Below are 126,298 nucleotides of genomic sequence, written 5' to 3' on the forward strand. Positions count from 1 at the left end.
GGGAAGGGCTCAAAAGAAGACAATAAGGCTCGCTCTTCTGAGTTTACTGCTTAGTCCCTAGCCTCAGTTTCCTCACTTTTATCTGGATCCTAGCGCTAAGGTGAAGAACCAAACTATTAGACAAAGTCATTCATTCAACAATAAATATTCATTGAGCATTTACTATATGCCAGTGTGCTAAGCACCGTGTGAGCCTCAACTTTCTCATCGGCAAAACGAAGAACTGTGCTTCTTAACAGAAATGATGGACACCTTGGGCGGGATAATTCTTTGTGTGAGTCTGTACCCTGTCCTCTAAACGACAATGGAGACAACTCAATGACGCCCTCGCACATTCAGAAACTGCTCCTAAAAGGCATTTTCGCCCTCGATGGAGAACCCCCCGCCCACCCTCTACGATTCCAAGTGCCAGGGAAAGGGTAAGGCCCTGTAACTGGCAGGTCACAGGATGATGCCGAGGCCCGAGATGAGGAGGATCTACACCACATTTTGGGGGAACAGAGCCTTACACTGGCGCCGGGATGAGCTCGTCAACAAAATTGAGGCTCTCGGTTCTGACTCCTGAGTCTGAACTCTAACTCCTTATGCAGCCAAAACACAACCCAGGAACTTCGGGTTTCTATTTCCAGTTGAGCCTGAGATCCTGGGGAGGAAGAAATGGCGATGTTCTAGTCGCTCAAGACCCCGGGATGCTAAGGGTTAACGCAGGTGGCCGCTCAGAAGCCCCATCACCGCTAGAGGGACCTTCGCAGCGGCACCGCTGGGAGACTTCGCGATCACGTGGGAGCGAGGGCGGGACCAAGTGAGGGTCCGACCAATAGGCTGTGCTGTCGGTGGGCATGATAGCCAATAGGAGCAGGGAGAGGGGTCCCGGGACTGGAAACGGCTGCCGGAGGGGGCTACGGGGATCATGGGCCTTCTGACTATCCTGAAGAAGATGAAGCAGAAAGAGCGGGAGCTGCGACTGCTCATGCTGTATCCTCCCGGACACCGGAGCCGCCAGGGTAGCGGGGACCCCGCCGGGCGGGCGGCACTAGGCGCCCCCTACCGGGCGCGGGGTGCGCGGCGGGCTGGTCCATCCCAGTTCCCTATTGTGCGTCACGCACGTGGGCGCTACCAATCACCTCTGGCGGGGGGCTGGGAGGAGGCCGTACCACGGGCTCTGGGCGGGGGCACTCCGTTCCCAAGGCCAAAGGTGTGGGCCTAATGGCGCAGCGGCCAGACCGGATGACCTCATGTAGAGGGGAAGTGGGACTCGAAGGTGGCCCGGACGCCACCACACGTTGGTCTGGCCTGAAGCGTGGAGCCACAGTCCTCCCTGGCTCCGGCCTCCCCGCCTTCTCCTAGGGGGCCAGGCCCCGCCCTGTAGGTCGGAATCCCAGCGGCGCGCGTGCCCGGGTCTCAGCTCCGAGGAGAGGACGGCGTGGACTCTGCGGGTACTTTTGCCCATGGGTCCGATTGTCCCATCTTTTTCTTTGCTGCCGCATGGCGCGTCATTATCCCCGCGTCTGACGGCCTGTAGGCCCGAGGGCCCCGCTAACCTGCCGAGTTCCATTTGCAGGCGTTTGCGCTCGTTCGCCCTAGTCTGTGCCAGGACGTCCTCTGCCCGTCCCCACCTCCCTGCCCCCAGCTCCCCAGCAGGGATAGGAGACATCCATCCGTGTGTGCAGATAGCTCAAACATACTATTCACATCATATGTTTTTTAAAAGTGTATGGAAAAAATAAAGAGTTTGAGAAAGGCATAGAGAATCACTCATCCAATAAATATTTTTTGAGCGCCTAGTAATGTGCTAGGCACTGTCCTAGGGGCTGGGGTAAAACAACAAAATAAAAACAACCCATGCCTTCATGGGCATTTTGTAATTCTAGAGGGAGAAAGATGTTAAAAGCAAATAAGTAAAATACATAGTATGTGTGGAGAAAAATGTAGTTTAAATAAGGTGATCAAAGAAGGTGGCATTGAGAAGGTAACAGTTGAAGGATGACAGGGACGTGGGGGATGACCCGTGTAGATAGCTGCGGGAAATCGTTTCAGCAAAGAGAACAGCAAGTGCAAACGCCTGGAAAAATGAACTCGCGGCGTCTCCAAAGGAATTTCAAGGGGGATAGTGTGGAGGAGAGTACTAGGTTAGGACCAAGAGGTGGTAGCTTCACTGTAGGGCCTTTTGGTTCTCGGCTTCTCCTTTAAATGAGAAAGAAGCGCAGAGCGGGGATGGGGTGGGAGGCCAGGCCACTGCAGTAACGCAAGCGAGATAAGGTGGTGGCTCAGACAGGGACGCAGGCAGTCGGGGGATGGAAGTTGAGGGACATTTTGACAATGGGGCCAGCAGGAATTGCTGCTAGATTAGACATGCGAGAGCGTGAAGTCAAGCATGACTGCTAAGTTGCTGGTCCAGGTAATTCGAATGAGGAGCCACTTGCTGAGATGGAGAAGCAGGCAGGGAGCAAGGTCAGAGGAAAGATGGAAGCTCAGTTTGGGGCATGTGACATCCCTCTGCGACATCTCAGAAATGTCAGGCAGCTGGATATAGGGACTGATGTCCATGGGAGCAGCTGGATGGGACATCTAAATTTGGGAGTCATCAGCATAAAGGGGGTGTTCGAAGCCATGATCCTGGATGAGACCATCGAGGGGGCGAGTGTGGGCAGAGAACTGCTGAGGCGTGCTTATATCAGGAGGTCACGGAGATGAGTGGCCAGAGAGGGAGGAGGAGAATCAGGCAACGGTATGTCCTAGAGCCGAGGAAGGCACAGGCCGCTGTGTCAGGTGCTGCTGGTGGAGCAGGAAGGTGAGGACTGAGGACTGCCTGGCTATCGGAGTTTTAGGGGCAGACTCAGCAAGAGCAGTCGTGGGGAAGCAGGGGAAGTAAAAGCCTCGTGGTTTTAAGAAAGAGCAGGAGGACAGAAATTGGAGAGGATGAGCATGGACACGGTTTTGAGGAAATTGGCTAGAAAAGGAGGGAAATAGAGGAGTAAGTAAAGGGGAGAGATCAGGAGAGGATGTTTGCTTCTTGTAAGGTGGGTGAAAGATCAGTTTGCCAGCTGAGGGGAGTGATCCAGTGGAGAAGGAAGCGTGGATGATGGAGCTGGGAGAGGGGGTAATCAACCGATTATCAGGGGCTGAGGCTGGGGCTCAGGAGAGGTTCTGTTGCCCCCATGTCCCTGGTTTGAGTCACTCGTCCAGGTCAGGTGAGCAGAAAGCCTGCTGAGTCCAGGGCCTGGGCCCCCCTCCCAACTGCAGGCTCCTTAAGCATTGGAAAAAGGAGGACGATTCTCTCTGGCTAGTGAACTTACCCATTCATTTGCACACTCACCTGTAAAGTGTTTGGAATATTCCATAAACAGAAAGGCAGGGTAGCTGCCTCCAGATACTTGCTCTTGTTATTCTTCTGCCTAGAATGCTCTTCCCCGGGTGTTTCAAAAAATTGGCTCCTTGTAGTTTGGGCCTCAGCTTGAGACCCTCAGAGGGGCCTTCCCCAGTGCCCAAGCTGAAGGAAGCTCCTCCGATGACCCTCCGTGAAAGCCTCCTCATTATATTTCTAACACTCACCAGGATCTGACAGTACTGTGTTTCTCATCCGTTTGTACTCTTATCAGCTGTCTCTGCACTAGAGGGTAAACTGCACAAGGGTGAGACTTTGACTCTGGGTCCCCTAGCAGCAGGAGATGACCTGGCATTTGGTAGATATTCAGTAAATATCATGGAGTGAATTAAGGAGTCTGGTCAGGAGGAGATGTTTGTTTCTTAATACTTCCTCATTTATCCTGAGCCAATGACAGGTCAGGCATGTGCTCAACTGATTTTGCTAGGTGGCAGGAAATAATTTGTCCCCTAAGAAAGGGGCACTGTGACAGTGTCACTGCCCTGCAGAGCATGGGGGTTTCTCCTTAACCTGGTGTGCCCCAGTGGCCTGGACAATGCTGGCAAAACAACCATCCTCAAGAAGTTCAATGGAGAGGACATCGACACCATCTCTCCAACGCTGGGCTTCAACATCAAGACCCTGGAACACCGAGGGTGAGCGGGGTCCCTGCGGGTGGGCAGGCAGCCCAGAGCAGGGCTGGGAGGCTGGGCGAGGGGTCAGTCAGGCTGACCTGCCGGCCATCCCGTCCCTGCGCAGATTCAAGCTGAACATATGGGATGTGGGCGGCCAGAAGTCCCTGCGCTCCTACTGGCGAAACTACTTTGAGAGCACGGATGGCCTCATCTGGGTGGTGGACAGCGCTGACCGCCAGCGCATGCAGGATTGCCAGCGCGAGCTCCAGAGCCTGTTGGTGGAGGAGGTGGGCAGGGGGCCTGGCTGGGGAGGGGAGAGGGGGGCTGGGCCCCCGGTGTTCAGGCCCTAGTGCTTTGTCCGCACGCATGACGTGTGGACACCTTCCTCACAGATTCCCAGAGGGACACTTAGATCAGGGTCTCTACCTTCCCTGAGCCCTCACCATGTGCCCAGTACTCTTGGGGAGGCAGAGACGACCCCTGGTTCAGGGAGGCCCAGGGCGCCGCAGGCAGGACACACTGGACTGGCACCCGGGCTCACATCTCTGTGATGTCACTGTGTCACCATGCTGAGCTCGTTTCCACACCTCAGATCGGGCTTTAGAGAGGATGACTGCAGGCCAGTGTGCTTTGCGGGGCAGTGGAGCCTGGCTCGGGAGTTAGACTCTGCACTGTGTGACCTCAGGTAAGGCACTCGACCTCTCTGAACCTCCACTTCCTCATCTCTACGATGGGCATTATAATTAGGGTGATCTTATCATTTATTGAATGGGCCAAAACACTTTTCTTTAAATGAAATTTTACAGATTTACAGAAAAGTTACAAAGATCGCGAGGAGAGACCCCATATACCTTCACCCTGTTTCCCCACTGTTAGCATCTCACATAGTCACCATAGATTTGTCAAAATGAAGAAATTTGTTGACATTGGGAAGTTACTTTTAAAAGCTACAGGTCGTATTTGGATTTCACCAGTTTTTTCACGAAAATATTCTTCTTCTGTTTTAGGATGTGATCCAGGTTACCCCAGTGCATTGAGATTAAAATGAGGACACTTTTGAGAGAAAGAGGGGGTTGTTAATGGTCATGCGGGGACAGCAGTTGTAAACAGGGCTGTCCTGGGCACACAGGGACATATGTCACCCGGTATAACAGTAGCTGCCTTCCGGGGTGTCAAGCAGCTCCAGTGCGAGGGCTGTCAAATGCCCGGGCCTGGCCCTTTCTAAGGGCTCGACCCACCCGCCCATTTGGAGCGACTCCCAGAACTAAACACACAGCATGGATATAACTGGGATTAGAGGCAGAGAGGCCTGTCGGGCAGTGGGACAGTGGAGCGCTACATGCACTTAGAGAAGGGAAAGGCTACTTTCGGCGGACCCCGTGGCCTCTGGGACAGCTCCATTCTTGGTGCACATCAGATCATACAATGGAGCAGTCGAGAACCACAGTGGGCTGCGAGGTGCCCACTGGGGGGTGACTGGACTAGAACCAGGGCCCCCTCTGCCTGATGTGTGCCGGCCTCAGAGGCATCGTCCACACTGCCTACCCCGCTCGGGCCGCTCCCACCGCACGGGGCCTTGCCCTCATCCTCCAGGTTGCTGACTCCAAATGCTCTGGGGGATTAGGTGAGGGGCCAGGCTGCCCTCCGAGCCCACATACCCCTCCATTTCTCTTCTCCAGCGCCTGGCCGGAGCCACCCTCCTCGTCTTTGCCAACAAGCAGGACCTTCCCGGAGCACTGTCCTCTAATGCCATCCGTGAGGTGAGTTCGGGCCTCGGCACAGGCTCAGGGAGGAAAAGAGGCACACATTTCTCTGTTAACTTATTTTTAAAGCATTTATTAGCCCCTGCTGTGTGGCAGGCCCTATTCGGGGCACTGGAGATTCAGCAATCAGTGGTGCCCGTTAGCCTGGAGGACGGCGGGCCTGCAGATGGATCATGCCACAGGGTGACAGCCGTGCAGGCAGGGCTTTCTGTGTGCCAGGCTCTGCATGGATTCACTCATCCAAGTCTCACAACGACCTCATGAGAGAGGAACTGTTATTATTATTATTCTACAGATGGTGAAGCAGGCTTAAAGAGGTTAGGTAACTTGCCCAAGGTCACACAGCCAGTAAGGAGACAAGCCGTGATTTAAACACAGGCCTGTCTGACCCCACAGTCTGCAGTCTGCATCTCTCTCTCTCTTTCTCTCTCTCTTTTTTTTTTTTTATGCCTATAGCACCCGGTCTTCTTAGGTGGTCTCCCATCCAGGTACAAACCAGGCCTGACCCTGCTTATCTTCCAAGATCAGACGGGATTGGTCATGTTTAGGGTGGCATGGCCATAGACAGAGTCAGCATCTTAACTGTTTTTATAGTACTTCAGCACCAGAATGAGAAAGGGGGGTTAGAATCTTGGTTCTGCCACTTACTAGCTGTGTGACGTTAGGCAGTTTGCTTAACCTGTCTTGAGCTTTCCTTGGTAAAATGGCCAGCACAGTCTCTGGCTCATATGGCCTTGGGAGGAATGGATGAGAGGACATTTGGAGGGCACATAGCGCAACGCCTGGATCCTAGCGATGCTCGGAAGCCTGTGTTGTTGCTTTTGTATCCTCACGGGACAGTGCCGGCATGGCAGTGCGCAGCGAGCCTGGGCGCCTTGCGGGGCTGACACATCTTCTCCAGAGGCCAGGGGAGGCTTCCCAGAGCAGGGCCTTGAGGAGGTGCGGATTCCCTCTGGGCCAGGAGAGGGAAGGAGCGTCGAGCCGGCAGGGTCACTGGGCCCCAGCAGCACTTTCCACCCTTTCAGGCCCTGGAGCTGGACTCCATCCACAGCCACCACTGGTGCATCCAGGGCTGTAGCGCCGTCACTGGGGAGAACCTGCTGCCTGGCATTGACTGGCTCCTGGATGACATTTCCAGCCGCATCTTCACGGCCGACTGAGTCGCTCCAGATGCCCCTACATCACAGCCTGGGTTGTCCCTTCCATCCCCCGGCCCTCACCAAGCACCATCCGTGGGAGGATGGGAATCAGCCAGCCTGACTAACACTCCCCAACCCCTCCGTAACCTGCTGCTGCTGCCCGCTGCTGCTCCGTGGCCAGCTGGCTCCCATGGCAGGAGGGCTGCCGTCCTGGCTGTCACCCTGGCTCCTGACCTGGCCCTGCAGCTGCCATACCAAGAGGTGAGGGTTGGGGCTGGGTGGGCGCTGCCTCTGCTGCTATGGAGGCTGTGGGCCTCGTCCTTTGCTCAGCTGTAAGAATAAACAGTTCCTTGCCCCTACTCCTAGCTGAACTATTTATTGATTCAACAACTTTAGAGACCATCTACAGCCCACAGTCCGGAGGGAGAGAGAGAATTTCAGTGTTAACTCTGCTTTGTCAAAGGGATGTGCAAGGAATATAGAAGCACAGGACCAGGCTGCAACTAATTCCATTTGGAAGAGTCTAGGCAGGCTTCCCAGAGGAGGTGACATTAAAACTAGGAATTAAGAATGAGTTTTCCAGATAGAGGAAGAGGAAGGGGGAAGACAGTTTACCAAAGTGACTATTACCCTCAGAGGTATGAATTAGAAAAAAGGATGCACCCCCACATCGGGGCTCACAGATTCTTGAACACGGGCTGAATTTCAGCTCCCAATTTCCTGTCACAGCCGAGAACCCACACACAATGGACAACATGCACAGCTGTACAAGGCAGCATTGGTTCAAGCAGAGGAATGAAGAGCAAGGACTCTTGGGAAATGGGGAGGGGTGAGGACTCAGGTGTAGGAGGACTAGCTAAGCAAGGGCACAGCCAGGAAGGGGCCTTCCCTGGAGGCTGGAACAGGGACCAGGCTAGGAAAGGACGGGAACCAGGGTGGCAGGACGGAGATATTTTCACAGGGCCCCCTTCTGTGGTCTCAGCCTAATCTGCAGGGTTCTGTTCACGGCACTCACTACTCTCCGTCACATTCAGGGCTAACCCTAAATAGTACAGACTCTTAGTATCCCCATTTACATGGGAACCGAGCCTCCAGGTGTATACACGACTTACTCAAAGTCGCGGAGCTTGGGTTTAGACGCAGCACACTTAGCACTAGGCCCTACCAACCATTTTTAGTTTTCATCTCAGCTTGAAATTCAAACGCCAGTGAGAGGGGGCCTAATGTGTCTAATGAGGGAGGGGTAGTTTAACCAAGGGAAAGGTGAGGAAGAGACGCCATATTTGCTCCTAAACTGGCACTGGAATCCCTTGTAGAGACCTGTGCAAAATCTGGGCTTTGTTAGGGTGGAAGAAGGGACATGGGTGTCGGGTGGACAACCTTAGAACATCAACTGTCCTTCAGTGTGGAAAATGAACTCCCTTCCCTGTCCTCTGTGCAAGACACCATGGTCCCCATGCTCCCAAACCCTGTGCTGAGTGAAAAACCCAGGCTCCAGAGCCAAACCCTGGCTCTGCCACTCACTGGGTGATACTGAGCAACTTGTCTGTGCCTTGGTTTCCTCATCTCCAGAAAGATAATGGCACTTACCTCCTAGGGTTGGGATGAGGAACAACTGGGTGGGTGTCTTTTGTGTCTTAAGCACTGCATAATGTTAGCTATAATTATCATTACATGAAACCAGTAGGAGCTCCAGCAGATACGACCAATGGGAACTCAGCCATCTGCTGATCCAGTGAGTCACCCCAGTGTTCAAGTCCTGAGGGTCTTTCAGTAAGCAGCGCCCTTGATTTCAAATGTGAATTATGCATGGTTAGAGACAAGAAAATAATAAGGTCATTATACTCATCACAAAGGCCTATGGATGGGGAGTTTGAGCTGGGGCAGAAAGTCTGCATCACGTGGCCAAGCAGACACTGGGCGAATGTGGGGAGCAGGCTTGCTGCAGCTGTGTGCTTGCAGCCTTTCCCCTCTCCCCTGCCTTCTAGAAGGCTCTTCTGTTTGTTTCTCCTAGTAATGGAACGGATGGAGGTGGCATCTGGAGAAGACCAAAGGCTAAACTGATCTACACAGGAAAGGGCTTGGAGGAGACAGGAAAAAAGAAGGTGGAACAGGGAGAATTAGGAGCTGCCAGGCCTGGGAGGGGAGTTGATGATTAACAAGGTGCCACAGCCCCGCCCAGAGAGCTTTGGAAAACTGGAGCCATGTCCCAAACAGTCTATAGAGGATCCCTGGTGTGTTTCATAGGCCTCCTCCGGAACACCTCATAGATGAGCTACCTCATTTCTGAGCTTCCAAGAGTCTGATTTGGGCTTTAGCTTTGTGCTTCTTTCGGGAGACTGGCCATCCAGAGACCAGACATCTTGAGTTCCAGTAACAAGAGCAGCCATGAATGCTTAAGCACTCCACCCACACTGCCGCATTTAAGCTTCGCAGCCTGGTGGTGGTGGTACAGTCAGGGTCCTTGATGGCCTGTCCCAGACGCAGATTATAACTGCCTTCAGCAGAAAGGACGTTTCTGGGAAGGATGGTAGGGACTCACAGCATCCGGATGGAGGTGGGACGTCCAGGCTTGGAAAACAGTGCTTCAGAGACTGGGCAGCCAAACCCACAGCCCACACTGCACTCCAGGAACAAGTAGGTCCCCTTGCCAGGCACTGCGCCCTTGTCCCTCACTCAAGATTCAGGGACTCAGGAGCGAGTCCCCCACCCAGACCTGGGACCTGGAGCAAGGCAAGGAGCTGGCACCTTTGGATTCTGGGGTGGGAGGCTGGAGGCTACACATACTAGAGAACTACCTCCAATCAAAGATCTGGAGCAACCGTCCTAACAGGAAGAAGTGACAACAAAGGAAAAAAGAAACCTACACTGCAGTAGATTCTATTACAAACATCCCCATTAGAGATGAGAAACCGAGGCTCCAGCAGCTATGAGAAAGGCGTACAGCTGGTAAGAAGTACTACTTCGGAACCCATGACACCGTCGTGCTTCTCCCAGTTCTTTTGGCTCCCGTACCCAGCCTTTCCAGAAAACAGCATTAGCGAATCCTACGGAGGGAGATGGAGAAATAAGGAGTCTGGCACATATTGGCCACAATAAAAATTGGGTGAATGGATGAAGGGAATTAGGAAGCAGAGAAGTCGTTTGGAGATCTGTGATGAGGGTTTACCTCGGAAGGGGTGGGCTTGAGCTCCTGGCAGAGAGTGGTCCAACCTCCCCAATCCTTAATCTCAAATCCCCTAGTTTACCCTTTACTAACGACGGAGAACTTTTTAGACGCTCCCTTGGCCGCGCACCAGGGCCGAGAACTGCACTGTCACTTGTGACCAGCTCCCTAGGCCCGAGGATGAAGGGCGCAGGCCCAGGCTAGGCGGCGGCTGGCGGCGGCTGACCCGGAGGGGCGGGGGCGACGTGGAGGAGGCTAAGGCCAGCGGTCAGCTCTGCTCCAGCTGAGTTGCCATGTCCCGCCAGGCGAAGGACGACTTCTTGCGGCACTACACAGTCTCCGACCCCCGGACCCACCCCAAGGGCTACACCGAGTACAAAGTGACCGCGCAGGTGAGGTGGGGCCCAGCGGGGACCTTACCCTTTTAACAAGAGGGATGCCGAGTTTTACCTTAAGGCAAGGCACTGGTAGAACTTCCCTTTTTGGACGACAGAAATGGATTTCCCCTTTAAGGGGAAGCCGTTGCGTGGACCGTCGTTTTCCTTTCTAGCCATCAGGGGGCGGGGTCATGGGAGGGCGCTGGCCTCTTAAAAGGGTTTGGACTGCGGTTCCCAGTCCGGCTCGTAGTGTTGCCCACACCCTACGTGTGGTACGTGGGCATGAAGCTGTAAATTTCTTTAAATTAACACAAAAACTCTAGCTCATCCCAAACATTAGTTCTCCGATCTCTTGGAGTAAGCCTTGTTTTTTGGTTTGTTAGAGATTTACATAAAAGCCCTTTAAATAATTTATTTTTAATTTTTCCAAAAATACTTGTCCAATTTTTTAAAAATCTCACAGTTCGAAAGAACTTAAGGAGTAAGTCTCCATCTTCATAGCCATAGCGGGAAGTCAATAGATAAAAGACGAAAGTTGGTAAATGAAGCAGTAACAACGTTTTAAGCACATTGTGTAGAGACCTGGAAAGAATTGAAAATAGAAACTACAATAATATCTGTAGAGTGAAGTACAAGAACTGGTTCGGGGAAAGATTTTATCACTTAATTTTTTGTACCTTTAGAATTTTGAACTAGGCAACCACTAAATTGGTGCAATAGTAACCATTAAAGAGGGCCAAGAATATAAAGACACTACTGCCAAAGTGAGTTAAGTGCAGATCCAAGATGTTTAAAATGAGCTTTCCCAAAATCTTTTTTCAATTTATTTTTCAATTACAGTTGACATACACTATAATAGTAGTTTCAGGTGTACAACATAGTGATTAGACATTTATATGCTTTACAAAGTGACCCCCCCCATAAGCCTAGTACCCATCCGACACCATACATAGTTATTACATTATTGTTGACTACATTTTCTATCCTGTATACTTTACATCCCTATGACTGTTTTATAACCTTCAATTTATACTTCTTAATCCTGTTACCTTGTTCACCCAGCCCCACAACCGTCTCCTATCTGGCAACAGTCAATTTTGTTCTCTGTATCTACAAATTTGTTTCTGTTTTATTTGTTTGTTTGTTTTGTTTTTTAGATTCCACATGTAAGTGAAATCATATGGTATTTGTCTTTCTCTGATTTGTTTCACTTATCATAATACCCTCTAGGTCCATCTATTTTGTTGCATTTGGCAAGCTTTTGTTCTTTTTTATGACTGAGTAATATTCCATTGTATATATATACATTCTCTTTATCCATTTGTCTAGACTCCTCAAATATTTTATAATGTATTCCCATGCCTAAAAAAATTACAAATTAAAAAGATAATTCTTTGGAATATGGACTTGAGGATGGGGTGGTTGCAGCAAAGGACTGTAACTTTTTCCTGTAAATCTTTCCGTTGGCTTTAGAAACAAGTAACGTGCATTACTTCAATGCATTTTTATAACTTTTAAAGATAAATAATTTTCCCTCCCTTACCATTCCCATTCATCAGCATCAGAACCATTGCCGGTGGTTTCTTATCTAGCCTTGCAGATAAGCTCTAAATTTAAAAGCAAATATAAGTTTCCATGTTGTTATTACACACGGTGGCATCGTGCATCTTGCTTTTTTCGCTTGCTGGTATTCCTCAATTTTTTTCATTGTTTCACCTTTAAAACTTTTTAAACAGACCTAATTTTCATAAAGTAACATGCTCAAATATTAAGTGTACAGCTCAATAATTTTTACACATGTAAACATCTGTGCAAACACCACTCAGATCAAGACATAGACATTTCCATCACCCCAGAAAGTTTCTTTGCACCTTTCCAACCGATAATCCTCCCAGAGAGGTAACCACTGTCCTGGCTTCTGTCACCATAGATGAGTTTTGTTTTCGAATCTCATACAAATGAAATCACACAGCAAGTACTCCTTTCTGTCAATATAATGTTTTTGGAATTCCTCTTTGTTGCATGTATAAGTTGTTTGTTATTTTTCTTTCTATGTAGTTATAGTCCATTGTAAGACTATACCTCCATTCCTTTATTCATTTTCCTGTTGTTGGATGTTTGGATTGTTTCTAAAACATTTTAGTTGTTAGGAGTGAAGTCATGTGAACATTTGTGTACCAGCGTTTTTTATGGGTGTGTGTACTCATTTCTCCTTTGTATATACCTAGGAGTAGAATTGCTGGGTCATTGGATAAGCATATGTGTAGCTTTCCTAGAAATTGCCAGTTTTCTAACATGGTTATTCTGTTTTATTCTTCCATTTTTTCCAGTACTTGATATCAACAGCATCTTTGATTTTAGCCATTCTTGGTGGCTATGTAGTATCCACTATGGAGTATTAATTCGCATATCTCCAAGGAATAATAATATTGAGTATATTTTCATAATCTTATTGGCCACTCAAATGTCTTCTTTTAGGGGAGGTGCCTGTTCAAGTATTTTACCTACTTTTTCAAGTTGGGTAGGGTTGTTTGTTTTGTCTTTTTAGTATTGAGTTGTAGGAGTTTTTTGCATTATTCTGGATATCAGTCCTTAGTCAGGTAAATATTTCTCAATGGTTTTTAAATCTAGTTACTTTTACCCAAAAATAGTTTAAGCAAGTCTGTTGTGAAAAGCAAAGGCCGGGATTTCAGTCCTAGCAGTCTCCTTACTTGGCGTGTGTGACCTTGTACAGTTCATGTCCCCAGTCCGAGCGTCCATTTCCTCATTTTTTTAAAAGGGCTTGTTGAGGATGTCTGCCCCCGTGGGACTGAGGATAAGGAGCAGGAGATGTTTTGAAAACTGTCAAGTACTCCAAACCATAGGGTGTTATTTTTTAATTATTATGAACAACATAGTGAAAAGGGAGTCTTCTTTCTACTTCAGACCCCAGTCTGCTCTTCCAGGGGTCACAACCCCAGTGTCGGTTTCTTCTGTGTCCAGGAGTGTCCATCCACCGTCCTAGGACACACCTTAATTTTTAGAGGACTTGGGGTTCTTTGGTTTCAAAAGGAATTGCAGGGACTTGGCTCGTGGAAGGAACCAAGATAAAAGTTGGGCTGAGGACGGGCCTTTAGGGATCCCCCCATTTGACAGATGAAGAAACAGAGGTGCATGGTAGAAAAATTGCTCCGAATTACACTCAAAGCCTTAAAGCCAGGACACCTTGGTCCCAGTGGCCGGTGGTCACTTCCCCTTTGAGAGGAACCTGGGGCATCCTGGGATTTTATAGGGCAATGAGGTGTCAGATATTAGTTGCTGGTCTCACCTGGTTTTTACCTTTCTTCCTCAGTTCATCTCAAAGAGGGACCCAGAGGATGTCAAGGAGGTGAGGCTGCTGGGATGAAAGGGGCCATTCCCCAGTTCCAGATCTGGGAAACATAAAGAAACAGCTGGTAACTGCAAGGCCAGCCCCTTTTTCCTCCCTGGCCCTGGGAGGAGGGGTTGCTGCGGCCCTCATCCTCACAGATCCCAGGGTGGGCAGGGGTGGGGAAGGTGCCTCGCACCGGTGCTGGTCCAGTCAAGGCCTCTGTCCTTCTCAGGTGGTGGTCTGGAAGCGGTACAGCGACTTCCGCAAGCTTCATGGAGACCTGGCCTACACCCACCGCAACCTCTTCCGCCGCCTGGAGGAGTTCCCCGCATTCCCCAGGGCCCAGGTGTTCGGTGAGTGGCAATCTAGGAATTTAGGCCAAAGACGGTGGAAGAATCAGGCAAAGGGGACCTCTGCTGGTGGCGGCTGGATAGACAGGGCCTGAAACTCCCTGCAGAGACGTTTCAGAGAGCTGGAAGGGCCCCGAGAGATGGCCTCACTTAACAGATGAGGGCGCTGGGACTCAGAGCAGCCTCGCCCTGATTGTGTGTCAGGTACTTTCACATTCCTGTCCTCAGTAGCCCCATTTTCAAGATGAGGCAACTGAGGCTGTAGACCTACGCTGTCTAAAAACAGCAGCCATGAGCCAGCATGGCCGGGAGCCCTAGAGACATGGTGAGTCTGAGCTATGACGCGCTGTACGGGTCATATACACGTGGGAAAAAGAATGCCGACTCTCTCAGCAGTGTATATGTATTGATTACATGTTCAAATGGGAATACGTTGGCTGTATTGGGTTAAAAAGACCATTATTAAAGTAACCTGTTTATTTTTACTTTTTTTAAATGTGGCTACTAGAAAATTGTAAGTTACACATGTGGCTCAGGTTATATTTGTGTTGGAAAGGGCTGATCTGTCCTTGGGTCTCTAGATTTCATCTTTTGCAGCAAGGTGAAGGGTTGCTGCCGGCAGGTTATGCCAGGCGGTGGAGAATGCAGCAGGCTACTCTATGTTAGGTAACTCTGCATGATACATAGAACAGAGCAGTGAAACTATGAAAAACAGCGATACTTGCCATGTGACCTTGAGCAAGTCACTTTCCCATTACATCGAAGCTATCCGGAATTATTTTCTAATTGGTTACCTGCCTCCCCCTGTCTAGAATGTGACATCTATGAGGGCAGAGAGCTTGCTTCTCTCTCACTGACCTTCCGAACCTACCACATAGTAGGTGCTCAATAAACATCCGGTAAATGGGTCAACAGAGGGATTGGTCCCTCCTCGCAAGCACCCCCACCTCGGGAGGAGTTAAGGAAGGTTGCCGAGGGAATGGTCTAGGGGGCAGCTGGCTGCTCAGATCCCCTCCAGGCAGAACCAGGAATGGTGGCCTGGGGGCCAGAGGCCCCTGCGGGTCATTGCTTCTCTCCCCACCTCTTGTGCTGGCGGCTGCAGGCCGGTTCGAAGCCTCCGTGATCGAGGAACGGCGGAAGGGGGCAGAAGACTTGCTTCGCTTCACCGTGCACATCCCCGCGCTCAACAACAGCCCCCAGCTCAAGGAGTTCTTCCGAGTATGTGTCCCTGTCGTCCTCCTCCCCAGTGCACGGGAAACCTTCCGCCCACCGAGCTGCAACCTATGACCCCCTCCCCCGGCTGATCTTTCTTTACTGCAGGGTGGGGAGGTGACACGGCCATCTGAGGTGTCCAGGGACCTGCACATCCTGCCACCCCCTCTGATCCCCACCCCACCCCCAGAGGAGCCCCGGCCACCACCTGATGAATCCTGGTTGCCTCAGCCGCTCCCCGTAGAGAAGAGGGGCCTTGAGGAGTCGGAGGTGCCAGGTACATGGGGGCCGCAGAGGGAGCCAGGCCTGGAGGGTCCTGCGCAGGGCAGGGGCACACTCCCTCTTCGGTGATCTTAGTGGAAAGCCTGGAACGTGCCCCAGCTCCTCTACCACCAACCTTCTGGGAGCTCTGCTCGGGTCATCTAGGCTGTAGTTTCTTAATCAGTAAAATGGGCACAAACCCTAAGAATGGGCTTGTCTAGCCCGTGATTGCTGCAAGGATTCAGTGAGAGGTGACTCCGTTGTGAAAACTGGGAAGTGGTAAGGGCAGGAATGAATGTCCCCAATGATCTATTCCTCAGCGGACCCCCCGCCCTCCAGTCCTGCCCAGGAGGCCCTGGATCTCCTCTTCAACGGTGGGAGCACTGAGGAGGCGTCCGGTTCCCCTGCCCGAGGCCCTCTTACCGAGGCGGAGCTGGCCCTCTTCGACCCCTTCTCCAGGGAAGGTACAAGCAGGGGGCGGGCAGAGCCACCAACTCGCTTTGGGACCTGTATAAATCCGAGAAAGGCGCCTACTGCAGGCAAATGGCAGCCTCGATGAGAATTAGAAGCAGGTGCCATAGTCCAGAGCCAGGGTCCATGGTGTACAGCGTGGCAAGCTGGATGGCCCTGTACAGTGAACAGCCATGGAGGAAGGAAATCAGCGACTTCCCATGGTGGGGTCTTCTCCCTGAGAAAGCTTTGGAACCTGCAGAGGTCACACTGCTCTGTGAAGGGTTGAGTTCCTCTGTTGGAAGCCCAAGGTGGGGCTTTTCTGGCTGGCTCAGGGTCTGGCTGCAGATCCTGGAGGCAGGAGAGGCCTGTTGGTCAAAAGGGGTGAAGTCTAGGCTCAGAGCAGCTGCTGGCATGTGGGGACACGAGAGACAGAAAGTCCCCACAGAGGGCCAGGTCCTGAGCTCCTGGCTCAGAGATGAGTAGACCTGACAGTCCCAGGCTCTGAGATACTGGAACTTTCCCTTGTGAAATTCTCTGAGTTTATGCTGTTCCCGCAGCTGGGGCGTTGAAGTGGCTGATCCGCTTTGGGATCATCACGAATCAGTTTCATTTCGGATTCCTCAGTGGTCTTTTAAAGCCCATTATGTTGGCTTCCCTTCCTCACCCTTCAGTGACCTCCCGGCAGACCCTTAGCTCTCTGATCAGCTCCAGGCATTTGAGTTCTGTCATCCTTCGGTCTGATCTAGATCAGAACCTGTCCCCCATCTAGTTTTCAGCCTCATGTACCCATCTGGCTTAGGACTGACTGGTGACCCCTGGCCATGGTGACAGTACCGTGAGGAGGGTTCTTTTTCTCTTCTAGTTTTGCTCCTTAACCTCCCTCCTGCAGCCCCTTCAGCGTTGTGGATTGGGAAGAAGAGATGTGGGGGGGAAGGCAGGGCCACGTGGTTTCACTGGGACTGACGTACTCAGCCTCCAAGAGGCAAGCATCCAAATACTCTGCCTTGCCCTAGCCGAATCCCCTGGGGTGCCTGGTGGCCAGGTGCATGCCAGGAGCTTGTCAAGACTCCTGAAAGGCGGCTCCCAGAAGACATTGCTTTGGCCCATGGGAAAACGCTTAAATCCTTGCCCCACCAAAGCCTGGAAGTGCCCCATTTGCTCAGGGGCTGTCTCATCTCCTGTACTGCTGCGAGCATCTCCAACAAGCCTGTCACCATCAGAATTCTCCAGGCAAGGAGCCAGCAGTATCACTCTCTCCATCACATACACCAAATTCCTAAATTCTAGTATTGGAGCACCCAAAGAATTCTTCTGCCTACTCTATTAGCAACCCAGGAAGAGCCGCGGGCCAGCTAGGAAGGAGATGTTATCTTCTCTTCCCGCAGGAGGCCCATGGTCTCCTCCCGGGGACACTCGGATGGTGTCGGAGAGGTGCCCACCCCTTCCTCACTAGGCCAGTGGTGTGCCACAGTCCTTCTCACTCCTGCACCTTCCTGTCAAAGGTCTTTTCATCACTGATTCACCAGCTCTCTAGTCTTCTTTTACGTAAGCTGCAGAGGGCTTGTTTGACGACCTCTTCATTGGTCCCGGGGGACAGAATGAACCCTTTTTTCTGGATTGCGAGAGTGTCTGCCACCCACTGTTTTCACATGTGGGGCCTCAGTAGAAATGATAAGACCTCAAAAAAAGCCCTAAGATTCTCTGAATCCATTATAAGATTCCAAGGTTTGGAGTGTTTCAACGCTTGGCCTGGTGTAGTTGGTCAGTTAAATTTTGTGGAAGGAATTCTTGGATTGATAGATAACTGTAGTCAGGAAGGAAGTGGGACAAGGGACCCAGAGCTCACAAACTAAGGTTAATGTGTACCTAAAGAAAGAATTAGGAAGGGGGGCTGTTTTTACAAAAGCACGTAAACACCAATCAAATAGAATATGGCTGGTTTGCTGTGCACAGTGGCTTCTGGATTGCTTCTGCGCTGCTCCCATCCACCTGAGACAAGTTAATACCCTAATGGGCAAGAGAGTTTTGGAAATAGGCGGCAGGCCCTGGGAAACGGGAGGGCCAGTCTGGCCTGAGTCCTCCATATCTGATTGCAGAAGGTGCAGGCCCCAGTCCTACCCACATAGGTGAGCTGGCAGCAATGGAGGCAGAGTCCGAGAGGCCAGACCAGGAACCCTGGGAACCAGGAGGGCAGGAGGAGGAAGAGGACAAGGAAGAAGGGTCCACCCCTGCCTATCTGAGCCAAGCCACAGAGCTCATCACCCAGGCCCTACGAGACGAGAAGGCAGGCGCCTACCCTGCAGCTCTGCAGGGCTACCGGGATGGCGTTCACATCCTGCTTCAGGGAGTTCCCGGTGAGTAGGACTGGAAGGAGGAGGATGAGGCCTGGGGTCCTGGATAATGGAGGGAAGAGAGAGAAAAGCGAAGAACAAGCAAGTCAAGAATCAGAGTTGCTTCTCATTGACCAACTGTTTAACCTGGAGCAGTTTCTCTACCTCTTGTGGTCTCAGTTTCTTTGTTGGTAAAATGGGAGAATAGATCTGATTCCCAGGGAAGGAGAAAGACACACATTGATACTCGGTGAACTGTAAAGGACTAGACCAGGGGTTCTTAACCCAGGTACCTCAGCTGAGCCATTCTCTCTCTATAGGTGACCCATCACCTGCCCGCCAGGAGGGTGTGAAGAAGAAGGCGGCTGCGTACCTAAAGCGGGCAGAGGAAATCCTTCACCTACACCTGTCCCAACTCCCACCCTAAGAGGGAGTGGACCCCTCCCCAGGACTCAAGCTCCAGCACTGCCAGCCGCCCCTCTCTCCTCACCCTGGGGCCTGGCCCTATCTCCTGGTCTAACAACTCCAGGGGCCATTTCTGTATGTAACTGGACCAAGAATGAGAAAAATAATGATTTCTCATCACCCTAACTATAACTGCCAGCATGGAATCGGACTCACGCGTCTAATCCTGCCTGGCTCTATCTCAATGTGTGAGCAGAAGCTCCGGTCACTGAACTATCTGTTAACCCATCTAGAACTAGGGTCTGTAAATTACAGCCTGCAGCCAGATCTGACCAACTATCTTTTTTTTGTAAGGCCCATGAGCTAGAATGGTTTTTACATTTTTTAACAGTTGAAAAAAATCAAAAGATTATTCTGTAACGGGTGAAAATGACATGAAATTTAAGTATCTAAGAAATAAAAATTGTGTTGGAACACAACCAGGCTCATTCGTTTAGTATTGTCTGTGGCCGCTTTCCTGCTATACCAGCAGAATTGAGTATGTAGTTGTGACCATAAGTCCCAAAACATTTACTATCTGGCCCTTTACACAGTTTGCTGACCCCTGATCTAGAAAATGGGTAGAATAGCCTCCAGGAAAACAGAACGAAGAAAAAGACATGCCGATTAAACTCGTTTATTGTTTGAAAGGGATGATGGAGAGGAACCCAAAGCAGGGGTATCCATTTTTTTGCTGGGTGGATGCTAAAAGCCAAATAGTGACGACGTATCAATGGGCTGGACCCTGGGAGGCGTGGCTCCGCCCCTCCCCCGCCCCCTTACAAAGCGATTAGTTTCGGAGACTACAAACCGGTGCATCATGGGAGTAGCCTTGGCCGTGCGCGTCGCATTGCGTGGGGCGTGAAACAGGGAGCGACGCTGAACTACAACGCAGTGCATCACGGGAGTCCTGCTGGAGACTTTGTGAGCGGCAACAGGATTCGATGAGAGGACGGCGGTGGTTGGACCCGCGGCGGGGACGCCTAGACCCGGGCAAGGAGGCGGGCTCAGGCGGGGTCGGCCCCGCCCCGTCCTCTCCGAGTCTCGGGGGGCCTGGGCGTGCCCTCCTGCAGAATCCGGCGAGTGGTCGAAGTCCCTGGGATGTTGATCGCCCATCCTCTCCCGCCAGCGCGCTCATGCCTGGCTGCGAGCTGCCGGTGGGCAGGTGCCCGGACATGTGCCCAGCCGCCGAGCGCGCCCGGCGCGAAAAGGAGCGCCGCCTGCACCGTTTCGAGGTGGCGCCGGGGTGCCGCGGGGACGTGCCCCGCGCCGATCCGCAGCGCGCTGTGAAGGAGTACAGCCGGCCTGCCGCGGGCAAGGCCCGGCCCCCACCGAGCCAGCTGCGTCCGCCGTCCGTGTTGCTGGCCACCGTGCGCTACCTGGCGAGCGAGGTAGCCGAACGCGAGGACGCATCCCGCGCGGAGGTGGCCAGTTTTGTGGCGGACCGGTTGCGCGCCGTGCGTCTGGACCTGGCCCTGCAGCGCGCGGGCGACTCCGAGACTGCGGTGGTGCTGGAGGCGGCGCTGGCTGTGCTGCTGGCGGTGGTGGCGAGGCTCGGGCCGGACGCAGCGCACGAGCCAGCGGACCCGGTGCTGTTGCAGGCCCAGGTGCAGGAGGGCTTCGGTTCGCTGCGGCGCTGCTACGCGCGGGGCGCCGGGCCACACCCCCGCCAGGCCGCCTTCCAGGGCCTCTTTCTGCTCTATAACCTGGGTAAGTCGGAGTCCCAGCAGCAGGGCAGAACGCGGGGGTTGGGGGACCCTCGAAGTGGACAGTGGAGGCCGGGGAAGGAAAGAGAAGCTTTAAAATTTCACCAGTAGCCCTCTCCCCGTCCTGGCCTCCTAAATGTGTGTGGAGACGATGCACGGATCCATCGAGCCTGCTGGCCTGTCCTTATCTCCGGGTCTCAGTTTTCTCCTAATCGAAGTGGAGGGGACGAGGTTAGAATGGAAAAGTTGTTCCAGATAGTGATTTTCACACTTTTTAAAAATTTTCAGTTCAGTCAGGTTTGCAAAGCATCAAAGAAGACGTATGTCCAAAATATATCTGAGACAGAAGTTTCAAGACTTTAGGTCCTTTCTATGGATGGATGGTGCAGTCTAATAAGTTCTATTCTATTTAAATATAACAAAATGCTGTTGACTTCACAACCCCCTAATGGTTCAGAAGCTTCACTTTACAAAAGTGGCCGAAGGTTCCAGTGCCCGTGATTCTTTTGGAAGGGAAGCAGAGGCAGAATCGTCTCGAAGAAACTACCTATGGCCTTACCAGGCGGACAGGGAAAGGTGTGGCCGAGCCGGCGCCTTGATCTGTGGAGCAGCTAGGGCAGTGGAGAAAATACTGGGTTCCAAGTCAGGGAACTTGGATTTTGTTGGGTCGAGTTCTACATATGAACTGTAGCACAATCTCAGGCAAGCCGTTAAATTATCCGGCCTGTTTCCTTCATCCGTAAACATTGCCTCACTATTACAAAGTTCCAGGTTTGCAGGGGCCCTGAGAACCTTGGAGCGTCATTCAAATATGGTTCAGGAAATGGGGAGGGAAGGTGGGCGTGGCCAGGGAGGGAGGTAGGCGGGACAGACGTCCGGAGATGGGCCAGGTGCGGGGCTGGAGGGAGTGGGAGGGGAGATGAGTTGGGGGAGGCTTGAGGGATGGAATGGAAGGACCCATCCAGTTCTCATCCCGGCTTCCCGCCCTCACAGGTTCAGTGGAGGCCCTTCATGAGATTTTGCAGCTGCCCACTGCCTTGCGTTCCTGCCCGGCGCTGCGCACAGCCCTGGCTGTGGATGCGGCCTTCCGTGAAGGCAATGCCGCCCGCCTCTTCCGCCTGCTCCGGACCCTGCCATACCTGCAGAGTTGCGCAGTACAGTGCCATGTGGGCCATGCCCGCCGCAGGGCCCTGGCCCGCCTCTCTCGTGCCCTGAGCACCCCCAAGGGCCAGACCTTACCCCTGGACTTCATGGTGCATTTATTAGCCCTGGATGGGCCCGAGGAGGCACGGGACCTGTGCCAGGCCCACGGACTGCCCTTGGACGGACAGGAGAGAGTCGTGTTCCTGAGGGGTCTCTACACTGAGGAGGGGCTGCCACCCGCCGGGACCTGCGAAGTGTTGGTGGGAAGCAAACTTACAGGGCGCACCCTGGAGGAGGTGGTCATGGCAGAGGAGGAAGATGAAGGTGAGGACAGATGGAAGTCCCGGGCATGAGCAGGGGCGGGGCAGGCTCCCAGAGCCCAGGACTGGGATTGAGCGCTCCGCTTTCTTTTTTCATGATTCCCACACAATAAAAGGACCTTGTTTTGTAGGAACAATAGCTAGGCTTGATTTATTTGGAGGACGGCAGGGGCTAGTTGAGACACGCTAGAGGTATGGGGGGAAAGAACCCAGAGTATACAAGCCCCTATCCTCCCTGGGCCTCAGTTTGCCCAATGGTCCCTGAGGGGTGGCCTCGGTGGTCTCTTAGTTGGTATCTAAGGTTAGCATTAAGCATCCCATCCTCACCCACCCACTACCAAGAGCTGTTGGCTTTGCCATTCCCACCATCCCCGCCTCCTGTTCTCCACCCTCTGCCAGCCAAGAGACAGGATAAGGGAGCTTTTCATCTAGTGCTTGTCACTCCTTTCAGGCGTCCACAACTGGTGGGACCCCGAGCAGTTGTCTCGGAAGCCTGAGAGGATCCTGTGGTCGTGCCTTCTCCTGAAAGATTGAGACGCACCCAAGGAGAACAAGTGGGAGAAGGTTAGGTAAAGGGTGGTGGTGGAGGGCTGGAGTCAGAGGTCATCCACAGGCCTCAAGGTGGCTGCTGCACCCTCCAGTGCTGCCACCACAATACTGAGCTGCCTCTGCACCTCGGCCCAGGCTGCAGATCCGAGGCCTGTGTTCATGGCTCTGGAGCAGGCGTTGGCCAGGCCCGGGAACGTCACTACAGAGCTGGTGCGGGGTGCCCAGAGCACGTGGCTAACAGAGAAACGGGAGGATCAGGGTCATTTAGGGGCCAGGAACGAGGGAAGCTTCAGCCTGCTACGAGCTCAGCTCCTGTATGCAGCTAGGCACTGAGGCACCTCCACACTGCCTCTGACAGCCGGTGCCTCTGACAGCCGGTGCCCCTGCAGCAGTGGTGGTAGCAGAAGATGTAGGTTCTAGTCCCAGGGTGACCTGGGTTGATTTCCCCTCTCCTAAAGGCCACTGAAATGCTGATATTCTCCTCCCTTAGGTGGGTCCCCATTACCCAACCTCACCCCATAGCACCTCCCAAGAGCTTTGGGACAGGATCACCTGTAGTAGCGTTCCTCTGGGAAGGCTCGAGGGTTCAGGAAGGTTCGTTCCAAGAGCATCAGCTGGTCATTGAGCATCCGGACCTGCAGGGGGCTGGAGTGGCAGGATCTGCTGGTCACTCTGAAACCAGCAGCCCAGCTGCCACCCTGCATCTTGCCCTGAATGCCACCCTCCCAGGCACCTGCTCACTGCCCTTGCTCACTTGGGGGTGGCCTTCTGCAGTGCTGATATGTTTTGGTCCAAGGCTATGGCTGCCTCCTCAAACTTCTCCACTGCAGTCACCAGAGGCCCTACAGGGTACAGCCAGTATCTTAGGCCTGTGGGTGCAGGGCTTCCCATGCCTCAACATCAGGGTGGGTCCGTACCCAGGCTGATGCTGTGCTGCTCCAGCAGGGCCCCGAGGTCCTGCTGGGCAGACTTCAGGAAGCTACGGAGGGTCTCACTGTAGTCACTGACATTGAGAGGCAGGAAGAGACTGTCACTGAGCCGGAGAAGCACGCTCCCCGCTGTCTGGGCTACAGCCCGATGACTGCTGAAGCCTGCAGAGAGAGTGACAAGGCCAGGGCTCAGTCTTCAGCCCATCCTCCTCCAGCCTCAGGAAACCCCTTGCCCCTCTCCTCACCTGGGTCCACAAACTTGTCCACATAACCAAAGGTGTCGAAGGCTGTGTGGTAGGTGGGGTAGATCCGGGCTGAGGTCTTGCTCTGGGGGAACAAGGCCCAGAAGTGACAGGCTTGGGATGCGAAGTGGAAGGAAGTGTACCTATAGCGAGCTACAATGTAGGGACATTATCTCAAACCACTGCCACCGCCATGTGGTAGGTTCTAACTTTACAGAGAAGGAAACAGGCTCAAATGGGTAAGTGACCTGCCTGACATCACATAGCTAATAAGCCACAGAGCTGGGTCAGCGGCCACTTTTCCATGTCACATGAAGGAGAAGAGCCTGGGGCTTTGGAGTCAGACTAGAAGATTTAAATCCCAACTGTATCATCCAGGAGATTTGTGGCCATGAAGGGGGGAGAGGGCATTTTGGAGCACCGAAGGAAGACAGGCAGGGCGCGCCGCATCCCTTATTTCTCTCATGCCAAAGCTTTGAATCATCCTTGTTTTATATTGTTATTTAAACTATCTTGAGATCAATACTGTTTTTCACATTTAAAAATCTCTGAAATTGGGATGCTTCTTAAAGTCAATATCATCCTACAACTAATTGGCAGTGTTTTCCCTTCCGGAACAGTGCTCATCATAATGGTGCATCTGACAATCAGTGGTATATTAAACTTGATGAAATGACATAGATGCGCATAGACAGATTCTCAGAGAGGTTAAGAAATTTGGCGGAGGTAGCTCAGCCAGTGAGTGAAGGTGTCCAATTCAGGCTGCACTAGAGCATCCTTCAGTAGAGGAGTGGGCTGGCTGGTGGAGCAAGGTACCCACCTGGAGGACGGAGGGGTGTCCACTTACCTTGTCATAGGTGTAGGCGATGTCCATGGAGGAGATGCCCAGGAAGTGAATGAAGGGTGCATAGTCGCTGCCAGCACCCAGAGAGCCCAGCCTGTGGGAAGGAAGACGATGGGTCTAGAGGCTACTGGGCCCTCTGACTTGCCCACCCCAGTCCCAGCCCCGGCCCCTGGCTCACCTGGGGACCAGGCCGTACACGGGACTGCTATAGTTAGAATACCGGATCCAGTTGTCATAGATGCTGAGTCTGCTGGGGCCTGGCGCGGGGATCTGCAGGGAGGGGAACCTAGTCTCGGGGCTGGCCCCTCCTCAGACCCAACAGCAAGCGGGTGCACCACCCAACCCACTCCCCTCCACCTGTTTAGCTGCAGAGAAGACGACGCTCTGGACTGGGGGCGTCCCCTGCACCCTCAGGGAGGCGTTGGCTGTGGGAGGATCAGAGAAAGACTCTATCCGGGCCCCAGCCCTTTCATTTCTCTCATTCCCAGTCAGACCAGTTGCCCCCCCATACCAAACACTGAGATGTCCACGTTGATGTAGGCCACGGTGCGCTCCTGCAACTTGCTGAAGAACTCCTTTGGCGGGAGGGGCGATGTCAGCCTGGCGCTGCCCCGCCCTGGGGATCCCCTCTCTCCCCTGCATGCTCACTCACCTCTGTGAATTCTGTGGAGCCAATGAGCCCAAACTCCTCTGCCCCCCAGCTCGCAAACACTATCGATCTGCGGGGGCGCCAGGTGCCTGGGAAGGGGGGGTAAAAGGTTAGTAGGCAAGTTCCCTGGATCCTGGGGTGGCTTAGAGAAAAGGTCGGGGGAATAGAGAGGAGGGGAGGGTTGAAAGGGGCGGGGCGGTCCAGGACAGGAAGTAGGTCCTGGCACCTCTCCAGCCAAGCCTTCCGGGAGGGTCCGTTTTCCTTTCCCCAGCCTCCCTCCTCTGCCGTGACACCCCACCCCCACCCCAGCATTGCCCCCAACACCAACCTCCCTGGGTCAGGTGGTCCCTTTGCCAGAATGCCCTGCATCCCTCTGCTCTATAGGTATGCTTTAAGAAGACCTGACCCCCACCCCCAACTCTCTCCTTCATACATCCTAGGCAAAACTCACCCACAACCTTCTCTTAGTGAGGTGACAATACATTAATGCTTGCCTTAGGACTTTATCCATATTGAGCCGATCCTCACAACAATGCCTTGAGGGAGAGACTACTATTGTCACCATTCCACAGTTGAGAAAACTGAGCCACAGAGAAGTTAAAAGGATGACACAGTTGATATGCAGCAGAACTAGGGTTCGGACCTGGCTGCAGAGTCCGGGCGCGTTAGCAGCGCCCCACACTGCCTCTCACAGCCTCCTGCAGCCTCACTTCCATCTCCAGTCTCTGTGCCTCGGTCCCCAGCCACCTCCCGGAAGCGTGGCGGGCCAGCTCGCTCGCCCCCTGACCTCGTCCGGACTCCCGTGCGCCCTCCACAGTGCCACGTGCTCCTGGGTGTGCTCCCATCTCTGGCTGCAACTCAGTCCCCTGTGACCATTCCTCATCTTTTTGTGGTAAATGCAAACTTTTTAAAGTATAAAATGATTACATGTTTGTAATTACAAAATCCCATGCTTTTTCCTGCCGAAAATGAATAACCTGAACCAAATGGAGGGACGTGCAGCAGGATAACTTCGGGATCATGAAAGACGAAGAACAGCTAAGGAACTATTACAGAATGCACCTGCCACTGCTCCACGTGCGGCGGGTGAGCCGGTTGGCTCTCGGGCCGGAAAATCCTTTTGCTCTAAAGGTCGTCACAGGAACACTTGACAAAATTGTTAATTTCCTGATTCTGATAGAGTACTGTGGTTATGAAAGAAAATGTCCCAATTTTTAGGAATATTACGGCGATGTGTTTATGGAGAAAGGTGCAGCATTTCTGCAACTTTCAAACCGTCCTTTAAAAATGTAAATAGAGAGCCAACAAGGTAACATTAATATTAATGTTAATGTTAACAGTAACATTGTAAGAGGTTTCTTTGTACTGTTTGTGCACCTCTTTTGTAACTCAGAAATTATTTCAAAATAAAACACTTAACCACAATAATAGACATTCCTGCGCCACCGCAGGGGGTAACGTCAAAATCCCAGCCTCTCTCCTCAAGATTCTTCTCCCCACAACCCCTCCTTATCAGTTAATCACTGACCACACTTGCGGTTTCACATACCATTTAAGCCACCAACTCCCCAGCTTATCTTTTCTGACCCAGAGTTCAGCGACTGCCCGGCTTGCCCTCTCCCCCGGAATGTCACCTGGGCACTTCAATATCAATATGTGAATGGGCACGTGATGTATAAAGATGTAATTTGTGATACCGATAATATAAAGGGGAAGGATAGAGCTTTACAGTAGAGTTTTTATATGTGATTGAAGTTAAGTTGGTATCAACTCAGATTAGACAGTTATAACTTTAGGGTGTTGATGATGGAAGATGAAAAAGGTCTAGAGCTGGTTAGTGGTGATGGTTGCACGACATTGTGAAGGTACCGATGCCACTGCACAGTACACTTAAAAATGGATAGAAGGGAACGAACAAAATCAAACAAAAACAAATTCATAGATACAGAGAACAGATCAGTGGTTACCAGAGGGGAAGGGGGTCGGGGAGTGGGAAACAGGATGAAGGGGGTCAATTCTATGATGATGAACAGGAAGTAGGCTTTTGGGGGTGATAACTTTGTAGTATACAAGACGTCGAAATGAAATGTCGTACACCTGAAACTCACATGTAAATATTTTTAAAACCTTCCAACATTGAGAATCAAGGGTTTCCCAACCTGCCAGTGCTTGGGAGGTAGCTACTCACTCACATAAAAGTATTATCATTAGTGCTTAAATTTATAAAGCAAGATATTGGGGGGAAATGATTTGATGGGCAATTTTTATGGTACGTATATTTTACCAAAATAAAAAAAGAGCTAAAAAAATTATCTTTATGTAAAAAATTATATTCCCATGCTTCTCCCCAGATCTGCCCTCTAATCCTGTTCATCTTCTCCCTCACCTGTGTTACCAACAGACCCCATGTCTTGACACCGTCTCCTTCCCCCTACCCCTGCTCTGGTCCAAGCCTCCATCTCCCCTGCCCCCCCCCCCCCCCCCCCCCGAGGATGACAAGGCCTCTGATTGGCCCCTGCCCCTCTAACCCTTCGCCACTGCAGCAGAGGAAGCTGTTTAAAATTTAGACTCTGTCCTGTCACTCTCTTGATTAAAATCCCTCGCCAGCCTCCCACTACCCTTGGATCACACTCCATACTAGCCCTGTGGCTCTTACACCTGGTCCGGCCCCTCCTTGTCACATGCTGTACCCTCCACCTGGATCCTCCTCACCCCTGAACTGCCCTTCGATTTGCACCTGGAAAGCCCCTTAGATATGTTTCTTTACAGCACATATCGGGGCTGTCGGCGGTCGTCACATGCAGCTACTCCAGGGTGCTCACTGTGGGATCTCAGCGCTTAGTACTGTCCTGGCACATAGCCAGGCACCAAGATGTATTCGTTGTGTTGATAACTGTCTCTCATCCTCGCCTCAACTGAGCGAAGCTCCTGGAGGGCACAGCCTGGGCACTGCCTTCTCACAGCAGCATGGGGGCCGCATTCTGAGGGCCGGGGCGGGCTCTCGGAAGCTATTGTACGAATTAATTAGCGGTCCAGGGCCGGCGTCCACGCATGTCTGCCTGCGGAGCCCTGAGGCTTGGCACAAGTGGGACAGGACGCGCAGGAGGAAGGAGCGGGCTTGGAGGAGACCTCCGAGAGTCCAGAGAGTCCCTGGACCGCGGCTGGATTAGGGGAGGCCTCACCCTTCTTCAGCAGGGTCCCCAGGACGCGGGAGACCTCCAGGAGGACAGCAGTGCCACTGCTGGGGTCCACGGCGCCGTGCACCCAGCTGTCCCGGTGGTTTCCGTACAGCACATAGCGGTCTGGAGGGAGTAGAGCGGGAAGCTAGAGAAGAGGGCGGGGTCCGCCAGGCCTGGCGCGGGCGGGGCTCAGCGCGGCGGGTCCGCGGCGCAGGGAGAAGGGAGGGGGCGCGCACCAGGCTCCACCGCCCCGCGGATGATCCCCAGGACGTTGGAGGAGTTCCGTAGTTCCAGGGTGTTGTGGACGCTCAAGTTCACTTGGCTGAGGGAGGAAACGGAGCGGCAAGAGTGTTGACCTTGCCCACTCCCCCACCCCTCCACCCCCTAACCCCCGACCCAGTGCAAGAGAAACTGAGGCCCAAAGAGGAATCGACATGCCAAGGTCCTTGCCCAGAAGTTCCAAGAGAGGCAGCAAGGCTAGACCCCAGCTCTTCCAATTCCAGTTCTTTTCATTCACTCATTCACTCATTCACTCATTCACTCACTCACTCACTCACTCACTCACTCACTCACTCACTCAAGTACTTAGCAAATACTTAGAGCGCATGCCCCGCGCTAGGCTCCGGGCGATGACAGACACCGACCAAGCCCTCCTGGGGCCTCCCTCTCCTGAGCAAGACAGACCGCGAGGAAGTGAGCAACTTCAGGCGGTGAAGGGGCCTGGGACAACACTAACAGGTTGACATGTGAGGGGAGACCTGGTGGCAGGTAGGGAGGTTAGTACAGACCGGGAATGGCAGGTTCATGGGGGCGGGGGGGGGGGTGTTTTCTGCAGAGAGAACAGCACGTGCCGAGGCCTTGACTGGAAATTGAGCTTGGTGTATTCGAGAGAGAGAGGACAACTGGAAAGTGGGGGTGTGAGATTAGGTGGGGAGACAGATATTTTGGAGTCAGGGGAGGGGTTGGGAGGGAGAAGAAAGGGCAAGGTCAGGCCCTGAAGTGGGCAGAGCTGGGGAAGCATAACAAGGGAAGAGGAGAGGAGAGTTGGGGGAGGAGGGCGCCCCATCTCACCTGCTTGCGAAGGCACCACCTGGCTGGAAGCCGGGCCCCAACTTATAATCACAGCCCAATGATCCTTGCCAGGCAGCCGGGGCTGAGGGTCCTTGGAGGTTACTGGAGAGGAGGGGGAGACCCTTCAGAGCAAATATGGGAGGCCACTGGAGAGTGGGCAGGAGACCCCAGGGCATAAGCTCACCAGAGAAGGACTTTGGCATCCTCAAAGCCGATGGGCTGAGTGGGAATTGGGGGAAATCCGGAGGCAGTAGCAGGGTCCAGGCGGAAGGAGGAAGGGTTGGCTGGAAGGTAGGGAGTCAGGGGGTCCCCAAAATACTCATAGTAGGATCCTCTCTCTACCCCCGAGGGAGGCAGGCGCCAAGAGTGTGGGAAGGTCTCATTGGGCAAGCTGTGCCCATCATTGATGTCTGCGGGATCCGTGTACACCAGCACCCCAGCCACCTGGTACTTGGCAGCGTTCACGGCCTGCAGGAGAAGAAGGAGGAGGGGGAGGAGGCTATTTTTAGGGGAGGGGTGAGAAAGGGGCACACCCTATTTTGCTTATACTTTCCCTCGCTGTGGCAGAGAGTTGAATAAAGGTTACCAGGGGCTGGAGAGGGGGAAAGAATTAGCATTTAATAGGAACAGAGTTTCATTTGAAATGACAAAAGAGGCCTGGAAATGGATGATGGCGATGGTTGCCCACTTTGTGAATATTCTTAATACACTGCAGTGTACACTTAAAGATGGTTCGAATGATAAATTACTATTATTTATGCCTGCAGCACCTGGTGGGCTCCCATCCAGGTACTAACCAGGCCCGACCCTGCTTAGCTTCCGAGATCAGGCGGAATCAGGCACATTCAGGGTGGCATGGCCATCGACCAAAGTGGTACATTTTGTTCCAAATATTTACCACAATAAAAACAAAACCGTACTATAAAAAAAGAAAAGAAAAGAAAGAAAGCAGGACGGGACAGAGTTTAGATAGCAGTCGAGGGTGATCTCCAGGAAGTATTAAGGTGAAAAACACACATTTCAGAGCAGCGGGCCTGGTATGCTGCTTCTATGTAAAAGGAGAAAGAGGAGGAGAAAAGGATACACATATTTATGCTCTTCGTCCAAAAGAAACCCTGGATGGATATTCCATAAACAAACAAAACAGAAAAAACAGTGACCTCTCTGGAGGATGGCATTACAGGGGAACTTTTTCACTTTACATAGTTTTTTTTTTTTAACTGGAAATTCTATAATTTGTATAATTCCACCGTGCCTGTTCTCCTTTCTCTTTTTTTATCCTGTTTTCTTTCTTCCTTTTTCTTTTTCTTTTTTCTTTCAGCTCTTATCATAAACACTTTATGAACTGTGATAAAACGCACGTATCGTAAAATTTACGATCTCGACCGTTTTAAAGTGAATGTACGGTTCGGTGGCATTAAATGCAGTCACATTATTGTCTAGCATCCCCAACACCCATCTCCGTAACTCCTTTCATCTTGCAAATCTGAAGCTCTATACCCACTAAACACTAACTCTCTCTCACTCTGTAGCTTTTTTTATGAAAAAAAGCATTTTAAAACCACAGACATGTTATACTGCATCAAAATTTTTCATCGAAAACAAGCAGGTTACGGGGAGGGCAACAGGAGAAGTTGAATAATCAGAAAACCTATTTCACAGGAGGACTTAGACTCTCAGAATATCAAAGCTGAAAATTTTGCCCAACTCGTTTATTTCCTAAGGCGCAGAGGGGAGGGGAGGCATCCAAGGTCACACGGCACTTCAGTGGTACAGCGCAAATGCAGCTCGGCCCCCCCATCAACACTGCTCCTTCCCCGTCCCCTCCTGCCTCCTGCCCGCAGCTGGGCCCGTCTCCCCACCCAGCCCCCTGCTTTGGGGGCTGCTGCTTACCTTGGCCCCGCGTCCTACACCCCCATACCGAGTCAGGGCGATGGTGCCGTTGAGTTGGATGCCCTGAGTCTGTAGCTCCTTAAAGTCTTCCTCCGTACCCCAGTTGGCGTAGACGAGGAGGCCCTAGGCCCAAGAGCACGTGATCCTTACAGCCAGGCTCAGGAAAGGCAGAGTGGGGAAGGAGAGGAAAGGCCAGATAGAGGGTTTAGATTCTGTTCCCTCCACCCCCACCAAGAGCTCGTAAGCTCCCCAAGGACAGAGTCACACCTGGTTTCCCCCGTGTCCAGGTACTCTGTATCAGGCCTGGCCTTGAGCAGAGGCCATTAGCGTTTGTTGAGTGACTAGACGATGGGCAAAAGGAGTAGCAATAGAAGTGAGTAAATTCTGGGGGTGAGGGGCTGAACCCCAGTCAAGGCACTTTTTTTCGACTGCCCCGGGTCAGGATGGGAGCAGCTAGAGTGGGAGCCAGGGGGAACTGGGCCATGGCAGTGCAGAGGGGTGTTCCAGGCCCACCTGTGGGGTTCCGGAAGGGGCATAGGCAGCATAGGGTGGCACCACATCGGGCCCTGCCTGCTCCCCAGTCAGGTTCTCTTCACTCTGGCGACAGGAGAAGAGGATGTCCCCAGTGGGAGCCACTGTGGAGGGGGTGGGCAGAGTCAGGGCTGGGCCCCACAGTTCCCTCACCCCACGGGCCTCTCTAAGCCAGAGCAGGGCCTCACCAATGGCCACGCGGTTAGGCTGCTCCTGGCTGGGGAAGGACAGCAGCACTTCGTACGTGGAGGTCCCAGCAGAGTCCAGGCCTGACTCTGGGTCCCGCCAGCGCTGCAGCAGCAGCTGCACTAGCGCCTCATCTCGGGGGCTGGAGGCCAGGTGTGGCTCCCTGGAGAGTTCTCTGCAGTGCGGGCAGAGGCAGGGGCAGGCCCAGCGTCATGGAGGGCCTCTGGGAAACAGAGGGGGCGCAAAGACGGGCCTCTCACCTAAGATTCTCCCGGATCCTACTGGCATCCAGCTGTCCCACAACGGTCTCGAGGATCTCCAGGTCCAGGTCCTGGGAGGCTGAGACACTGGGGGCTAGCGGGTCAGCCCCTTTGGGGATGACAAAGTGTCCCAGGATGATCCCCAGCCCCAAGAGGGCCGCGACCCCCACAACCACCCCAAGCACCTTCAGGCACTTCATCCTGTGGAGTCTTGGTCGGCTGGGGTGTGTTTCCTTATAAATGGGTGTCAGATCTAGATAACCATTACCCTATGGGTGGCCCTGCCCTTTGGCCCCCTGGTATCAGGGGGAGTAAGGGAGTGTCCTTCAGGGAAGGCCAGGAGCTGTTTACATCACCTCAATTTCTATATCATTCACCCAGAGGAGACCTCCAGGGGTACTGAGTCCACACAGGGACACTGAGGTCCAGGGAGCGACCAAGTTACATCCAGGGTGTCCCAATAAAACAGAAGCCAAGCCAGGTCTGAAACTCGGAGGCCCTGTGTCCAGAGCAGGGCTGTGCCTACTGCCTGCCACCCCTGCCTCTGTCTCCTTACCACCATTGCACATGCAATAATGGCTGCTCGAGCAGGTTTTGAGTTCAAATCCCATCCTTCCTAGGCATAAGCTGTGTAACCTTAGATAATTCACTTAGCTTTTCTGAGCTTGTTTTCTTAGCGGTAAAATGGGGAAAATAGAACGCGTTTCACAAAACTGTGGTGCTGTTTTCATTAAACAAGACCACATCTACAGAAATATCTAGCCCAGTGTCTGGCACATAGTGGGAGCTCAGTACATCTTAGCCAGTTCTGAGGACCCAGAAGAATTCTCTGTATCTAGCCTGCTGGGGTCCCAGCTTACGGGAGGAAGCAGAACTCTAGAAAGGAAGGCCGTTGTAGAGATCAGAAGGAAAGCCCACACTTCCTTGGCAAGGTCACTTTCTCTTCCATCCCCTGACCCTGTCTGGAATCTAGTTACCTGTCCATCCATCCACCTACCTATTTGTCCAACACCCGCCCTAATATTCACCCATTCACTATTTATCCGTCCATGTATTCATTTTTCTACCCATTTGTGCACCAACCCATTTATCTACCCACTCTCCTATCTACCCATCCGCTCCCCGTCCCAATCCATCCATTTACTCACTCTGTCGCATACCTGCAAGCATCACTCATTCCTTAAGCTCTATGCTAGACCTATGCCAGGCCCTAGGGAAGCAAATCCAGACAGGAGCGGGTGAAGTGGGGCCATAAAACTGCCGTCTCATGGTGTCGTGTCTGTTCCTCAGCTTATCAGCTGACCTTGGCGTTCCACTGCCTGCCTGGTGGTGACCGTCCCGTGTCCTCATAAAGAAAGTGCCCAGGAACTCAAATCCAGCAGGGAGACAGACAGGCTTTGCACTCAACCATGTGGTAAGTGCCCCTACGGAGGGAGCATTGGCGTGTTCCCAGTGGGGAGGATGAGGGATTCTGTCTAGGAGAGACCATTGGAGGGGACCTTCCAAGGAGGAGAAGACCATCTGTGCAGATGCCCCAGCACGTGCAAATGCTGGGCGGGAGGGGGGAGGAGACGCCAAGTATTCAGCACCAGTACTGAGCCTCTTCCAGACCTCACAGGGAGCCAGGCAGAGCTGGGAAGGTCCCTGAGGCTCAAGCTGTGATTCCTCCCACCCTTATGTCTATCCTGCCTTGGCGCCCAGCCAGGCCGAAGCTTGCTGATTAATCCCAAGATCCCTGAAGAGCTGAGGGAGCCAGTCTTGGTGGACTTACTGAGTGTGCGTGATTTCACAGCCCCGTCTCAGAGCAGCAACCTTTCCGCTCACAGCCCCACCTGCCGCCTGCCTGCCCTACCACACCCATCTCCCCTGCTGCTGCTGGTCAGAAGGGTTAGCATGTTAACATGGGAGGACCAGAGGCGGGTGGGAGGGGGCGGGGCGGAGGGGGCGGGTTGTGATCAGTGACTTCAGGGACATGCACCAGGAAGTCGCTGTTCTTGGGGAGATGATTGTCAGCACCCAAGATATTGACCTTGGATCTTATCAGAAGCCTGTCAGTGTGGGGAGCATACACTTTCTTTATGAAGACACAGACCAGTCACCAGCAGGCAGGCAGTGGAACGCCAAGGTCAGCTGATAAGCTGAGGAACAGACACGACACCATGAGACGGCAGTTTTATGGCCCTACTTCTCCCGCTCCTGGAAGGATTTAGTCCCGTGAACACGTGAAGCTACAGACACGACATCTGGGCAAGAGTATGTGACATGTGAGTGGGGGACTCTGCCTGAGTGTCACACCTGTGTGTGTGACGCCCAAGAACTTCAGCTCAGGTTACTGGAGTCAGCTGGCGTCTACACTGCTGAGGGACCGGACATTAACTTGATCAGTTTTCCTTCCCCCATCTTGGCTGGGTGGGTGGTGTGGCCCCTCCCTGGACATTTTGGATTGTGGGTGTTGATGGAAATCACTTAAGGTAGCTGATGCCTGTGACTTTCCTTCATCTTCCTACCTCACTCCCGTGATCACGCTGACTCCGAGTTCTTCCGTCTCCTTTCCCCGCCCCCCCACCTCCCACGTGGCTCACCTGCCTCCTTGCCCAGGCTCAGTCTCTTGCAAACCCTCTCACCTCTCCTAATGCTCTCTGCCTTGGGGAAAACTCCGACCTGGTTACATCCAACCCAGCACCCACTCTGCACCTTCACCCTGAACGTGCCTGCAGAGTCACACGACCTCGCTGATCTTGCTTTGAATTTATAATCCCAAACCTCAAGCAGGGCCTCAGCGCTGCCCGGCAACCTTATTATCTTTCCCCAGTCCACTCGCCCTCCTTCACTCCTAGATGGCCACGTCACACCCTCTCCTCTCTTCTCAAGCCTCCAACACAGTCTCCTACATCCTCACTCATAGCCAATGACTACACTTCTAATTTCACTGCGAAAATCAGAGGGAACTTTATCGTTAGAGCTACTCACCCCATTGCATCTCCTCGGCCCTCTCTCCTGCCACCACAGATAAATGGCCCCGCGCCCCCTGTCTATGGCCAGCCTCTGCCCAGAGCACCAGAGCTCACCCCGCCCCCCACTGCTCAGCGATGTGGCCCCCGCAGGGGGATCATTGCCTTTAGTGGGTCATCGCCGTCCATCTGAAGCATCCATCTATGGCATTTAACACCGTCTTTTCCAAATCCCTCAATTCCGCTTGCTCCTCCAGTAACCATCTCAATTTTCTGTCCCCTTTTAGGTGAAACTCCTGAAGGGTCATTTATGTTTGTCGCCAATTCCTCTCCTTCATTCTCTCTTGAAGTCACTCCAGTTTGGGCTTTACTCACCACTCCACTAAAACTGCTCTTGAAAAGGTCAACTCCGCTCCAGGTTGCCGGACCTACTAGTCACTTCTGTCCTCTCCTCTTCCTTGGCCTGGTAGCCACCTCAGTCACAGCCGATCGCCCTGTCCTCTTCAAGCACTTTGGTCACTTGGCTTCCAGGACCCCACCCCACTGTTTCCCTCGCCACTTGAGGTTGCTTCTGTCCCGTCTCTTTGCTGGGTCCCCTTCAATGCCTGGCCTCTGAGTGTCCGAGTGGCCCAGGGCTCGGGCCTCGAATCGCATCTCTATCTCCATTCATTTCCTAAACGATCTCATCTACGTTCACGGCTTTAAATTCCGTGGTGGCTGGACTCCAAAATGGCCCCAAAGGATCCTTTAGAAATCACAGAGTGTGGCTCCTAAAGACATAAAAGACATTGTGGCTTCTACCTGGCTCTCTCTTGGGTCACTCGCTAGCCAGATGCCAGGTCGTGAGGCCACTCAAGCAACTCTATGGACAGGCCACCGGGGAGGAACTGAGGCCTCTTACCAGCCATGGGTGTGACCCGCTTTGGAGGTGGGTCCTTCAGCCCCGGCTAAGCCTTCAGAAGGCTGCAGCCCCAGCTGACATCTTGACTACAATCGCATGCAAGACCCTGAGCCAGACCACCCAACCGACCATTCGAATGTGTAACCCGCAGAAACTGGGGAAGATAATAAATGTTGACAGCTTTAAGATGCTAAGGTTTGGAGTCATTTGTTACACAGCAATACGAAACTAATACAAACGATCAGATGCAAATTAAAAACCTGCAAATTTATACCTTGTATCTGAACCTATCCCCTGAACTATAGTCCTGTATTTCCGGCTGCCGACTTGACAGCCACACTTGGTAATCCAGAGTCGGCTCAGACTGAATGTGCCCAAAACTTAGTTCCTGACCCGCCTCTTTAAATTTCTTCCTTCCGCAGGCTCCACTCGGGTTAGTGCTAACTCCATCTTCTAGGCACTCAGGCCAAAAATCTCAGAGTTACATTTTACTCCTCTCTCTCGCACTCTACTTTGAGTCTTTCCTAAGTCCTGTTGGCCGTGCCTTCAAGAGAAATCTGCAGTCTATCCCGGCCACAAGCTCCGTCATCTCTCCCTTGGAGGAGAGCCTCTCAACTGGCCTCTCTGATTCCGTTCTCGTCTCCTTCAGTCCATGCTCGGCACAGCAGCCGGTCTTTGTAACACACGAGTCGGGCCACCTCATGACTGTGCTCACAGCCGCCACGCCTCCCATTTCACTTGGAGGAACAAAGCCACCACAGCAGCCACAGACTCCCGCTGGCCTCCGGCCTCCCCTCGTCGGCCTCTCCTAGCTCGCCGCTCCTCTTCCTGGAAGCCGTTCCTCCCGCTCCCCACAGGGCTTCTTTCGGGCCCTCCGCATCTTTGCTCCGATGTCGCTTCTCCTGCCATTCTGTCTAAATTGCCTTCCTTCACCTCCCTTAGGCTTCCCCTTCCTTCATCTGCTTCATTTTTCTCCATTCCATCTATTACCATCCGACTTTTAATTACGTCTTGTCTCCCTTCCTCTAGTGTAAGTTCTACCAAGGCAGGTGTCTTTGATTTATTCACTGCTGAATCTTTAGAGCCCAGAACGGTGCCTGGAACACAGGAGGCACTCAGCAAATATTTACGAAACGGATGAAAAACTGACCTGAACCAGCACAGCTCCTCAATGCTGGGTGTTCGTCCTCCAGCTGTCTGGTGTTTAAGGAGTGTCCGGGGCAACCACAGGGATACAAAAGAACCCCTGGGAAACAGACCCCCATCTGAAGAAGCCCAAACGGGAACGCCGAGCCGGCCTGTGGGGGCCTGCGTAACACAGGTGCCATCATGAGACGGGGGTGTGGGATCTCATGGACCTCCCCGGCAGGAGGCTTCCCGGCGATGGTGCCATGGGATCGGGCCGCCCTCCCAGGCGGAAATCGCAGGACCTTTAGGCTGGGAGGAGTGGAGCCTGCTGGGAGCACAGATGCCCCAGCCTGTTCCCACTGGGCCTCTCAGAGGCACGGGTAGGGCCACTGGAGGGCAGCTAATGATCGCTGACCCTCACGGAATGCTAGCAACTCGCCAAGCCCACAGTAAAGCTAGCTAGTTCTCCCAAGAGCCTCTGATCAAGTGTGTCCAGTCACTCAGTCAAGATCACACAAACTGGCCTGGATGACAGAGAGACCCAAAAGATCTGGGCCCAGCTTGTGACTGACATGGTAACCTGCTTTGGCTAGCAGGTCTGGGGGGAGAGGGGTGTGTGTGCGTGTGTGTGTGTGTGTGTGTGTGAATTGAAAGACCTGGTAACACCCTGGAGCCAGGCAGTTTTGCTGGGGGGCCTCCCCTTGAAAGGGCCTTGCCGACTGGGCTGCAGTCGTGTTGGGACCAGGTGTCGGCAGGAGCAGCTGTTGGGGACTGAGCTCGGGGAAGTGCAATGCTGCAGCCCTGGGCTGCGGGCCGCAGCGAGGAGGCATTTCGGGCATCTGTCAGCAATTTCTGGGGAGGGGCTCTGCGGCAGACTCCACTCCCTGCAGCCAAGCCGAATGCCGGAGCCACATGTGCCCGCTGTCCTGGGCTGAGATGCTGGAGGCCTTTGGAGGAAGCAGGTTCAGATGGCACCGTGCCGATGACTATGTCACGTTGCTACAAGTCCTTAAATGCTTGAATGATTTAGCCATTTAGCTGTTGGTCCAGCTATGCCCTTCAATCTCAGTATTAGATGGTTCCCTTCGGGGAGATGAGGAGGCAGGCTGCGAAGTCAGAGCTCAGCTCAGCTCAGACCTTCATTAATCAAGTCTGTCACCAGTTACTGGCCGGGGCACCGTGATCCTAATGGAGTCCGGTGTAAGTCAGACCAGGTCCGAGGGGAGCCACAAACCTGAATTTCCTTCTTCTTCGCTGGTGGCCTCCTGCAGCGGCTATAAGGCAGAAATGGTCACAGTCCTTTCATGTTATTATAGGGGATTTCTGCCCAGTAAATAATATCACCCTTAGGGTTATGAGGCCTTGGGGGGGGAAAAAAAATCACCCTATAAGATACTGCCCGATTTTTTATCTAATTTAGCAATCTTATTTCAGATTCCTTCTTTTTCCCCCCTTGACTTTATACATGTATCATTTTCTTACACTGTCATTTAAACTGGCTTTGTCATCTTGCTAGCTCTTTCAACACCCGCATTAATGAGATTAGAAACAAAGCAAACTGAAGCATGTTCTTTGTCTAGTTATATGAGAATTATTTCTAAGTTTTTGAATATTCTATCTATTCCCTCTCTCCCTTTCTCTTTTTCTCTCTCTCTCCACCACACCCCCCTCCCCCACACACCTCTTCAATCTCTCTCTCCACCCTACCCCCTCTTGTTCCACCAGAAATCAAAAGACACACAGAAAGACTCCCTGGGGCTGGACAGATGCGGATGCCGAAGGGCAGCAAGGCTTGTGGATACAAGCCCTGAGGGCCTACGGTGGCCAGGGCACAGTGACCATGGCTGGGAGTTCAGGCAGCCAGTCTTGAGGAGGATAAGGGGGTGTTCAGGCCCATGAGTGATACGGGAGACTGGCTGCAGCCCACTACTGGGAGAGACACCTTGGTGCAGGGATAAGGTCTCAAGGCAGGCCCCAGGAGGCCCTGGCTAGAGGGTGGGGGATGGGGGTTCAAACTCCAGATGCATCCCCAGACTGAAGGCTGTTGGGCCCTTGGAGAGCTCTCACTGCCCCCAGCCATGACTTGATTTACAGGATAAGAGACTAATCCAAGGTCACAAGGTGGGAAGTGGCTCTTCCAGCCCCTCCCTAGTGTACCTGCCCTTTGGAGTTAAACCTGCTGCATCGTCCTCCCTCCTCTGGGAGGGGCTGTGGGCCCAGCACTTATCACAGGGATATTGACCTTGAGGCTCACACCAACCAGACCTAGAACCTCCTCCAGGGTGGAGCAAGCTCAAAACTAGAGAAAGGCAGAACGCAGGGAGGTAGGGGACATCAGTAGGTAGTCCAGGGACCAAGTGCAGTTTGGAGCTGGCGGCCGCCTGCTCCACCCCGGCTCCCGGGGCCCACAGACATGTGTGTGAGCCTCGGCTCTGCTGCAAAGTTTATTGCTGGGACCTGGACAGGATCTCTTGGAGTGGCTTCCCGAGGAGGTGTCTGGTTTGCGGCCAAGGCTGACATTGGTTCTCTGATCATGGGGATGTCAGGTGGCTGGATGAGCGGCGCTGCCTTCTGGAAGCTGGGTTGTCGCAGGCAACGGAGGCTTGAGTGAGTGTGCCCCCCCCCACCACTCGCCACAGGGCTGCCTGAGCACCTGGATCAGAGCCCTTTCCTGGATGTCCTGGGCTCCCTCCTGGACAGTGTTCCCTTCCTCCAGGACGGCCTTCACTTGCTTCTTCAGTTTCATATATAACAGGTTAGGCTGGAACAAAGGGTTGCAGGGGTGGGTAGCTGACCTGGGCAGGACTGCCTGAGGACCCCCAGGACAGAAACGGGAAAGGGGCTGGGAGGCAGGGAGGAGGCCTGGCAAAGGAAGGGAGTCCTGGGCTGAGGGTCTCACCAGGTTTTCCAGCTTCTGCCTGAGGGCCAGGTTATCTGCTTGAATAGTGCTCAGTGACTCCTGAAGCCTAGGGGTGAAAGAGATGCCCCTCAGCCCTTACATAGCACCCCCCAGACCACGCCTCCCACATGAGCCATGTGACCTGGCACAACCATCTGAGACCAGGTCTTCTCGTTGAGGCGGACCAAAGTTTTGCCACCCCAAAATGGGTTTTTCGGGATATTGATTTTAAGTTCCTTATTAAGAAACAAAAGACTCAGAAAGAAACTTTGACCCTCCCCTGACCTGCCTAAAGGAGTTCCTATAGAAAAACCTGACTAAAGGAAGGAACATCGCTTTAGCATCGGGAGATATATGAACCAAGCATGGCAGGCAGGGAGGAGTCTAGCACAGCCTTCCTGTTAGAACTCCTTCCGGCTGCCATTGTTTCTGGGTGGCCCAGGGAGAACTCATTATCACGTGTTTGCTCTCCCTCATCGCCCTATGAACTGCCTACATTTCCCTTGAAGTCCCAGACTCCTGCCCCCTTCTCTTTTGTCCAAAATGGCATAAAAACCTCAAGTGGCTAGTGTGGCTTTGGGTCTCCTACCTTATGGCATCCCCACATGTACAGCCGTAATACATTTTGGACATTTTCTCTCGTTAATCTGTCTCATGTTGATTTGATTATTAGCTCAGCTGGAAGCACTTAGAAGGTGGGAAGAAAGTTATTTTTTTGTTCCCCCACATTGTCCTTGCAAAGCCACAGGCGGGAGCGAACTGATCTCTCCATGTGACTCACAGCAGGAGGCCCAGACAAGACAAAGCCTGCTTTTTCTCTTGAGCCAGAGAAGGACATCGTCACACAGGCTGGGCTAGAAAGTCCCTGCGGTCCCCTTTGGAAGGGGGCAGCTCAACCCCATGGGCTTCGGTGGGACCATGACAAGATTCAAGGTGGTTTTGAAGAGGAATTTCTCTCTTAATTGGCCAGTATTTCTAATCAGTTCTTTTCTGCTTCTGTAAACATGCTTGTTGCAAGGCCAGAGATCTCAGGGTCAACTGAGAACTCATCCTCCTCTAAAAATGTATTACTTTAGTGGTTGTTAGATAGAAAATCCTATGATTTGTAACTGCCCGTAGCCCATAGCAATTTTAGGGGTCTGCAAATGAGCCCATGCCAACTGTAACAACGTGGGCATAAAAGTGAAATTGGCCCTAAGCTTGGGGCCCAGATTTTCAGAGCACTAGCTCTTCTGGGACCGCCGATGTAATGAAACTGAGTTCTCTTTCTCTCTGAGTAACTGCTGGATTTTTGCTGGTCTAATTTTTGGAGCTTGGGGGATTTTTCCATAACAGTTTCTGTGTGGAACTAGCCCTGTCTGAGCGCTCCATGTTGGCTGTTCGTGAACGAGAGCGCTGACCACTCACCGGATTCACCACCGTGGGAGCCCACGTGTGGCTCTGGGGGCACGGCATCGCACGCACCCCGTCTCCAGGGGGAGATCTGGCCTGGCACCACCACGGGCAAGCGAGCATCCATGGGGTTGTGCAGACCCGAGCTTCAGAGCCTGACACACAGAAAACAGACCCTCTCCCTCCACAGACCAAACTACCCCTCAAGTTCTTGAACAATGGAAGGTGGGGTGTCCCTAACAGACAGCCTTCTAGGCTGCCCAATAACCAGGCACGTGGGCACACAGGCAACTGACGGGACAGAGCTGCAGCCTGCACAGGGTAGTGCAGGTCCCACTCTCATACAAGGACACTGATGCTTTCGGGGAAGGGACCTGCTGGCTGGCCGGGAGGTCATCCAGAATAGAACAGGGGGAAGGCAAGGGAAGGAGGAAAGAAAGGGGGGCGAGTGAAGGTAAACCCACAGCAGTCAAGCCCCAGGACCTGCCCTCCACGGGGAAAGCCCTGTCACCCCACCTGCCCGCACCTGTCCTGGCCCCACTCACCTCATGCAAGCGTTCTGCAAACAGCTGATTTCCTTTGAGGTCTGCTGGGCACCCCAGTCTTGCTTATCCAGGAACCGGCTCTCCTGGATCTCCCAGTCCCTAGGATGGGTGCGCAGTGAGGGTTGGACCAGAGGGTCAAGAGACTGGGGGATGATGAGGTGGGCAGAGTCGGGGATGGGGGGCAGCTTGAGGCCCGGGCTCCTTCAGGTTCATCTAGGCCTCCCCTCTGCCCACCCCGGTGCTGTCCTGGCCCAGTCCTGCTGTTAATGGGAGGCAGGGGGAAGAAGCACCTTCGGCCTCCCTTCCCATTCCTACACGCGGCCTTACTCTTCAGGGTCTTTGGGCTCAGCGGGCTCCACTGCACTCAGGAGTGTAAACAGGAACTTGACCGTGGGTTCTGGTTGCAGGTCCAGCTTTGGCTCTGAAGAAGATGGCTTTGGCAGAGAAGGTGTCATGGTGACTGAGGAGGTAGAGGCTAGATGGCCCAAGGGCCTGGGTCCTCCCTGTCACCTCCCTGCCTGGCTCCCCAGAAACCTGAGGGTCTTTAGGCTTTGGCTCCTTAACAGGTGGCACCACTGGCTTCTCAATGGGCTCAGAGTGAACTCTTTGTCTGTCCTGAGAAGACTGAGGGAGACAGAAGCCCGGCTGGTGAGCCACGTCCACCATCCCGCCAGCCTTCCCTTTCCGGCCTCGGCAGTTTCCCTTGGGGCAGCCTCCAGCCTAGAAAGCCTCTGCCGCAGGCTCTGGCTGGCCAGCCAGATCCCTCAAAGGTAGGGTTGCCAGCTTTAGCAAAGAAAACACAGGACACCCAGTGAAATTTGAATGTGAGACAAAAGAACAAATATTTTTAAAAATGTAAGTATGTCCCGTGCAATGTTTGGGATATGCTTATACTAAGATAATGATTGTTTATCTGAAACTCAAATTTCACTGAGTCTTGTGTTTTATCTGGCAACACTCCCAAAGCTACATGTTAACAATATTTTGTAAAACTGGACCCCTCACTGAGAATGCAAGGGCCGGGGGAGGATGGGATGGTGTTATTTAAAGGAATCCTACAGAAGCTTGTAAAAAGTGGTGAATCCTTCCCATTTTTGGTGTAGAAAGCATTTATTAGTTGGACATTGAGAAACAAATAGTGTGGTATTCAAGACCCTTCACTGGACACCATTGGTCCTAACCCATGATACTCCGCTGTCCCGAACAAGCCTCTGCTCAGACCAGCCAGGAGCCTTGCTTCTCTGCACCACCCCGAACCTTCCCCAGCGCCACACTCTTGCCCATGCTGTTCACCCATTTCCCATTCCTTCCCTGTTCTGTAATCCGAACTCGGCTCAGCTCTCTGCTGAGCAAACTCGCCTCCCCTGGGACCCCCTTGGCTGGGTCTGCAGTGCAGGCGGAGCTGGGCTGACCCTGAGGATGCTTCCATCTCTAGCAGGTGGCGTGAGATGCCCCACCAAGCGGGCTTGAAATAGCTGCTCCTCCCCAAATCACAGACAGTCTTAATAGTGAAAATTGTCACCATTTTTCAGTCTCAGATTTTTCAGAATCTTATGCATCTGCTGGCCAGATGGGGGACCAACTGGATGCAGGACAATCCAATTAGAGGGCACATAGTGATGTGTCCTTCTTCCCACCGAGCTCCACCTGGACGCTGACAGGCCGTGGGTTGTGGTAAGGAGTCTATGAATGTGCTCTCTGCATTACACTGAACCTTTCCAGATGGCCTAAATATCATAATTTCTGTCCACATGATGTGAACAGAAACTCCATAGTCCCCCATGCACTGCAGAGGGACCTGTGACTCTGGAGGCTCATTCAGCTCCAGGGCGGTGCCGATTCTCGGAAGCAGGGATCTCTGTCACCAGGTTTGACCTGTCCCTTAGGGATGCTGGCAGCACATAACAAGACCTTGCCCTGGTAACTTCGCTTTGGAAACTAGGCCTAAGGAAATGACTCCACAGGAAATAAAAATAATTTGCACAGAGGCCCATGGTGGCTGATTCACATCAAGAAGGAAAATGAAAACTGGCCTAAAGGGCCCAAATATAAGAAAAAATAAGTAAATGGTGACTTATGAATATGATAGAATAAATCCACTCTGCAGTTCATGGTCCCCGGTAAAGATGGTCTACCAAATGCTGTCTGGGGGACAGGCCTCAGGCCAGGTTCTGGGGACACAGAGAGATGATCATGACCTAGTCCTGCCCATGAGAAGCTTCCAGGGACAAGGGAAGGCCCAGGCTCGCAGGTGACCACGGCGTGGGGTGACATGCCATAAGGATGCCCAAACAGAAAGAGCAGCCGCGAAAGGAGGGGGCCGTACACTCAGCTTGGGAGTTCCAGACAGACTCTCCTGAGGAGGTGCTGCTCCGTCTTCAACAAGTGGGGTGTCTTGACCAGAGGAGGGCAATCCGGAAGACGAAAGTTTGGGCGGGACGGTGTCGCAGGACACAGTGTGATCAGGTGTGGAGCGCTCCTGCTGGGACACAAGGTGAGCTGGTTAAATCTGAATGCCGGATACACGATGACATTTTTTTGCAATTTTTTGAATTTTTAAAAAATTTTTAATTTTTTTCATTTTTTTATTATTTATTTTTAAATTTACTTTTATGACTTTTTTTTTTTTTTTTTTTTTTTTTTTTTTTTTTTTTTAGTATGAGCATGTCCCAAATTTGCATAGGACATACTAGAACTACAAAACGATTCACCGTTTATCTGATCTGGGATATGCTCACGCTAAACAAAAATTCATTGTTTATCTGACACTCAAATTTGACAGGCATCTTGTAGTTTTATTTGTTAAACCTGGCAACTCTAACACCACGCCCACACAGTGCTGCCCATCACGGGGAAACCAGGATGCAAGAAAAGCATCCTGGTTACCAGGGAGTGCATGAGGAGGATGGCTAGAGATTTATCTATATATCCGAAGAATTAGAAATGCAGAACGTTTCAGTCAAACAGGGAGCCGAGGGCCACTAGTTCTTTGACGCCCCTCTGTGCCCACGGGAGGCCTTCAGCCTGCCTAACAGTGCCTAAGACCGCCACCCCCCACCCCTGCCGCCCCATACTGTGTCCCACTGAACTCTTCCCCCTTGGTGCCCCCTACTGGCCAAGCACTGATAGGCGTTTAATTCAGATGTGGACAGAAGACAGCTCAGAATTGAAAATCCGTAGACCCAGGTTTGAGTCCTGTTCTGTTGTTTAAAGTTGGGGCAGCTCCGGGTGCTCAGGCTGTTTCCTTGGCTATCAAATGGGGATTCAATTCCACATGTAACTACTGAGCCCTGACTTTGTTCAAGGTCCTGCCCTGACTGTGGGGAGGACAGAGATAGAAAGGAAGCCCCTTTGAGGAGTCAGTCACTGGAGACAATATAATGTTACTAGCAATCAGGACATACTCTACCAGATGCTGTACCCAGACATCAACCTTGAAAACGACCCCTGGGCAACCCCGTAGGGGGATGGGATTAGTCCCTTTTCACAAAAGAAAACAAGGCTCAAAGAGGCGAGTGACTCAACTATGACCTCAACACAAGCAAAGCTGGGGTTTAGAGCCAAGGCTCAGTCCCAAGCTGAAGCTGTCAGAGAGTATGACAACTTGTCAATCACACGATGGAAGCGCATGTGAGGAAGGTGGCCCGCTCTATGTCCTGGTGGGGGGAGGACCAACTGGGCCTTGGGCCAAAGCCTCACCTAAAGAGCGGCCAGGTCACAGGGGCTTCGGGCCCAGGGTGACTGCGGGCCACGTGGGGACATGTCCTGCGTTAGAGGGAGGGTGACAGTGATGTCTACTCCCGGAAGCATGAAGGCACACGTGAGCCGCATGGCTGGCTCCGGTCCTCACATACACGCTGGTGCGGTCAGAATTTATGCTGTGGGAGGCAGGGGCTCGTGCCTGAGCACAGGCCACTGAGGTGCCACTGCTCCCGCCCCCGCCCCTCCTCCAGGCACTCAGCTCTCAACCCCTTCCTGCTCCTGTGGGAGAGGTGTGAGCCGCTGTGGACAGGGGCGCAGCCAGGCGGAGAGAGATCACGTCTAGTCATGCATGATGTGCCTGGAAGCTGGAGGGACAAAGACAAATCTGAGTCTGCTGCCTATGGCCATGCCACCCTGAACACGCCCGATCTCGTCTCATCTTGGAAGCTAAGCAGGGTTGGACCTGGTTAGTACTTGGATGAGAGACCACCTAGGAAGACCAGGTGCTGTAGACGATTAAAAAAGAGAGAAATCTGAGTCGGCCTCCACTCAGGGAGCTCACACTACTGTACACCCACGAGTACACAACAGACGGACTCCAGCTTAAAGATACGATGATGGAGCTGTGCAGGGTTCAGGGAATAAAAAAGGGGGGAGTGGTCAGTTATACCTGAAAAATAACCATTTTCATTGAGCACTTATTATGGACTGAGCACTGTACTTGTATTATGTTATCTCGCTCTCATCAAAACACTGAGGAAAGTACTATTATTGTTCTGATTTTACATATAAGGCAACCGAGGCACAGAGAGGCTAATTAACCTGACTGGGATCACACAGCTAGAAACTGTAGCACCAGGACCCAAGCCTCGTTGGACTTTGGAATCTGTGCTCTTATCCACTGTGAAGGGGACAGGCAGGTTGGAAAGGCTGAGCAGAGGTGACACCTGAGCCAGGTCTAGTCGACGGATGCATCAGGTGAGACAGAACTGGGGAAGAGCAGGCGAGGCAGAGAGAGCTGTGAGCAACTGCTCAGAGGCACGGACCTCGGAGCACTCAGGGCTCGCAGTGGTTCTTGGACCTTAACCCTGGAGTCCCCATGAGCCCTGCTGAGGATTCTTACTAGGGCTCTAGGTTGCAAACAAGACAGAATAACACTGGCTAATGTGTGAGCAGAAAAGGATTTATTGGGAGGATTCTGGGGAGTCACAGAACTCATAGGAGGCACAGACTCAAAGGGCAGGAAGTGTGGGACGCGGGCTGCCAGGACCGAGGGCTCCACCACAGGAGCAAACTGTAGTGACCTGCCATCTCGACACACGATAATGGAGACCCAGGGCCACTAGACACAGGACTGCAACCTGATAGAACCCTCAGTTGTCCTGAATCCTCAACTATCCTTCCCTCTTCTCAGTTCTCGCTACAGGTGCAGAACCTGATTGGCCGAGCTCAGGCCAGGTCAGACACCCACGTCCTGGTCGCTGGGATCATTTGGAGTAAGTGTCTGGCCTCTTTACACCCATGGAGGGAAGTGGGGCCCTGTTTGTAGAAACTGAGATTCTGGGGAGCCAAAAGCCACTAACCATCATCACACCACTGCGCGAACAAAGGGAAACCACCAGTTTTTAAAAAATTTATTATGGCAAATAAATACGTAACACGAAGTCTACCGTTTTAACCATTCTACGTGTACAGATTCAGTGGCATTAAGCATGTTCACGTTACAAGTTATGCAATCACCACCACCATCCATCTCCAGAACTTTTCCGTCTTCCCAAATTGTAACTCCATACCCATTCAGCGATAACTCCCTGTTCTGCTCCCCGAACCAGCTCCTGGCGGCCGTCATTCTACTTCCTGTCTCTATGAGAGTGACTATTTTCGGTACCTCATGTAAGTGGAGTCACACAATATTTGTCCTTTTGTAACTGGTCCATTATACCTAGCATCGTGTTTTCGAGGTTCGCCCATGTCGTAGCATTTATCAGAACTTTCCCTTTTGAAGGCCGCATCGTCTTCCGCTGTATCTATATACTGCATTTTGTTCATCCTAGCATCCATCCGTGGACGTTTGCGGTGTTTCCGCCTTTTGGCCATTGTGAATCTTGCTGCTCTGACCCTAGGTGTACAAATACTTCCTCAAGACTCTGCTTTCGTATCACATCCAGTAGAACTGCTCAAGGGGTTTCAAGCAGAGGAGAAACAGCACCATATCTTGTCTCTCAGGAGACTCATCAGGCCACCGTGTGAATATTCTGAAGAGATGAGAGATGAAAGGGAAGGAGACCCGCTAAGAGGCCAGGGCGACTGTCCAGCGGTTGTAGTGATGGAGGATGTTGAGGAGGTTGGGGATGGGGTAAGGGAGAGGGGGAAGCTGCAGATGACCCCTGGGGTCCTGGCTTGTGTGACTGGGTCACCTCGTGGTGATGCTAATGGCGCAGCAGGGAGCATGAGGGAGAGGCAAGCTGGTGGATGAGCTGAGTTCCAGATGACTCCTGAGATATAGTTCTAAGAGACGGTTCTAGATTCTTGTTTGAAGCTCAGCAGAGAGGTATGAGGTAGAGGTAAAGACGGGCAACAAGGTGGCCCAGAGGGCCTGGGGTCAATCAGGGAGACCAAGCAGACTGGACAGAGTCCAGGACTGAACCTTGTGTCCTGGCATTACAGGGGAAGCCAAGAGAGGGGCCAGCAGTGTCATGGCCCCCAAAAAGGTGCTTTTGGCTCAGGCTGCAGAGGCTGCAGAGGCTGGAGTCTGGAGTGATGGGCATCGGGGGGTCACTGGTTACTTCTGGTGGAGCAATAAATGGAGTCAGGGCACCGGGAATAAATGGGGTGGAAGCAGAGAGCAATTTTTGAATTCTTTCAACCTTAACCATGAAAGGAGTAATGGTAGTAGCTAAAAACAGGTGTCAGTCAAGATTGTTTTGGGTTAAGGTGGTTGTTTTAACAATGAAATGAACATAAGCCTGCTTATGACTTGGAAGAGAAAGAGGTACAGGTCTCGGATGAGAGAACTGGATCAAAAGCCAACACAGAAACCTGGCCTTGAAAAGACAGGCCTGCTTGCTTCTGGGTGAGGGAAGGAGGTAGAAGCAGGGAGGTTTGGGGGGCTGTGGGGAGAACTCAAGAACTTAAGGCCTTGATTTGCTCCAAGGCCTAGGAGACAAGGACAAGTCGTAAAGAGGATGAGATGGAAGGAGACTGGTTTGTGCCTCCCCCACGGAGCTGCACACACATCTGTGTCCCCGACTAGCTTCTTAGGGGCTTCTGTGCCCCCTGCCACAGGGCACCCGGCTGGGCCAGGGAGGAGCTGGCTCGTTCACAGGAGCCTGACGGGGACGGGCTGCAGAGAACATGGACTAGACTAGGGGTGGGGGGAGGGTGGGTTCCCAGACACCGGGCAAAGCTCTCAGCAGCCTTGGCCCAGACCCTGCCTCTTGCCTCCTGGGCCAGGAGGGGGTGGGGCTCTCCTCAAGGACTCCTTCCAGGCAGCCCTGCCTTGGAGGAGGGGGAGTGAGTGACTGGACAGACATGTGGAAATGACGGGGAGGGGGGGTGGGCAGGACTGAAGGCCAGGCTGGCAGACCCCTCTACAAAGGGACAACACAGTGACATATCCCAAAGAAGGCTTGGCTTCCTGGACCTCACACCCTCAGCTGTGCCTTTGACCCAATAAAAGAAAACAACCTATGAACAGACAGAAACTCTTCAATCAAGTTTATTTTTTAATTTAAAAAGGAAATGCAAATTTTCCCTCATATTCCACATTCTCGGTTTTTCAGGGACAGAGAGGTCTGCAGTGGTGACATCGACTCGACATCACTCGTTCACTCCTGATTCTGAAGGACTAAGGGGTTCTGCGCCAGCCAGCGAGGACAGGAATTCTTCAAGAGCGGCCCGGCTCGCGGGCGTCCGGCCACGCTGGCACAGGGGCTTGCTGGCAGTCTGACAAAGCGGGAGCTGCCGGGCAGGTAGCCTGGGACTCCCGGCCTTGCAGAGTTTTGTGAGCGGCGACCGGCCTGCGCTGTTCCTCGTTCCCTAACGAAGCAAGCCCTCAGCTCCCCGGGGACCTCTGCTCTCCGCTAGCCCCTCTGCCCTCCTCTTAGCCACTACAAACCTGTCAATGTCAAAAGGTTCGGCTACCTGGGGTATGGCTGGGCAACCTGTGAAAGCCCGCCGCCTCTCACCAGCATTGAGAAATGCGAGCGCAGGAGTGAGGTTCCCTTGGAGACGAGACAACCCCCTCCCCTCAGCTCAACTCCTGGCACCTGCCCCAGGCAGTGCCATCATGAGGGATCACTGAGAGCTAAAGGTTAAACCCGCTGTGGACCCCCGTCCCTTTCTGGCCCGCGGGGAAAGCTTCCTCAAACTTTGTAAGTGTGGCCACAAAACACTGCTGGAATAGCACTGTTTAGCAATTACGTTTTACAGCTGAGCTAACTGTGTATTTTATCTTATAAGAAACAGGTGAGTGACAAAAGAGGGCACCTCCTCCCACCGAGCCACTCCTGGTCCTGCGCAGGTGTCCAGTCCTGATGCCCCGAGCCTGAGATTCTGTGGAGGCTGCAGCCTGTAGCACGTGGCACCCCAACGCGCACCCTTTGCCCACTCAGCCAGCGCTCCATCAGCCTGGCATTGAACCAAACATCTCAACAGCAGAACACAGAACTACAAAACACAGCTTCCACATAAGAAACACCCCCGGTCTGAGGCTCTCCTTCAAAACCTGACTCTGCTGACTGTGGGTCCAGCTTCTTCCTCAGTCTGTCCCCAATCCATGAACTCTCTGCTGGACCATCTATAGAATCTAAGAGGAAGCCCAAGCCTTTTTACATGATGGAAGCAAGCCGCCACCAAAAGGCAACTGGAGAGAGAGCCCGAGGCTGCGGCAGACAGCCCTGGGTGCCTGCTTCTGCTGGGCTGGAGCGCAGCCTCGCCTCCCAGCCGGAGCTCGGTGCTCTCACCCACTGTCCCTGGCCAGGGATTCCACCTCCCTCATCTGTGGCCCAAACGGAAACAGGCCAGGACACTCTGAGAGGAAGGGAGGGGAGGATTAGGTAGTTACTGACCAGAGACGGGATGCCAGTGCGTGGCCGGGCCAGGGGAACCGTTTCCTGAAGCTGAAATGGCTGTTGCCCCTGCATATTCAGAGGACAGAACCCACGTGCAGCGACAGCACATGCAAGGTATCAAGGCCAAAGAAGGGGACCCCAAGTGTCTTTTCCATAGGAAGAAGGGGCTATGTACAGGGGGAAGAGGAGAAGGCCTGGCCAGATGCACCCCGTTTTATCTCATTCAACCAGGAGATCAAACTGCTCAGCAGCTTCAAACTCAGCATTCATGGCCGCAGCCCACTCATCCAGCTCCGATTTCTGGGGGGAAGAGAAACAGGGGGCAGGTGAGTGGGGAAAGGGGCACGTTGGCTGCAGCACGTCTACCCACACCTTGCAGGTTCTGCCTTTCCCCTCAAACAGCCAGAGCCGAGCCCCAGGCCCGAGTCTGCGTAACACAGAGGCAAGCCCCCGGCCATCACTCACCAGGATCTCTGGCACCTTCTTCTTCTTCCGTTTCTCCTTCACGACTGGTGGGGAGATTCCAGGGAGAGTCGTGTCCGGGGCCCAGGGATTTGTGGGGACCCTGGGGACCTCGGTTAACTTTGAACACACCAAAGGCGAGACTCCGGCCAGGTCTTCTGCCCCCAGCAGCCCCTCGAAGCCAAAGCAGGACCGACGGCCTGGGGTGGAGGTGGAGGCACAGCCAAGGGTCTCCAGCCGGCTGTAGGAGCGCCTGACTTTCTTAGACATTTCCAAGTCTCTGGTGTCCGGGTCTTGTTCCCTGGAGTTAGACTCAACATCCGGGTTGCACAGCACGGGAGTGGTGGTGGGGGTGCTGGGGACACTACATGACTTGAAGAGATCCTCCCTAGCAGGCTCCTGGCCAGGAGGCTTGTTTTCTTTCTCCAAGAAAAAGGCAATCTGTACCGGACAGGGGAGAGAACGTTCTCCCATTACTCGGCTGTGTTACCAGCTTCCAGAAAGGCTAGCGGAGTTTTAGTGTGGAAGAAAAGACCCACAGGACTGGCAACAAGAGGACACAGGTCAGGCAACAAATCAGACCCTGAGACAGATGTGGGAAGAAAAGAATAATCGGTCGTTGCTTCTGAGAGACTTTGCCATTACCTGTTGGCGCTGCCTAGATTTTGGTCTCCAAAACACGAACAGGATCTAGTCATCTTTGACTGATGCAAGCCCCCGTTACCTGTCACCTAGACCAAGTCGGTAACCTAGCTGCTCTTCCTGCTTCCGCCCTCGCTCTGTGGTCCATTTGCCACAGTTGGCAATACTCTCCCCTCACACATCCATCAAGCAAGTACTTCCTGGTCATCTGCCTGCTCCAGGCACCATTCTGTTCTAGGCACTGAGATGAGAGTACGGCAGGGAATAAAGCAGAGAAAACCCCTGTCTCTGTGGAGCTTCCACTCCGGTGCGGAAAACAGACAATAAGCAGGGACAATCACGTACTATGTTAGAGGTATTAGCACTTTGGGAAAAAACAGACCAGGATACTGGGGGTGGGTTTGAATCTTGAGTAGGTGAAGGTCAACGCAGGCCTGAGGTGGTGTCTGAGCGACAACCTGAAGGAGGCAAGGGGTACAGAAGTCCTGAGGTCAAAGCGTGCCAATTAGGGTCAAGGGACAAGAAGGCCAGTGTCTGAGGCGAGAGGAAGGAAATGAACGGAAGATGAAGTTTGGGAGGTAATGGGGGTGTTAGAGGGTGTTTTTCTAGGCCACTGTTAAAGGGAGACCCAGGAAGCCCTGGCAGGGCTGCAAACAGCAAAGGCCTTAACCTGACACGTGGATTACGAGGTTCACATACTGGCTCCTTCTAATTGTACTCTCAGCTCAGATGCTGCTTCTCCTTACCATGCAACCAAGATCAGCCCCTCCTCACCTCTCCTAGCCACTCTGTCACAATGACCTCTTCCCTGTACAGCAACCATCACTATCTGCTTTTGGCTTGTTCACTGGTTGACTGTCACCCCCAAACAGAATGTGAGCTTCATGAGATCAGGAGTCTTCATCTGTCTGGTTGATCTGCCTATGCCCAGCACCTTCGGCAGAGCCCCGCACGCAGCAGGGGTTCAGTAAGTACTCACTGAAGTAATGTACACTGAATTGGCACTGAGCTTCCTGGCAACCCAGACAAGGAGGAAAGAGACAAATTCAATGACTCTTGTAATCAACTAGAAGGAAGTATATTGGTTACCAAGAGAGCTATTTCTTATCTGTAAGCTCTGAAGAACATATCCCAAGTCTTAAAGGGATGCTGAACGAAATGGGGTTACCCCTGATTACTTCTTCCTCATCTTCGATAGCCAAGCAATCGTTCAAGTCCTCGCAGCTTTTTCTGTTCAATGTCTCATGAATCTATTAGTGAAACAAGAATGAATGGCCACCATGGGGAAGGGAAAGTCCCTGCTCTCAAGGCACTTACTGGGGAGAAAAAGACAACAAACATGCAAACAAATTCTCAGCTATTGATAAGGCCTAAAAAAAAACTACATTAAGAAATATGAAAGTGATAGGGTAGGGATCCGGAGAAGGCTTCTAAGAGGAAGTATCCATTTAGTGGACTCCTGTGTGACGGAACGGTCATGTGATGATCACATGATGATCCAGTATCGCTTTGCCATTACCTTACTGAAGGCCCCCATTATCTCACTTCAGGATTTCTGTTATGTCTCCCTACAAGTCTCTTTTCCCAGTGCATTCTCCATCCAGCTTCAAGAGGGAGTTTTCTAAAACCCCAAGCCTAACTCAGTCGCCATCTTGCTTAAGAATTTCTGAAGGCTGCCCACGGAGCCAATGCCAAAGCCCAAGTCCCTGAAGATGGCGTTCATGTCTCATCGGCATCTGTTCTGGCTTGGCACGCTCCCTCCCCTTATGGAGTTGGCTGCAGACACACCAAACGAGCTGCAGCTCCCTAAACTTCCTGATTTTTTTTTCTTTGTGGACTCCAGGTCTCTGCAAATACAACTTCCTTTGCCCAGTACATTCCTACTTGCCTGTAAAGATTAAAGACTCAGTTTAAATATTTCTATTTCTATGAACTATTCAAAGCCACCTAGTCTGGGTTATGCTCCTCCATAGCATCTAGTTCTTTCCATATTGCAGTCCTGAGCATAGCATGTTATCACTTGTTGTCTTTCTCCTCACTTGACTGTAGCCCCATGAGGTCCTCAAAAACAGTGTTTCTCATTCATTATATTTTCAAGCATTGTATCTTCAGATACCGATGTGAATGAATCCTGCTGACTTCTGCTAAAACCATAAAAAACTCATGCATATAACCCATCTTATGACAACCATACATGAAAATGAAAACAAGATGCAGTAGAAAGAGTATTTGAGGACACAGTTCAACTTTTAAAGAAAAATAGTAGAGAATATCACAAGGAAATTTCAAAAGGAAAATGGTAGAACATACCAGAACATCAAGAGCTAAACGTATGAAATCTATAATAAGCAAGGTTGGCAATGCATGCACGTGTCCAAAGGCAAACTGTTTTAAAATACTGCAAAACGGTTTCCTGAGCAGATGTGAGCAGACACTATGTGCTCCACCCCTGCTCTATAATGTCCTGGATTCCTTTCAACAAAGCAGATGAAAATGAACTCACCCTAGGGCTCCTTCGAGGAGAGTGGACAGATGGGATCTGTGGAGACAATATTAACTGGTCACATAGCCGGCCCCCGATTTTCGCTCCCCACCCACAACCTCTCTCAGCCCTACCTTTACAGCATGAGCCACGATCTTCTTCAAGACGATGGGCTTTCTGACTGGAGCCGCAAGGGGTGCCTAGAGGAGAGAGGTGACCATGAGCTCTACGGTAGTCCAGCGGCCTACGGTGTAGTAACTGAGGAATCCTGGACTCACCTTCGGCCATATTTCAGGGAGGGTGCTGGGGAGATCAGAGCCTGATTTCCGCTGGGAACTCCGCAGGGACTGAGTAGAGGACGGGGCCGCTGGCCCTGAAAAGAGAAAAAAGGTAGGGAAGGACTCTCAGGGTCTGGAGAATGGGTTCTGGAGAGAGCGAGTAAAGGTTCCCAAACAGAATCTTTGCGGGCGTCTTCCCGGGGCGGGAGGTGGGCGGTGGGACGAGCCTCCTAGGGCGGTACGGGGAGGGCCTTCCTCAGGGGACTGCGTCCCCGAAACGGCTCGGCCCCATCCCTCCCGTGTGCCCTCTGCTCACCGGGGCGCTGGGCGGCCCCTCCAGACCGCGTTCGCCTCTCGGACATATCTAGCTTTGGCCTTGATCTCTGCAGCCGCCGCAGCCGCCGGGGCTCGCGCCAACCCAAGAGCCTTTCTGAAGCAGAAACGTTCGGATTACCCGCCCTGCCCGGGAGGAAGAGGAAGTGACGTAAGGCGGGAGGGCCGCAGCGCTCGGGTCGCCTCTTTTCACCCGTCTCCACTTCCGCCGTCAGCCGGGGCGGGGCCAGTGGCGCGCTGGCGTCATCAGCACGCGCCGCACCCGGAAGAGACGTGGCAGCGGAGGGATAATCCAAGCGGCCAGAGCTGGGAAGAGCTGAGCGGGAGGTGTGCGGAGCGTGGTGTCTGTCGTTCCACGCCACGGACCAGCGCTCGCGCCCGTCGGGACCGGTGCTCCGGTGGATCAGTAACACAGAGAGTGGGGTCTGTGGAGAAAGTGTGGGCGGGGTTTGGAGGGGTAGGACTTGGGAGGGGCCCCTGGGGGCGGGGCTGGTAGTATCGGAGAGACGCTGATGGAGGGGCTTGGCTGGGGCCCTGAACCGGGAAGGATAAGGTGCCTTTGGCGGCGGGATTTATGCAGGGGCTGTGGTCTGGTATTAAGAGGGGCAGTGGGCAGCAATTTGGGGATGGGATGATTTGGGGCAGGAACTTTGGGGCCAGGGACACAGTGTCTAGGGGAGTTAAGAGTGGAAATGAGCTGGGCCGGTGAGTGCGTAGTGGTGGCCACTGGAACCTAGCTCCCTACCAACTCAGGCCCCTTCCCCAGGGTCGACCATGGGGCTTTGCAAGTGCCCCAAGAGGAAGGTGACTAACCTGTTCTGCTTCGAACACCGGGTCAACGTCTGCGAGCACTGCCTGGTAGCCAATCACGCCAAGGTGGGGTCTTCGGGGGAGCGGCTGAGCAGGGCACTGGGAGGGCAAGTATTGGCTTCCTCCAAATCCATGAAGAACCCGACGCTAGACTGGAAGCTCCACGAGGGCAAGGACTTGGTTTATTTTGTTCACTGCTATTTATCCCCAGCCCTTAAGACAGAATTCAGCACACACTATGTGCTCAATAAATGTTTATTGAACAAACAAAAGGATAAGTCTCCTTTGTGATAAAGAGGTGATTGGGGCTTAGGGGGCTAGGCTGTGGAGCCCCTGCCCCAGTTGTGACCTCTCTCTCCCACTCCAGTGCATCGTACAGTCCTACCTGCAGTGGCTCCAAGATAGCGACTACAACCCCAATTGCCGCCTGTGCAACGTACCCCTGGCCACCCGGGAGACGACCCGCCTCGTCTGTTATGGTGAGGCTGAGCACCTTGCAGGGATCAGAACAGAACTGGCTCGGTGACCAGTTTATAGGCCTTCCCTTAGCAGCAGGACAGTGGGACACCCCCAAGCTGGGGAGGCTAGAGCCCCAGATCCTAGTCCTGCTGGGTTACTTACGTACTGTGTGAGCTCAGACAAGTCATTTTCCCTTTCTAGGCCTCTGTCATTCCCAAAAAATTAAAATGCTTAGTTTCTTTCCTCCAATCTTGAGCGTTGAGCGGAGCCAGTCAAACTAGTGGGTGTGGTGACTGTGAGCGGTAGCTGGCCCAACCAGCCGTGAGCTGAACACACAGGGCTTTCAGACACGAGGATCCATTACTGATTCCGAGATTAAAGAGAGAGGAAGTGAGTTTGCCACAGTAAAGTCAGCTAAAAGTAGTCAATGGATATGTGTAATGACCTTGACCTGACTTTTCCGTAAGAGCCTTAGCTCCACCTTTCGAAGGGGCTAATGCAAAAGAGTGAGCTCCACGTATGTGTTTCTTAGTGTGAGTATGTGGGTATACGGGGGGTGGCGAATGGGTAAATGTTGCGTGTGAACATATACATACAGGTGTGTTGTGGGGTTGCAGGAGAGGGTGTGGGTGAGGGTGCTTGAGTATTAGCAAAGTGTGTAGATGTATGTGTGAGAATTGGTGTGTCCGTAAGTGTAGATGGTACTTATGTTTGATTATGTGTATATAAGCACATGTAGATGTGTGCCCATGGATGGGTACAGGTATACGTGTACCTGTGTGTATGTCTAGGAAGCTTTTCTGAAATAGTTCTTGATTAGCTGTTAGCCCAAGGAGTTTGTGGTGTCTTCTTCCCACCTGTCCCCGCCCCCTAGTGGGCTGAGGAGCTTTGTGGCATCTGCTTTTAGTCAGATGGTGGTAGCCAAGAAGGCTAAAGGCTTAGGAAACACTGTTGAATTGGACCTGAGATGAGGATGGGAAGGAGGCAGCTCTGGGCTTACATGTATATATGCGTAAATCTCTGCCATGGGCTGGGGGCTGTTTTCTGGGGTAGGGGTCCAAAGTGTCTGTCTTATTCCTCATGATTCTCCTCCCCTATTCCATGGGCCCTAAGATCTCTTCCACTGGGCTTGCCTCAATGAACGTGCTGCCCAGCTACCCAGAAACACAGCACCTGCTGGCTACCAGTGCCCCAGCTGCAGTGGCCCCATCTTCCCCCCAGCCAACCTGGCTGGCCCCGTGGCGTCGGCGTTAAGAGAGAAGCTGGCCACAGTCAACTGGGCCCGGGCAGGGTTGGGCCTTCCTCTGGTGAGAGTCCCTTTGTCTGTCTAACCATCCATCTGCCTTGGGTCCCACCTGAGCCAAGTGGGTGGGTGAGGACAGCACTGGGTAACCTGGTGACACCAGTTCCTTCTTCCAGATTGATGAGGTGGTGAGTCCGGAGCCTGAGCCTCTCAACACCTCTGACTTCTCTGACTGGTCCAGTTTTAATGGTGAGTGGTGGTCTCCACCTGCTGTCGGAGCCCTTGCTTCCCTGCTCTGTTGACGGCTCTCTTCCTGCCACAGCCGATGGTACCCCTGAACAAGAGGGAAGCGCCAGCACCTCTGCTGCCCCAGCTTTCTACAGCCAAGTCCCCCGGCCCCCTGCTTCCCCAAGCCGGCCTGAGCAGCACACAGTGATCCACATGGGCGGTCCCGAGCCCTTGACTCATGGTGAGCTGGGGATGGTCTCCGCCAGGGGAGGATAGAAAACAGGTGGGGCGGTTCACGTGGTGGAAGCTCAGGGGTCCAGAGACGCACGGGGAGGGACCCTTCCTCTAGCCCCACAATTCTGGGATACACTGTCAGGCTGAGAAGGGCAAGGATCTCCTGCTGTCCCTACTCCCCGTGCTCTGGGCCAGTTTCCCTGAGCCTGTAGATGCTGGTGACTTTGCCTCTGCAGCCTCCGCCCCAAGGAAGGTGTACGACACGCGAGATGATGACCGGGCACCAGGCCTCCATGGGGATTACGATGACGACAAGTACCGTCGCCGGCCTGCTCTGGGTTGGCTGGCCCAGCTGCTCAGGTACCCAGGGTTAGGTGCAGCAGGATGTCAGAGAGTGGGAGGATGGGAAGTGAGAGCAGAAGCCTTGGGCACGACGATTTCATAACCTTGTCCTGGGTAATATCGGTACCCAGTGTCGGGACAGAATGGCAGGGCCTCAGCTTGGCGGAAGTCTTGCTTGGCTCAGCCCTCTCCAGGGCTGTTCCTCACCTGCTGCATTTGAGGTTTCGACTCATGCTCTTTGAGGCCCCTGCCTGCTTTGACACCACCTGATCTTTGTAACTGTTCCCACGCCTGATACATTTCCAGTTTCCAGAACATAGTTGTTGCCTCAGCCGGTCAGAGCTGCTCAGTCATCCTTGTAGTGAGTGGGCAGGGGCAGAGATGACCATCCCCGTGGCACACTTGAGGAAACGAGGCTCAAGGATGGTGGCGCTGGGGCCACGAGACGAGTGTCATGACCATGGCTCTCCCCCAGGCCACAGGGGCCACCAGGGACTGGGGGCCTGATCTCACTTTCCCCTCATCCCCCAGGAGCCGGGCTGGGTCTCGTAAGCGGCCGCTGACCCTGCTCCAGCGGGCGGGGCTGCTGCTGCTGCTGGGGCTCCTGGGCTTCCTGGCCCTCCTTGCCCTCATGTCTCGCCTGGGCCGGGCTGCAGCTGACAGTGATCCCAACCTGGACCCACTCAAGAACCCTCACATCCGTGTGGGTCCCTCCTGAGCCCTCGCTTGTGGCTGGGCCAGCCTAGGACCTGAGGGCCTGAGGTGGGGAGGTCTGGGGGGCCCTTCTCTGCTTCTCTCCCTCAGGCCTGAGACACTAAGACCTCAGGCCCAAAGCCAAGTCCACCAGAGTGGCTGCAGGCTGGGCCTGGGGTCCCCATAGATCAAGGGTTTGTCTTAACCTGTTTCCCTGGGTCTCCAGACTTCCACCCCCCAACCCGTGAAGGAGCTGGCAGGTGGAAACAACAGACTTTATTAAAGCACCCAAAGGTGGAAATAAATGACAGACTTTATTAAAACACCCGAAGCCTCCTTTTCCTTCCCCCTTCTCAGCCCAGCCCCCCAGACTCAGTGGATCTCCTCCCGGTACTGGATGGCCAGAAACTCCAGGGACAGGCGGTTGAAGAACATGGCTCCATTGAGCACTGGGCGGAGGAGATAACCCCCATCAGTCTTCCCCACCCCGCCCCCTTGCCACATCTCAAGGTTCCAGAGCTCCCATTCCCCCACTCACTCAGGATGGTCAGGGCAAAGCATCGAAGAAACTTGTTTTCTGTCATCTCAGCATAGAGTGACCCCATGGCAGCCCAGCAGATGCTGATCACCTGGGAGAACTATAGGCCCCACCCAGTGGGAGAGTGGCCCCCTGATACAGCAGCAGGGTTTCCATCAGCCCCTGGGCCTCCCCCGGCCAGCCCCCAAGCCCCTGCCACGGCCTACCATCAGGACAACTGTGTAGCGGAAGCTCATGCGGTCATAGTGGTGGGTGAAGCAGAAGTTGTGCACGTCGCTGGCAAAGACGCCCAGGTGTATAAAGAAGAGCATCAATGCAGCCACGGTGAGCATCATGCCTTTTGGGAAGAAGAGCACAGTTATGCGGTCCCGCCACCGCATCTTGGCAGCCACGTAGACTCAAGTCGCACAGTAGAGCTTGAGCAAGCTGACACTGCCCAGGAAAAGCAGCTGACCCTCCACTTCTAGAGTGCACAGTCTGGAATAGCAGTGGCATTCTAGAACCAGGTGCAAGGGGACAAGATTCTAGAACACAGGCTGGTTCCAGCCAATACCAGCATGTTTTGTCGGGGAGTCTGTGGTGGACTAAAGGTACAGATCAGTGGGAGCCTGTTACGTTGATGAAGGGACAGTGTCCCCATCCTGCCCCATACACTTGTGTCTTCTCACTGAGTCCTCTCAACAGTTCCACAGAGGAGTTAGTGTGGGCACACTACAGGTGAAGAACTGGGGCTCAAAAAAGTGTATGTGGGGGTCATGTCTCAGGTCTCGTCTTAGGCAGATAAGAGATTGGGACCCAGATGTGTAGCTGGAGGGTGTTCCCAGGTGAGGCGCTGAATATCAGTCTCCAGGTATTTGCTTCAGCACTCACGGGGAGGAACCAAGGAAAGGGAAGGGACACAGATTTCCCATAGCCGACCAGGGACCTTCCCTATGCCCTCCTTAGGTGTGTCCCCGAGAGCAGCTGGTTTTTCCCTCCTCCCCAGATGTTCTTCAGGGACCTTATGCTGACCAGCTTTTCCCTCTCTGCCACCTTCCAGCACTCGGAGCATTTTCAAATCTGTCGCCTCTGTCATCTCAAGAGTCCCATAAGAAAGCTGGGGCTGGTGGCATAAATGTTACTTTACACCCAAATCCGAGGTACAGAGAGGGATTGTCACTTCAAGCTTTCACAGCCAATGAGTGAGGGACTCAGTACTGAGACTAAGGCCCAGTCTTACTAGAGGCTGTGGAATAAGCAGGGACAGAAGACAGGAAAGAAACATTTTCTCAGTACACGTTAAGAGGTAAAAACTGCGGGACTGTTAACAGAATAAGCCAGAAAAAAATGGCCAGAAATGGTGTGAAGGGATATGTAAGCCCCTAGGAACTAAAGTCGAAGAGGGAGAATTTGATGTTGAACTTGGTCACCCTCACTGCCTCCTGCCTGACTGCCCCAGGTTTGGTCCCAGGTCAGGCCAAGACCCCAACTCTTCTGCTCTAAGCAGTGGGGTTAGACCCTTTCCTGACCACCCATGCTTGCTGTGCAGTGTCAATCACAACAGCCCCTCAAATCCCCATCCTAATGAAGGAGTGATGCCCTAATGCCCAGCCATGGTCCCACTGTTGAAACAATTGTTTGCATCTCGGTTCTCATTTGAATACAAATGAACTTTTTTTTTTTTTTTAAGGCAATGCAACCCTTGGTTAACCTCACAGATTGCAAGGACCTTGTTAGCTTACAATCCATTATTTTATTTGTTTCTTTGTTTATACACCTATAGCACCTGGTCTTCCTAAGTAGTCTTCCATCCAGATACTGAACAGGCCTGACCCTGCTTAGCTTCTGAGATCAGACAGGATCAGGCTTGTTCAGGGTGGCATGACTGTAGACACAAATGAACTATTATACATGAGGGCTCCTTGCTCAATGCCATTTAAAAAATTATCCAAGTGGTGTGTGAGTATGTTCTTATAACAGATTTACATACTATACAAGCATACAGAAGAAAATGGAACAGTCCTCTGCCCTCACTCCTACTGAGGTAACCCCTTCAGCTTGCTGAGTGGGCCTCTTTGGTTTTTTTTTTTTCTTTTTTTGGGGGGGGGTTGTTTCTTGATGTAACTTTATGCACCAACATGCACATACATACACATGCGTAACATTTTAAAAAGCCTCATATGTATTTTCAGAAAGTTAGAAACATCAATATAGAATGAATGCGTAAGTTAAAGACATATTTAATATAGAATGCACATGTAACTAAGATATATTAACTCATCAGTGAGGGAGTTCCCCCTCCATAAGGTGGTAATGCATATTGAGGAGCTGCATATTAATAGGCCTTTAAAGAGGAATGTTAGAATATAATTACTAAGTTAGATACAAAACTAGTGTCCTACAGGACGATAAATTTAATAAAAATAACGAGGTTATTTTTTCTGCTGGATATGTTTTGCATGTCTCCTGGAAAATACCTAATTGTAATTTTAGAGTCTGAATCCTTAATAGTAGATAGCAAAATCAAACTCATGTACATTCCTGTGGGTAATAAACCTTGGGCAAGCTTGTGAAATAATGGCCCGTGTGACACTGGAAGGACATGCTACACCCTTGGTCATTTCCAACTTATGGATCATTTTTCTTAGTATTCTGCAACTTTTAAAAAAGTTTATAGGATTCTTAGAGTAGATCTAAATCTTTATACTCTTCTTCATTTTCTGAGATTATAGCTTCATTATAAGCTAAAATCTTTATATGTATTTTTTTAAACAGCTACTGAACATCCCATAGATTCAAGGATGAGCAGGTTTTTCTGCAAAGAACCAGATAGTAAATGTTTTAGGTGTTGCCAGCCATGTGATCTCTGTTGCGACAACTCACCTGTTTGTAGAGAGAAAGCAGACATGGATAATCTGTCAACAAATGGGCATGGCTGTGTTAAAATTATAGACACAAATGTAATTTCACATAATTATGGTTTTATGAAAAATTTAAAATCAAGATGTTGACATAACAGTTTCAAATGTATAACACATTTGTATCTGTTGAAGTGATCACAATAAGTTAACATCCATATGGTTACGCTAATTTTTTCTCTGATGAGAACTTTTAAGATCTGCTTTATAATTACATGAATTTCATGTAATTTTTACTTGTCATGAAATGTCATTCTTATTTTTTTCCAACAATTTAAAATGAAAAAAGAGAATTCTTAGTTCACAGGCCATATGAAACAGGTGGTGGGATGTGTTTGGCCCGTAGGACCTTGCCAAAGCATAAACAAGCAAGGTTGTTGCCTTTCTACCACCTGACCGCCCCCCTCCACCCCGGGGCCTATCAACGTAAGTAACATTTCAAGCACCACGTGGATAAAGTTTTCTCTGTTCAAACAGCAGGTCTCAGTTTGAACTCCAAGTCACTCCCGTCCTCTTGAGCTTTTCACCTTGGCGAACAACTGCATTTTGTCCAAATCAGAAACCTGAGAATTATCCTCAACATCTCCACCCAGCTCCTCACTCAGCACATCCTATCAGTCACTTAAGAACTGCCGAATCTGTCTTCTAAACACGGTACGTCGAAGTGCACCAGAACTACTTGTGGACTTTGAAAAAAGAAGCTAGCTAGGTCTGGGGGAAGCCCAGAGTTTTAAAACGCACCACAGTTTAAGTCTGAAGGCAATTCCGAACCAAGCCTCGAAAGACACCGCGCTAGAGGTACCGTGCGGCGTACTATACCGTGCATTTAATCTTCGCAGCCCCCTGTGGAGTGCGTACCCCAATTTTAGGAATTGAGGTGAAACAGCCGCTGCCCAGGTAACGAGGCGGTGGGCAGGATGCCAGGCACACGCTCTCTGGCTGTTACAGCTCGCGCTCCAACCACTGCATCTAGGGACATATTCCGCGGGCTCTTGCCTGTGGGGGTGCGGGGGTGCGGGGTTGGGAGCCGCCACTCTACTTTCATCTGCGAGGGCAGCGACCTGACTAGTTCCACAGAAACTTCCACTAGAGATGCTCGGGGAACCCAGGGCTCTCCCGGAACCTCTTCGTTCGGGGAGGAAACGTGCGGAGGAACTCTAGTCTCGAAGGACCCACGGCAGCAGGGGAACGTTTCGCTTGAAGGACTGCCTCATTGCAACAATAACTTTATGGTTCCCGGAAGTGGCTTCTCCAGGTCTCCTTTCCAGCCGGTGGGCTGCAGGTGGAGTGATGGCGGCGGCAGCCGCTGGGCCTGGCCCGGGGTCTGGACCTGGGGACTCCCCGGAGGGGCCCGAGGAAGAGGCTCCGGAGCGTCGGCGGAAGGCGCACGGAATGCTGAAGCTTTACTACGGCCTCTCGGAGGGGGAGGCTGCGGGGCGCAGCGCAGGGCCGGACCCCCTGGACCCGACAGATCTCAACGGGGCGCACTTCGACCCGGAAGTGTATCTGGACAAGGTAGGTGTATGTGGGGGGGGGAACCAGGCCCCCGATGTGCTGCACCCCCAGATCATGCCTCCGATTTTGTTGCGGGGGTGAAGGAAACGGGTTCACAAGAGGAAGGTGACCCTCGCCCAGGACGACCCACGGCCTGGCAGTTGGGGCACAACTGGAGTCGGGGGCGTGGGCGGAGTTGACTGCTCTTATGTGGAGTCTGAGGTCTCCTGATGTTCTGATAGGCCCGGGACAGGGGGCGTGATCCAGACGCCGACAGACACAAGCCTGGGACTTAGTTGACTGAGTCTGAGGATTTCAAATGCGGACAAACCCCAGATAGGGTCCCCCAAACCTAGTAACTCCTGAGCCATGCCACTTATAGGCTCCGTTTTGGGATTTCTGGCAGGGGTGGCATCAGGAGTTTCTTGCACCAAAAGCCTTCCAGTTAGGGGGAAGGCGGGGGGACATGAGAACCCTCAAACCTGAATACTAACCACCCAATTTCCTTCAGCTACGTAGAGAATGTCCTCTGGCCCAGCTGATGGACAGTGAGACGGACATGGTGCGGCAAATCCGGTCTCTAGACAGCGACATGCAGACCCTGGTCTATGAGAACTACAACAAGTTCATCTCGGCCACAGGTGATTCCCACTTGACACACGTCTCAGAGCCCCAGCTCCCCCAGTTCCTCCCCCTGTGCTGGGGAAACTAGCAGGGTATTTAGAGGGAGGAGACCGAGATTCCAGTCCTGTCCTGACATTAATCCACTCTCACCTCTGTCTCTCAGAACTTTTGTGGTCAGAAGATTGTAGAGGTAATAGCTGCTCTCAGAGGGTTATTTTAAGGACCAAAGGGGAGAAAGGACAAATGAAATTTTTAAATAAAGTGAATTTATCTGAAATCCTCAGAATCCCTGACTCTTAGGATGCCTTAGTAGGTATTCATTTCTTTCATTAGTGGCAGCTTTCTTCTCTGGTCCAGCTCTGTCTTGAGGATGGGCATGCCTCTTTCTTTTTTTCTTTCTCCTTCTTTTTTTTTTTTTTTTTTTTTAATTAAGCAAAGAGAAAATGTATGACATTAAGAGACACAAAGATCATGTTAAGAGTTATTTTTCCTTCTGTTCCCTTTATTCTCTCTTCAGGACAGTGCTAGACAATGTTCAGCTGTCTTCCACAGTAGCTTCTGTCTTGTGTTGAGAGAATGCACTACTCAGACTTTTGTAATAATTTTGGACTGGTATGTACTTAGTCCTGGAGGCAGATCCTGAGGGTCTGCCTGCTGTCCGTGGACTGTTCCATGAACCTCTTTGGGGTGCATTCTGGTGTCTCTCACTCTGCTAGTGTCACAATGGTCAGTGTAATAACACTTCGTCATTGTTCTTTTATCTAATTTGAAGCAGTTTCAGTAAATAGGTATCTTTCTATTTGCTAATATCAGAATCAGACAGCAAGAAACCATAGTTTCTGTGCTGAGAAATTTCTCACGGGAATTTTGCAAACATTACCTTTTTCTATTTGTTAGAATATATATAATTTTTTGACACTTAGCTCTTGCTTAATAGGGATGATTTGTTATCTTTTTCCTAAGAAAGAGGGAGAAAATAATAAAGTATGTTTTAGTGTCAAGGGTTCTAAATCTATAAAGACGGTAATTCAAGAAATATTCACTGAATGCCTTTCTCTCTCCTCTCTCTCTCTCTCTCTCTCTCTCTCTCTCTCTCTCGGGCCAAGCACTGTTCTGCACTTTGGGGATATAGCAACGAACCAGCTAGATCAAGCTCCTGCCTGGAGCCTACGTTCTAGTTGGGGAGACACAATAAATGAGTACACAAATAAAGGTAGTAAGTGCTATAAGAAAAAAATAGGGTGAGAGGAAAAGAGTAACGTGTATGGGGGGTCCACCTTTAGCTAGGGTAGGTATGAGAAGATGCCCCATAGGTGGTAACATTCGAGTGAGGTCTTGATGAGAAAGAGCCAGCAATGGAGGACGGGGGATAAAGCAGCAGGAGTACAGGCTTTGAAGAAAGACTTGTAAGGATCCTGCTCTTTACTCAGAAGAAATGAGCTGAAGAATGGGTGACTTGACTATTGTTTCAAAAGGACCACTCAGTCCACATTGTTGAAAATGAACTTTAGCGAGGCAAGAGTGGCAGAGATACCCATCAGGGGACTATTGTAGCAGTCCAGGCATGATGCTGATGGCATGGGCCAGGGTGTCAGCAGTGGAAAAGTGAAGCGATTCACTATCTTTTGGAATTGGTTGAGGGATCTGGAGTTCAGAGAAGGCTAGAACTTGAGTACATGGAACAAGATGAAATCTCCTAGGGAGAGAGGAGACTGAATGAAGAGAAGTAGTCAGTGCACTGAGCCCTGGGGCATCCTGACTTTCAGAGTCATGAAGGGAAGGAGCTCATAAAGGAAACACATTTGGGGAGGTTTGAGGACAACCAGGAGCCCGGATGTCTTAGAAGCTTAATGAAGAGAGCATTCCAAAACAAGCAGTTGATAAGCTTGGACAGAACATTAGCATATGGAGTGCTTATCAGTGGGACAAGGGAGGGGGAGGCTGCAGGAGTCTTTGGATTTCTTTCAGTTAGTGAAAACAGGTTACTAATGTAGGCCTTCAGCCCCCTGTAACTTCCTATATGAGCACCGAGTGGCATCTTTTGTTATAATATTTAGCTTTGTTCCAAGTTCCTGAAATAGCTCCAGATCAATAAAGGTAAAAATGGATGTCTTTTGTTATTTATATAACAAGCCTCTTTCTACCACTCTTGAATATATGTTAATGAGGTGATTTTTTTATTTTATTTATTTTACTTTTTTTTTAGGTGAGCCAACCTTTGGTTGACCTCACAGATTGCAAGGACCTTGTCAACTTATGATTCCTTCCTTCCTTCCTTCCTTCCTTCCTTCCTTCCTTCCTTCATTTTTTTGCACCTACAGCACCTAGTCTTCCCAGGTGGTCTCCCATCCAAGTACTAACCAGGCCTGACCCTGCTTAGCTTCCAAGATCAGATGAGATCTGGCTTGTTCAGGGTTGCATGGCCAGAGACTAAAGAGGTGATTTTTTTTTTTTTTTTTTTGAAAGCCACATGATAACCCAGGGGTCAGGACAGGTTGTCAGGAGAACCAAGCACTTGATTAGACAGTTGAACTTTGAGCCCCACCCCCAAGACTTCTGGGGAGAGGAGGGAGGCTGGAGATTGAGTTCAGATTGAGTGGCAGTGCTTTACTTAATCATGCCAATGTGATGAAGCCTTCATAAAAACCCAAAAGGACCAGATTTGGAGAGCATCCAGGTTGATGAAGACATGGAGGGATTGGGAGAGTGGCAGGCCCGAGAGGGCATAGAAGCTCTGTGCCCCTTCTCACGTACCTTGCTCTAAGCATCTCTTCCACTGTTCCTGAGTTGTATTCTTTTGGTATCAATGGGTGATCTGATAACCGTTTTCCTGAGTTCTGCGAGATGCTCTAGCAAAACTGATTGAACCTGAGGAAGGGGTCTTGGGAACCTCCGATTCATAGCCGGTCAGTCAGAAGCACAGGTGACAACTTGGACTTGCAGTTGACACCTGACTTGGGGTAAAGGTTGTCTTGTGGGACTGAGCCCTTAACCTGTGAGGTCCAACACGAGCTCCAGGTAGATAGTGTCAGAATTAAGTTTAATTCTGCGACACCCAGCTGGTGTCTCAGAATTGCTTGATGTGTGGAAACCCACACTCTGGAGGCAGATGCGAAGCAGTGTTGCGGTGGAGTGTTGAGAGTACAGGAGATGCACAGGAGTGTGGGTTTTTTTTTTTTATAGAGACCAAAGCACACGTAATGGGAAAAAATAGATGAGTTGGACTTCATCAGAATTAAAATCATGTGCTTCAAAGGACACTGTCAAGAAAATGATAGGACAGCCCACAGCATCAGAGAAAATATTTGCAAATCATGTATCTAATGAGGATTTAATGTCGGAAATATTGAACTTTTACAACTTAGAACTAAAAAGACTGTGGTTCCATAGTGTAGCGGTTAGCATGTGTGCTTTACACACAGAAGGTCCTCAGTTTGTGCCCCAGTGGAGCCACAGTCCATGGTCTACAGCCATGCCACCCTGAACAAGCCCGATGTCTGATCTGGAAAGCTAAGCAGGGTCAGGCCTGGTTAGTACTTGGATGGGAGACCACCTAGGAAGACCAGGTACTATATGCATTAAAAAAAAACAAAAAAAACCTGAATTAAACTAAAAAGACAAATAACCCTATTTAAAAATGAGTAAAGGATTGAAATACACATTTCTCCAAATGACAAATGAGTACGTGTAAAGATGCTTGGCATCCCTACTTATTAGGGAAATGCAGATCTGAACCACTGTGAGATACCATCACACACCCAGTAAGATTTCCAAAAAATGGAATATAGCAAACACTGGTGAAGACGGCGAAGATTGGGAACCCTCATAAATACCTGGTGGGAGTGCAGAACGCTGTCCCCGAAAACGGTTTGGCCTTTTCTTGAAAACCTAAGCATAGAGTTACCACATGGCTCAGCAATTCTGCTCCTAGGAATATACTGAAAAGAACTGAAAATGCACGTTCACAAAAAACATGTACACAAATGATTATAGGAGCGTTACTCATAGTAGCCAAAAAATGGAAGCAACGCAAATGGCCACCAGCTGATGAATGGATAAACAAAAGTGGTCGATCCACACAATGGAATATTATTCATAAAAACATGACGTGCTGTCACTTGCTACAATGTAGACGAACCTGGAAAACATGATGAGTGAAAGAAGCAAGACAAAAGGCTGCATGTTGCATAATCCCATTTATGTTAAGGGTACAGAATAGGCAAATCCACAGAAACAGAAGATGGATTAATGGTTGCCAGGGACTGAGGCGTGGCAGAAATGGGGAGTAACTACTAAGGGGTTTCTTTTAGGGTGTATGGTTTCTTTTTGGGGTGAGGAAATATTCTAGAATTGGATAGTGACATTGGTTACACAACCTTGTGAATATACTAAATATATGGAAACGCACTGAATTTTGTGGGATGTCAGTTATATCCCAATTTAAAAAAACAAAAACCAAACAGGTGTCAAGCCGGGTTTGGTCTGCAGGCTATACTCTGCCGACCTCTGCTGTAGACATTGCATGCATTTATGGATTAATGCATTTATCTGTTTCATAATCGGAAAGCTCCCAAAGGCTGTGCCGTGAAAATCCCATCCCCTCCGTTTCCCTGGCAAAAACAGCGACAACCAACTATAAACTTTATTGAGTCGGTAAGGCACGCAGAAAATGCACAGGTCCTAAATGGGCAGCTCCGTGGGTTTCACAAATGGAACACCGGTATGACCAGCAAGGCCACCTCCAGCCGGTTACCGCCCGCTCTCATCTCTGGGTAGCTAGCAACCAGAAGGTTATTGTTGGCCTGAGTGCGGGCTGCTTTTCTTAACAGGCTTGAAATGCTTCAAAGATATACAGTGTATTCTTCTTCATTACTCAGAAGTATGGATGGTTTTCTTTTCTTTTTTTTTTGGTATGGTGCCACTTCTATTTCCATTTTAATGGCTCTGTGTATATGCAGTCAGCAACGATGACACCAGTACTGGGTTTCCTTTGACTCTGTTTTAATGGCAACTTAGTTTTTGGATTTTTTTTCCTTTGGAAGTCAGACTCAGGTTTCATTTTTGAGGTAGCACCTGTGTGCCATGGGCCCAAACAGCCACTCTAGAAAGAATCTGCTCTTCTGATGGTAGCATTTGTCAGACCTGGGCTGAGGTCGTATTGCGGGGTAAGTGGTTTGTAAGTGAAAACAAGAATTCATTGTGGGGAGATGAAACGCCTCATGAACTTCCACGCCTCTCCATGATCATCAGCCCGTGGTCCGGCATGTGACCTTCCATCTTTTGCCTTTGTTCTGCTTTTACTGTTTTTAACTGCACACCGTGCTATGTCTGTTAGTTCACTGTCCATGAGTTGGCAATGCAGTCGTCATTTTCCAACAAGATAAAAGCCACTTGAACCAGGGGCCCCAAATAATAGAATAAACGTTTTATATTATGTGACTTATATTTCCAGTTAAGGGTCAGTGGTCTTGTCCCATAAGACTGTGTTGCTAACATGAAAAGTTCATCCTGCTGACCGTCTACCTCTTCTTGTAATTTTTTTGGTCTCTTAATTGCTCTGCAGATTTTAGCTCTGTGGGTTCTTGTGCAGTTCTTTTTCTTCGATTTTCTCTGCCAATTTTTTTTCCCTGCAATTTTTGTGTCTCTTTGTTCGCTTTTATTTTCCTTGTCTTTGTTGTTGATGCTTTTCTCCTCACCTCACCCTTCTGGCTGTCTCCCCAAGTTGGGCTGCTGCCCCAATACCGCTCACAGAATGTTCCCATGGTCCAGGTGCCATGCACGGACCAGCTGTGGGTGTGCAAAGGTTCACAGGTAACTGCAGTTGATATTGCCAGATTCCGTCCCATAAGTACTCAGCAGTTTGCACAACCACCAGCAAACAAAAGAATGCCTGTTTCTACACACTATGGCCAACGCCATTACCGAAATTTTCAACCTTTGTCAATCTGAGAGGTGAAAACTGGTGTCTCTGTGTAGTTGTAATTTGTGAGCAAGGTTGAATATCTTTATGTGTGTTTAAAAACTGTTTGATATCCTTGTTTGTGAACTGCCTGTTCATGTCCTTTTCCTGTTATTCTATAGAATTGTTGTTCTTTTTCATAATGATTGATGAGAATTCTTCACATACTAAGGAAAAGTCATGCTATATGATATGACTGGCAGTTCTTTTTTGAGTGTGTCTTTTGATTTAGTTCATGGAGGTTTTGGTAGAGCAAACATTATTATTAATCTTTTTGATGACTTCTGAGTTCGAGATGTTTCTTAGCAAGACCCTTTTCATCCCTAATATTTAAAAACTCCCAGATTTTCTTCACATACTCTCGCTATTATGTTTTTAAATCACATTTAAACTTCGGTCGATCTGCCGTATGTGTGTGTGAGTGTGTGTGTGTAAGGTATGAGGTCTGAATCCCACTATAATTCTGTTTCAAATGACTTGCTTTGTCCCAAAACTATTTATTGAATGTTTTGTCTTTTCCCCACTTACTTGAAATGCTGTCTTTATCATAATAGTAAATTTCTTTATGTTTCTGGATTTTAAAAAAAAACACAAAAAACCTCTGTTTTGTTCAATTGATCTCTAATTGTTCATGTACCAGTGCCACACACTTTAAATTATTATGATATAAAGTTGTACAAATGTTTTAAATTATAGTAAGGCTAGTTTCCCCTCACTACTTTTCACTTCCAAAATTTTTGTGCATTCTTATTTTCCATCTGAATATTATATTTTTCAAAAGAATAAAAATGGTCTCTTAAATTTTTATTGGATCAAGTTAAATCTGTAGGGAGAATTGACATGATACTGGGCTTCTTATCCAAGATTGTGATATGTCTTCACTTCTTCAGGCTTTCTGGTATATTCTTTGGTAACAAAAAGGTTTGTCATTTAAATGTTGAACATTTCTTATATTTCTAGATATTTCGATCTTTTAAAATTGCTATTAAAAAATGGGTTCTTTTTCTTCTAGTGTGTCTTCTAACTGGTGTGTGAATACTGCGAATACTGTTGCTTAATGCTGCTGATTTCTTTATATTCATTTCATACTCAGTCACCTTATTTAATTCTCTTGTTTGTAGTAATGTTTTCAGTGACTCTTTAGGGTTTTCTATTTATACAATTATATACATATATATTATCTGCAAATAGAGATAATTTTACCTCCTTTCCAATTTGTATATCTCTATATTTCTGGAGTCTAACTGGGTTGGCTAGTATCCCCAGAACAATGTTAGACAGCAGAGGTGATCAAGGTCGTCCTGGCCATGTTTCCGATTCTAATGGGATGCTTCAAGCAGTGCCATTTGGTGGAGGGGAGGGAAATATTCAGCTGTTCATAATTCATTGAGCCTTTTTAAAAAAATCAAGAATAGATGTTGAATTGTCTCGCATCTATTAATATAGTAAATTAAGTATTCTACCTATCCTTAATTCATAGACTAAAAACCATTTAAATATATTTTGTCAATTAGTTTTGTAATACATTGCCGGATTCTGTTTGCTAGTTTATCTGTACATTTCCATTTGTTTATCTAATTCTCCATTCAGAAAAGATATGAATGTGTCATTTTCATTTTTGAGCTTTGTCATGTTTTCATGTCAGTGTTTTGTTTGTGCCACAGACCGATGTGACAGCTTTTCTCATTTCCTCTGCTGGAGCACTGCTTATACAGCACTTTGGGATGAGCTGTCTTTCACAGCTGTGGCAGCACCCCGGTGACAGCCTGTGGGTCTGGCACCTGTGTGTGGAAGGGAAGGACAGTCTTTCCTTGATAACATTCTCTATCCTCCATGTCTATGTTTTCTGTTCTTCTGGAATCCAGTTAGATAACTTTTATTTTTGTAGCAAGTTATCTGTTTCATCCAGTTTTTCAGGTTTTTTTACGTGGAATTGAGCAAAGTTATATCTGTGATTCTTTTGTGTATCTGTGATTATTTCTCCCCTTATTTTTTATGTCGTTTATTTTTTTCCTTTTTAAAAATTAGGTTAACTAACATATTTTATTTTTATTTATTTTTTTCAGCGACCCTGATCTGATTTATTTATTCTTCCATTTAAAAAATGTTTTAATTTCTGCTTTTAACTTTATTAATTCATCCTTCCGCTTTGTTTTGAAGTACTTTTTCTAACTTCTTGAGTTGAATGTTTATTCCAGTTTATTAATGTAAGAATTTAAGACTAATTTTTTTCTGACTATACGTTTAGCTGTATCCTGTAGGCTCCGATTTATAGTTTTTCCATTGTTGTGATCTTTTACATACGCCTCGATTTCAGTTTTGATTTCCTTTCTGACCCAATAGCTGGTTAAGAATGAGGTTTGCATTATAATGAAAATGCTGTCTGTACAATTTCAATTCACTTGTAAATTTATTGAGATTTTCCTTATGATCTAGTATGTGGTAAGGTTTTGTTATATTCTGTGGAGTCTTGAAAAGAATTCAGTATAAATCAGGTAGGTCTACCATATTGGTTATTTAGGTCTTCTGTAGCTTCGCATGGTTTTTGACCACTCAATCAGTAATGGATTGGTAGAGGTGAATTTAAGTCTCCTGTGATGGAATGTTTCTCCTTCCTCCTGGGGAAACAGTGATCAGGAACTGAGAGACCTGGCAAAGAGGACAGCGGGGACAGCAACAGGAGGGGTGTAGTTCGATGGCATGGTCTTCAAAGAAACTGGGATCTTGAAGGGAAGAGTAGAACCTATCTAGAAATGTTTTGGGGCGGGGCCCAGAGGCACCAGGGAGAACCGCCTCCTGGTTCTCTGTCAGAAAAAAGGGAAAGGACCCTTCAGAGGAGACGGCGGTGTCCTAGAAGGCAGAGTGAAAGGGCTTGGGAAGTCTGGAAAGGAGATAATAAATATTTATTGTCTCCCCCATGCCAGGCAATACACAGCATGGAAGCTGCCGGTGGGGCCAAGCAGACAGGTCCTTGCCAGGTGCCCTGTGCCTCGTTTTGCATCTGGGCATAGTCTCTGGGCAGGGACTGCGGCTCCACGGGCCATCTTCCCATTGCATCAGGGCTAGGGGCACAGAATGGGTGCTCTGCTGCACTGACGTGACCCTCCTCCCTAACTTACTGTGACCAAGCACCACTGCAGCCCTTATGCACTGAACCGTCGGCACCACCCTTGCGTAGCAGCTAAGCGCGTTTGGGAAGGGGGCGTGTGTGAGAGCATCTGGGCTGTGTAGCAAGTCGGGTGCTGCCGCCTCTACACCCCTCGTCTCCTTTTCCCTCTCCTGTGCCCTTGCCTTCCCAGACACCATCCGGAAGATGAAGAACGATTTCCGGAAGATGGAGGACGAGATGGACCGGCTGGCCACTAACATGGCAGTGATCACGGACTTCAGCGCGCGTATCAGTGCCACGCTGCAGGACCGCCACGAGCGCATCACCAAGCTGGCAGGTGGGCCCCGCCCCAGAGCGGGTGCTAAGGTGGGCGGCCCGTGCGGCTTTGGGGCTAAAAACACCTGCCCTCGTCCCCCAGGGGTCCACGCGCTGCTGCGGAAGCTGCAGTTCCTCTTCGAGCTGCCCTCGCGCCTCACCAAGTGCGTGGAGCTGGGCGCCTACGGGCAGGCGGTGCGCTACCAGGGCCGCGCGCGCGCCGTGCTGCAGCAGTACCAGCACCTGCCGTCGTTCCGCGCCATCCAGGACGACTGCCAGGTCATCACGGCTCGCCTGGCCCAGCAGCTTCGGCAGCGCTTCAGGTGCGGCCCCGGACCCTCGTCGCACTCCGCTGGGCTCCTGGGCCTGCCCGGAGCTTTCCAGTCTCCCTCGTCCCCAGCCCGAATTCCGTTTTCTCGCCTTTCCCTGCAATCTCCCCCCCCCCCCACAGGGAGGGCGGCTCGGGCGCCCCCGAGCAGGCGGAGTGTGTGGAGCTGCTGCTGGCCCTCGGGGAACCCGCCGAGGAACTATGCGAGGAGTTCCTGGCACACGCCCGCGGGCGGCTGGAGGAGGAGCTGAGAAGCCTGGAGGCCGAGCTGGGGCCCTCCCCTCCCGCCCCAGACGTGTTAGAATTCACCGACCGAGGAGGCAGCGGCTTTGTTGGTGGCCTCTGCCAGGTGGCGGCGGCCTACCAGGAGCTGTTTGCGGCCCAGGGCCCAGCGGGTGCTGAGAAGCTGGCAGCTTTCGCCCAGGAGCTGGGCGGCCGCTACTTTGCGCTGGTAGAGAGGCGGCTGGCGCAGGAGCAGGGTGGCGGCGACAACTCGCTGCTGGTGCGGGCGCTGGACCGCTTCCACCGCCGCCTGCGGGCACCCGGGGCCCTGCTGGCTGCTGCGGGGCTGGCTGAGGCTGCCACGGAGATCGTGGAGCGAGTGGCCCGCGAGCGCCTGGGCCACCACCTGCACGGCCTGCGGGCGGCCTTCCTGGGCTGCCTCACCGACGTGCGGCAAGCGCTGGCGGCACCTCGCCTGGCGGGGAAAGAAGGCCCTGGCCTGGCCGAGTTGCTGACCAACGTGGCCAGCTCCATCCTGAGCCACATCAAAGCCTCGCTGGCTGCTGTGCATCTCTTCACTGCCAAGGAGGTGTCCTTCTCCAACAAGCCCTACTTCCGGGTATGGCCTGGCCCTGGCTTTTTTTTTTTTTTCTCTCTTTTTTGGGGTATTCTTTTATTCATGCTGCAGGTCAGCAGTTACCAGGCATGCAGTTCTTGCCCCCACACACTCTGGATGCAGTTTCCAGCTGTCATGAGAAAGGCTGGCGCAGCCTGGAGGGGTGGGGAAAGGTCTGGGGGCATCTGCAAGCAGTGTTGCCAGCGCTGGCTCAGTCTCCCGCACGCCCTTCCCTCAGCAGTGTGGCTGCTCTGAAATGCAGGAAGAAGCCGTCCCATTGAGAGGGACCAGGGCATGTAGGGTCCCAGCAGAGGGTCACTAGCAGCCCCTGCCCGGAAAAGGGGACCTGCCGTACATCCGGGCCCCATCTTCTCACAGGGTGAGTTCTGCAGCCAGGGCGTCCGTGAGGGCCTCATCGTGGGCTTCATCCGCTCCATGTGCCAGACAGCTCAGAGCTTCTGTGACAGCCCTGGGGAGAAAGGGGGTGCCACGCCACCTGCCCTGCTCCTGCTCCTCTCCCGCCTCTGCCTGGACTATGAGACAGCCACCATCTCCTACATCCTCACCCTCACTGATGAGCAGTTTCTGGTGCAGGTAACTGCCAGTTCATAGCAGGGCAGGGCACGGTGGTGCTAGGAACACAGGAGGCTGGACGGTGCCCTCATGGTCAGACTCGGGCCAGCTGCCTGTGCCGAGCCTGCGCCGAACTCATGGTTGGCAGAGGTCCCTGAGCTGCCCCCAGTACCCACTGCCTCTCCGTTCTCTGCATCCCTGGCTCAGGACCAATCTCCAGTGACGCCCGTGAGCACACTGTGTGCGGAGGCCAGGGAGACAGCACGGCGGCTGCTGACCCACTATGTGAAGGTGCAGGGCCTGGTCATATCGCAGATGCTGCGCAAGAGTGTGGAGACCCGGGACTGGCTCAGTACCCTGGAGCCCCGGAACGTGCGTGCTGTCATGAAGCGGGTGGTGGAGGACACGACGGCTATTGACGTGCAGGTGCTGCCCAGGTTGGCCAGGGGGACCCTGATGCAGGCTGCGGGTGCCGGGGAACCACCCTCTGAGGATCAAGACAGTGGGGACCCGGCAGTGCGTGCACCCAGGCACTTGTTCCTCTTCAGCCTTGGATTGTGGCATTACCGCTCCCATTTCACCTAGGAGGAGGCTGAGGCCCAGAGCAACCCAGAAAATCAAGGCCTCTTATGTACCAACTCTTATGTCCCATGTTAGCCCCGCTCCACCAGTTCTGTAGTGACAGGGGACCATCTAGGTACCAGGCCCCGCCTACCCTGTGATTCTTATAACAAGTGTGATTCTTATAGCAAATGAGTGTGTAACTTAGGGCATCCTTGGCCCTTGCCCAGGGCACCTGGTGGGCTGGAGGTTCCCCTTGCTTGGGCCTCTTTGCAGTGCCGCCTTCCACCACCAGGTGGGGCTCCTGTACGAGGAGGGCGTTCGCAAGGCCCAGAGCAGCGACTCCAGCAAGAGGACCTTCTCCGTGTACAGCAGCTCTCGGCAGCAGGGCCGCTATGCACCCAGCTACACACCCAGGTCTGTTGGTCAGGTAGCCCCTAGGAGAATGGACAAAGGCGAACGGGATGCAGGGCAGGCTCTGAATGCTCGTTTCTCCCATGCAGTGCCCCAATGGACACCAACCTCTTGAGCAACATCCAGAAGCTGTTCTCTGAACGTATTGACGTGTTCAGCCCTGTGGAGTTCAACAAGGTCCCGTCCCCACTGGCCTTGCCTTCTAGGGGCCCGTGAGAAGTTTGGCTGAAGCAGCCCCCACACTGGTCCAGGGAGCCTTAGGACTCTGCCCGACTCCCCCCCCCCCCCCCCGTCTGTCTCAGGGCTATTTCTTGGAGTGACCGGTAGTCCAGAGCCCCACAGCCACTACCCATGGCCCTCTGCTCTGACCTTTGTGTGCTCCTAGCCTGAGTCTAGGTGCCAATCTAGTATGCCTCTTTGGCCCTTGCCCTTGCCCCCATAGTAGTCCTGGGTTCACTCCATTCGCACCATGGTCCGTGCTCCCAGCACAGCCGAAGCTCAGGAACCTGGTGTTCTAACTCAGCAGGCCTCCCCCTCCCCGTGTCAGTGATGACCTCAGTGTCTGCCTCTGCATTCCTCCCTCTTACCTGGGGCTTCCCACCCCATCACAGCTACTGGCATTTTATTGTCTCTCTGGCCGCCGCCCAGAACGTGGGTGCCCCTCTGTAACACCTGCTATCGTGGCGCTGCATCCCTGTGTCTCTGTCCCTCCCTGCAGGTGTCCGTGCTGACCGGCATCATCAAGATCAGCCTGAAGACGCTGCTGGAGTGCGTGCGCCTGCGCACCTTTGGGCGCTACGGGCTGCAGCAGGTGCAGGTGGACTGCCACTTCCTGCAGCTCTACCTGTGGCGCTTTGTGGCTGACGAGGAGCTTGTGCACCTGCTGTTGGATGAAGTGGTGGCTTCAGCTGCTCTACGCTGCCCAGACCCAGTGCCCATGGAACCCAGTGTTGTCGAGGTCATCTGCGAGCGCGGCTAGGCCTGGCTGCTTGCCAGGTCGCCCTGATTCTGACCTGCGCGTCCGCTGGTCCCCCGCCTGCTGGGCCCTTCCTCTCCGGCCTCAAGACCTGCCCAATAAAGACGTACTGTCTCCTCCCTCTCGCGTGCTGGGGCGGGACTTGCTGGGGGTGGAGTTGTGAGGCTGAGGCTGAAGAGGCGGACTCTGATGCGCTGGCGTCAGACTCGCCCCAAAGAGTCGATTGGCTGGTCTGCCGGGCCCAGAGTGGACCGGGGGCGGGTCCATTTAAAGACCACTGGACAAGCGCTTTCGCTGTCCGAGCTAAGATCCCTGACAGGTGCAGGCGTTGCGAGGACAGATCTCTCCCGTCACCAAACCCAACTCCTGGGGGATGGGGTGGGCTGTGTTTCCTTGACGGACTTTCGTGAGCTCCAGCCTCCCGGTGAAACGGAGACCATGGCCCCTCAGGGCTCCCGGGCCCCGCTGGAATTCGGGGGACCCCTGGGTAATGGCGCAGAGAAGGGGTCCTGGGCCCAGAGGCCTCTCGAGGGAAACGAGGGGTGAGCTACGAGCAGGGATAGAGCAGGATCGAAAGATGGAAGTCTTTGAGGGGCATCTGGAGGCAGGGGGCTCTGGGGTTTGCGGGTGAGTGTCTGGAGAGGGAGCTGAGGGAAGACCAGTTCTGGGGGCTGCAGAGCGGGGCGGGGCAGTTCGTGGAGTGGCGAACAGGATCAGGAGGGGATCAGGAGGAGGGTCTCCAAGGGAAGCTGGAGGCTGGGACCGAGACGGAAGTTAGGGAAGGAGGCTGAGCACGGGATATGGAAGAGGGCAATGAGAATGCCGAGGGGACCTGCAGAGGGTGGGGGGCGGCGCTGGGGAGCGGGCGCCCGAAGCGATCGATCCCCTTTCCCAGGCGCTGCGGCGCTGATGCTGCTGCTCCCTGCTACTATGGTCCACCTGCTTCTGGTGGCCCGATCGGGCCCGGCGCGCCTCCTGGGCCCACCGCCCTACCTGCCAGGACTCGAGGCTCTGTGGAGCCCGCGGGCGCTGCTGCTATGGCTCACCTGGCTCGGCCTGCAAGCGGCGCTTTACCTACTGCCGGCACGCAAGGTGTGGACTCGGCCTGCCGGGAGGCGTGCGGAGGGAGGGGCTCGGCGAGAAGAAAGGCACCCTCAACTCTTACCAGAGCCTCTTTGTGCCCACAGGTGGCCGAGGGCCAGGAATTGAAGGACAAGAGCACCCTGCGCTATCCCATTAACGGTGCCTGGGGGATGGGTCCTTGCGCTGGAGTTGCGTGGCTGGGGTGGAGCTTCGCGCCCCGTGGGATTAGCCCCTGGCCCCAAGCTCGGTTCTGTGCCTCTTTCCCCTAACACAGACCTTGGGGATCTCACTGTCCCCGTCCACGCGTCTTGTCCCTTCAAGCCTACCTACAGCATTTGCTGCTGCTCTACGCAACAGAGCAGTGGCTGGGGTGATCTCAAAGCCAAGGTGTCAGCCTAATGGCTTGGGATGAGGTCTCAGACCTCCCTGGGCTTTGAGGTGTGTGTCGGTGTGTGTGTTCGGTGGGGGCGCCCGGGACTCACTGTGTGTTGTGGTTCAGGCTTCCAGGCCCTGGTGCTGACCGCCCTGTTGGTGACCCTGGGGGTGTTGGCTGGGCTGCCCCTGGAGGAGCTAGCGGAAATGCTCCTGCCGCTGGCTTTTGTGGCCACCCTCACCGCCTTCATCTTCAGCCTCCTTCTCTATCTGAAGGCTCTACTAGCCCCCACCTCCGCCCTGGCCCCCGGGGGGAACTCAGGTGAGACGGGTCCCAGTAGGGTGAGGATGGAGGAAGACCAGGGTGCCTGCTTGCACCTTCACCCTCTGTTATTCTCCAGGCAATCCCATTTATGACTTTATCCTGGGACGGGAACTCAACCCGCGCATCGGATCCTTTGACTTCAAATATTTCTGTGAGCTGCGGCCTGGCCTCATCGGCTGGGTATGCTGGGCATGGCTAAGAGGGCCCGGGCCTGGCGGCGGGGTGGGATGGGTGAGCAGTGCTTGGGCAGGATGGAGCTGGTATTGCGCAGATGTAAATCATTAATTATTCATTCATTCCACAAACACTTGTTGATTCACCATGTGCTCTAGACACTCTAGGTATTGGGAGATGAGAAAAAAGTTACAGGATAGAAAGAAAAAAAAAATCTGTCCTCATGGAGCCTACATTAGAAAAGCAAAGTAGGGAAGGAGTTAGGAGAGCAGGTGCAATTTTAAATAAAGCAGTCAAGTGCAAAATCTATTTTGAGGAGAGGAGAGTGATCCTATGCTGCTTGCTGGTCCAAGCAGTGCAGAACTTAGAACTGATCACTAGTGTCCTTGACCAACATGCCAACTATGGTCTTTGGTTATAATCACCTATGTTGGACTGTAGTCAGGATTGCCCAAAGAGTCTCAGTCAAGGTCCCTCATGTCACCGTGAAAACTTCATTCAGAGGCAGGAGGAACGCCAAGTGCCTACCATGGATCTCGATCCCCAGCCTCCAAGGCTCTGTCCTCATGCGTGAAATGGGATAAAGAGCGTCCAAAATTATTCTGAGGATTGGAAGTGGTGGCCTAATAACACCGAGCCCACTGCTACCAGAAAGGGGGGCCTGGGTACAGGCTGGCCCACCGTTATTGAGCACCAGGCGCCAGGCACACTGCCTCATGCTTGACTCGCATCATGCAGAATCCTCAGGCAGCTCCATGAGGCAAGTCCATGATTATCTTCATTTGCCACGTAGGAGTGAGGAGAGTGGGCTTTGGAGAGGGGAAGCAACTTGTCCCAGTGGTGAAGCTAAGATTCAAAACCAGGTCTGTTTTAACTCTCCAGGCTGAAGTGTCCATTTGTTCCTTATGCTGCTTCCCAAAGGCAATAGCACAAGACAAAGCAAGAGAAAACAGGCTGGGAGCACCTCCCGGGTGCTTCATTGTAGTCCCTCTGCCCCTCGGTACAGGGGCTGGATCCATTCAGCAAAGAGCCGGAGAGTTAGTGACTGACAGTTGAGAGACAGCATCGTCCTACCCAGATGCTGCCCCTGCTGTGGAGGCAGGCTGGGGACAGAGTGTCATGTCTCCCCCCAAACCTCAGGTTCTCATCAACCTAGCCCTGCTGATGAAAGAAGCAGAACTTCGGGGGAGTCCCTCACTAGCCATGTGGCTGGTCAATGGTTTCCAGTTACTCTATGTGGGTGATGCCCTCTGGCAGGAGGTGAGGTCGAACTGGGCAGGGAGGCGGGGGAGGAGAGTGTCTGAGGACCTCGTAGGGACTAAGGCAGTGTGTCTGGGTCCTGTCACTGCAGGAGGCTATCCTCACCACCATGGACATCACACATGATGGATTTGGCTTCATGCTGGCCTTTGGGGACCTAGCCTGGGTACCCTTCACCTACAGCCTACAGGCCCAGTTCCTGCTGTACCACCCACAGCCCCTGGGGTGGCCAATGGCCTCAGTCATCTGCCTCATCAATGGTCAGTCAGGAAGGGGCAGCAGGCTGGGTGCTTCGTTCTCCCTCCCCTTTCATTCGTTCACTGTTTATAAATCACCCACTAGGTAGATGCTAAACCTCGGGCCCTTCTTTGAAGCCGAGGGCCGGGTCCTGGGTCTCCAGGCAGACGGAGTTCGGGCTGTGGGGGTGTGGTCAGAGCCATGCAGAAGGCTGTGGCCCTCCACCGTGACTGCCTGCTCACGCTTTCCCCCAGCTGTTGGTTTCTACATCTTCCGTGGAGCCAATACCCAGAAAAACACCTTCCGAAAGAATCCTTCTGACCCCAGAGTGGCTGGTGAGCTGAGTTTCTAGGTTGCTGGGAGGTGGGGCAGCTGGGCTTCCTGGGGGTCCCCCATCTGACTACTTATCTTTCCCCAGATCTTGAGACCATCCCTACAGCGACAGGGAGGCAGCTGCTGGTGTCTGGGTGGTGGGGTATGGTCCGCCATCCCAACTACCTTGGAGACCTAATCATGGCTCTGGCCTGGTCCTTGCCATGTGGTGAGTGGCTTGGATGGGGCCACATATGTGTGAGGGGCAGAGATGGAGTGGTGACCACAGGATATCCAGTCTGGGTGTGGAACGGAGAACAGGGGCGCACTCCAGTGGAGGGAATGGTCAGGGAGCCGGGGCTGAACTCAGGATGCGGTCGGGGCAGATGTCGGCGCCAGCCCAGCACTGCCAGCACCCTGTCATGGAGCCTGGCCCCCTTGGGGTTGAGTGCTGATGCCGTGAGACATTAGGTGTGGAAGCCTTTGTGGCCTGGGGGCTGGCCGAGTGGTCACAGCACCCTCCCCACAGGCACGTCCCACCTGCTGCCCTACTTCTACCTCCTCTACTTCACGGCGCTGCTGGTGCACCGTGAGGACCGGGACGAGCGGCAGTGCCTGCAGAAGTATGGCCTGGCCTGGCGGGACTACTGCCGGCGTGTGCCCTACCGAATCGTGCCCTACATCTACTGAAGCGGCTGCAGCCACATAGGTCAGAGCATGTGCCCTCATCGGCCAGCAGAGCCAGCACCAGGAACCTGGGCACACCTAGGACTCAAGGGTCTGTACCCGACCCTGCCCTGAGCTTCCACAGGCAGGGGAAATGCAGCCGGTACTCAAAAATGGAGTGCAGGGGCTGCTCTTTCTTCCTCCTCCGATAAACACCTAGAACCTTTGGTGGCGTTTCTCTCCCTTTCTGGGGCTGGGCTGTTTTTAAAAACTGGCCGTGTCAATCCTGATCATGGAGAAGTTGCAAGGTAGTTTGTGGGCCCAATAATCTGGGGTTGGGTGGATCAACAGCTGTCATTCAGAGATGGGCAGGGCAGACCGATCACAGCTTTATTGATAACAAGGGGGTCCCCAGTTCAACCAGGAAGCTCCTCAATGAGAGTCCTTGGGGCAGGTGGCATGGGGCCTCCCCAAAGCCGCTCCAGCTCCCCAGTGAGGGCTGCCACTTCTTCAGCTGTCACAGCATGGGCTCGATGGGCCCTAGCGCAGTCCAGAGCCAGGGCTGTGAGGACCACCTCGTTTTCATTGGTCCAAGACAGCAAGTACTGGCATTTCTTCCGGGCCCGGTAGAGGCGATCTCGCTCTTCGGTAGCCTCGGCCTGTTTTCGGGCCCGGCCCAGGGTCTGCGCCAGGTGCCCCAGTGCTGCCAGCGTGTAGCCCTTCTGGTTGGCTGGGCCCTCACCCATGAGGATGCGGACAGCCTCGCGCATGGCACCCCGTGTGCCCAGGGGTCCGGGTGGATGCTCGCCCGCTTCCAGCACGTGGGCTGCAGCCTGTAGAGCTTCCTCGGCAGAGGTGAAGACTTGCTGGGCGCCCAGGGCTCCCGAAACGCCGAGCAGAGTGTCACAGAAGTCGAGGAGTAGCGCATCGTCGCCGCCGTGATACAGGGCAAGAGTGTGTGCATAGGCGAACAGCACGTTGGGCAGCTGGAAGCGCACGAGCGGCGAAACCCGGCCGCGGCTCAGGCTGGCCAGTGGGGGGATCCGGGTGGGCACCGCGGGCGCGCAGGCTCCCAGGGCATCTCCGAGAACCGTCTCCTCGGTGGTCAGGGCATCCGCGGCATCCTTCACGGGTTCCGGCCGCGTCCCTGCAGAGGCGGGTTCCAGGTCCGCGGCGTCGCCGCCCGGGGCATCATTTAGTTCCTCCAGTAGGCGCGGCTCTGCCCCGCGACCCCACCACCACGGCTGCCAAAGGGGTAGCAGACGCCCTGCCTCGCCACGGTTCAGCAGCCGCTCGAAGGCTGCCTTCTCGGCCGGGGCCAGCCTCTCCCACAGTCCTGAGAGGCCGCGGGGCTCCGATCCAGGTCTGAGGCCTGCGTCCTGGGGCTCGTCCTCGGTCTCGCGTTGCTGACGCAGCCGGCGGAGGGCGCTGGCTAGGCGGCTGGGCGAGGCGCTGCGGCCGCGGAGCTCTCCAAGTACCTGGTCACGGTAGAAGTCTTCGGCGCAGCTGCCATGCGCCCGGTAGCACCGTAGCGAGCAGTAGGGTACATTACAGCGCGGGCAGGTGTAACGCGCTGGCTGGGCTTCCCCGGCGGGGCAGAAGCCACAGGGCCCGGCCGGCTCCATGGCAACTGGCACCGCAAGCCACCCCCGAACGCTTAGGAGGTTGCAGCTCGGCAACTTCCGGCGCTTGTCGGTTACTTCCGCTTCTTTGTGGGGCGACAGAGCGCTTACCCAGCGCTCCCCGAAGACTCTTGGCAATTCCCGCCCACACTCGGAAGCCAAGGCCCACCCCTGTCAAGTAGGGCTTGGGCGGGCGCAGGAGCGGGTCGTGACGTACGAGCTCCGCCCTGCGAGGTGAGAGGTCGCACTGAGTGCGTCGGGCGCTCTTCGCCGGTACCGGTTCGCCCCCTAGTGGTTGCTTCCTTGGCACTGTCAAGCGCAGAAACTGAAATTGTTCTTTGCCAAGAACCTACGCGGGGCCATTAATTGTGCCAGGCCCATGAGAGATGAAGTGCGTCCCTGCGTTGGAGGGGCAGCCAGTCTACTAGGAGACACAAAGGGAAGAGAGTGGAAGAAAGCCCAAGGTGGGGTACCTAGCCTAGACTGGGTATGTGTGTTGGCGGCATTTTCCTTCTTCTCAACAAAGATGCATTTAACGTATCTAAGTTCCTGTTTGATTTCTTCCTTCAAACTTATCGTTTATCCAATTTTAAAGTGAAGATTCCACACTAGGCACCAAAAACACACTGAGCAAAGAGATGGGTCCTATTCTAATGGAGCTTAGTTTGTGGTAGAATGGGAGCAATGACCCATAAACCCTACCAAGCGCTGTGACGTTGATCTATGGCACCCCCGAAATGAAGTCTGGTTCTTTGGTCCCTCATCTTACATCCAATCGCACCTCGAGTCAGTTCGGCCTTCACAATACCTTGTAGTTCAGTATGGATCATAATTCCCCTACCAAGACCTAGATGGATTGGATGATCTTCATGTCTGTCCATTGTTTGCATCCCCACCACCTTTGGCGGTCTAAACTACTTGCCCCTCAACTGGATGACACCACTTTAACTGGTTTTACTTTCTTGCCATCCCTCCGGAAAAATCAGCCTGAGAAAAGTATTAGATCACAAGTCAGATCACATCAGTCATTCGCTTAACACCATTCCATCCTTGGTGACCACCCAGTGCATTTGGACTCAAACTCCTCTCCATGTCTGACGGACAATGCGCTGCAGGATCTGTCACACACCTCTGCACACCGTCCTCTCCACTGGCACTCTCATCTCACACTTGATTGGCTCCTTCAGTTTCACACACTTGCTCTTCAGACACCTTCCCTAGGATAGTATGTCCCATCTACTTAACAGCATGTTGCTTTTTTGAGGCCGTAACACTTCTATTTAGTTTTCTGATTTTCCACACAATAATCTAAATTCCTAGGCCATGTCTAAGGAGACAAAACCAGACAATATATTTAAACTTATGTGACAGGTACTGATCTAAGCACTTTATATCCTTTATTTAATTCTCATAGCAACTCTCAAGAGATGATGGCAGAGATTAATTATAATTGGAGCAAGGATCCAAACTAAAGGCAGTTCAAGTCTAGAGCAAGTCTTTACCCCATAGTATGCTGTATTCCAGAAAGCAGCAGGTTCAAAAGCCTTAGCTGAATGAATGGGTATGCATGTGTTGCTAACAGGGAATCTTGAATCAACTCCAGAGAACTGTACTTCTGGGAACATGGAAATAATCAACTGATTGACCTGAGCTGTGATTAGGTTAGCAAGGCCAGCCAGGATATCAGAAGTACAAACAAGGTTACTGTAGAACCAATGTAAGCAGGCAATGCTTTCCAAAGCTGAGGCAGACCAAATTCCTGCCCTGGACTCTATTAAGGACACAGCTGGTCCCAAGTTCAGGGAAAAGCCAGATTTTCTGCTGGAACTCCTCCCCACCATTGCTGCCTCCATGAAACCTCCCAGAATTCCTGCTATCTTCTGTCTAAAAGAACGACGCCAAAAAAAAAAAAAAAGGAAAATTATCGAGTTGAGAAATTTCTTCAACTCTACTTTTGAAAGAATGGGGTCTGTGGTTACCAGTTTTCACAGGAAGGCTTTTCTTGTAGTTTACCCTCGCCCTCCCAAGGGCCTCTGCCTCTTCCTAATTTGACACTGCCAAGAAACTAAAACGAAAAGTCACTATTCTAATGGAAACACCGCCAGCCCTAAAAGCCATCTCTCTCTCCGAAGCCCTGGAAATGAAGATGAAACGAGATGATTGGGCTAAGTGGCTTTATTAGAGAAAGCCCAGGTTACAGAGAACTTAAGAGTTGGCATTGGGGCCCTTCTTCTTGCCAAAGGTGGGCACGACATTGACAAAACGCCGGTTGTACTGCATCCGCCGCTTGGCCCGACCAGTCTTCTTCTTCTTTTTCTCCTGTTTGGCCACCTGGGAAAAGGGAGGGCTGATTAGATTCGGGTTGACTTGTTCCTTAGACTCAGCTCCAAGGAGAGAGAAGATAGGTAAAGAGCCACAGGTCTTGGATTAGCTGTGATAGGAAAAAGACAAAGTCCAAAGGACACAACCAATACGCTCACGTACCTTGGGAGTCTGACCCCTTACTTTCCCAGCACGGGCCAGGGAACCATGGACTTTACCTGCGGTGGAAAAGGAAAACAAGTAATTAAGACAGCAGAAAGGCCCCACAGGGATGAGAGCAAAGCTGCAAGGATGTGATGCCGGACCAGCAATGCCTAGACTGGTACGTGCTAGGGTTTCACTTCAGGATTTCCCAGCTCCCAACTTTAAACAAGAACTTAAGAACGCCTTGGGGAATCTCTTCTAACCTCTTGATTTTAGTGAGGAAACAAATACAAAAGGATCTAATAAGTAACTTGTGAAATAGAACTATACTCTGGCTCGATCTCCCACAGACCTCTCAAGATCTCAAGAGCTCAGTCTGCGGTAAACAGGAAGAACCACTCTGGATTGAGGATACTGATCTCCACACTTTACACCCCACTACGTGCTTACAAGCAGTTCAAAGGACAGTCCTCCCCAACTCACCTCCAAGCATGCGGCCGGCTACTTCCAGAGTGGTCAGAGCCTCCACCCCACACTGGCCCAGGGTAGCCTCATCCTCTAGGGGCGTGCCTGCCAGGAGCACGACTTGATCTTCCGGAGCGATGCCCTCCAGAGAAGCTACATGAGCCTACAGGGAAAGACAAAGCTCATTACCGTTCCTGCGGAGAGTAAGGTTCAAGAACACAAGAGGATGGAGCCCGGGGAGCACTACCCAGCCTTACCTTGATCTGGGCAACCGTTTCCTGGCCGGTCACCTCGAGGGTGTGTAGCTCCTGGGCGCGGACAAAAAGCTGCATGTTGGCAACTAAGGGAAGAAATGATTGTAAGAAAAGACATGCTCTGGGAGAGAGGGGCTCGGGAAATGGGTAATGGGCCGGGGACGATCGCGAGTCTCACGTGGGCCCGCCAGGGACGTTGGGAGGTGACAAAGACCCATCCCACAAAGAAGCCCCTCTTCCTCTATCTTTCCCGCGCCCTCTGACCTCCCGGCCAACCCGCTATTAAGCCCTCTGGGTCCAGCCGTGCCCCAAATTTTACCTGTACTGTGGCCACCGCCGCTACCGCGAAGATGGAGTCGAGAAAGAGGAAGGAGCGAGGGCGTACACGTACTCGCCGCCTGCTGCGTCTCACGTCACTGCTGAGCGACTTCGAGGCTCCGATATTTATACCGCCGAGGCCCGTCCTAGTCCCGCCCCTTACGCTTTGCGTAGGCGCTCTTTACGTCCCGAGCGACGTGCGCAGGAAGGGGCGGGACCAGGCCGGTTACGCGCCTAGAAGGCCAGTGTACGGGGTTGGCTCAAGATGGCAGCGAATGTGTTCCGGGCTTCTCTGCGGGGCTGGAGAACCGGCGTCCTACCGGGCTGCAGGACACGGTGGCTGGTGAGAGCGCTGAGCTTGGAGCTGGGGGCAGAGGGCTGTGTGTGAGGCTCACTGTTATTCTTTGCGACCTTGAAAACTGCGTTCCTAATTAGGGCCTTAGCTTTCCCATCGGATCGGGGCACTTTTCTGGAGCTCAGATACAAGATTGACAAGAGGTGACAGGGCCTGTAGCGCCTTTCGGAGTGTGGGAGTTGAAACCTGTTTAGAGGACAACCCCGGTTAGTCAGTACTGGAGGGGCTCCACATCGACTCTCGTCTACTTTTTTTGAAGGAGAAGTTGGTCCACAGGGTCCACAGGTCTGCTCGATCCTTGGCGATACCTTTGGGAGCCTAGAGCTCATGATATACGGGCCATTTCATCCTGCCTCCCTGTTCTCATTGTAGCCCCGCAGCCCATCAGGACTGCGTGGTTTCTATTGGAAGAAGTGTCCAAGAAGGATCTTTAGGCCAGAGAATGGGAGTGAGAGGACAGACTCTGGAGTGTGACCTTACGTATAATTTATTTTTACGTTTTAATATTCCTTGGATGCAAAAAGGGGTAATGAAGTCAGTTACTTGTTGCATTCTAAGAATTAAGAGAAAGCAGTACCCTTAAAGCATTCAGTACAGTGCCTGGTGGTGTCTGTATGAGGCCGAAATCTTCCAGGTAAGCAGGGTCACATCGGATGAGTGTGAGTAGAAAACTATCATGATTGCCGAAGTCACTAACCCAGAACTAGAATGTTTCTGTAGAATGTAGAGAAGAAACTTTCAATACTGAAATATGCTGTAATAGTCAGACTTAGGGTTAATTGGCTCACAGAAGTATACACACACTTCTCATTTGAATCCCAAGAGAGACTAAGAAAGGCAGCTCCTTCAGAATGCTAGAATTTCTTTTCTCGTCCACCTTATACCCTGCACCTTGACAAACTGAAGTCTGGTGCTTTATTTCCAGCTTTGTTTATGCCATTCTCGCTACTTCTAATATTTCCTTTTTCTGCTTACTAAAGGCCTCCTTGTTCTGTGTTGGGTGGGTGGGTAGTGAGTGGGCTAATGGAGAGATTGGTTTTTTTTTTTTGTTTTCGTTTTTCCTTCAGAGCCAGACCCAGGGGCCTCCCAATTACCCCAGCTTCGTGGAGTCTGTGGATGAATACCGGTTTGTGGAGCGCCTGTTACCCCCTACCAGCATCCCAAAGCCCCCAAAGCATGAACATTATCCTACTCCTAGTGGCTGGGAGCCCCCCAGAGGTGAGCTGCATAATGAGGATGGCTTGAAAGCTGCAGGGAGGAACCCCTCCTTAGTGGTCAGTCTGCCCCAACTGCGACTCTGAACAACTCAGGAGGTTCAGAACTTATGTTGAGATCTCTTAGGGGTGAGAATCTGTTTCATGTTCAAGGAAGAGCTCAAGAATGGAGCCCACACTATTGGAATGAGATCTTTCCATGAAGGAAAAATGAAGTACAGAGAGAAGACCCAAGAGCTTGGACATATCTCCCCACCCCTCTACACTGCAGTAGGCCATGTACCGTAACTGAGAACACAGCTTCAGAATTGGGCAGTTCTGGGTCCAAATTTGGCTCTGCTATTCACTGCCAGTGTGATCTTGAGTTAGTCACTTAGCTTCTCCTAATCTCAGTTTCAGCAAAATGGAGGTAATCTGTTTGGCACATAAAGCACTTAGTATATGATAAGTGTTCGCTGCTTATAAATCCCCATCCTTTTGTACCAGAGATTGATTGTAGCCTCCCTGAGCCAGAGGAGAAGGGCAAGGATTGGCCCCAAGGGGTTACCCAAAGCTCCAGGGAGGTATGGTCCTGACCTCATTTCTCCTTGAGCACTTTCTGGTGCCAGGCCCTGTGCTGGGCCTTAGGGTACCAGGGTAAACAAGCTGGTCCTGGCTCTAAACATAGGGAAAGAGCAGATCTGACCTGAAGTTTAGAAGTGGCTTTGCCATCAGGTGCACTGATCATCTGCAGACTCTGAGGGGAAAGGCCTCGGTCAAGGTGGGGTGAAGCCTGGGGAGACTTGGCCCATCACCATTCCCCTGTCCCAGGTGCCTCACCCGACCTGCCCTACTTTGTGCGGCGCTCTCGGATGCACAACATCCCCGTCTACAAGGACATCACACATGGCAACCGCCAGATGACCGTGATCCGGAAGGTTGAGGGGGACATTTGGGTAAGTTGGTGGGTGGGTCAGGGTCTGATTGTGATCCTTTCAGGGCTGAAGGGATGAGAGTCCTCTAGAGGGGAAGGTCTCCTGACCAGGCCTCGTTTGTCATCTTTCCCCAGGCCCTGCAGAAGGACGTGGAAGATTTCCTGAGCTCGCTGCTGGGGAAGGCACCTATCACCCAGGTCAATGAGGTGACAGGTACCCTGCGGGTCAAGGGCTACTTTGACCAGCAGCTCAAAGCCTGGCTCCTAGAGAAAGGCTTCTGAGGCCCAGCCGAGCAGCCTGCATGACAGTGTCCCCCAAAGACTGGATTCCAGGGGATCTCGAGGGAGATTGGTGTTGGAGCAATGAGGATCAGGGTACAGAAACTAGGGCTGAGAGCTTAGGCAGGGTAGAGTGAGGGCTGAAGGGCTTCGGAGCAGGCTTGTTTGCAGAAAGGGGGAAATGGGACCCTCTGCACAGATGCCAGCATTGGGAGAGGGCTAGCTAACCAGAAACAGCTGAGCTAGTGGGCATCATTAGCCATCCCCCCTTGCCCCCGACTTTGATCTGTTCTTGCTTTCCCTTCATTGGAGCTCCTTGGGCTCACTTATTTAAATCCTGCCCCTCTGGTGGAACAATAGCTCAGCCAGTTCAGGCAGCGTAGCAGAGGACAGGGCATGTTCCATCCTTGGCCCTCATATCTTCACTGCTACAGACATACTCAAGCCCTTGCTCTAGGCCAGACCTGTCGTGGTGGAGGCTACGGAGAATACAGATAACCCAGCCGTGTCTTCTGGAAGTGTTCAGCTGCAGTGCTGGGCACAGGGGCACAGGAATGCTCACATCGGCCTCTGGGCTCATTCTGCCTCTGGAGAGGTAGAAGGCCCAGTCCCCTCTGCTCCACTCCAGACCAGAGTTGGGCCTGTCTGTATTTCCATCTCCAGGAAGCTCGGTGATTAGCTTTAGTTGGTCTGTCCCCAAGGGGGTGCTTGGGAGACCCTAGCAGCCCAGCATAGGGCCATCCTTCCCAGCTTGCAGACTTGGTATTGGCTGGACATCGGGTTTGCAAGCAGGAAGATGCTGGTCTTTTGCCCCTGCCATTTCATCACCACCCCCACCCCCACGCTAGTGACCTTTCACACATGGCCCATCCATCATAAGCACCAAAGGCCTGAGTTCCCAGTCCCACCCCAGCACTGGACTGATTACGACAGGGTTCAGAGCCTGGCTCTCTTACTTGGTCTCTGACCTAAAGCAGGGTACTTAACTTTTGGGGGGGGGGGGCTCAGTTTCTTTATATGTAATATGGGTATTTCTTCCTAATAGCTTAATGACAGTGTGGCTAAGGACAGTGCTGGCTTACATAAATACTCCTGGAGCCAATTCTCAAGTCTAAAGCCTGAGCAAGAAAAAGGAGTCTGGCCACTGATCCTATAACACCAGCTCCACCAATCATTAATGCAAGTTTTTATTAGGCTGTATATACAATTTAAGCTATTAAAATTTGTACAATATTTACAAATTAAATAATCATCTGAAACTCTCCAGCAACTCATGTAACACAAACCAGGGGAAAAGACAGGGACAGGCAGGCTTCGGCTCGTGTTCCCTACCTAGCCCAGAGCCTTTTCTAAACTGGAAAGACCAGGATCCTTGCACTCCTGATCCTCTCTCCTGGGGTCAAGCTTTCAAATTCAAAGACAAAATTTAAGCCAAAAGATAACAGCAAGGAAGTAACTCCAAGTCTTCTAAACTCAAGAAGTTGAGAAGCGGCCTTCCGTAGATTCTGGGGCTTGCAGTGGTTCCAGAGCAGACACGAGCGCTTGGCCTGGACGGAGGCTGGGCAGTGGCTGCTGGGTGAGACCAGCAACGGTCTCACTTTAGACAAACTGCGGGGAGAGAGGGGTCTGGGGGGAGGGGCAGGGCCGGGTCCCTCCGTGCTGCCCTCCTGCTCCTCTGCCCCAGGCACTCCTTTCCCTGAGTTGTGTGGTTGCATGGAAATGTCATAGGGCATAAAGGACACAGCCACTACCACCAAGGGCTTCCGAGGAGTTTAGGGTAAGAGACATCAGTACCAGTCTTGGTGGGTGGGCCAGGGAACAGGTTCCTGGCCTGCCCCAGGCCCCTGGAGTCCACACTCGGGAATGGGAGCTAATACTGTTCGGCACTGCGGCGTGACTCCACACACAAGTGGGCTCCCGGGAGGGGGTGGGGCAGAGGGCTTCTCAGGCCTTGCCGGTCTGCCTTCACAGCCCCAGCAGAACACAGGGCCGGAACTGGCTCAAGATCCCCAGGGCTGCCCAGAACTATAAGGGCTGGAGTCACCTGGGGCCTCAGGCTTCTCTCCTTGGCCTAGGGGATGCCACCTTCTGTTTCAGAGCTGGGTGTTACGTCTCCCTGGTACAGATACTGGGAGCTGGCACTTGGTGGCAGGACATGTTCCAGCAAGGGCTGCTTAAGAGTGGGGGCAGGGGCCAGGGCTGGGGCAGTGTCAGTGGGCAACAGGGGATTCCAACTTTTGCAGGCGGCGGCGGCGGAGCTCTGCTGCATCGGGCTCCCCATCCTCAGGCGGCTCCTCGGTGCCCACTGATTCGGGAGCTGGGGATGGAGAGGTTGGAAGTGGCACCCAGACAAAGCCCCCTGTCCCATCCCCCTGTAGGCTGACCACAACTACCTGGAGGCTTTTCAGGTTCTGGGGCTGGTGGGGAGGCTCCTGGGGATGGGGTGGTGGCCTGAGAGCTGGGGATGCTGGTGGAGGAGGCAGCAGCGACAACTGTAGGGGCAGTCTCCTCAGTGGGGTTGACTGAGGTGGCAGGCCGGGGGGGCCTAGGAAGAGAAGGGACAAGAGGCGGGCCCGGCTGTGGCATCCTGGCATGACTGGGCGGGTTCTCCTGCCCTTGGTTGTCTGGCGAGGTAGAGTCCAGCACTGAGTGCCCCCACAGCCCCAGTGACCAGTGGGTATAAGTGAGCATGTGTCGTATGGAACTGTTGCGATTCTGTAGCACAGACTGACTGTAGACCACCTGCTGGCAGGGGCTTTAGGCCTGGTCACTGTTCCACTGCAGTCTCCACCCCGGGGTGCCAGGCATCTAATAAGTTACCCACTAAGACATTCTGCTGAATGAAACACAGAGCACTCAGGTCTCAGACTCTAGCTCCCCTCCACACCTGTGCTGTCACTGTGGGGTGCCACGTACTTTGTACATGTGGCCTGTGAATAGGAATGAGAACCCCCTCTATTCAAATAAGGTGATGATGGTCACAGAGCATGAGTGCTTGGACCAGGACTTGAACTCAGGGCCAGGCTGGCGCCAAGTGATTGTCTGCTGTCTCAGATCAGGGGCACTCATTCTTAGTCACAGTGTCACCGTATGTCAGGAGAGTGCATGATAAACTAAACCACTGAGAATTATGAATATGAGATCTACCTATAGAAAGGAAACTTTTCAAAGTAACGGGATTCAGAGTCAGTTCTGATAATCCTCACTCCTGCTTAGATGCAGACAGGGCTTCTGCAGTGAGGGGATAAAAAGGAACCAAGCACCCTGGAGGTGTGTATGTGGATAGGTGGCCTGAGTCAGCAGGTATCACAGGATAGCAGAAGAGGAAAAAAGCCAAGAACCACCGCTGGAGGGCCTCCTCTCAGCAGCCCCGGTCCCCTGCGCAGACTTACCCTAAGGAGGCGAGCACGGTGAGGTACTGGTTGATCTGCAGCATGGCGGCGTCCAGCAGCGTGTGGATGTTGCGCAGGCTCTGCAGCCGAGCCTCCAGGTGCTGCCGTTCGTGGCCTTCCAGAGCCTGCAGCTCCTCCGGGGTTAGCCCAGCAAAGCCGGCGGGAGGCACAGGCATCGGGGGGAAGGCTGGAGAGAGGTAGAGGCTTAACCCAGACTGCCTGGGCCTGACAAGCCCCACCTTCCAGGACAACCCCAAGAGTGGCCTGTTTACCAAAGGGTGGAGGCAGCGGCATGCCCATCCAGGGAGGGGGGAAGGGGAAGCCCGGGGCAGGGGCAGCCTCGGAGGCGGAGGCAGAGCCAGGTGCTGGGGCAGAGGCAGCTGTGGTTGTGGCTGCTCCACTGGGTCGAGAAAGGGCTGCTAAAGAGCAAGAACAGGAAATCAGTGAGGGCTGAGGGGCCTCTGCTTCCATCCCTCCCTCCCCCGCTGGCTGTAGCGGGACCCAAAAGGCTCACCTGCACTGGTGGATGGAGGGGCTGCAGCGTCTCCTGAGCTGGGGGGAGGTGGGACTGGTGGGAAGGGGCCCATGGGGGGCCACAGCGGGAACATGCCTGGAGGAAAGGGGGGCAGGAGGCCCTGGGGGACTGCGGAGAGAAGGCAGGAGGTGGTGACAAAAGGTCCAAATTGAGTTAGATCCTAATCACAGGCAAGAGGCTGGTTGTCGGAAGCGGTGTCCTCTGCGCCCACAGGCCCTCTCTGAGCTCGGGCTGATCACACAAGACAGCAACCACCTACATCCCTTCCTGTGGCCCTTCCCCACCCAGATAGAGCTTCCAGAGGCAGGGACTCTGATTCCCCTCAGCATTTCTTACACCCAGCCTGGGGCAAGTACTCAGTAGTGTGCTAGATGGCCAAATGGGGGGCCACTCACAATTGGGGGGCTGGGGCAGGAGCGGTGGGGGGTGGGGGGCAGGTGGTGGTCCCTGGTCCGCAGGTTCAGGGGGCGGTGGTGACTGGGTTGGTAGTGATGCACGAAGGACGTCCATACGGCAGGTCGGGCAGGTCTGCTGCCGCTGGAACCAGGAGCGCAGACAGCTGAAGGTCAAGACAGACAGCGGTCAGCAGGTTCCCTAGGGGCCTGCCTCCCGGAGCCTGTCCCTCGGTGCGCAGGCTCCCCAGGGCTCCTCCCACCTGGTATGGAAAATGTGGTTGCAGGGCAGTCTCTTGGCACCCGTCACCATCTCTTCTCGACAGATGATACAGACATTGTCCATTGCCTGGAGTTCCTCTGGGGTGGCATCTGGGTACCTAGTTAGGACAGGCCAAAGACAGGTCAAGACCAGAACCTGAGGCAGGGAGACCTGAAGCAGAGCATCTAGGACAGGCCCACTTACAGTGTGTTCATGTTGCGGATAGCTCGGCGAGACATGATGGCGTCTGTCACAGCTTTCTTGAACTGCCTGAAAGGACAGTTTCAGCGAAAGTGGGGAGAGAGAGGGAAGGGATCAGGTATGGGTCAGGGGTGTGGCTGGGCTCACCTCATGGCCAGGTACATAGGCCGGATGGCAAAGAGAGGGAAGGTGTGCACCTTGATCATGATGGTCATGAAAGCCATGTACAGCAGAACCTTGATGAAGCCTACGGGGGAACAGTGTGCAGATAGTAGCAGGTCACAGGGCCTGGGAGTTGGGACTGGGGACCTCGTCCGGGCCAGGGGATCCCAGGCTCCTCTCACCTGTAAACAGCTCTGTGTAGAGCATGTACACAGCCTTATTGTCCCAGGGGTTTTCGCTCTGTAGGTCCACGGAGTGCAGCACGTACTTGATGAAGATGGTGAGCACCATAGTCATCAGGATGGCATACTGGGGGGAGAGAGGGGGGAGGACATAAGCATGCAGCCCCCACCTTGCTGCAGCCACACTGTTACCCCCAGGCCTCTGCACAATAGGATGCAATGGTACGGGCAGACTTGGGCACGGCCGGGGTCCTCCTAGCTCCTCCACTCGCTAGCTGGTGTGACTTTCAGCAACCTGCTCGATCTCTCTGAACCACAGTTTGCTTGTCTGTAAAATGACAGGATTAACTGTTCCTTTATAACAACGTTGGCTTGCTGATTAAAACAGACGCAGGTTCAGTGCTCAGCACAGGGCCTGGCATATAGTAAGCGCTCAATAAATGTGAGCTGCCATCAATAAACACATTCTTCCCCTGCCAGGGACACACCGCCCCAGTTGTCCATCAGGCTAATTCCTTCTGTCCATCAACAGCCAGCTCCTCTGGCACCCACTTCCAGGAAGCCTCCCCTGAGCGCCGGCCGGTCAGGGCTGCTCCTCCACAGGCACCTCTTTCTGTGCCTTCCCCACTCTCCTCCGAGTGGGCGTGCAGAGGGCTGAGACTGACTGAGGGCTGCCCCTTGGTGGCCGGCTCGGGTCTGGCCACAAAGCAGGTGCTCGGTAAAGGTCTGTTGGGTTATTCAAGGCACATGCAGTGCCACCTCAGGCTTGTCCTCCCAACCTCCCCGGCCAGTTTTACCTCAAAGCCAAACACCAGCTGCACAGAGGCCCCACGGGTCAGGATGCTGTGATAGGCATGGCTGACGAAGAGGAAGTCCAGGATACCCAGGAGGAACATAAGGGCTGTGGGGGACCCCCAAACGGGGGGTTGGAGGGGTCAGCCCAGGGCCTGGCAGCCACTTCCTGCTCTAAGACGGCTCCCACCCTCAGGCCCACTATGGCCCCAGCCACCTAGTCAGGTAGACACACTCCACTGAACCCGGCCCCCTGGGAACTCTTAATTCTGCCAAGAGGGGGCATTGGGGAAGCCCAAGCTCCAGGTGACAAGGGAAAGAGCTAAGAGGCCAGGCAGCTGAGAAGCGCTGCAGTGGAACGGAGCAGAGATGATGCAAATTAACTTCCTAAATTATCTTTCCTGTACAGCTGTGGGCTGAGGGGACAGCCTGGGCTCTAGGGCTCAAGTCCATAGTTAGTGGCTTCTCATGTTCCAATGCTCCTTGGTGCCTCTTCTCCCTCCGGCTCCCTCCTCTCCCCTCGCATGGTCCCACTCACAGATAATGCGGCAGTGAAAGAGCCAGGAGATATTGGGGCTGCGTTCCATCTGAGGCAGAGCAGAAAAGGGCCCATAAGGAAGGCCAGGGCGCATTCCACATCCCCAACCTGGCCCTCACTCCACAAGCCTGCCCCCCCCCGGCCACTCCCTGGCTTCCGTCGCGACTCACAAAGTCCACGCGGTCTTCAGCCAGCCAGTGAAAACACTTGAGGAAGAGGAGGAGCGTGAAGAGTGCGACAAAGCGGGGGCTGAAGTCATCCCGAAAGACGGTGAAGGCCAGACAAGTCTCAGTGACAGCATACCAAGAACGCTCCAGAAGGTGCTAGAGGTTGGGCGAGGAATGATGCAAACTTAGACATGCTGCTTGCCCAGCTTCCTGGCCCTCACCTTTGGGGCTACGAACATCTTACCTCCATCTCTGCTGCCCTCAGCTGTCCAAAGAACACCTTGCCCATCACCTTGCCCAAGAGGAAGACCAGGACGAAGGCCTGGATGTACAGAACCTAGGAGTAAGGAGACGCTACGGTTTGAGGTCACGTTCAACTTTGCCTGGGGCTCATCGTTCCGGAACCTCCCTGCGTCCCCTCACAGTTTATTCAAAGTTAGGCAGCTGGTGGATACTTCTCTACTTGCCTGACTTCTAGCCCCACCCCTGTCTCAAGCAACCTCCTCTTCCTCCTCTCCTCCCCAGTTCTTCCCTCCCAAAGCCATCAACTCACTGCCATGCTGGGGCTGGACTTGGTCAAGTACACCACAGTGGGGTAGAACTGGTGCTTGAGGTAGTAGGCATGAGCCACCACGGCCCCGGTCAGCGCCAGGCTGGCCGCCATCATCACTGCGGTGCGGAACATCGCCCTGGTCTGGAGACCTGCACGGAGACAGGAAAGGACTGTGTGATGCCCATACAAGCACATCTAGCTACTGCCTGTAATGCAGAAGCAGTGAATAGGAAGAAGGAAAAACACATTTCACCCTCACAATAATCACATTAAGAATAGCATATACTCCTCGATTTTACAAATAAGAAAACTCAAAGGGGTTAAGTGGCCACACTGACGCAAGGCCTGGAGCCTGGGTCAGTCTTGTTTCAAATCTAGGGCTCTTTCCCCGCTGCCTGCCAAGCCGCCGCCCCTAGGGAGGAAGGAGGAGGCAGCAATACTGGCAGGGGAGAACTGCCACCACTGACCCTAAAGTTAAGATGATGCGCTGGGATGCAAATCTCCAGAAGCGAGAACGTGCGACCCGGACTGGGAGAAGCCGAGGTGCTGGGGTGGGGTGGGGGGTGGCAACGCAGCTGGGGGCGGCAGCGCCAGTGACAGCTCTGCCAGGGTGGGCAGCTCCGACGCGCGCCCCGCGGAAGCAGGCGGGGTACGTCAGTATGGATCACTGGTGTCCCCCCAAGCCCCAGCGCAGTGTCAACTTGGGGCACCCGAGGAACGGCCGACAGACAGGATGCAGTGGCGCGACGGAGGGGGTCCCGGGTCGCAACCGCGGTCGCGCACCTGTACGCGCCAGGAGCCACCAGCGTCGCAGGCGGGGCCCAGCCTCAGGAGAGCGGGCGCGCGGGCGCCTGAGGTCTACCGCCAGCTGACAGGCCGAAAGCGGGCGGCGGGGCTGAGGGGCGCGCCGACCCCGGAGACCTCAAGGGGAAGGTCCAGGAACCGACTCCGACCACAACCCCGGCCCGATCGCGACCCACTCACCAGGAGCCCAGCGCCGCGAGCCCGCTCAATCCCCGCGACTGCGGAGGCGGCTCCGGTTAACAACACTCCTCACCCCCTGCGAGCCGGAACTTCGGGGGTGAGACACCTCACTTCCGGCAGCGCGGGGCGCGGCGTGGGCCGTACCAAGTGCTCCCTTCCCGTGCCCGCGTCGCGCTCCTTCCCTGGTGCCGGGAGCAGTCGTCCCACCACCATATCCGGGGTGCTTGCCCACCGTGCGAGCGAGAGAGGCATGAGGCCGTCGGAGCAGGACAGGGCAACCCGGGGACTGATTAGAGTCCCCCTACTTAATAGCCAGAGATGGTATCGTCTTCGCCGCCGGGTGGACTCAGCCTAGCAGAGGACTCAGCTCCCAAAAGTGGGTGGAAGGTGGAGCGCCGTGCGGGCCGTACTACCTAGAGGGAGAGGCATTACGGGCCTGAGACAAAATGCTTTAGAGATTCATTCCAGGGGGAGCCACACCAGTTTGAGAAATAAGATGCCTTCTGAGAAAATGATTCAAAAAAGAAAAATTTGTCTCCTCCACGATCAACCCCAAATTATGTGGGAGTGAGTTGTATCCCCGTGGCTGCTACTGATTGGTCAAGATAGAGTTACGCGGACCAGTAAAAAAAGAAAGGGAAATTTCTGGCCTATAGGAAGAGAAAGGCAGGTGAGCGGTTGCTAGGGGCGGGAAGCAGGGTTGCCTAGGACTAGGTCCAACTCCAGTGGGCGGAGAATGGGGAAGGCGCAGGCCGGGAGTAGGTGGGTGATCAGTGTCTGCCTTGCGGGAGCATTTGCTGCACCACGAAGGGGCGGGACAGCTAGGTGTGTCCCGGACTGAGGAGAAAGCAGACTTTTAATGCTAGCTAATCTGAGGATGAGCATGTTCCGTGCAAACGGATAGACTTCAACGCTGCATGCCCGCATTCCCCACCCCCGTGCGTGCAGCTTAGCTGTCCTTGTACTGTTCGGTTCTGGGCTATGCATAGGCACGGCTTCCCCCTCGTCTTGGACTAACCTGTATTTCATTGTGTGTCTTGGTCACCACCAACCCAGTCAGCTCATTGACAATAGTGGAACTAATGTCCCCACTTCGTGCCTTGTGTCTAGTGTCATTAGAGTTAAGAAATGAGTTCAGCAAGGTTGCAGGATAGAAGATTAATATGCAAAATCAATCGTGTTGTTATACGCTAGCAGTGAACAATGTGACGTCAAGAAAACAATTCCATTTACGATACACACAAAAAAATACTTACGAAAAAATTTAGCAAAAGAAATATCAGATTGGTACAGTGAATATTACAAAACCTTATTGAAAGAAATGAAAGACCTAAATAAATGGAATGATACCTCTAATGTACAGATTCGAAGACTTAATGTTATAAGATGGGAATACTCCCCAAAATTGATGTTAAAAAAAAAACAGTCCCTATCAAAATGCCAGCTGCCATGTTGGCAAAAATTGACAAGGTGATCCTAAAATTCATGTTGAAATGCATGAGACTCAGAATAGAGCAAAACAGTTTTAAAAAGGCAGAATTTTAAAAAGAAAGAAAATGAATAAAGTTAGAGTACTCATACTTCCTGATTTTAAAACTTACTGCGAAGCCACAATAATCAAGATAGACAAATAAGTCAATGGAATAGAATTAAGAGTCCAGAAATAAACCCATACATTTATGGTCAATGGGCAGGCCAAGGGTGCCAAGACAATGCAATGAGGGAAAGAATAATCTTGTTAACAAATGGTGCTGGGGCGCATACCTTACACTGTATACAAAAATTAGCTCGAAATGGATCAGAGACCAAAATGTAAGACCCAAAGTCATAAATATCCTAGAAGAAAACAGTCATAAGTCTTCATGACCTTAGGTTAGATAATGGTCTCTTGGAGATGACACCAAAAGCACAGCAACAAATAAAAAACTAGATAAATTGGACTTCATCAAAATTTTTAAGTGTGCTTTAAAGCACACCATCAAAAAAGTGAAAAGATAACCCACAGAAAGGGAGAAAATATTTGCAAATTATATATTTGATAAGGAACGTGCATCTAAAATATATAAACAACTCTTACAACTCAATAATAGAAAGGTAAGTAACTCAATTTTATGGGGAAAGGATTTGAATAGAAACTTATTCAAAGAAGATATAAAAGTGGCTGATGTGCACATTATGGATATGTAAATCAAAAACACTGTGAGATACCACTTCACACCCACTTGGATGTTATAATTAAAAAGACCAACAATAACAAGTGTTACGAAAGATGTGGAGAAATTAGTACCCTCATGCATTTCTGATAAAATTGTACAGATGCTTTGTAAAACAGTCGGCGATGCCTCGATCAGTTGAACAGTTACCATAGGACCCAGAGTTCCACTCCGAGGTACGTACCCAAGAGAACTGAGAACAACTGTTCACATGAATACCTGGACAGTGAATGTCCACAGCAGCATTATTCATAATAGCCAATAAGTGGAAACAACACAAATGCTTTTGTGGAGATAAACATAATATATCCATGCAATGGAGTATTATTCAGCTATCAATAGGAATGAAGTGCTGATACATGCTACAATATTCACAAACCTTGCAAACATGCTAAGTGAAAGAAGCCAGACACAAAAGGCCACATATTATATCATTCCATTTATGTAAAATGTCCAGAATAGTTAAATTCACATAGACAGAAAGTAGTTAGCGGTTGCTAGGGACTGGTGAAGTGGGGAATGAGAAGTGGCTACTAATGGGTATGGTTTTTTTTGGGGGGGGGGGAGAGTGATAAAAATGTTCTGGAATAGATAATGGTGACAGTTTCACAACTTTGTGAATATATCTAAAACCAATGAATTGTACGCTTTAGAATGGTGAATATTATGGAATATGATTTATGTCATTACAAAGGCAAGGAAGTGACAAAGACAAAATAGAAATTAAGAAAATAGATAAAAGCTAAAATAGAGAGGATTAAGAAAGTTCAAAGTGGCTCTTTGAACAAGCTATTGAAATAGACAATCCTCTAGCAAGACTGATCAAGAAAATAAAGTTAAGGTACAAATAAACAATATAATGAAAGAGAAAAGGAAAATATGTAACCACAAATACAGTAGAGATTTAAAAATAATAAGGATCTAGTAGGTGCGATTTTATGGCAATAGATTTGAAAGCTTAGGTGAAATGAACCATTTCTTGGAAAATAAAAGACGTGTTTAAACTGATCCAACACAAGATAGAAAACATGAATAGACCAATAAATATTTTTAAGATGACTCAGTAGTTAAGTGTCTCCATTCTTTCTCCCCATATGCAGACAATAAAAGATTTTATTAGGTCCAGAAGGTCTACAAGCTCAGCATTATAAAAATCTCAATTCTCCCCTAAACTGATCTAAAATTTCAATCTAAATCACAAGGATTTTTCATGAAACTTAAGAGTTAATTTTTAAATGTATATAAAAAAGCAAAGTGTCAGGACAATTTTCAAGAAGAAATGCACAATGGGCTCCTCTTCTCCATAGCAAGTATAATTTTATCTATTGTGCCTAAGACATTGTAATACTGTCCTGGTAACATGTAACTGAATCAATGAAACAACGTAGAAAACTAGAAATTGACCCAGGCTGGTGTGGAAAGCAGATTTATGACAGTGACAGTAATGCATATCGCTGGATAAAAGATGGGACCTGAAATAAATGGTGCAGAGACAATTGATGACCCATATGAAAAATAACCACATCATACATGAAAATTAATTCTAAGGAAAATCGATTCACTTCAATGTTAAGAAGCAAAAAATTTAAACTTTCAGAAGAAAATAAAGGAGACTGTGAGGCAGGGAAGGATTTTGTTCAAAAAGACACACAAAAAGCATAAACCATAAAGGAAAATATAGATAAATTTGACAATACTAAAATACAAAATTTCTGTGCACTAAAAGTGTCCAGAAACAGAATTAACAGGTAATGGACACGAGGAATCATCTTATGGTGATGGAAATGTTCTCAAACTGATTTATGGTGATAGTTGCACATCTTGGTAAATTTCCTAAAATTCTTTGACTTGTACACTTGTGGGTAAATTGTGTATGTAAAATATGCCTCGATAAAGTTATATATTTTTGAAAATTGTTAAAAGTTTCATAAACAAAGGAACACAACAAGTGACAGATTGAGAAGATTAAGGATTTGTATCCAGAACATAAAAAGAACTGCTCCAAATCAGTCCAATAACTGAAAAAAAAAATTGTCAAAGATTATACACAGATAAATAGGAATTTTAATCGCTAAAAAATGTGAAAAGATGCTCAACTTCACTGATAACTAAGGAAATGAATATGTAAGCAAGAAAGAAGAAAGTTTTCATTCTTAGTGTTGGCAGAAAGTAATGAGTCTTAACATCCCCACATGTCAAGAACGTTAAGCAAATTAACTCTTTGGGGGCGTGATAAAGGAGAGTGATTCAGCAATATCTAGTAAATTTGACCATGTGCTTATTACCCCTCACCCCAGTGACTTCGCTCCTAGAGAAACCCCCCCCACATGTACAGAGGAACATACACCGAGAATATTCACTGCAGCACTATTCATGAGGACAATTATAAACACCTAAATGCATCCTTAGAAGAGAAAGCATAAGCCACAATTTAATCATGCAGAAAAGTGTACAGTATAGTGAAAATCAATTATCCAACCTATTGGTCAGCTGATCAACCTCTGTGTTTAATGTGCACTCCTTGATAGGTTTGTGTACTTAGATTGTCATAAATTTTTAATCACTTCCTTCACACAGAGGTGGGGTTTATTGATTCTGCCCTTGGCATATGGCTTGCTTTGAACAAATAGACTGCAGTGCAAATGATGCCATGTCAACTCTAGGCTTAAGAGAACTGTCAGCTTCTATTTCCATTCCTTGGAACCCAGCCACCATGCTGTGAGGAAGCCCAAGCAGTCCTGTGGGGAAGCCCATGTAGAAGAATCGAGGCCCCAGCCAACAGCCAGCACCAACTTGCCATGTAGTTAGCCATCTTGGACATGGATCCTCCAGCTTCGGTCAAACTGCTCCAGATAATATCACATGGAAGAGAGCTGTCCACTCCAGACCTTGCTCAAATTGCGCAATGGTTAGGAAATAAATGATCGTTATTATTGCAAACTTCTAAGTTTTAGGGTAATTTGTTTCACAGCAACAGATAAGCGAAACAGTGGGCATTATGTCTGGTTTGTGTTCCTCTTCCCAGCACCAGGTCCAGGATCGGGCACAAAATAAGAGTTCAGTGAGTATTGAAGGAGTGAATAAATGGATAGCTGGATGGATGGATGGATGGATGGATGGATGGATGGATGGATTGATGGATAGATAAGTGAATTGTCTTGGGCCTCACTGCTCTGAGAAAAGGCCTTCCTAATTGGGCATGTGGATTCTTGCATGATTTGTTTGCAGCCTGCCTTCCTCATTCATCATGCAGTTTGCGTTGTGGCCAAACTTAACTTGTCCCCATTCCGCAAAATCTGCTTGTCTCTTCAGCCTAGCTTTCTTCTCTTTTGATCCTCCTTTGTCTAAGATGTTTTCCTTCTCCTGTTTGCCCCTAAAATCTATAGCACACAACCAAAGACACTTTTAAGCATCAGCCAGAACTTGGGTGAGTCTCCTCCTCCTCTTGGTGCTTGTGACATTGACCAAATGTGAACATAGCCTCATCTGACCCTATGGTCTAATTGCTCCTGTGTCTGTGACCTCCGTCAGGGCAGGGCTCAGAATAATAATAATTAAAAAAACCCCTACTTTTAATGTGCTGTAAATTGTAATGATAATCACTCAGCCCATGCATATTGAGCTTTGACTGAATGCCAGGCATGGTTTTAATCCTTAAAACAATCCTATGAGCCAGGTACCATTATCATGCCTATTTCATAGATGAGGATACTGAGGTGCAGAAAGATTAAGTAACTTGCCCAAAGTTTGCACAGCTAATAGTGAAAGACAAAGTCAGGATTTAAGTCAGGCAGTGCGGCCTCACAGTACTCTGCATAATGTCCATTTTCTCAGTCTTTACAACAACTTGCCATTTCATCGATGAGAAAGTAGAGACTCAAAGAGGCTAAGGAATTTAGCCCAAATCACCCTGCTGGAGAGTGGCCCAGCAGAGACTCTGCCTGGGAACAGCCACCACTAAGCTAGACAGCCTGGGTGTCCCTGGAGAGCAGGGCAGAGACAGAAAGCCCAAGTCTCTGCCCACTGCAGTGGGCGGGCAGGCAGGTGTGAGGCCACGTCAGGACTCTGGGCATCAATGAGCGGGACATAGTCTACAGGCATCCAAGGATAGGACCTATTGCCTAAGTCTGGTACAGACAAAGAAAGGTGTCGAGGACAATAGGTGTGGGCTTGGACAATCACCTGGCACCCAACCAATCGACATAGTTTTAGGGGATCGGTTATATGCCAGGCGTGGGGTCGGGTGCTGGGGACTCAACGGTGAGCAAAAAGACACCTTTTGCCTTCAAGAGCCTTCTTGTCCAGTGCAAGAAATTCAGGCCACACACCTCTCCTCCTACCTTTCGCACTCGCTCCTCCCTCCCTCCCATTAGAATAGTTGGGGTCTCCCTCCTCCCATTGATTCAGTCGTTTTTTTTCACCCAACAAATATTTACTGATGACAAAGAAGAGAATGCATTAGTGAACAAATTAGATACAGATCCCTGTCCTCATGGAGCTTAGAGTCAATAAAAGACAACAAATAAATAAGGAAACAAAGAAAAGTGACCCCTTTGGGAAAACAAGGGGAGGGGGAGCAGAGGAGGAGGTCTGAGTGTTTGAAAGGAGGAGACACAGTTCTCTCCTAGCAGGAGGTGTGCACAGATGTGGATTCAGATAGATAGACATAGGAGTAGGAAAAGGGAAAGAGAGTTGGAGATTAGAGGAGCAAGGAGAAGTTGTGATTAGGTATCTCAGAAAGAGGGCTGGGAACTTACTAGAGAACTGCCAGGAGTTCTCGGGGAGTTCCCATGAGTGCCCAGGGAGTTCCAGTGAAACAAGCCTCTGGTTTTCTGATCTACTCTCCCCTCTGGTGCAGGTACCAAGTGGGTGGATGGATGGGTTTTGGCCGGGGTTGGAGTTTCCTAGATGTGGTGGTTTTGGGATATGTCCGTACATTCTCAATACTCTCCTTTTCAAAAAGTGAACCCTAATCCCTGCCTCTTGGGTATCCCTACGCCTCTAATGCGTAGAATAAAACGAAAATGATGGCGTGAGACATTGGAGACCTGGTCACAAAAGGCTCTTCGGTTTTCTGTTTGTTCTCTGTCTGGGATTGCTCACTTGGGGGGAAGCCGCTGCCATGGCATGAAGGCACTAGGGACAGGTCTCTGTGGTGAGGAACTGATGCCCGGCAACCAATGGCCATGTGAATGAGCCCCCGGGTCGGGGAGCCTCCAGCCCCAGCTGAGCCTTCCGGTAACTGCAGCCCTCACCGATATCTTGACTGCAAACCTCGTGAGAGACTGTGAGTCTCTCCCAGCTAAGTTGTTCCTGAATTCCTGACCCGCAGCACAATGAGATAATACATTTTTAAAAAATTTAAACCACAATGTTCTGGGGTAATTTTTACATCACAGATAACTAAAATACCAGGTGTCTTTGGTAGAGGGGAGAGCAATCGGAGGGAGGCTTCCACCTGGCCTTTGGAGAACCCAGGTTCTCACCATCTGGCTGTGGCTCTGCCGTTCCCTAGGGCCCCTTGGACTTCTGTGGAGACCTGCATTTGGCCGAAAGTGAGGGATATAGACAGTGAAGCAGATCGTAAGAGAGAGACGTTTTCAAAGGCCATGCCTGGTGATAGATAACAACCAATATTGAAAAACGGGACGAGGAAGTGACGCTTTAGATGAAACCATAAGATGACTAGAGGGCAAGCTGGGTGGAAGGGAGAGAGGAACAGGGATCTGTCAGTGAGAAGACCCTCTGGCCTGAAAGTCTAGGTGTAGTTTAGGAAACGAAGAGAATCCCAGGGTGACTGGAGCTTGGGGAATGAGACGGAATGGCAGAGAATGAGTCCGAAGGGGTGGGCGGAGCCAGGTCCTTGGGCGATCAGGGAGCTGATGCAGCCGCTCACAGACGCACAAAGACGCCTGCTCTGGGCTGGGCTGGATGGATGGAGGTGCTGAAGGTGTGGAGGGCCAGAAGTCAGTATTTGAGTAAGTGAGGGGGACAGGGACAGGGAGCAGCCAAGTGGCTTAGGCTCCTGTGTGGTAGGGAGAATTATTCTCTAAAATGGATAATCCCAGAGAAAACATGTTTAGAGGCAGCATGTTGAATTCAGTTTTTAAAACTATGAAATATGTAATTTGTACGAAATACGTGAACAATGGAGTGAAATCACAGAACAAAACTGCAACTTGAGAAACGGAACATAAGCAACATTGCAGGGTTCCCTGTTTCCTCCTCCCCATCACATTGCCTCAAGATACCACGACCTCGCCTGCAGCCACGCCTCCCTGAACAAGCCTGGTCTGGTCTGATCTCGGAAACTAAGCAGGGTCGGGCCTGGTTAGTAGTTGGATGGGAAACCACCTAGGAAGACCGGGTGCTGCAGGCATAAAAAATGAAAAATAAGTGATTGTAAGCCGACAAGGTCCTTGCAATTTGTGAGGTCAACCAAGGGTTGCCTTGCCTAAAATATATATATATATAAATATATATAAACATATATATATCTCACGACCTTGATTTTCTTGTTTTTTAAATTCATCACTTTTACTTTTCTCATAAACTCAAGTGGTTATTTTATTATAAAAATGCTTACATAAATAATCCAGTTAAGAATTGAAAGGATTTGCTTTTTCAGTGCAAAACCGACTGCACGTCAGAGAAAGCTGCCAGTATTGAGATCCCATCTCTACAACGGGCTCAAACCTTCTGCTCAGCCACTGGCTCCCCTGTTGCTTTCAGCCACGTTGAGAGATGAGAGGCGGCGCCTGAGAAAATGCGCTGGAAAGGGCCTGCAGAATGACCGACTCCGCCAGTTAAAACTGCTCTCTCTCCCCATGCCGCCCAGTGCTCTCCAGTTATGTTTTCCCAGAGCTCCCTCCCCCACCTCAAGGACTCTCCAGCTCACATCTGTTGGTTAATGGCTTGCCAACCAAGCAATGTTTTTCCTTATCTCTGTAGCTGTGTAGGAATAACAAGACTGTGTAAAACTGCTTGCTACGTTATAATTGGAGCTCAGCCTTTGGATAGGAATCTGCAGAGCAGGTGCCGGCATCAATAAGTGTTGCTCCCTGCTTATGGCCTAGGTGTCCCGTCTCTCTGCTCAAGAATCGCGGGTTCTGCAAAACAAACGCGTAAGCCCAGTGGTCTGGAAATTCCTCCTCGCTTGCAGGCCCCCACCCAAAGCTCCTCCTCCCCATCCTAAGAAAGGAGGCGCATGTGAAACCTCAGACAAAGGAATCACATGCCCCTTGCAGGGACACTGTGGAAGTATATAAACTGTAAGAAATCTAACTAGAGCGAGCTTGTGCATGGAGTCGTTACCCCATGTGCTCCGCCGGCCTGACGGATTCTCCTTCCTCTAACAAAGTTGTCTGGGAGTCCGAATTCCTCCGTCTGGGTCGCTTCCTGCAACAACACGCCCCCTACTGGTGTAGTGTGCCCTGTGCAGTCTGTCTGCGTTCATTGAGATGGTGCAGTTTTTCTCCTCTAACCTGTTAATTAAATTTTGCACCTCAACCTTGCATTTTTAGAATAAATCCAACTTGGGCACAGTGTATTGTCTTCTCTACACATTACTAGATAAGGTTCCCAATAATTTACTTAGGATTTTTACATCCATGTTTTCGAGCCTGCAGTATTAGCTCTGGTGGCAAGCAAGCTGCTTGTATTACATGCGTGGGGGAAGCTGGAAAGATTTGTACGAGATAGCATTATTAGTTCTTTGACTGTTTGGTTAATCTTACTGGTGGAGCTAGATAGACCTGGAGTTTTCTTTGTGATAAGATTTGTCTACTGATTCAATTTGTTCAATATTATAGGACTAACCAGGATTTCTATTTCTACTTGTCTTAGTTTTGCTGTTATATTTTTATAAGGACTTGTCTATTTTCATATCAACTTAAGAATAAATGTATAAAATAAATACATATTTCACATATGACATATAAATGTAAAAGTTGGCATAAAGTTGTTTATAATAGTCTCACATTTTTATTGTCTAACACGTAGTTATACATCCCTTTTCATTCCTGTTAGTTAATTTGCGCCTTCTTTTTAAAAAAATTATTCTGAATCCATGTTGCCAGGTTTGTCAAAGAATCAAATTTTGACTTTTCTGATTTTTTTCTATTACACTTTGTATTTTATTAATTTCTGCTCTTAATTATTTTCTTCCTTCTCCTTTCATTAAGGATATTTATTTTGAAATATGACTTTAGGCTTACAAAAAATTGCAAAAGCTACAAAGCATTCCTGTATTCCCTTCACAGAACTTTTCTGAAGGCTAACATCTTACACAACCGTAAGACAGTTATTGAAACTGGGAAACTAACAGATATAATACTGTTGGCTAATCTATAGACTTTATTTTAATTGTGCCAGTGGTCCTACTGATGTTCATTTCCTGGTCCAGGATCCAGTCCAGGATTCGAAGTGGCATATAATTGCTACATCAGTCATTTGCTGTTGTGTAACAAGCACCTTCAAACTTAGCAGCTTAAAACGACAAACATTCATTATCTCACAGTTTCTGAGGGTTGGGAATTTAGGAGCCGTTTAGCTGGGTAGTTCTTGCTCAGGGTCTCTGAGGAGGTTGTATTCATGATGTCAGCCAGGACTGTGGTCACCTGACCTTTTGACTACAACTAGAGGTCCAGATGCCATGCTCACAGAGCAGCAGGAGGCCTCTGGTCCTTACCATGTGGGTCTCTCCATAATGCTTCTTGAGTGGCCTCATGACATGGGGGGTTGGCTTCTCCCAGAGAAAGCGAGGTTGAAGTTGCAAAGGTATTAATGACCTAGCTTCAGAAATCACTCTATGTCATTCCCACTGTATCCTGTTGGTACACAGGTCAGCCTTATTCCATGAATACTGGGAGAACTGGGAGGCCATTTAGAGGCTGGCTACTGCAGTTGGTATATTTCCTTGGTCTCCTCTACTCTGGGACAACTTCTCAGATTTTTTTTTCCCTTCGCGAACTGCACAGTTTTGAAGAGTACTGGCCAGTTATTTTGCAAACTATCTCTCAATTAGTATATATTTGATGTGTTTGTTATGATCACCTGGAAGTTATTCATTTGGGGCAAGAATAATGGAGAAGCGATATGCTCTTCTCGGAGCATCACATCAGATGGTACAAGATGTGGGGTCTGTCTTATCACTGCTCATATTACCTTTGATCACCTGGACAAGGTGGCAGATTTCTCTACTCTTCTCACTATTTTTTATTTTGTGATTAGTAAACATCTTACAGGGAGAGACATTAAATTTATGCAAATATTTTGTTTCTCGTCATACCTTCTTTTGTTTACTAATTTTAGCACCCATCAATGATTTATGCCTGCAACAACTCTTGCCATGGTATTTGCCTAATGGTGATTTTCTATTTCCATCATTCCTTCTACATTTACTTATTGGAATCCTGCTGTAAGGTAGAGCTGTCACTTCTCTCGTTTACTCAGTTATTTAATTATTTATTTATGTCAGTGTAGATTCATGGATATTGATTTTACTCTATGAATAAGAATCCATTACTCTCTGTGATAGTTAATTTTATGTATCAACCTGACTGGACCAAAGGATCCTTCTAAATGCCCCCATCATATTTTAAACACTTCCTTATTTTCTGTCACTACATGATGTTCCAGACTCATGTTGCATTATCTCTGCCCCAGCACTGAAATGAACTGTTTCTCCAGAGAGCCCTGATTCCTTTTCATTGGAGAATGGAATTTAAGAACCAAGATCTGGGTATTGGCTGTGCTCATTGCTATTGGGGTGTCGTTGCCTCTAGGTACTCTCAATGGAAGGAGTAGGAAATATATGTATGCCTACACACATCTATTTATTTCTAGATCTATCCACCTGTAAATATATATATAATTAATATAATATAATATAATATGTATACCATGAGTTTATACAAATGCCCCATTTCCTTAAATGTAACTCCTTTCTCTGACAGTGAGAAACTTGGTCTCATTACCTATAATATATTACTTACATGTTGAATACAAGCATATACATTAAATAGTTTCAGATTTTCTAACTCACACCACTCTGAAAAACATATTTACTAATTAGAGCAAAATACTTGTGTTGTTCAGTGAGGTAAGTGTCCATTTTTCATTCTTTTGAATGAGGATATCCACTTGTCCTGGCACTATCTGTTGAAAAGGCAGTTTTTCCCTATCGAAAGGTCTTGGCACCTTTAGAGAAAATCAGTCGACCATAATGTATGGGTTATTTCTGGATTCTCAATTCAATTCTCAATTCAATTCTCTAGTATTCAGATGGAATGAGGAATGGGATTTTGGGCTTAAAAACCCTGTACCTCTACATTTCAGGGCTTCTTAATTTGGGGTCTGGATACCCCTGGCAGACTCAGCTGGCTGAATAAAGAATGTGTTTCCTATAACTCACTGAGTTCTGGCAGTCTGTGTCTCTTTCGAGGGCTGGCGGCTATGACAATGTTAAACTAACCTTGTATTGCTAGGATAAATCCCTCTTGTATAATCCTTTTTATATACTGCTGAATTCAGTTCATGGGTATTTTGTTAAGGTATGTATGTATGTATGTATGTATGTATGTATTTACTTATTTAGTCTTTTCACATCAGAGTAATACTCGCCTCATAGAATGAGTGGGGAAGTGTTCCCTCTTCCTTATTTTTGGAAAAGTTTTTGAAAGTTTGGTTTTAATTCTTTTTTAACTGGTAGAATTCACCATGGAAGCCACGTGGACCTAGGCTTTCGAGCGTGTGTGTGTGTGCGTGTGTGTGTTTAACAATTAATAGACTTTTTGGATAAAGTTTTAGATTTATAGAATAACTGAGTAGATAATACAGAGAGTCTCATATACCTACCCCAAAACCTCCACTCCCTATTCACAGTTTTTTCTACTATTAACATCTTATTTTATTGTGGTACATTTATTTAATGAACCAATATTGCTAACTCATTACTAATTATAGTGCATAGTTTGTATCAAGGTCACACAAAGGTGCCATTACCTTTAACAAAGGTGTCGTGCAGCTCTCTAGGTTTTGAACACACATGATGTTATGTATCCATCATCAACGTTTTATACAGAATAGTTTCACCGCCCTAAAAGTCTCCTGTGCTTCACTTGCCTCCCCTAGGACCCGTGGTATCCACTGATCTTTTCACTCTCTCTGTAGTTTTTGCCTTTTCCAAAATGTCACATAGTTGGCATTATATAGTACTCAGGCTTTTCAGACTGGCTTTTGTCACTTAGTGATATACATTTAAGGTTAATCCATGTCTTTTCATGGCTTGATAACTATCTTAGTCAGGGTTCTCCCGAAAAAAAACAACCAAAAACATGTATGTATAAAGAGAAAGATATTTATTTTAAGGAAGTGGCTTATGTGCTTATAGAGGCTAGCAAGTCCAAAATCAGTGGGCCAGAAGGCTAGAGACCAGGGAAGAGCTGATGCTGCAATTTAAGTCTGAAGACCAGAATTCCCTCTTGTCAGCTGTAATTGAAAAAGAAAAAAAAGAATTCCCTCTTGCTCGAGGGAGGTCAGTCTTTTGTTCTATTCAGACCTTCAACTGATTTGATGAGGCCCACCCACATTGTAGAGGGTAATTTGCTTTAATCAAAGTCCACCAATTTAAATGTTAATCTCATCCAAAACCATCCTCACAGAAACATCCAAAATAATATTTGACCACATATATAGTCACCACGGCCCAACTCAGCTGTCACATAAAATTAACCATCACAATAGCTCACTTCTTTTTACCACTGAATAATATTCTATTTCATGAATATACCATAATTTTGTTTATCCGTTAATCTATGGAAGAACATCTGTTTTCTTTCTGTTTTTGGCAATTATAAATAAAGCTAATATAAACATATGTGTGCTGGTTTTTGTGTGGACACAAGTTGTAAACTCCTTTGGTAAATACCAAGGAGCGTTATTGCTGGGCTTGTATGGTAAAGTATGTTAGTTTTGTAAGAAATCATCCAACTGTCTTCCAGAGTGACTAGAACATTTACATTCTTCACCCTGCCTTTTCACTGGGCAGAACCTCTGCCCCACTCTGTGGGAACTGGGGGTGGGGAAAGCAGTTGATTATCTGGTGAGTGACACTTCTACCTTACATGTCGGTGAGGGTGGAGGCTGCAGCGCCTGGTCTGGCCGACTCTTCTCTCCTGGCATGGAATCCCTGTCCTAGGAGAGACCTGGGGCATGAGCCCTGGGAATCTAGTATTTCAGGCCTGTCGTGCCTGGAGTTGCATGGGAGAGGGGGCTTATGGGAATTTTCTCTGCTTTCTGAGCAATGAATTCTTCTCTGATGATTGCTTAAATGCATCTCATAGAGTCTGATATGTAGTACTTTCATTATTATTTTTTTAGAAATTTTGGATTCCAGTTTGTTTTCACCTAATTCCTTTTGTTGTCTTTATTAATAATTTCTCGTATGATTACATTGTGCTCAGAGAATATTGTTTGTATTTCCCACTTTATTGAACTTACTGATGATTTCTCTATGACCTAATAGATGAATAATTTTTTGCATGAATTTTTTTTCCTTTGGATTCATGGTTGTTAAAAATGGAAAAGATTTGGTTGTTTTTTTCCAGTGAGAATTTTCTTTAATTGATGTGTTGGATTTTATTTTCTGACTTTTTTGGTTTTAATCCTAGCTCCACATGGATCTGTTAATCTTCTTGTTCATTTGTGTGGTTCTGGGGTGTTTTATAAGATTTCCAGTTTAACAGCACACTCTTATGTCAATATAGCAAAGTCCAGATATTTTAGTGGATTTTTGTTTGTTCGGTGAGGGGCAGGGCGGTTTAGCTTCTGTTTTCTTTTTTTCTCTTTTTGACTTGCAAGACCCCAAATTTTTCCCTTTTGCTTTTTACCCCCTTTTATCACTCCATTGCCCAAGGAAACTTCTCTCTCATTTTCAACTTTTTTCACCTCCCAGAACCGACGCATTTTAAATCCCACTGCATTTAAATCTCTTCCTTGTAGTTTAAGGTCTGATCTCCCAGGACATTTTCCTAGTATTTTGACTGTGGAAGGACCTCGTCTTTCAAATGGAGGTTCTAGGTCAAACTTGGGCTGAGCAGCCAATACCTCCTCCCCTCTCTGCCGGTTTTCTTGGTTCAATTGCCTTGTGGCAGGTCGAGGTGAGGTGATGGTGTGACAGGCTCGAGCTGGCATACTGCGTGTTTCTTTTTATTTACAGTTATTCTGAAGGTTGGATAGTCTCTGCTTTCAAGTTTTACTGAGGCTATGGTTTCAGCAGAATTCTATTTCCCATTCTTGATCTGATTTGTTTTGGGAGGAAACATTGGGAGATCGGGACCTAGGCAGCCAACATGGACCTCAGCTACTAGGAAGTCCCTCTGCTCTTTTTTTGTGACTTTTTTAAGGACCAAGCTTAGCTCATTAGCTTGTACTCATTCTTATTTTCATATATATGTGTGTGTGTGTGTGTGTGTGTGTGTGTGTGTGTGTGTGTGTGTGTGTGTATATATATATTTGAAGTAATAAACTCCTCTTCAAGAATTGTTAGCCATGTCACCCAACTTTGACATACAATATTTTCATTATGATTGCTATCTGAAACACCACAAATCCATTATTTGATCTATTTTCTAATTTCCTTTGTGAGTTTTTTGGTTTGTTTTTTAGCCTACAGCACCTTGTCTTCCCAGGTGGTCTCCCATCCAAGTACTAACTAGGCCCAACCTTGCTTAGCTTCTGAGATCAGCCGAGATCCAGCGTGTTCAGGGTGGCATGGCCATAGACCAATCGTGGTTTTTTTACTTTGACCTAGAAATTTCATAAAATGTTTAATTTCAAAATATGTAGGATTTCCACCCCCCTATTTATGTTTGTTGGTGATGTTTAACTTAATTGTATTGTGATCAAAAAACACAGACTATGATTTTAATTTTTTAAAAAAATTAGTTGAGTTGCCTTATGGTCTAGAATTTGATCATTTTCTTGGAAAAAGTTCTGCATATAATTTCTTGCATTTTAGGGGGTTGTAGTGCTATTTGTCCATTAGGTCAAATTTGTTAACCATATTCTTCATATCTTTTATATCCTTATTAAATTTTCTTTGGCCTGTTGATGCCATCGAATCTACCAATATAGCTGTGATCTGTCTGTTTTTCCTTGTGGTTCTATTCATTTATACATACATATAAACATAGACATAGCTCCATTGTTTGTTGATTTTATTTTTAAGAGTAAATTTAATGACAACTAAAATGGAGAAATAATTATTAAAAAAGAGTGAATTTAAAATGGTATATTTTTGAAATCACTACATAAGAACCCTCTTTCTCTCTAGTAATATGTTTAACCTAAAATAATTTTTTCTTATTCTAATATAGCAATTTCAGCTTTCTTTTAGTACTTGCCTGATTTTTTTCTATTCTTGTACATCCAAACTTTTTACATCCTTTTATTTGTATCTTTTATAAATGGCATGCAGTGCTAATATATCATTTTATAAATAGTATGTCAGTTAGCTCAGCATCAACTATGCTGTGATAAATATGGTAGGCAGAATAATGACCTTCCAAAGATGTCCACATCCCAATTACTGGAACCTATGAACATATCTCATGTGGCAAAAGGCACTTTGCAAATGTCGTTAAGTTAAAGATCTTGAAAGGAGAAGGTATTAAGGGTCTCCGAGAGGTCACACACTATATGATCTCATTTACATATAATATACTTAAGTGACAGAATTATAGAGATGGAGAACAGATTAATGATTATCAGGGGTGGGGGAGGGGAGGAGGGTGTGCCTCTAAAAGGTTAACATCAGGGAGTTCCCTGGGGATCATGGAACTGTGCTGTATCCTGATTGAAATGGTAGTTACACCAATTCATGCATATGATAGAATTTATAGAACTAGATACCCCCCCCAAAAAAAATTTAAGTGACTGCTTGTAAAAACTGGCAAAACTCGAATAAGGGCTGTAGTTCTGCTATACCAATGTCAGTTTCCTGGTTCTAACTGTATTGTGGTTATGCAAGATGTTACCACTTTTTTAGCAATATCTGTCTCTGTCTAAATTCTTTCAATTCAAATGTCAGGAGGCTGAGCCCCTGAACCTCAGTTTCCTATCTGAAAACAGCGATGAGAACCACGAGACATACTTCACAGCGCATAACACACATTGTGTCAGGCATGTAACTTGAGCCCATTTTCGTTGTCAGCAGGGGCACGACTTCGAGCATGAATTAGTCAACTTCCTTCTGCGCCTCCATTTCTATTACATACACATTTCAAAAGTCATCTGTCACCACTTCACATGCATTAGGATGCCTACTATCAAGAAAACAGAAAAAAGCGACCGTTGGCAAAAATGTGGAAAAATGAGAACACTTGTGCACTGTTTGTGGGCTGTAAAATGGTCAAACCGCCGTAGAAAAAAAATTTGACGTTTCCTCAAAAAATTAAATAGAATTGCCAAATGATCCAGCAATTCCACTTCTGGGTATATAACTCACAGAACTGAAAGCAGGGTCTTGAGATACTTGTACACCCATGTTCATAGCAATGGCCAAGATATGGAAATATCCCAAGTAAGTGTCCGTTGATGGATGAATGGATAAGCAAAATGTGGTATGTGTATAGACTCAATTATTATTCAGCCTTAAAAAGGAAAGGAAATTCTGATATATGCTACAGCATGGATGAACCTTGAGGCCATTATGCTAAGTGAAATAAGCCAGTCACAAAAAGACAAATATTGTATGATTCCACTCATACGAGGTACCTAGAGTAGTTAAATTCGTAGAGACAGAAAGTAGAACGGTGGTTGCCAGGGGCCGGGGGAAGGGGAAGCGGGGGAGTTAGTGTTTCCCGGGGACAGAGATCCAGTTTTGCAAGATAAAGAGTTCTGGAGATGAATGGTGGTGGTAGTTTCACAGCGATCTGAGTGAGAGTACTTAAAACCTCTTAACTTATACATGATTAAGGTAGTAAACTTTATGTTTTGCGTATTTTACCACACCAAAAAGGTCACCTATCAAAGAGCCACCTGTGGAAATTAATGTAGGCGATGACCGTTCTATAGGATTGTAGACAGAGTAGAAGAATCAGTGAAGACATGGAGAAGAAAAGGCTTAATGCCCCAGACGGGAGGGTGGAGGGGGAGCAGGTGGGCAGGGGCAGGGGCAGGGGCGGCTTAGCGGTCTTAGGCAAAGACCTCCTCTACCAACTCGCCACCACTGGCCAGGCTCTCCCTACTCCCGGGAAGAAGATGTAGCCCCTGGGAATTCCCAGGCCAGGGCAGTCTCTTTTCTGGCTCTTGGGTCTGAAAAAGCACAGACACACCCAGCGACCCTGCCCTAGCAAGGCACAATCGGTGAATTATAAGTTACCCCATCAGCCGGCCACTCACCAGCAGCCCAGGCTTCATTTCCGGCCCGCGCCCTGGCTTCGCGTTCGTGAAGAGGTGAGGAGGGGGCCCTGCCGCCTCTCAGGCCCTGGGGTCCAACCGGCCTGCCTTCGCCCCTCTTTGTAGGTGATGAAGCTTTGGAGTTTTTACCGTGGGCAGCTGGGGAGGCGAGTGGTGGAGACTGGGTTTACTGCAGGTAGAGGTGGGTGGTGCCGGCCTGAAGCCCCACCCCCTCCCCAGGAAGGGGCCTGATTGGTGGAAGGCTGCGGGGGCGGGGTAGCTTTGGCGCTATTTAAAAGCCCGAGCGGCGGCTGAAAGTCATGCTGCGAGTAATCTCTGAGCTCAGGTAAGGCCGCTCGAGGGAGGGAACAGGGCTGCCTGCTGGGACCTAGGTGGAGGCCCCCATGTCAGCCACGGGGTGGTGGATGGCACCTTCTCCTGAGGCCCTCAGGTGACGTCTCTCTCTCCGTAACTTGAAATGTCGGAGGTGGTCCCACCTCAACTTGCCCTAAAACCCAGGTATTTGTATACCGTTCATCTTTGTGGGCCTCAGTTTCCCCTCCATGAGGTAAGGGGCTGGTGGTCCTGTCAGGGCTGACACATTGGTGCGTGGTGAGGGGCTGGCTATGAGTTGGGGGACAAGAGGAGCAATTAAACTCGTTGGCTTTCGGCTTTGGGGGACAGACAGGCTCCACTTTCGGGCGGCCGTGAGCCTCCCACACTTGTCTCCGTGTTTGCAATATGAGTCTTCGGTTACATCTCCCAGCCGAGATGAAATAAGATGATGCCCCCAACGCGCTAGCGCAGCTCCGGGTGCTTAGATGTCCTCAGCGGTGCCTGCTGCTGCTCTTCTCAATCTCTGGCCTGCGGGGCCAGGAGGAGGGCTTGGGGGCCGGGAGCTGCAGCCTCAGGATCTCTGCTGCTGTTCTGGCCTCCCCACCCCGCAGGCCTCCCAGGTTCCTTCTGTTCCAAGCCCCCAAGTCTCCACCCAGGTCCCTCCGCCTTCCGGAGGGCCTCTGTCAGACCAGACTCACCAACCCCCTTGACTTAGCAGGGGAGGAGGAGGGAAGGTGCCAAGTCCTGGGGCCCGTTTTCTTGACAGGTCACCCACCCCCACCCCACCCTACCTGCCCCCACCCTCCATGAGATGAGTGACGCCCAAGCCCCTGCCCAAGTGGTGGCCACCCAAGTGAAGCTGTGGACCTGGAGCCGTCAGGATGAGGGCAGGGTGTCTCTCGGTTCCCGCCAGCACCAGGAGCTCCATGCCTTCCTCGGCCTTCTGGGTGAGTCCGCTCGGGGGCCGGCATGGGACGGGCTGTAGAGACCAAGTTCGAAACCAGCGCGAGAGGCGGGATTTCAACCTGCTCACGAAAGCATCTGAAGTCTTCGTCCCTTCCCTTCTCAGGTGACCCCAGTTTGGCAGGTGGGGGTAGTCGTGTCAGGAAGTGGGTTCAGTGTTGGCCTGGGCTTTGGAGCTTCTGTTGCCACTTTTGTCTGGTGGGAGGCAGGGGGTGACCCCAGATCACCGTTTCTCCTCTCTACTCCCAGAACACAGCTTCCTTCAGGAGTTCCTCTCTAGAGATCCCTGTTTCCAGATTTCAGATAAGGTGAGGAGGGGACACTCTGGGGGTAGAGGCTGGGGTCGCTTGGGGAAGGTCGAATTAGTGGGGTTTGTGTGCTGCTAATTCATTGAGTCCCCTGGGCTGGTGGCGGGAGCACCTCCCTTTCCAATCGTTGTCTCCGCAGGCCCCTTCCCACCATTTTATCTCAGTTTTTCCAACCCGCACCAGAACTTCCTTGGGTGCAGACAGGCCTGGAGCAGTCCCCTACCCGCCAGTGCCTAACTCTAACCTCCCCATGTTTCTGCGTCTGCAGTATCTCCTGGCCATGGTGCTGGTCTACTTCCGGCGCGCCAACCTGAAGCTCAGCGAGTATACCCGCAGCAACTTGTTCTTGGCACTGTGAGTGTCTCGGGCAGGTGATGGAGACACTGGCTCCAGGTTGTGGGATGGGGCAGGGAAGATGCTTATAGCCTCTGCTCCCTCCCCCTTCTGTGGCCAGGTACCTTGCAAATGACATGGAGGAGGACCTGGAGGAAGCCAAATGTGTGATTTTTCCATGGGCCCTGGGCAAAGATTGGCATTGTCAGGTGGCAGACTTCTTGCGTCAGAGGGACAAGCTGTGGGCGCGGATGGGCTTCCGGGCGGCCGTGAGCTGCCAGTGCTGTGAGGAGGTGAGACCCTGCTGGCGTTCTGGGGTTCTGGGGAAAGAGGCTGGACCTCCCACCCACATTTACTATTCACTCTGTTCATGCCAGATCATGGCCAGGGAGCCGTCCCACTGGGCCTGGACTCGGGAAAGACGCCCCCACCATGGCGGGGCGCAGAGGAGCTGCCCGAAGGCCCAGGTTCCCCTCCCCCGGGGCCCTGGCCTCTCGCCACCCTACTGTTCCCTCTGTGGCTTGCCCCCTCTCTGCAGCCACTACTGCCACCAACCCTGCCCCTTGCCTGTCTTACCCAAGTGCCCATCCCCAAACCCTGAGTGGTATCGCCCTCCTCCCCATGCTTGTCTCTCAGTGGCTGAAGACCCTTGGAGAGGAGGCTTCCTCATGGTCCTGCCTCCCCAGCTGCATCTGGAGCCAGGCACCTACACCCTCCACAGTGAGTTGGGGACAGGAGCTCCAGGGGGTGGGCTCGGGAGTCTAGGAGGCAGGCGTGAGTCCTGACAAAATGAGAGGAAGGGACAAGGGGCCTGTGGACCGGCAGGCCTAGGCGCATGTCCCAGCTCTGCCACTGCCGAGCCAGGTGAGCTCGGCAAGTTACCTCTCCCTGAGCCTCTCTCTCTGTCCTTCTTTCCCCAGTCCTCCCAAAGCCTCCGCCAGTGCCCTAAGTGCTGACGCTCACTGGGTGAAGAGCAGCCTGCCTGCTGGCCAGCTGACCCGACATTCTGCTGGCTGTGGCTCCCTGCCCCTCCCCCGGCGTCCTGTCTCGGCCTCAGACTGGCGGTGCTGCCCAAGCACCCCCTGCCCCTTCTTCCCAACCTGTAACTTGTACCCACTCTGACTCTGGCCCCTCTAATAAACTCGTGTCCACAGGACACCAACTGTGCTTAGGCCCTGGCCTGGCTCCTTGACCCGATGTGGGGGAGTAAGAAAGGAATTGGGGGGGGGGGAGCGGTATCAGTGACTGAGAACCATGAACACAGTTTCTGTAATAGCTCTTGCCTTTCCCATTGGTGGCCAGTCATCCTGAGCCTCAGTTTCCCTTCTATAACCCCCTATGGATGATGAGATCTACTCAGTGTAGATGGGATAGAATGAGATGAGGGCCTGGAGCCTATTGGACAAAAAAGCTTAAATGGAAAAGAGCTCTACACAATCTAGAAATGCCCACAGGGCCAGCTCTGTTTAGAAATGAGTTTGTCCTTGCCCTCAGTTGCAATCAAATATAATGCAATTATTATACTAGAACATTCCCCCCCCCACACACACACACACACATTAATGCGAAGGCAGGGAAGGGTTATCCAGAGGAGGTGACGTTTGACCTGAGCCTTGAACCATGTCAAGCTTGCCGCCGAGGATTGTGGAGGGTGAGGGGTTGTAAGGAAGGGCATTCTTGAAAAGGCAGCCTACAGTTGTGATTGTCTTGGTCTCTGGTGCCAGACAGCTTAAGTTCAAATTCCAAGTTCCCATGTGACCGAGGCATGTTATTTAATCTCCATTGCTTCATCTGTAAAATGGGTATTATGCTAAAATGGATGTTGAGTGAGTTAATCCTAGAAGGATTTAGAGCTCTATCTTGAGACTAGAGCTCAAATGCATGTTACTAGTGGAGGAAGCGGCTGCTGAGGGGGGCGGGGCTAGAGGGGCGGTGCGTCTGGGGCTGGAATGCAAGGTGGAGAGATGCAGACCCCTGCAAGAGTCACGTGGCGGGAATCCGGATGCGATCGCCCCTCGTGCTCTGTAGGCTCCCAAGGAGCGTGGAGGTAAAGCCTGGACGCTGTGGATATGAGAAGCCACGACCAGGGCTACGAAGTATGTTGAATTCGTTTTTCAAATAGATAACATAGTCACATGCACATTTTGAATTGTGAACCAAGAGTCACCTATCCCTGACTCCCACCTGCCTGTTTTCTGTCCCTAAAAGCAATGAAAGTAATAATCTACGTCCTTTCAGAGAAAGAATCTAAACATATATTACCAAATGTGTAAAAAAATAATAATAATATTCACCTCCCTGGTTCTTGACACAGAGTTCCTAAAACCCTTGGAATGTACTGAGTGATAGTAATGAACTCCCTTTGGACCGTGACTGAGTTTATGCTAATGAATGACTTAAGGTAGGGGAGGTCACCAGAAAGACCAATCTGGAGGGTGGGAACTTTCAGCTCCTCCACCCTCTCTGGGAGAGGAATGGGGGTGACTGGATATTCCGAGAGTGTCTAGGTTGGTGAATACAGATGTGCTACCAGTGTGTGGGGGCAGGGGCGGTGGTTCACCCGAAGAGGGCATGGAAGCTCTGCCCCCTCTCCTCATACCTTGCCCCATGCATCTCTTCCATTTGGCTGTTACTGAGTGAACTGGTAATAGCATAGCCCGTTCCTGAGTTCTGTGAGTCTATCAAATTATCAAACCTGAGGAAGGGATCATGGCACCCTCAGATTTGCAGTTGGTCACACAGGAGTTTGAGTCGTCTGGGTATCCCATTTGTGGCTGGCATCTTGTGAGCTCTTAACCTACAAGGTCCCTGCTAAGTCTTGGAATTCGTGTCAGAATTGAATTGAATTGTAGGCAACTAGTTGGTATTGGAAAGTTAGAGAGTTGGTGTGGAAAAATCACATGTATTTGGTATCAGGGAAAAAAACACATTTGAAGTGAGAAGTGTCAGAAAGAAAACACGGCACCAAATATGCATATATGTCCCACTCCCTTTTTAAAAACTCAAATGGAAGAATTCTGTGCACCCTTTTGTGTACTTATTAACATTTTGAAGATGGTCTCTTATCCATACATTCCTTTTGACAGCTGTATAGTATTCCTCTTTATAGATGTACCGTAAGGTAACTTGTTCCTTATTAATCAACGATGAAGTTGTCTTCAGACTTCTGGTACTCCAAATAGAGCTACACAGAGTCACTAAGACTTTATAAGGATATTATTCAAATGTGAAAAGATATATGTGAATTAAATGCCTAGAAGAATTGCTCAGAGGCCAACTTGAATTGTCATTTCGATGGTTCATACCAAAGATCTCTCTACAGAGGCCATGCCTGTACCACCCCCACGTCCAGCAATGCATGCGAACACTGTTTTCCAGAACACTCACCAATCAGTGACATACCCATTTTTTTTTATCATCGCCAAACTGATAAGTGGACAATGGTCTCTTGGTGAAGTTATAATTTGTATTTCTTTTTCATTCGAGTGAGCTGAAGTATTGTTTCGTATGTTTAAGAGCTGTCTTCTGCGAACCGTCCTTGTCTTTGCTCATTTCTCTGCTATTTTTGGTTTCTGATTGACAAGGGTTTGAAGAAAAAATAGCCCTTCAAGATGTAAATTGTATTTTCTTCAGTTTATTTTGAATTTGCTGTACTGATTTTTTTTTTAATTTAAATTTAAATTTTAAGTGCTGTACTGATTTTTCAATGTAAAATCAATTTGTGTGTGTGTGTGTGTGTGTGTGTGTGTGGCTTCTGGGTTTTGTGTCATAGTTAAAAAGAATTTTTCCACACCGAATTGACTAAAGAAGCTTCTCCCTTAGCTACTGGCGAAGGAGTTCATCTGGAATTTATTATACACAAAATTCTCTGCTATTTTCATAATGCTTTTTATTGAAAACTTGTCTTTTCTCACCAGATTTGAAATACTACATTTATCATATACTGAATTCCTACATGCATGCATTTACATGTTTCTAGATTTTTCTATCTTCCAATGGTCTATATGTATTGGTACCCCTCTTTCATCATTACATTTAATTATAAATTCATTGTTTTAATTTTGGGTGAGGTTAGTCTCTACTCATTACTCTTTGTCTTCAGGTCTCCTGGCTAAAAAATTCTTGTTTACTTTTCCGTATGAACTTAAAATCAGTTTTTCTGGTCCTCCCTCCACCAAAAAAAAACTTACAATTTTTAATTGTGATAGATCTACGGATTAAGGAGAATTGACGTCTTAATAAAGTACTTTTGTATTCAGAATACAGTGTCTCCTGGCCTCTACTTCTTTTAGGTGGCACCAATGGCCAGTGACCCCCAAATCTGTACCTCTATTCCCAATCTGAACATTTCATCTTGGATTGGGGGGCTGCTGATGGTCTCCTCCAACCTGACCCTCCACTGTCCCTCCAGCTTTGTGAGTACCCCACTATTAATCCAATCAGGTGGTCAAGCCAGATCAAGGGTCTAGAGTTATCTTTGATCCCTCCCTGTCTCCCAAGAGATTAAGTCCTATTGGTGTTTTTCAACAGCTTTATTGAGGCATGGTTGACATACAATAAACCACATATATTTAAAATGTACATTTTTGTTTTGGCATGTATACATCCATAAAACCATTAACATAGTCACACATCCATCACCCCAATAAGTTTCCTAAAGCCCCTTGTTAATCCTTCCCACCCTTTCCCACCTGTCAGCACCCCCAGGCAATCACTGATCTGCTTTCTGTCACTAAATTGGTATCCTTTTTCTAGAATTTCCATAGAAGTAGAATTATATAGTATGTACTGTTCTCTGGCTTCTTACTCTCAGTATAAAGTAGTCCGAGTTTCATCCATTATTCTTTTTTATTGCTGAGTACTATTCTATTATATATATATGTATATGTGTATATATAGATTATAGATATAGATATATAGATATATATGTGTCACAGTTTATCCATTCACAGTTTGTTGATAAACACTTGCTTGTTTCTAGTTTGGGCCATTACAAGTAAAACTGTTATGAACAGTCATGCATAAGTCACTGTGTGGACATAAGCTTTTATTTCTCTTGCGTAAATGCCTAGGAGTGGAACGACGGGGTCATATGGTAGGTGTATATTTACCGTGTTTTTTCTTCTTCTTCTTTTTAAGGTAGACTTTATTTTTTAAAGCAGTTTTAAGGTTATGGAAAAATTGCTCAGAAAGTAGAGAGGATTCCCTGATAACCCCTCTCCCTCCCACACCGTTTCTTCTATAACATCTTGCATTAGTGTGGTACACGTGTTACAATTGATGAACCAATGTTGACACAGTATTATTAACTAAAGTCCATAGTTTACATTAAGGTTCACTCTCAACTGTTGTATATTCGATGGGTTTGGCAAATCTATAATGCCATGTATCTGCCATTACAGTATAACACAGAGTAGTTTCACTGCCCTAAAAATGCCGTGTGCCACCTAGTCATCCCTCTCTTCTCCCCTGAACCCCCAACGACCACTGATCTTTCTATTGTCTCTATTTTTACCTTTTTCAAATTGTCATATAGTTGAAATTATACAGTAGGTAGTGTTTCATACTGGCTTCCTTTACTTAGCAGTAGGCATTCGAGCTTCCGCCACCTTTCTGTCTCTTGATAACTCATTTCTACTTATGGCCGAATATATGTTTAACTTTTTAAGAAACTGCCAAACCATTTTCCAAAGTGGTCATTCTGAGTTCCCGCCAGCAGTGCCTGGGAGTCCCAGTTCCTCTACGCCCTTGCAAATGCTTCGTATGGTCAGGGTTTTTAATTTGAGCAGTTCTAGTAGATGTGTGATGGCGGGCCTTCTAGTGTTTAATTTGCATTTCCCCAGTAAATAATGTGCCGAGCGATTTTTCATCCTATTTGCCATTCAAATATCCTCTTGGGTGAGATGACTGTTCAAATATTTTGCCTATTTTTATTAGATTACCTTTTAAGTTGTAAAAGTTACTTAGATATTCTAAATACAAGTCCTTCATCAGATCTAACTTTTGCAATCATTTCCTCCTAGGCTATGGCTTGTCTTTTCATTTCCGTAACAGTGCCTCTTGAAAAACAGGCACTAAAATTCAATTTCATTTTTTCTTTTATTATTTGTGCTTTTCGTGTCATATTTAAGAAAGCTTTGCCAAATCCAAGACCATTAAGATGTTTGCTATGCTTCCTTCTAGAAGTCTTATAGTTTTAGTGTTTATATTTAGGTGTATGATCCAGTGTGAGTTAAATTTTGATATGGTGTATACTAAATATTTATCGTATCCATCTGCTTCTCTCTTGTGCCCGTCAATACCCCTAATTTGAGCCACCATTGTTTTTCCCTGGTCTTTTATCTGGACTCCCCAAGTCCACTCTCACCTCATCCAACCCATTCCCACACACCCTACTCCTTTACTTACACAAATCTGAGCAGTCTTCGACCTCAGGTAGAATAAAATCTAAACTCCGACCTAGCCAGCCATGCCATAACTCTTCCCTCCCTTTCTCCTCTCTACTCGAGCAACACTAAACATATTCCTGTTCCTCACTGTGCCAAGGCAATCTCCCCCAGCCCTGCCATAACTCCGTGTCTGATTTATGCCTGCCCTAACCCTCACACTAGATAGGGCTTCAGTTATGTGCTCTAAGGAAGCTAAGGCACCAATTCTTCCCAGTAAATTGTAGGGTAGTCATTTGGACAATGTCTGTGTCCTTCAAAGGGGGCTGAGGCCATGGGTCTTCGCCCTCTAAAGCCCAGGCAGGCACAGTGCTTGGCACATATTGAGGGGGCGGGGTCAGTGTCCTTTAGTGAACAGTGGATGCAGTCAGGAGTGACAGGTTTATGAAAGCGATTTTGAGAACTGTGGGACACAGACGTTGAGCCAGAATGCTTTGGCAGGAGGGGGGACCTTTGCTACCACTACAGAGCCTGTTTCCTCTCCCAGGCCCCTGCTCCCTGTGATCTAATCACAAGGGCTGCTTGCAGCTCCCCTCAGCGCCCTCTGTTCCCCTGGCCTCTGGGCCTTTGCATATAGTGTTCTTCCTGCTAGGAACACCCTCTCCAGCACCTCATTACCTAGCTAACTCCTACTTGTGCATCAGGAATCAACTTCGTTAATGCCCTCAGCTGGACCAGGAGAGGCCCCTCTGGCCCCGGGGGCTGGTTGGCCTAGTCATGAGTGTCTGCTGTGCAAAGACCTGCCAGAAGGGTTTAGTCACGATTGGACACATAAATGCTGAACTGTGAAGAGCAGAGGGCCCAGCAGCGGGTTCCAGCTCTGACTCACCAGGTGAAGGAGCTCAGCAAGTCACACCCTCTCAGGCCTCAAGTTTCTTCATTTGTAACTGGGAGTGACAGTGGGGTCAGGTTAGATGAGTGGCTCTTAACCTTCTTGGAGTCACAGGTCCTAAGTTCTAGCAGAGCTGTGCTGTTTCCCCAACAAAATACTGTGTATAATTCCTAGTAAGAGCTGCAAGAGCTGCTGGTCTGGGGCCCCCAAGGTCATTGAAAGGA

At 50.6% G+C, this 126,298-nt stretch overlaps 14 protein-coding genes, 1 long non-coding RNA gene and 6 pseudogenes across 30 annotated transcripts; 10 read left to right on the plus strand and 11 right to left on the minus strand.

Moving 5' to 3' along the window:
- The first annotated feature begins 845 nt into the window (after window positions 1-845).
- ARL2 (ADP ribosylation factor like GTPase 2) lies at window positions 846-7,260 on the plus strand. 2 transcript variants are annotated; one of them, XM_016119433.2, is made up of 6 exons: window positions 846-975; window positions 3,910-4,020; window positions 4,124-4,286; window positions 5,679-5,759; window positions 6,603-6,701; window positions 6,788-7,260. In XM_016119433.2, exons 1-6 carry the CDS (start codon window positions 911-913, stop codon window positions 6,920-6,922), a joined length of 654 nt encoding a protein of 217 aa, XP_015974919.1. In that variant the 5' UTR covers window positions 846-910; the 3' UTR covers window positions 6,923-7,260. The 2 variants fall into 2 exon arrangements, with proteins under 2 accessions (XP_015974919.1, XP_015974918.1); XM_016119432.2 differs by lacking the exon at window positions 6,603-6,701.
- Window positions 6,210-6,328, minus strand: LOC118603508 (annotated as a pseudogene).
- A 97-nt stretch (window positions 7,261-7,357) lies between the features above and the next one.
- On the plus strand, window positions 7,358-19,129 carry SNX15 (sorting nexin 15). Of its 2 annotated transcripts, XM_016119428.2 has the most exons (9): window positions 7,358-9,850; window positions 10,373-10,459; window positions 13,776-13,811; window positions 14,026-14,146; window positions 15,246-15,361; window positions 15,464-15,632; window positions 15,937-16,080; window positions 18,166-18,423; window positions 18,720-19,129. In XM_016119428.2, the coding sequence occupies exons 1-9, from the start codon at window positions 9,806-9,808 to the stop codon at window positions 18,824-18,826; spliced, it is 1,083 nt and encodes a 360-aa protein (XP_015974914.1). In that variant the 5' UTR covers window positions 7,358-9,805; the 3' UTR covers window positions 18,827-19,129. The 2 variants fall into 2 exon arrangements, with proteins under 2 accessions (XP_015974914.1, XP_015974916.1); XM_016119430.2 differs by lacking the exon at window positions 7,358-9,850 and having other exon boundaries at window positions 10,248-10,459.
- Window positions 9,766-10,170, minus strand: LOC118602845. Its single transcript, XR_004950890.1, has 2 exons — window positions 10,071-10,170; window positions 9,766-9,948 (listed from the first exon to the last, which is right to left on the minus strand). It is a non-coding gene; the product is annotated as an uncharacterized LOC118602845 (long non-coding RNA).
- Window positions 19,130-19,675: 546 nt separating the features above from the next.
- On the plus strand, window positions 19,676-22,146 carry SAC3D1 (SAC3 domain containing 1). The gene is made up of 2 exons (XM_016119427.2): window positions 19,676-20,553; window positions 21,543-22,146. The coding sequence occupies exons 1-2, from the start codon at window positions 19,788-19,790 to the stop codon at window positions 22,043-22,045; spliced, it is 1,269 nt and encodes a 422-aa protein (XP_015974913.2). The 5' UTR covers window positions 19,676-19,787; the 3' UTR covers window positions 22,046-22,146.
- Window positions 22,147-22,240: 94 nt separating this feature from the next.
- Window positions 22,241-32,684, minus strand: NAALADL1 (N-acetylated alpha-linked acidic dipeptidase like 1). 5 transcript variants are annotated; one of them, XM_016119424.2, is made up of 18 exons: window positions 32,346-32,672; window positions 32,088-32,116; window positions 31,882-32,003; window positions 31,369-31,491; window positions 29,660-29,943; window positions 29,476-29,577; window positions 28,641-28,726; window positions 28,408-28,527; window positions 25,229-25,314; window positions 25,088-25,151; window positions 24,934-25,001; window positions 24,755-24,846; window positions 24,580-24,670; window positions 23,736-23,817; window positions 23,479-23,652; window positions 23,316-23,403; window positions 23,114-23,206; window positions 22,241-22,795 (listed from the first exon to the last, which is right to left on the minus strand). In XM_016119424.2, exons 1-18 carry the CDS (start codon window positions 32,543-32,545, stop codon window positions 22,609-22,611), a joined length of 2,091 nt encoding a protein of 696 aa, XP_015974910.2. In that variant the 5' UTR covers window positions 32,546-32,672; the 3' UTR covers window positions 22,241-22,608. The 5 variants fall into 5 exon arrangements, with proteins under 5 accessions (XP_015974910.2, XP_015974909.2, XP_015974912.2 ...); XM_016119423.2 differs by having other exon boundaries at window positions 32,088-32,260; window positions 32,346-32,671; XM_016119426.2 differs by lacking the exon at window positions 32,088-32,116 and having other exon boundaries at window positions 32,346-32,500.
- A 13,575-nt stretch (window positions 32,685-46,259) lies between these two features.
- On the plus strand, window positions 46,260-46,378 carry LOC118603402 (annotated as a pseudogene).
- A 3,187-nt stretch (window positions 46,379-49,565) lies between these two features.
- LOC107497553 (sororin) lies at window positions 49,566-55,275 on the minus strand. The gene is made up of 6 exons (XM_016119506.2): window positions 55,116-55,275; window positions 54,800-54,894; window positions 54,656-54,721; window positions 54,543-54,578; window positions 51,401-51,838; window positions 49,566-51,235 (listed from the first exon to the last, which is right to left on the minus strand). The coding sequence occupies exons 1-6, from the start codon at window positions 55,159-55,161 to the stop codon at window positions 51,155-51,157; spliced, it is 762 nt and encodes a 253-aa protein (XP_015974992.2). The 5' UTR covers window positions 55,162-55,275; the 3' UTR covers window positions 49,566-51,154.
- A 111-nt stretch (window positions 55,276-55,386) lies between these two features.
- ZFPL1 (zinc finger protein like 1) lies at window positions 55,387-59,897 on the plus strand. Of its 4 annotated transcripts, none has more exons than XM_036220278.1 (8): window positions 55,387-55,555; window positions 55,899-56,008; window positions 56,310-56,421; window positions 57,515-57,708; window positions 57,821-57,893; window positions 57,988-58,113; window positions 58,343-58,466; window positions 58,980-59,466. In XM_036220278.1, exons 2-8 carry the CDS (start codon window positions 55,907-55,909, stop codon window positions 59,164-59,166), a joined length of 918 nt encoding a protein of 305 aa, XP_036076171.1. In that variant the 5' UTR covers window positions 55,387-55,555; window positions 55,899-55,906; the 3' UTR covers window positions 59,167-59,466. The 4 variants fall into 4 exon arrangements, with proteins under 4 accessions (XP_036076171.1, XP_015974874.1, XP_036076172.1 ...); XM_016119388.2 differs by having other exon boundaries at window positions 55,388-55,555; window positions 57,967-58,113; XM_036220279.1 differs by lacking the exon at window positions 58,980-59,466 and adding an exon at window positions 59,731-59,897 and having other exon boundaries at window positions 55,389-55,555; window positions 57,967-58,113.
- Window positions 59,514-60,087, minus strand: TMEM262 (transmembrane protein 262). The gene is made up of 3 exons (XM_016119327.2): window positions 59,886-60,087; window positions 59,680-59,779; window positions 59,514-59,590 (listed from the first exon to the last, which is right to left on the minus strand). The coding sequence occupies exons 1-3, from the start codon at window positions 60,057-60,059 to the stop codon at window positions 59,514-59,516; spliced, it is 351 nt and encodes a 116-aa protein (XP_015974813.1). The 5' UTR covers window positions 60,060-60,087.
- A 1,345-nt stretch (window positions 60,088-61,432) lies between these two features.
- On the minus strand, window positions 61,433-61,551 carry LOC118603134 (annotated as a pseudogene).
- Window positions 61,552-63,694: 2,143 nt separating this feature from the next.
- VPS51 (VPS51 subunit of GARP complex) lies at window positions 63,695-77,888 on the plus strand. Its single transcript, XM_016119377.2, has 10 exons — window positions 63,695-64,091; window positions 64,582-64,711; window positions 73,953-74,099; window positions 74,181-74,400; window positions 74,529-75,246; window positions 75,622-75,837; window positions 76,024-76,242; window positions 76,673-76,794; window positions 76,881-76,968; window positions 77,510-77,888. The coding sequence occupies exons 1-10, from the start codon at window positions 63,867-63,869 to the stop codon at window positions 77,768-77,770; spliced, it is 2,346 nt and encodes a 781-aa protein (XP_015974863.2). The 5' UTR covers window positions 63,695-63,866; the 3' UTR covers window positions 77,771-77,888.
- Window positions 67,007-67,125, minus strand: LOC118603561 (annotated as a pseudogene).
- A 68-nt stretch (window positions 77,889-77,956) lies between the features above and the next one.
- Window positions 77,957-82,423, plus strand: TM7SF2 (transmembrane 7 superfamily member 2). 2 transcript variants are annotated; one of them, XM_016119384.2, is made up of 10 exons: window positions 77,957-78,254; window positions 78,663-78,859; window positions 78,955-79,009; window positions 79,350-79,544; window positions 79,624-79,727; window positions 80,862-80,981; window positions 81,073-81,241; window positions 81,473-81,553; window positions 81,637-81,759; window positions 82,060-82,423. In XM_016119384.2, the coding sequence occupies exons 1-10, from the start codon at window positions 77,957-77,959 to the stop codon at window positions 82,218-82,220; spliced, it is 1,503 nt and encodes a 500-aa protein (XP_015974870.2). In that variant the 3' UTR covers window positions 82,221-82,423. The 2 variants fall into 2 exon arrangements, with proteins under 2 accessions (XP_015974870.2, XP_015974871.2); XM_016119385.2 differs by having other exon boundaries at window positions 78,127-78,309.
- Window positions 82,424-82,561: 138 nt separating this feature from the next.
- ZNHIT2 (zinc finger HIT-type containing 2) lies at window positions 82,562-84,041 on the minus strand. Its single transcript, XM_016119387.2, has one exon. The coding sequence runs from the start codon at window positions 83,819-83,821 to the stop codon at window positions 82,613-82,615; it is 1,209 nt and encodes a 402-aa protein (XP_015974873.1). The 5' UTR covers window positions 83,822-84,041; the 3' UTR covers window positions 82,562-82,612.
- Window positions 84,042-85,975: 1,934 nt separating this feature from the next.
- FAU (FAU ubiquitin like and ribosomal protein S30 fusion) lies at window positions 85,976-87,478 on the minus strand. Its single transcript, XM_016119394.2, has 5 exons — window positions 87,323-87,478; window positions 87,007-87,089; window positions 86,768-86,912; window positions 86,303-86,358; window positions 85,976-86,149 (listed from the first exon to the last, which is right to left on the minus strand). Exons 2-5 carry the CDS (start codon window positions 87,079-87,081, stop codon window positions 86,024-86,026), a joined length of 402 nt encoding a protein of 133 aa, XP_015974880.1. The 5' UTR covers window positions 87,082-87,089; window positions 87,323-87,478; the 3' UTR covers window positions 85,976-86,023.
- A 42-nt stretch (window positions 87,479-87,520) lies between these two features.
- Window positions 87,521-91,328, plus strand: MRPL49 (mitochondrial ribosomal protein L49). 2 transcript variants are annotated; one of them, XM_016119392.2, is made up of 5 exons: window positions 87,521-87,664; window positions 88,744-88,894; window positions 89,701-89,825; window positions 89,939-90,001; window positions 91,128-91,328. In XM_016119392.2, the coding sequence occupies exons 1-5, from the start codon at window positions 87,587-87,589 to the stop codon at window positions 91,236-91,238; spliced, it is 528 nt and encodes a 175-aa protein (XP_015974878.1). In that variant the 5' UTR covers window positions 87,521-87,586; the 3' UTR covers window positions 91,239-91,328. The 2 variants fall into 2 exon arrangements, with proteins under 2 accessions (XP_015974878.1, XP_015974879.1); XM_016119393.2 differs by having other exon boundaries at window positions 89,939-91,328.
- Window positions 91,254-98,788, minus strand: SYVN1 (synoviolin 1). 5 transcript variants are annotated; one of them, XM_016119383.2, is made up of 16 exons: window positions 98,243-98,319; window positions 97,259-97,407; window positions 96,950-97,042; window positions 96,709-96,861; window positions 96,539-96,587; window positions 96,006-96,109; window positions 95,209-95,335; window positions 95,012-95,111; window positions 94,868-94,933; window positions 94,665-94,781; window positions 94,405-94,568; window positions 93,989-94,117; window positions 93,747-93,890; window positions 93,475-93,661; window positions 92,476-92,627; window positions 91,257-92,399 (listed from the first exon to the last, which is right to left on the minus strand). In XM_016119383.2, exons 2-16 carry the CDS (start codon window positions 97,388-97,390, stop codon window positions 92,293-92,295), a joined length of 1,824 nt encoding a protein of 607 aa, XP_015974869.1. In that variant the 5' UTR covers window positions 97,391-97,407; window positions 98,243-98,319; the 3' UTR covers window positions 91,257-92,292. The 5 variants fall into 5 exon arrangements, with proteins under 5 accessions (XP_036076169.1, XP_015974869.1, XP_015974866.1 ...); XM_016119380.2 differs by having other exon boundaries at window positions 93,747-93,893; window positions 98,243-98,306; XM_016119378.2 differs by having other exon boundaries at window positions 92,366-92,627; window positions 93,747-93,893; window positions 98,243-98,788.
- A 7,927-nt stretch (window positions 98,789-106,715) lies between these two features.
- On the plus strand, window positions 106,716-106,834 carry LOC118603424 (annotated as a pseudogene).
- Window positions 106,835-114,121: 7,287 nt separating this feature from the next.
- LOC118603238 lies at window positions 114,122-114,240 on the minus strand (annotated as a pseudogene).
- Window positions 114,241-117,334: 3,094 nt separating this feature from the next.
- On the plus strand, window positions 117,335-119,745 carry SPDYC (speedy/RINGO cell cycle regulator family member C). Its single transcript, XM_036221612.1, has 7 exons — window positions 117,335-117,424; window positions 117,959-118,139; window positions 118,405-118,463; window positions 118,732-118,817; window positions 118,918-119,089; window positions 119,174-119,516; window positions 119,717-119,745. The coding sequence occupies exons 1-7, from the start codon at window positions 117,335-117,337 to the stop codon at window positions 119,743-119,745; spliced, it is 960 nt and encodes a 319-aa protein (XP_036077505.1).
- The last annotated feature ends 6,553 nt before the right edge of the window (window positions 119,746-126,298 follow it).

The sequence above is a fragment of the Rousettus aegyptiacus genome, unplaced genomic scaffold, assembly GCF_014176215.1.
Source record: "Rousettus aegyptiacus isolate mRouAeg1 unplaced genomic scaffold, mRouAeg1.p scaffold_m13_p_5, whole genome shotgun sequence".
Taxonomy (NCBI): domain Eukaryota; kingdom Metazoa; phylum Chordata; class Mammalia; order Chiroptera; family Pteropodidae; genus Rousettus; species Rousettus aegyptiacus.

Excerpts from the sequence above, each read along its gene's own strand:
- ARL2 (XM_016119433.2), top strand. The coding sequence starts at position 911 with ATGGGCCTTCTGACTATCCTGAAGAAGATGAAGCAGAAAGAGCGGGAG. Across the intron at positions 4,287-5,678 it reads AGAGCCTGTTGGTGGAGGAG|CGCCTGGCCGGAGCCACCCT; the intron begins GTGGGCAGGGGG and ends TCTCTTCTCCAG. Across the intron at positions 5,760-6,602 it reads CCTCTAATGCCATCCGTGAG|TGCCGGCATGGCAGTGCGCA; the intron begins GTGAGTTCGGGC and ends CTCACGGGACAG.
- SNX15 (XM_016119428.2), top strand. The coding sequence starts at position 9,806 with ATGAGAAACCGAGGCTCCAGCAGCTATGAGAAAGGCGTACAGCTG. Across the intron at positions 13,812-14,025 it reads ACCCAGAGGATGTCAAGGAG|GTGGTGGTCTGGAAGCGGTA; the intron begins GTGAGGCTGCTG and ends TGTCCTTCTCAG. Across the intron at positions 15,633-15,936 it reads TGAGGAGTCGGAGGTGCCAG|CGGACCCCCCGCCCTCCAGT; the intron begins GTACATGGGGGC and ends TCTATTCCTCAG.
- SAC3D1 (XM_016119427.2), top strand. The coding sequence starts at position 19,788 with ATGAGAGGACGGCGGTGGTTGGACCCGCGGCGGGGACGCCTAGACCCG. Across the intron at positions 20,554-21,542 it reads CTTTCTGCTCTATAACCTGG|GTTCAGTGGAGGCCCTTCAT; the intron begins GTAAGTCGGAGT and ends CCGCCCTCACAG.
- NAALADL1 (XM_016119423.2), bottom strand. The coding sequence starts at position 32,545 with ATGAAGTGCCTGAAGGTGCTTGGGGTGGTTGTGGGGGTCGCGGCCCTC. Across the intron at positions 29,944-31,368 it reads GTGTAGGACGCGGGGCCAAG|GCCGTGAACGCTGCCAAGTA; the intron begins GTAAGCAGCAGC and ends CTTCTCCTGCAG. Across the intron at positions 22,796-23,113 it reads CCAGAGGAACGCTACTACAG|CCACGTGCTCTGGGCACCCC; the intron begins GTGATCCTGTCC and ends TTTCTCTGTTAG.
- LOC107497553 (XM_016119506.2), bottom strand. The coding sequence starts at position 55,161 with ATGTCCGAGAGGCGAACGCGGTCTGGAGGGGCCGCCCAGCGCCCCG. Across the intron at positions 54,722-54,799 it reads TCCCTGAAATATGGCCGAAG|GCACCCCTTGCGGCTCCAGT; the intron begins GTGAGTCCAGGA and ends TCTCTCCTCTAG. Across the intron at positions 51,236-51,400 it reads AGAAGGTGCCAGAGATCCTG|AAATCGGAGCTGGATGAGTG; the intron begins GTGAGTGATGGC and ends TCTTCCCCCCAG.
- ZFPL1 (XM_016119388.2), top strand. The coding sequence starts at position 55,907 with ATGGGGCTTTGCAAGTGCCCCAAGAGGAAGGTGACTAACCTGTTCTGC. Across the intron at positions 56,009-56,309 it reads TGGTAGCCAATCACGCCAAG|TGCATCGTACAGTCCTACCT; the intron begins GTGGGGTCTTCG and ends CTCCCACTCCAG. Across the intron at positions 57,709-57,820 it reads CAGGGTTGGGCCTTCCTCTG|ATTGATGAGGTGGTGAGTCC; the intron begins GTGAGAGTCCCT and ends TCCTTCTTCCAG.
- TMEM262 (XM_016119327.2), bottom strand. The coding sequence starts at position 60,059 with ATGCGGTGGCGGGACCGCATAACTGTGCTCTTCTTCCCAAAAGGCATG. Across the intron at positions 59,780-59,885 it reads GCTACACAGTTGTCCTGATG|TTCTCCCAGGTGATCAGCAT; the intron begins GTAGGCCGTGGC and ends TGGGGCCTATAG. Across the intron at positions 59,591-59,679 it reads CTTTGCCCTGACCATCCTGA|TGCTCAATGGAGCCATGTTC; the intron begins GTGAGTGGGGGA and ends TCCTCCGCCCAG.
- VPS51 (XM_016119377.2), top strand. The coding sequence starts at position 63,867 with ATGGCGGCGGCAGCCGCTGGGCCTGGCCCGGGGTCTGGACCTGGGGAC. Across the intron at positions 64,092-64,581 it reads CGGAAGTGTATCTGGACAAG|CTACGTAGAGAATGTCCTCT; the intron begins GTAGGTGTATGT and ends AATTTCCTTCAG. Across the intron at positions 74,100-74,180 it reads GCGCATCACCAAGCTGGCAG|GGGTCCACGCGCTGCTGCGG; the intron begins GTGGGCCCCGCC and ends CTCGTCCCCCAG.
- TM7SF2 (XM_016119384.2), top strand. The coding sequence starts at position 77,957 with ATGCGCTGGCGTCAGACTCGCCCCAAAGAGTCGATTGGCTGGTCTGCC. Across the intron at positions 79,728-80,861 it reads GGCCTGGCCTCATCGGCTGG|GTTCTCATCAACCTAGCCCT; the intron begins GTATGCTGGGCA and ends CCCAAACCTCAG. Across the intron at positions 81,242-81,472 it reads AGTCATCTGCCTCATCAATG|CTGTTGGTTTCTACATCTTC; the intron begins GTCAGTCAGGAA and ends GCTTTCCCCCAG.
- ZNHIT2 (XM_016119387.2), bottom strand. The coding sequence starts at position 83,821 with ATGGAGCCGGCCGGGCCCTGTGGCTTCTGCCCCGCCGGGGAAGCCCAG.
- FAU (XM_016119394.2), bottom strand. The coding sequence starts at position 87,081 with ATGCAGCTTTTTGTCCGCGCCCAGGAGCTACACACCCTCGAGGTGACC. Across the intron at positions 86,359-86,767 it reads AGCCGGCCGCATGCTTGGAG|GTAAAGTCCATGGTTCCCTG; the intron begins GTGAGTTGGGGA and ends TTTCCACCGCAG. Across the intron at positions 86,150-86,302 it reads TAAGGGGTCAGACTCCCAAG|GTGGCCAAACAGGAGAAAAA; the intron begins GTACGTGAGCGT and ends CCCTTTTCCCAG.
- MRPL49 (XM_016119392.2), top strand. The coding sequence starts at position 87,587 with ATGGCAGCGAATGTGTTCCGGGCTTCTCTGCGGGGCTGGAGAACCGGC. Across the intron at positions 88,895-89,700 it reads TGGCTGGGAGCCCCCCAGAG|GTGCCTCACCCGACCTGCCC; the intron begins GTGAGCTGCATA and ends CCCCTGTCCCAG. Across the intron at positions 89,826-89,938 it reads AGGTTGAGGGGGACATTTGG|GCCCTGCAGAAGGACGTGGA; the intron begins GTAAGTTGGTGG and ends ATCTTTCCCCAG.
- SYVN1 (XM_036220276.1), bottom strand. The coding sequence starts at position 97,390 with ATGTTCCGCACCGCAGTGATGATGGCGGCCAGCCTGGCGCTGACCGGG. Across the intron at positions 94,934-95,011 it reads CCTATGTACCTGGCCATGAG|GCAGTTCAAGAAAGCTGTGA; the intron begins GTGAGCCCAGCC and ends CTGTCCTTTCAG. Across the intron at positions 94,569-94,664 it reads AACCACATTTTCCATACCAG|CTGTCTGCGCTCCTGGTTCC; the intron begins GTGGGAGGAGCC and ends CTTGACCTTCAG.
- SPDYC (XM_036221612.1), top strand. The coding sequence starts at position 117,335 with ATGTCGGAGGTGGTCCCACCTCAACTTGCCCTAAAACCCAGGTATTTG. Across the intron at positions 118,818-118,917 it reads AGCAACTTGTTCTTGGCACT|GTACCTTGCAAATGACATGG; the intron begins GTGAGTGTCTCG and ends TTCTGTGGCCAG. Across the intron at positions 119,517-119,716 it reads AGGCACCTACACCCTCCACA|TCCTCCCAAAGCCTCCGCCA; the intron begins GTGAGTTGGGGA and ends TTCTTTCCCCAG.